We start from the raw sequence: 144,179 nt of genomic DNA, 5'->3' as shown, positions 1-144,179 counted from the left end.
TCTCTCACGTACAAGTATATACTTAGACCCTGAATGTTAATAATTGACACGTAAAGACACGCTTTTCATTAACTAAATATACGCATTTAAATTTTACAACAAAAACAATATCACCGTAATGGCCGAATGTTCGTTATTTGGTACGAACACATTCCATTATTGATTATAAAAAAATAATAATAAAATATATCCATGAAATTGAAACTAGACGCAAATTTTAAGTGTCTCGCTGTATGATAAAAGTAATCAAAGCCTTCTAAAATAAAATAATTACTTTCAAAACTATTTACAGAAGTTATAACGAGCATCTAACAAACTACGAAGCTAGCTCGATAGTTGCCATATCGATTTAAGTTAGCCGTAACAGCTTTGCAAAACGTTTCTGAAGCGTAAAAACTTGTTTGTGAATTCTTCGATACGGGAAAGACATGTTTGGATAAGAAATTATGGCTGTTTTTAACATTTTTAAAGTGACTTTTAATAACCTTTATAATTTTTTTTTTTTTTCAAAATATTTTAATGTCAATTTATTGAGCGCGCAAATCACGCGTACAAGAAGGGTTTATATAAAACGTTCATATTGAAGGCAAAATACACGAAGAAAAAATATTTTCTTTTTTGATCATGACCTTCGCTGCCGAACGCTTAACAGCTTAGTCAAATTTCATCACATCAATAGTTTAGAAAAAAATACAAACGTTCATAACAATTTATTTATAACATTAAGAAATATATTATATATTCAAATTAAGTGTCATACTGACACAGATTATTAATAAGTATCACGATTAACTTCTATTAGACTTGCACAATCATAGTGCCATCACATTTCACTTGATCTAGTAAGTACTCACTAAGAATATTGCAAAGTAATTTTGAGATATGTGCAAACCCATCTAGATAAATACCATCCACTATGGGAACTAAAATGTTATGCGGTTTAATACACTGGCTCACATATCATTCAAAGCAATTTATTAACATAAGAATTGATAACATTAAGTGCTTAAACATATATACAAATATGAATTAAAAATAGTTACTGTATAAATCTTGACCGCGTGGAATGGTGGCAAGAATGCTAGCAGCATTTCCCCGTTGAATCGCAATTCCGATCCTCTGGACTAAAAATATCCTCTGGAATACAACAATATGTATTGTTGTTTAGTGGTGTATTATTTTTTGTCGATCGACAAAGCCTGAAGAACATATATTATCCCTTTACCTTACTACTTGTACTGGTACGTATATAGATTTATAAATATAGTTACAAGTTAAAAGGTTTGAATAATAAAGTTTTACGAATATTTCTCAAGGGGCAACAAAGTTATATTTCCTCGGCGAACTTTTTAACTCCGTACGATGTTTTCGAACAAACCATTTACATATTCCTGAAATTGTATTCATTTATTCTTGCCCTATTTATATTAAGTTTCTACGATAATTTTTAAAAAGTTCAACCTTCGTCCATGTGTGGAATAGGTATCTGGATCTTCTACCGCATTTTTCACGAGGAATTGATTGAATTAATTCCGGCTGCTGAATTTCACCTTCGGACATCTCGTCGAAATTCCAAGTTTGTCGAGAAGTTTGTCTAGATGTCCGAAAATCCACAAAAACAAAAAAAAAACACAAAAAATCCGAAAATCCACAAAAGAACGTACTCATTACTTATAGGCCGGCAATGCACCTGCAAGCCCCCTGGTGTTGCAGATGTCCATGGACGGTAGTCACTTTCCATCAGATGAGCATCCTGCTCTGATTGGTTTAGAAGTTAAGACATAAAAGCGTAACAAATAAACAAATTATTTTTCGTGTTAATAGAATTAGGATTATTTAATTAATGTTATCTTTCCATCCGTTCTCAGTCTTAGCGCTAAGAGATATCGCATGTCTCGTTTTTTAAGTTCCTTTCATGATATTTTAAAAGCTCCGAGCAACCTAGTTCTAAACTTTACGAGGCGATTTTATAATGAAAAATCTTAAAATAACAGCCGTTGATTTAGTGTTTATTAAAAACTAACAAAGTCACTGTTTATTATTATTTAGCTCAGATATTTATACTGCAGATTATTTAAATATTTTTACCAAGAATACGTCGTACAATAAGACTGCCTGTCACTTATTAGATATTGTACCATTAGATATTGTTTTGTTTCAGCTTGAAGTGTGAGTGAGCCAGTGTAACTACAGGTACAAGGGATATAAAATCTTAGCTCCCATGGACGGTGCCGCATAGGAGTGATGTAAAAAATGGTTAATATTTCAAACAGCACTAATGTTTATCGGCGGTGGTGACCACTCACCAATTTTCCCGTATGGCTCTCTATTATTAAAAAATACAATATAAACAAAAACAAATATGATTTACTCTATCTACATAAAAATAAGTAAATATCAAAATATTCTTAATAGCTATACACCCAAAATGAATAAATCGTATTATTATACGATGCATCCCAGGAGAATAAAATATAACACGTGTGGAGTAATCTTTATCTCCAAGACACGTCACAGTGAGCATCCAACACACGTCAGTATAGCCGTGAGGTTGATATGTGAGTGAAATTACATGCGGTTTGTATACAAGCAGATACGTAATTTGCAAGCCGTTGCATCGCCGGCATCCGTATTCAGTGACCGAGGAATTTACATATACCTTTGTATTATTCGGATTCTATTGTAATAGGTTTTATTGGGATGCTATGAGCGGGAAACTTATTCATAAACAAGTCGGTGTCAAGACACATTGACATCAATTGGTGTTCTATTTTTGTTTTCCAATCCGTTTCATAGTTTTTTATTCTTCAGTGTTACGAAATCAAAAGAAAAAAAATTCGGATAAAAAACTTTTCATTTCTTCGTTTCCTATAAGCTGTAAAGGATATTAAGAAAATATCGAGACATAACGTATTGTATGTTAATTATGAAAAGTTTTTAAAAGACCTAATCGAGATTTAAAATTTTATTTGTAAAAATGGAACGAATACTTCACACACACAATCTTAAGCATAAATCACGAGTATAAATCCATGCAAGCGCTCTTGTGCGCGTTTAACGTGCTTAATCTGTACATGCGCATGTTAGATTCGGAGAAAATCACGAGACAACCTGCACGCAACCTGAACCCGCAATAATTTTGTCACACGTAGTGAATAAACTCCAAAACCTTTTCCTTGAGAGACGAGGGTGCCATTATCAATGTGACATTTACGCCAGAACTGTCGAGAAATTTCCACTAAAATTTCATCACACATTATACCATTCTTATGCAAATTTTGATATTAATATCATAATCCCAATTCCATCCTTGAGCACGTACCAAACACGCCGTAAAGTGGGCTTCCTAATAATCAATGTTACTCCGATATTCAACGCTTAGTTAACGCCAGATATAACGCCGGTGAAGCGTTCGAATTCATTTTCAGAAGGTTTATACCAGTTTCTGGAATTTACTTGAGAAATATAGATTTTATTGAAGCTACAAACCTGAACATGGCATTACTGGATGCCATCTATCTACATATTTAACAGACGTTTTACTTAACAATAACAAGGATTTATGCCGCTATTTCTTTTCTGGTGTATAAATTTTCTCTGAACTCATGTCTAATTTATTATACAAGTTGTTTTTGTTTTTTGCGTAGTGTTCCAATTTAAAGAGTGAGCATTCCAGAGTAACTAAAGGCACAAGGGACATGACATCTTAGTTCCCAAGGTTTTTGGTATATTGCGATTTAACATGCGGGTTGTTAATATTTATAAGGGTGCTAATATATTTGGACGGTGTGATCACTTACCATCGGATGACCCATTTGTCAGACCGCCTACACAGTCAAAATAAATTTAAAATCTCCCTGTAATATCCATTTTTTGGCTTCAATTGTCAACCGGAAAGACTAACTTACTACGTAGATAGGACGAATTGTAATAAGTAATGGTGCATCATCTATATCATCGCAGACTATGAATCTGATAAGATAAAAAAATGATTTGGCTGGAATGAGATTGCAGGACAGGCTATACGCCAACAGTTGCCTGACTTTACGCTTCTAAAGGGAATAATTCCAACAGAAAACTGATTAACCAATTACTATACAGTGAGTTCCCTGATTATTTATAATTTATCAATACAAATAATTTTAATAATTTTGTCCCTAGAAAACATGTGCAAATTATAAGTAGTTAAACTTAACAGGTATTTTTTTTATTTCGTTACAAAAAAGTCGAAGCTACACAGAAGTTTATCTACGGAACATTTTTTATTTTACACCAACAATTTACTTTTTAGAATAATCTTAATAAAAATGAACTACTTAGCTAAATCTTTTTAGAAATCAGTAATGGAAAATGTATACTTAGACTACGTAATATTTTTGTTCGTTATATACTTTAATTTCTTTTCATTGTCCAGATTTACAATCTGCAAATTAGTGTCAAAAGTGCTTATAATACCAATAATGAAAATCTACATGTTTGTTGAATTGCACAGGTAATTTAAAACATATCTGACATCTCTTTGGGCATATTACAAAATATTTTGGATAACCGTATCAGTTTGAAGTTGACATCTTTCAAACTATACCTTAAATTTTTGCCTTTTAAAAATGATGCATTTTTTATATCAAACTTATTAAATATTCTTTTGAATATTTATAAATATCCGATACCTTTTTAATTTTTAACCTGATTCATAAATCTGTATGTGAAACAAAACACCTGAAGGATTTACAAGAAGAGCGTAGAAGGCAAGGCATTACGATACGAACTTGAATCATCACGTAGCTCTGAGCTTGATCTTCAATTCTTGGGCTCAGGGTTTTGTCATAGGCGTCTAGCGACTCACGTTCTCATTTATATATAAATTTTATATTCCAATACGTCTTGTTTCTAATATTTAACTTTGATGCGGTAAAATTATAATAAGCTATTACATATTAAAAAACCTAACTGGAAAGGCAATCAAACACGACTGAATGTAGAACTGTATAATTTTATTTGTGAAACCGTGGAAAACTTCTTTGGGGGGGGGATACCTTATATGTAGTGATCAAAACTCCTTCGATGACTTTAAACACGAATCGGTGGGGCCGTGTGATAGTTTTTACATCATCCCTGCTTCTCCCATGCCATTCTCCACTCGTGTCTCAGTGGAATAATCTCACCAATTCTCACATTGAATAGTTACAGCACATGGATAGGATTCGCTGCCATTCAGCTTTTTGTACCATCGTCAGATCAGCTTAGATTCAGAACATTGAACCCAAGATTTAAATTTACATATTGCATATACCTAGAGCACGTATTTGTGAAGATCCTGAGTGTGAATTCATTTATAGTTCCTCGTACCAGTGAATTACGCTTTATGTTCTGGGTGCTATTGTTTCGTTAATTTTGTTAGCAAAGGGTACAGATATAAGATTACAAATAAAATGCAACGCTGATTGTTCTGAATACAAGATAAGTTTAATAACACTAAAATGAAATTTATCTTTATTCATCCATTAATTCATTACATTGTATTTAAACTTATCTTAAGGGTAGATATTCAATATAAAACTTCACTTGATTGTTGCCTAAGAAAATGTTACTCAATTGTTTCGTTATATCACAAAGTCTGCGCCGTTTTGACTGCGTTAAAGTTACTTTATTGAATATATTCTAACAGATGAATATGATTACAAACCGAATTTTAGCTGAAATTTTATAGTTAAAAAAAAGTGAGACAGTATTACTAAAGGCTCATAGGACATAACATCTTAGTTCCCAAGGTTGGTGGTCAATTAGTAATATGAGGAGTAATTAATACCATCAGTTGACGCTTTTGCCAGTACGCCTACGACATAAAAAATCTATTTTATAATATTGCTTAGTGTGCAGACAAGTTTTACTTCCTTAGAAACAAATTTATAAACATGGACTAGTAACTAACAAAATTATAAATATTTAATTTTCGCTTTAAATGTACATAAACTATTATTTTTTGGAGTAAGATAATAAATTGGCTTGAGCAAATAAACCTAATTAAAACCTTTACTAATCACTACCGATTATACAATCGAGAGTTTTTATAATGTATAATGTTTTTCAATTTCGCGATACAACATTGATAATCAGATGCTAAGAGTGCTTCTCGAGACCGTTATAGACTAAGCTCTTCTCGTAGTGGCTTTGGTTTCGGTTCAATAATACCATCTTTAAAAGGTAAATTTGCAAAAATGTATTCACTGACTGAACTGAAATATAAAATACAGTTTCAAGTAAAGCGATTCGTTTAATAAACATTTTAACTATTATCGTAAAATTTCTAGTCAAGAAATATCTGTACGAAGCATGTTATTGAATACGATTCAAATTCGACTGCTTTGCAAAAATGTTTTATGAATCCTTTCATATAATGCAGGTCGTGGGTACACGAGGAAGCCGGTGGTTTCATGTCGAAGATCCTTAATATTTTGACTAGAAGTGACAATATTAAATAGCATTAAACAAAAATAAAATTGAAAATTATATATTTTCTTTTTATAAATTTTAACATTATTGACACAAACAATTACATCTTATAAATTGTCCTTTAGATTATAATATCATTCGAATGAATACTTTAGACGATGTTAATTATGTGCGAACAAAAAATTCAAATGCTTCATGTGTAGACTGTAACAGTTAATCTTGACAATTTAATTTATTCATATTTAATTAAGATGTGGATAAATTTGAATTGTTATGCCATAATAACGACTCAAACTATGTTTGATATTTTTCATATTTCTCATTTATGACACACATATTATTTAATATATACATTTTTTTAATATAATATGTGTATATAACATACTCAATAAACTTACTCAATATTTTCTTGCTATTTGTTTCTCATTTTCTTTAATACTAATCCTGTGCAAAGCTCTGGTGTTAGTACGGAATATAAAAATAATGTCGATGACTATATCAGAAGACATGGTGTAGCCCTCAAGTGTGTACCTAAAACTATAAAGAACGCGTGACTCACGGAATCAATAGCCTTAGAAAAATCCTTTCAATCACCATTGTTATTGGTAAATTTTCAGGGATTGGTAACTTCATTTTATAGGATTTTCTGGGATTATTTGGCAGAAATATCTTTAAAATTTCTCAAATTATCCTGCTAGATAACTAGTTTACTATATCATAACAACCATGATTCTGATAACAGGTTTAGTTTGAGATACTTAAAATATTTCAAATGAATAGCATGATGCTATAAACGATACTGGCCACTCATTGGTCAGTGGTAATCTTTACTCATAACCACTACCAGAAGTCTTAAAATAACAGTTTACACGACATGTGTCCATTAGATTGACACTCACCTTAACTCAGAACAGAAAAATTTAAAATATTGATGATTCGAGTTCGACTAAACGACGTGTTGGTGGCAAATGCTGATAAAATAATATTTAATAACTGTAATGGTCAATATATTAGACATATTATGTTAATAGTTTAATACATGGTCTATTGGTCAAACAAATATATTATTAACTAGCGACCCGCCCGGGCTTCGCACGAGTGCAGTCTGTAGTATATTTAGCTGATACTAAATATACTACAGAATGTTTTACAACGTTCACAGTTTTTCAGTCATTAGGCGATACAAACCGCTATTAATCTATAATATCTTCAAAAATATTCATTTAAATTATATGCTGTAAAAGGCCATATTCATCTTTATTAAATGCACAGTGTATTTAAGCTACTTAATTGGATAAGGATTAATTCTGTATTGCTTGAAATCGCTTTAATAATAACGCTTTATTTCTCGTACAAAGTAAAGGATAAAAAATGATTATTGTGTGTTATCCCTAAGAGATAGACATATACCATCGCAGACTTTTATGAAGAATTTTTTGAAGAATTTTTTGAGGTGTATAATACTGTAGTATATTATTTTGATCTATCTCGGAGGGTTCAGCCAGCGTTTGCAATATAAGCCCCTAAAATGTGTTTATTTACGACATCACTTCAGAAACCTCTTAAATTATCAGTATTTCTCTACTATATTGAGCACGTATTAAACGTATAAACCTTCCTCTTCAATCAATCTTAGATCAATTAAAAAAACCGCACAAAATCCGTTGTGTAATTATAAAGATTAAAGCATACATAGAGACAGACAGCGGTAAGCGACTTTGTTTTATACTATGTAATGATAAGTAAGGTTTATGCCATATTTGTGTAAATGTGACCATATTAAATGTAACAACTGATTCTAAATGCATGACAAATTTCGATATTGGGTAATTATTTCAATACTATAGTTTAGTGAAATGATAACCGCGTGTGGTTTTGGTTTTGATTATGTATTATGAAATATAAATCAGATAAAATTAGACCAAACCAATACCAGATATATTCAAATATTTATAAATGGAGCACGTGAATTAAACGACAACGCGCAAATCAGGCAAATTTCATTGAAAGGAACTATACTAATATTTATTGGTAGGGCTTTGTGAAAGCCGTATGGGTAGGTGCCATCCGCCCGTTCTATATTCTGCCACAAAGTAGAAATACTCAGTATTATTGGGATCCGGAAAGAAGACAAGAGACATAACATCTCAATTCAAATGGTTGGTGGTTGATTGGCAATGTAAGGAATTATTTAATTTTTTGTACGTCGTCGTGGGCAATGTTGACCATTTACCATCTGACTTATGCGCTCGTCTATCCCATAAAAAAATTAAACATAAGATTCGGTTACATAATTATGACAAATTTCCACTTTAATTTATTTAGTGTTTCTAATCTCCAAAGAGGTGTTATCTGCTGCATAGGTAGGTATATCTTTTAATTATATCTTCGAATTTAGTACTACAGAATAAATATTCTGCATCAAATAACTTTGTATGGAATGGTATGTATGATATTTGGTCAGCCTTTCCATAATGGGTTTATCACTATCATCGATCATTATAAGGTTGTAGTTAACAATTACTTATAAGTATCATTTTCATTACATTTACATTTCTCCGCTGCCTCACGCTTTTATCGGTATATATGAAGTTTGTTTTTTCATGCATTATTACAATCACTGAATCATAATGGATTTTTTTTTTTTTTTTTTTTTTTATGTCATAAGGTGGCAAACGAGCAGGAGGCTCACCTGATGGAAAGTGACTACCACCGCCCATGGACATCTGCAACACCGGGGGGCTTGCAGGTGCGTTGCCGGCCTTTCAGGAAAGAGTACGCTCTTTTCTTGAAGGTTCCCAAGTCGTATCGGTTCGGAAAAACCGCCGGCGAAAGCTGGTTCCACAGAGTGGTTGTGCGAGGCAGAAAATGTCTTAAAAATCGCGCTGTTGTGGATTTTCGGACATCTAGGTGGTGCGGGTGATATTTGGAATTTTGACGAGATGTCCGAAGGTGAAATTCAGCAGCCGGGATTAATTCGAACAATTCCTCGGAACATTCCCCGTGATAAATTCTGTAGAAGATGCAGAGCGATCCAACATCTCTACGCAAAGCCAAAGGATCAAGCAGATCGGAAAGGGCTTGATCGTCGATAATTCGAACCGCTCTACGTTGGATACGGTCAAATGGAAGGAGCTGGTACTGGGGAGCACCCGCCCAGAGGTGAGAGCAGTATTCCATGTGAGGCCGAATTTGCGCCTTGTATAGTCTTAGACGATGGGCCGACGTGAAATACTTTCTTGCCTTGCTGAGCACACCAAGCTTTTTTGATGCCAATTTGGCTTTGCCTTCCAATTGACCGCGGAACTGAACGAGACTCGAAACATCAACGCCAAGTATTCCGATACTAACTGTAGCGGCTAACGGAATGTTCTCGAATCGTGGAGATACGACAAATGGTGTTTTTTTAGCAGTTAACGCGCAAACTTGCGTCTTTTTGGGGTTGAAGTGAACTAGGTTTAGCCGACCCCAGTTCGAGACTTTGTTTAACGAAGACTCGATTTCAGATACAAGTTTGTTCCGGTTTTCTTCGACGTTTTCCCGAGAAATATTAGCACGGCCGGTGTATGAGGTGTCTACGGTGCTGTCGTCTGCATAGCAATGAATGTTACTGATTTGCAACAAGTCATTGATATGCAGAAGAAACAGAGTGGGTGATAGAACGCAGCCTTGTGGAACACCAGCATTGACGAATTTTAAGTCAGAGCATGCACCGTCGACAACGACCTTGATGCTCCGATCTGCCAAAAAACTGGTAATCCAATTGCATAATTTTCCGGGAAGCCCATAGGAAGGAAGCTTCGAAAGAAGCGCTTTGTGCCACACGCGATCGAAGGCCTTCGCTATGTCCAGACTGGCTGCTAATGCCTCCCCTTTGCTCTCAACTGCTTCCGCCCATCTATGAGTAAGGTAAACTAGAAGATCACCGGCTGAGCGACCCCGACGGAAACCGTACTGGCGGTCGCTAATCAGCTGGTACTCCTCTAGGTACCGCAGGAGCTGGCAGTTTATAATGGACTCCATTACCTTGGAGAACAAGGAGGTGATGGCTATAGGCCTATAATTGGACGGGTCTGAGCGGTTGCCCTTTTTAGGGATCGGATGCACCAAAGCAGTCTTCCAGGAGTTCGGGACGACGCCGAATGCATAGGATTGCCGGAAAAGACGCGTTAAGACCGGCGCCAACTCGGGAGCACAAGTCCGTAGCACGATTGGAGGGATGCCATCGGGTCCACTCGACTTATGAATATCCAAGGAAAGAAGTGCTTTACGAACTGCACTTTGCCGGAATTTAACCTCCGGCATCGTGGTATCACACCGCGGGATTGTTGGTGGTGACTTTCCTCGGTCATCCAGAGTCGAGTTCGCTGCGAAGAGAGAGCCTAAAAGATCAGCCTTCTCCTTCGCTGTATGGGCCAATGACTCACCGTCCTTGTGCAGAGATGGTAAGGAAGGCTGACAGAAATTCCCTAAGACAGCCTTGGCGAGAGACCAGAACGCACGTGTTCCTGAAGGGAGGCGCACCAGTCTCTCGCCAATTCTGCCAATGTACTCCGTCTTCGCCTTAGCAATCACGTTTTTGAAGGACCTAGAGGCAGAGTTATATTCCTTTCTGATTGCGCTGGTATTTACATCACGAGACGCTGATGCGTTAGCCCAGTCTTGGTAGCGTTCCCATTTTCTGCGTGAAGCCGTTTTGCAGAAACGACCAAACCAGGGCTGGGACTTGCCACCGATGGGGACCGCAGAGTACGGAATGAATAGTTCCATACCCTGAAGTACCACATCGGCAACAGAGTCAGCAACAACACTCGGATCATCCGGCGAGAAACAAACCTGCCCCCATGGGTAGGATGCAAAGAAGGACCGCATCCCATCCCAATCTGCTGACCTGTAGTGCCACACTCGGCGGCAGCCCACGAAACGAGGTCGTGAGTAACGCGCAACCGGCACTGTACTTCGGACGAGACAGTGGTCCGACGAGCCCAGAGGGGGTTCGACGATAACCTGGTAGCCATCCGGATGGGAAGTCAGCAGAAGGTCCAACAGGGAAGGTGTATGATCCTCCACGTCTGGTATTCGCGTTGGCGAGGGGACTAGTTGTGTCAAATCATATGCTAAAGCGAAGTCGAGAACAGATCTACCCGCATGATCGGTAGTGCGCGATCCAAGCCATTCGGCATGGTGGGCATTAAAATCGCCAAGAATAACGATCTCTGCGGATGGGATCTGCTGCAGTACGGAATCTGTAGCCATTTGGACGTGCTCAACCAGTCGGTCGGTTTCGGCATTACCGCTATGGGACCTATAAAGGCAAGCGTAGATTCGCGGATGGTCGTCACAATCTACACGCAGCCAGATAATTGATAGGTCCTGTCCTTCAAGGCTGCCGAGGCGTCGAGAGCAGATATCATCTCTGACGTAAACGCACACCCCAGCTCGTGGTACAAAGGAATGTTCCAATTTATACCCGGGGTAGGAAAGAAAAGTCGTATCGGCAGGAGAAGATATCTGAGTCTCGGTAAGAAAGAGCAAGGCCGGCTTCGCCGTCTCAAGGTGAAAGTGGACGGCGTTCAAGTTCGAGTTGAGTCCCCTTATGTTGCAGAAGTCCACAGTGAGGGTGGTAGGGGTTGCCTTATGATGCCTGCTCCGCTTGCCCCGAACAGTGGCGAGCGCAAAATTGCCCCCCCCAGAATTCGGAGGGCAGCCTGGGCATCCCTGCTCAGGTGGTGTATGTCCTGAGCATGGATGCCCAGAGAGGGATTCTCCACCGCAGTCGCTGATGCTTTTTCTACCCACGTTATATTTAACGCTTTCTCGGAGGCATTGATAAGCTCTTTTAAAGATGGTGTCTTCTAACTGTACTTCAGAGCGTTGGGTTGTGACTACTATAACAGTTTTTCTGGGGTATGTAAATTAGGTAACATTTTGGAAAAAAATCAGTAAAGGGTACTAGCATACTTCTAATGTGACGCAATAGATAAAAAAACGCCTTAATATTTTATATGAATAAAATTTGTTGAAGTACAACATGAAAAAACAACAACAAAATTGTGACACGTCTAGATTACATATTATATCTTTACATCTCTGTAAGCCCGCCTCTGTTATTATCATAAGAAACATTCAGTCTGACCCGATCCGTCACCCGCGCATGTATTTATATCTGTCTACATTATAAATATCATACATCTTTTATAAAGTTGGAATATTGCCGTGAAATTTCAAAATTATATGTTTTGTGAGACACATATATATATCTTTATAAATACAAGAGTTGAACAACTTTATTTAATGAATTATTCTTTATCATCGGTAATCCAAGGTTTTTTGGCTACGAGTAACGAACGTCTCATTAGTAAAGTAAAATAGCTTGGAGTGGGTTCTATTAGTTTTATGGAACATACATGCGATTTTGAATAAGAGGATTTTTTTTTAAGAATTACGTTTCGTAATCAATTTATATATCATTCACATAGAAACACTAGTATAATGTAAAATTTATTAATATAAAGCTCTTCGGATTTTATTTTGTATTTATTGAAAATGTGTATGAATTATCAAATAATTCAGTTCCTTACAATTCGAGATTGAATACATATACGCAAAAAAACTCATGGCTGTTTCACCTAAAATATTGAAGTTTAGAATATTAACAAGGATTGAGAATTAAATTTTAACATAATAGTTTTATATATTGAACAATTTATTACTCAACTGTAGCAAGGTCACAAAATTTCAAGATTATTTGCCACAAATAACTTCAAAGTTCATGACAGTTGTAACAACAATTACAAGCGAGAATCACCTACAAATCTTTTTCATAAAACATTAATCCTCTGCAATATTTCTTTCCTCCTACACCATCAGTAGTCACAAACGTCAACCGAGCCTTCCATAAATCTCTGACGGCTTTCCGGCATTCTGAATTATTCTAGAGAATTTGCACTACATTGAAATTCGTACAAACATTTGATCTTAAATCCAACCCAATATCCTTTGTCGTGGGCATTCATGCGTTTAATGTGGAACTAAGGAAATCAGTTTACTATGTGCTCGGAATGGAATGCTATGAATTGTCTATCGATTCCTTTGTTTACGTGATTTCATTAAGTGGCTAAGTAGCAGTCCAATAACGTCCAATTAGTATGAGAAGATTCCTTTCCTAATGAGAAGATAGATTAGAAGTTAATTGACCATAATTTCCCCCGAAGACTTAAGATTAGTAGGTCATCCCAATCCCATATCTACATAAAAATATTTTTGCTCGTACTTATTAGTATACTTTTTTTATATAGTAGGTAGAGGGATCAGCAAATGGGCCACCTAATGATAAGTGGTCACCACCACCCATAGACATTGGCGCTGTTAGAATTAATAACCATCCCTTACTTCGTCAATGCGTCACCAACCTTGGGAACTAAGATTTAATGTCCCTTGTACCAGTAGTTACACTGGCTCTGGATCCGCATGATGGAATTAACGCCAAATCGTCTCATCAGAGAGGAGGCCTTTGTCCAGGAAACAAAGAGAAATTTACGGTTATTCCTCCACAAAATAATATACTATGAAAATTGCGTTCGCCGTTGTACTGGTATTTCAACTTCGTACTTAAATCGAAATCTTATCATGATTTATTCAAAGAATGGGTAAAAGGCACGTTTCACATGTAAATGTTAACCGTGACTGAAGTCGGGGTTCTTCAAAGAGTATTTTTGACGCTCGATGTAAGATTTTACGTGTTTGATTTACTAATTTATATATAAATATACTCCGTGATGTTTGTTATATAATAAGAGAAAGTTATGTCATTTTATCATACAAACAAATAATTAATTAATAAACTTTCCCCAACACTAGCGCTATGTAGAGGTACAGCAGCTACTTTTATTGCTACAAATACGGGAATAACGTTAACTGCTGTAAAGCATACTTTTTTTTATGATGACCTACCTACATCATTCAGGAAAATGGGCACCTGATGGTATTTGGTCACCAGCGTCTACTTAATTACATTGGCAAAGTACCACTACCCTTGGGAACTTTGGTTACACTGGCTCACCTATCCTTCAAACTGGAACACATATTACCACCTAATGGGAATACGTCGAATTACCAATAACCCTGTATATAATCCGACACTATTTGATGGCGTGGGTGAGACAATGGAAACTTTCTAAAACTGATATGTAATTGATATGCTATTCACTAATAACTTATGTTGAACTTAATCAGTGTTCAATCTAAACTATCTGTGTGTAACTTTTAGATAATTTTGTAGCTTAAATAAAATATATCAAATGATGTCTACTTTCTTTGTTATTTATTTATTTACAAAAATTGTAATTATTTTGACAGTAGATTTTATTTAAATAGATCCCATTCGACAAAAATGATAAGCATATTCTGTATTTGTGATAAGAGTAAACTGCACAAATTGTATTAATTGGCTTTAATGAAAAAGAAAAAAAATAAATCACAAAATTAAAATTTCCAGCTGGAAGAAGTTAATTATAAAGTTAACATTTTTAATAACGCATTAGTTACTTTATTAAAAATGTTGAATTTCAATTAAATTTAAATCAAGGACATAACATAGATTACGATTGCAATGTTGAATAATTTTACTAGTTATTTGTAACATAACGAATTCAAAATTGGAATTTATTCGATCTTACCACTAATTGGCAACTTTAAGTTTGTTTATTCCTAATGACAAGTTCTATAGGTATTTTTGTCGTTATCTGTATTCATTTCCGGACTCTCGTCCTGGTTATCCTACGGGGGGTCGTTGACTGTGAGGCCTTTATTAACATTCAAAACAAATATCGTTTGTCATCACAATAAAACGTTTTATAGTACATGCAATACGAGTTCACAATTTAAATTAATGAACATTAAAATGAGCGACTCTGAGAGCTCCCTTCTGACCTTTGTCTGTGAATGATTCCACCGAAATAATTGGAACCTATTGTGTTAGGAACTCAGAATAGAGAGTACTTCAGAAATGGCGTATTATGATTAAAAATAAAATTATTAAAATTAATAGGAATCTCCTTTTGTCACTAGGGCTCTTTTGAAGCCTGTCAAATAAAACCTTATCACAAATTCTGCATAACAGCAATACTTTGAGTATAAAAGGTGTTTTGGCGTTAATCGTTAAAACTCATCTTCAAATCATAAAAAGCAATACCAAAATATTGGATTCTTAAATTTAAAAGGTACCATACTCCAAACTTTGAGCTGCTGCTGAGAATATCTTAACTAAATAACTTTTACTGAAGCGACCCGAGTTTGAACCCAGACTCCCTCGGGATTGGGCAGCTTTATAGCCATTAGAAAACGCGGCATTTTTTAAATTAGAATATTGTGATTTGGATTGCAATTGTATATATCATCCCAAAGCCTTGATTTATTTTAAGACTAGGTATATTGTTTATGTATGAGATTTACTACATACAATTTTTGTTTTTTGAAAATTTCTTTAGTTTGTCGTTAAGCGCAAGATTGTATCGAGTAATAACAGAATCTGTTTCGGATTTATTTTAGCATGCATATTTTGCATACATGGGTCAGGTGGACGGACCAATGGGCTACCTCATGGTAAGAGTCAATTGAAATATTCAGCGTCGATTTCGGGAGGTAAGATGTTATGTCCCTTGTGCTTAAGTTAACTGGAAAACAACAACGCTAAGCAATAATGTTTGGCGGTAAAATATCTGATGAGTGGGTTGGATCTACTCAGAGGAGATTGCACAAATCCTCAACACCAAGTGATATAAAAATCTAATTCAAATAAGTATCAATTCTTCATCATTTTTAGGATTCGGACCACGACAACTTCAAAAATTCTATGCTGGACATCATAAACCTAACTATTTATGATACGCGTTTTAAATAAATAAATAAATAATAGACAACATCACATACATTACTCTGACCCCAATGTAAGTAGCTAAAGAACTCGTGTTATGGAAAATCAGAAGTAACGACGGTACCACAAACACCCAGACCCAAGACAGCATAGAAAACTAATTAACTTTTTCTACATCGACTCGGCCGGGAATCGAACCCGGGACCTCGGTGTGTCGTACCCATGAAAACCGGTGTACACACTACTCGACCACGGAGGTCGTTTTGTTTTTGGAGAGTGGATAAAATTTCCTTAGTGTGCATTGCGTGGTTGGAACGTGTATACGAAGATTATTATAAAATGTCTGATAGATCTGAAACAGCGGCGATTTAATAACTTAGTTCGAATTAACATACAACTACGTTAAAGTATGTTTAAGTATGTACATTTGTTACGTTACCATGACAACAAGAGGATCGCCGCAAGCGCTTTGCTTTGCAACCGAACGGCTGTCCGTACGAGTCGAGGCAGATAGTTGCCGAACATCGTGTTAACTTAAAGCTTAGCTTGTATTCGTATGTAACCTAAGCAATTAAAGTTAACTATCACGAAATTTGTACTGGTGATATCGAATAAATACACACGAGATACTACGTCTAATATAATAAATGTTTTTTTTTTTTTTTTTCTTTATTTTAAGAGCTTTGTCGCTACAGCGACTATGTCGCTCATAATAAATGTTGATTTATTGTTGTCAAATGTTTTGTATCACTAAAGTATGTACGAATATACCAAAAGGTGCATTGAAATCAATTCATTGGCGCTCCTCTTACTCATTATGTTCACATCAACATATTATATATATATATTATGATAAATAAGAGTGTCCATTATGAATATGTATTTTTATTATATACTAAATACTTTGACTGTTAATTAATGTAGCAATTTTATTTAAAAAAAAAATGCAATGGACGAGTTCTTTGTATAAAAATGCATACAATATAATAATTAAATTTTATCATGTTTCCTGTTCAAAGTCGACTTGTTTTGTACCCTTTGTTAAAACTTCACAATTGCGGCGAATAACTTTACTAGAAGTACATCGGTATCAACGTACGTTTGAGGAACACGCTTTGTTTTCACGAAACTACGGCTTTATTCAATCAGACTGTTGTAGGAACTTGTATGGTAGCAAAAGAGCAAATTCGTTGAGCATTTCAGCCTATGTAAATGGAATTACAAATTGAAATATATTTTATATAAGCTTGTTTCTTAACTTTGGACGATTGTTGCCTTTATATAAACTAGCAGTACGTCGCGGCTTTGTACGGATGAAATCAATTTTTAAACTGTTCGGAATGCAGGTTTACTAATTATAATTTAATTTTACTATTTTATATTCTTATGTAGAAAAAAATATTTTCAATATAGTTTTCGTAATTTAAGTACTGATAAAATTCCAACGTTTGCAAAAATTACCAATCGATCTTATCGATAGTATGAGGTTGTTTATCATGATACGTATTCGTGTCCGCTTGGATATTGGACGATTTGTATGGAACACTCATAAAATAAACGTAAAGGGAAATCAGAATGGTTACCCGTCATTATATATTTACGATGTTTGTATTGAACTCGAATTCGACCTATTTATCGGGGACTAGCGCAACCCGTGACTTTGTCATTATTAATATGATGGTTTTTTTTTGTAATTTATAGCTATAGTAGGTACTCTCAGACAGTGTTATATATCTACATGTTAGGGTTACTTTTTTTACACATTGTATAACTATAATTTATTAGAATAATTTAATTAATAATATGCCGATTGACTATTTTTAGAATATGTTGTAATGTAATATTTTAATTTTAATTATTACTGGCCGATGGATACGATAAGAAGAATTTAATGAAATCGAACGCGGCCGCAGTGTTTTGACTATAATGCTAATTATTTTTAAATAATGAGAATTGATTTGGAGATACGGAATGTATTGTGAAACACGGATTAGTGGGTAAAATAAATGTGAAAATAGTGTTAATAAATGAATTTGGAAGAATATCGTTGTTTAAACTTGCGACCATTCTAAGATACATAAGTGTAGGTTGTTTTATAGTTTATATAGCTTATACATACGAATAAATACATAATGTAACCATACACATATACATGACAGAACTAAATTTGTTCAGAAATGAAATCGTAGAACCGTCAAAAATTACCTTAAGTGTTTTGTTTTTTATGCCTATGTAAATATGTAAATATACGGTATATTCATGTATGTAGCTTACAATGTATAGGTGTAAGATTGATTTATAAACATCGCACGCGGAACGGTGGCGCGCGCGTTAAACTTTACTGGCTTTCTCCCGTGGGTCGACCCGCAATGATTTATAGTTTCCTTTTTCAATTAAACCGAAATTAATTAATTGCAAAACGTTTTTTTGCAATTAACTTAAATAGAATAAAGTATATTTTGATTTTTATATGTCTTTTCAATTGAGCAGACGTTACGATCACCAGACATCTTCATGTTAAATAATTTCCAAAATGCTTCTAAATTTAAATTAAATATTTAGAATTTACATAAATAAAATACACCTCAGCACCGATGGTAACTTCATTATTTCTTTATTAAACAAGTATTTAGAATAGATAGAATATTTATTTAAGCTTCCATTAATAATTCAGACAGAAATTATTTCAGCTGTACTTAAAACGTTTGTTTTAATCTGAACCTCTGTTATTAATCTGTATTATATTTCAATAGGTGTATTTAATTTTACTGTAAATCTTTACTTTGCTAATTATTAATTGAAATCTTGTATTGAAAAAACTTTAATAGATAGGCATCGATTTTACTTGATTGACTTGTTGGTTTAGGTATCGTCAAAGACCAATAAAATTAGTAAATTTGATGGTTTAAGACATATTAACAATGAGACACAACTAATCAATAAATAACAATTTAAATTTCATGAAATACTACCTGCTTAGGTTGATCCCTTTGCCTCAAAAATTTACAGTGTAATGTATTCATATATTATATTTATATCTGCCTTGTACACCCCTACCTCTTTCTATATCTGTTTCTTTCCTCTACCCTAAGGTTGCCTGGAAGAGATCGCTGTTTAGCGATAAGGTCGCCTCTTGTGCATCTTTCTTAAATGTGATTCAACTTTATGTTTACTGGTGTATTTGATTCTATTCCTTACAATACAAAACAGCTCGATGGTGTTTAATGTGGTCCCAATTCCAGTCTATTCCCTGACGTTGCGTTCCCATCGTGAACAGTTGAGTATTGTAATTGCTGATAAATATTGTAAACATTTTAAATATGGGTGATTTAATTGGTAGGGGCAATATCAGTCGATTTCGTCGTGCCGTTTATTAAAAACGTAAAAAAAAATCACCGGGACACGTATATCAATAACGATTAATCGTTAGCAAAATGAATCTGTAAACGGTCATAAAACAACACGCTTTAAACTTATAATCTTTGTGTCTATGAAGTATGTTATAAAATAAAATCCAATTTACTAAAGTTTTCAACATGTCTACGCTATAAAATAACAATATTACCTTTTACATACCGAAGGATCTAGAATAAATGTAAATTAAATAGTAAAATAAAGCAATAAAAAGTATCGTTCACCCGATTCTTGAAGTAGAATAAAACTAAATTTTTTCCTTTGCTTTAATTATTCAATTCAATTAAGACCTTCTTTATTGGCTAGCAATACGCTACAGCCTGAAAAAAAAGATCGTTACGATAGTAGAGAGAAGGAGCATTAGCTTATTTTGCTCAATTAATTTTTAAAGGTTCTTTTGATTTCGAATCCTAATATTCCTATAGTAAAATTGACGATTTTTAGAAATGAAGCAATTTCAAAGTGATTTGATTACGTCGTCACTGAATCTCAACAATTTATTTCTCTGACTAAATGTATGTTGTGATCAATAATGTATTTAAGGAAGATAATGATTGAAAATTAATAAGATAGTTGATCGCCTTGAGTGAAATATCGACTGTCAATTTTGAGACACTTTAGGTAATTTCATTACATCTTAATAGACGTAATCGAAAGTCCTACAATTAGGACTCAAGAATACCAAGACATGAAGCAGCTTGCCTTTTATTAACACTAATAAAAATGTATTGGTACGTAAAAATCAATTTATTTTTTACCCACCCACCGGGGAAACCTTTGAGAGAACGCAGAGGAACGTAGGTCCTGCGGTGGATCGGGTTATGTGACATTTTTACTAAATAAAACTCCTGCGATGTCCTCGACAAGGATTAGATAGGTACGTGCTGTGCTTCGCTCGTGGCTCAATGGGGCTTTGCTCATGAGACGAGATCGTTCTCCCCTCTTCCTCGTAGGAATAATGAATACTAAGGGTAAAGTACCATATTACCACGCCTATGATCTTAACATCTATCTGGAAGTGATGAGATTATCATCACTAAGTTGGTAAATTAAATTAACTAACTCAACTTTAATACAGGCTCGCCAGCCCCTCTGGATCAGAACCTCTCCTCATTAAATATTCATCCACCAAGAAGCAATACTTAGGCATCTTAATTCGCAGGGTTGGTATGACATTGGCCATGTAAGGAAATACTTATATTTCTTACAGCGCTGATATCTATGAGTGGTAGTGGCAACTTACTATCAGGTAGTACATTTGACCGTCCACTTAGATGACAAATAATACTTAAACAAATGAATAATATAATGTCCAATGAGAATATATCCTTGTTTCGTCGATTGTATCAATTTAATAAATTACGTCAGCTAATTTGCAGTATACCTATGTCTATTTTCAAGAATTTCTATTCTAAAGTTAATTTCTTCCATACATAGATCATTCTATGTATGGAAGATGTGTTGATGTAAACTAAAGGTTTAACAGCGCCGTTGAATAAAATGGCTCCGCTGTTACTTAAAAGATTATTTTATTCTTATAGAAATAGAAAAGTCTTATGAAATAGCTTCTAAAATACTTTTTTAACTAGTTGGTTGCGACGTACTACCATAATCGGCTAAGACCAGAAAAGACCTAGGTAGAAAATTCTTACAACTAATAATCTTATTTTACAAATTTAGTTACATAAAAATGAATGCTATTGTAATAGAAAACAATTTTTGAGTATTAATTTCGTCTGTATGTCACTAAGTTATTGAATAATTAACGTTATCAATATTAGTAATGAATTAGTGAGAAATGAAGTGAAGAATTAGATAGATTAAATATAGACAGAATTTCATTAAAAAAATCAATCTAACTCCTAAAACCAACTTTGATACGGCGTAAGGACTGTGTCAACACGAATCAGATTAGTTTAAAGTCAATTCGATGGAAGCAGGTTAAATGTTTAATGTCTTTTGAGGATCCTCAGCCGAATCAATAACCTTTCATCTTCGATAAACCGTTTAAATTATCAGGTAGGAGTATTGGGAAATTATCAATTTTTGATAAGGTCACGGCGTAATTAATTTCAGCGAGTTTGTGAAATATTTGCGAAATTGCGAACTTTTATAATTATCTTAGTTCAAATTAAGTATTTGCATAATTTTCGCCATCATAACTCTGTGGATAGAACATGTGAATGGTAACTATGTTCAATCTCGGGCAGCCAAGCTTAACCGCACTTAAGCAAGCTTTCTTATTAAGCCGATAAGACATTTATCCAGCGATAAGACATTTAGATACTATGTGTACTTTACTTTTTTATATTATTTATAAGACACCTTAAATTATATTTCAATAGAAGCGTGTGCCCCTCTTAAAATATTATGTTACAGTCTCGAAATTCTTTATGTCAGACATAATATTTTATATTAAGTAAAAATATTGTTTGAAGTTAACAAGAGTTTGAATGTAAACAAACCAAAATGTTTTTTTGAATATCAAAGTACTTCGAATTTGAATACTTAAATGTGTAGTCTTTTTAGAAGAAAAACTAATTTTAACTTTTTATAACTCGCACATATGATGTCGTCCTGACCAGCTTCGGTCATGGTGGCTAACCGCAGGGGAGGCCAGCCACGCAGGACATATTTTAGGGCACAAAGTGTTTGCGCAAAAACAGATTAACTCTCTATTCCGCCATTTTCATAATTCGACGGGACGGCAAATCCGATACGACTGGAAAGAGTTCAGGTACACGGACTGTTACTGATAGTTTTTTGGTAGAATAAGCCACCGACTCACTCACCCAAAGTTTAACCTCTGAACTCAATAATCGAGGTAGTCAACTTTGTATAGTGTCAATAAACGAAAAATAGTTGTAATTATAATTTTTTCTTCTAAAGTTTAAAAATGTATTATTTGACAAAAGTATAAGTATCTAGGATTTTATAAATATCACTATTGTCGCACGGATGGACAAGAGTTTTTTTTTTTGTAGTTGTGCTGTTGGCCCTACTGGCCAATACAGCGTAACCGGGCGTTGGGGCGAGTATTAGACTCAGCATTGAAGTTTGAGTTCTTTCGGGCTCGAGATTGACGTTCGTCCTAGGGTGTCTCCTATGAGATCGCACCTCGGTTCAGAGGCGTAGTCGGTGGGGGAGAGATCTACCTCGCTGCATCTCTGAGGTTTGGACACGAATACTGAAAAGTTAATTCTATTTAATGCAAATTGAACATCGAATAGAAAATAGGTTGTGAATAAAATTTGGTGCTCAGTGGTGCTTGCATGGGCATGAACTTGTGACCTTCGTTTTTGATACACGTATTCAACACATAGAACCACTGATTCGTATAAATCATGATTTAAAGATCGCAAAACGAACAACTGTATAACCCCTAAGCGGATTTCTATATTAAATTATAAGTTAAACATTTCCAATTATTCCTAAATAACAAAAATGATTAATTAAGCAAACAGCCTTAACAGCAAAACTATTATGAGTATTAATTAAATTATCAAGCACTGATTTCTTCATTCACCTTCTAATTATTTACTGGCAAGCGGCCAAAGCCTAACTTTTCCATTACGCTTGGAGATTAGGGGAGAAGCTATTTACAAAACAAAACTTTCCACCACTTTCTTAGCTACGACATTCTTGTTTTAAGAACAGTCAACTAAGCTATTTAAATTGTTACGCGGAATTGGATCTTTTTATTGCATTGTTAAAGTCTTTGTTGCTCTGCATTGATTCAACTACTTTGCACTTCCTGATTTAGTTAGTATACCGAAGTTATTTTTAGTTCCGTGGAGCGCAAACTTCTAGCTGATTACGTTTAAAGGGCTTACAACTTCTTAATTCAACTCCGAGTGATTGAATGTGATTAAATCCATACAAAATTGGTTCGTAATAAAAAAAAAACACTTAACGTTCTTGAAGTTATTTTAAAGATACTTTTAAAGTTGTATATTTTATTGAAAATGGTGCTAATAATTTAAGATATCCGATGGTATAATTGTTCCAACAGTAACAGCCTGTAAGTATCCCACTGCTGGGCTTAGGCCTAAAGAGAAGGATAGGAACTTTATTCTCCACGCTGCTCTAATGTGAATTGGTGGATGTAATAGATTTGCATCCAACATATTCCGGTTTCTCCACGTGGTGAAATAAAACACAAAATTCAGTGATAAGATGAAAGTTTTGTAACTGAGCCATAATTAAAGACGCTTATATTAGAAATGGCAATTATTTATTTATTAGTTCGAGTGTTGGATGAATGGCCACTTAGTAAATTAATTATTGCAGCTATTTCTGGCACATACTTGAATATTATAGAAATAATAAGGAAATGAAATTCACTTGCTTGAACCTTTCTGGAACCGTTGTATATGTGAGAATAAATCAAGCAGCCGATTGTCAAATTATGGATTTCTCGATATCTACCATTAATATTTTTATTTTTCTTAATTAAAAATTATTACAGAAATTTTTGATAGGGCTTAGTGCTCGTCTGTGTGGATACCTTCCTCAATATTACCCCTCTTTTCAGTATGAAGTTGAAGTATAATTACAGACATTAGCAACCAAAAACATAGAGCATAGACGGTGTAATCAAATTTATTTATAATTCTTATAAGGTGAGTGTCTATGAGAAAAACTTTTCACTTAGAATCAGGTACTTATTTGATTGCCTATCTTTGTAGAATTAATTATTTATTTTCTAAGTAAAAGTTAATTTATTTACGTCTCTATTGGCATGAGTATTACGTAACATTTTTTCACAACAATCGTTTTCTCGATTGCTCAAAGGTAGCTTTTTAGGGTTTTCAACGAAATAACACCAAAGTCACTTCCGAATATTCCCAGTTTAGTTTCCGATGGATCCATTTAAGTTGAACGTAGAGAGCGTTTTGTATTTTTTATCTATATTGCTTTTAGTGTTTCCGCGCCATAGCTAATGGACAGGCATATCTGTGAAAGCCTTTCAAAACCGTCCCACACTGGTAGTGGAGTAAGAGAAAAATAAATTGTACAAGTTACATACTACTGGATTACCACTTATTTCTGAATTACTTTACCTAAATTATTTGATCAACTGTTTAGTTTTCAATTTTACTTTTTTACCAATTACACTGAAATCAATTAAGGCAAAATCGGATTGTAATTATTATGTCTGTCTATATAAAAGTAACAGTCTCTAAATATCCCACTGCTGGGCTAAGGCCTTCTGTCCGTTCGAGGAAAAGGTTATTATTATATTATTCATGCCAAAAACACAATTACAATACATTTAATATATTATATTTGTACCGTTAGCAGTTGAAGAATTCTACTGGTGACCGAAGTTTGATAAATTCTTCGCCCAGATAATCGAAATTATAAATCAAAGGGAAAATGCTGCTAGCAATGTTGCAACCATTCCACATGGTCGTAGTTTGTGCAGCTGTTTTTACCGATTTTAATTTAATTTGTATACACTTATTCAAGTCCTCAATATAAATATTTTATATGATAATAAATGAAAACAACACATATAATTTACTGGATAAAAATTGCCTTAAAACATTTGTCATCTCATCTTGGTAAGAAGCGACATTAACATTATATTCTCCCTTAAAAATTTGTACACAGGTCGGCCGTATCTGATGGCCAACCTTAGCATTTCGCGCGCTCATTGGTCTAATCAAAAACGCGAGGTTCCCGTTACACATTTCCGTCCCTTTTCACGAAACACTCCCATAGTATTTATGGATCGTTAGAAGAAGCATTTTACAATCAAAAAACTATTATATGATCGGAGAATTGATTGTTTGTATTTTAAGCAAATATATTATTTCTATTTCAAGTGTAATAAATAGATAGGACGGGCAAACAAGCCACATGACGGCAAATGATCAAAATCGATCGTAAATACTAAAAAATCCTTGCAAAATTGTGCAATCAATTTTAGGAACTAATGTTATTTGCCTATTGTTAAACTGGATCAGACACTCTTTAAGCCGAAACGGAACCTTACTTAAAGTTAGGTTTTGGCGTTTGGCGATAGAAAATGTGATGAGTGGGTGGATGATACGTGAACAGTCGTTATTTTTTAAGAACGTTATTATTTTTATTATTTGAATAATGTTTGTATACTTATTTGCTCACTCATCAATATTAAAATTTAAGCTGGGTAAAATTTTACATGTCCTCTTTTTAATTAAAACATATTAAATTGTGACTTCATACCTATATATAAAAGGAATTCATATTATTTAGATGTTGGCGAATTTTTATATTGAAAATGTCTGGAATTTAAAAATATTAGTTGATCTGAAATTCGTTCCTAGTACAAAATTCCTCGAGTTCGTGGTAGTCTTAATAGAATTTCGCTTGTTTAAAATTTTACGAGGGCTTATAGGGGAAACAGTTTTTAAGTAGATTTTCAGTGTTTTGTCACCTTAAACATTTAAGTTTCAAGTAAATTGTTCTTGCTTATAACGGGAACAAACAATCATTTTTGTTTAAAACGAAAGTCTTTTGTCTTCCGTGAACATTAAACCTAACAAGATATTTAGTTCTAAATTTTACATGTAATAAATTTTCGACTATTATTATGTAATCTCTCTCTGGTCGTGCCGTGTATGAAATTGTTAAGTTGAATGTATAGTAATTGATTACATAAACTTTTGTTGATAAATCGATCAAAAGAAAGTCATAAATTATTATTTAATGTGGAAGCGTTACACGAACTTAATTGTCAAAAAAAAGAAATCTATCACTAGTTCAGAAAGAAACATCAGAACTGAAATGACGAAAGAAACTCAGCAGGATTTCTATTTAATTTTATATATTATCACCGATTTATGTATACTTGTACTGACAAATACCTACTCTGTACATATTCAAATTTCAAACATTGTATCTATTTCGTTGTAAAAAAAAACTAGATAGTAGTTGTGTTCAGTCAAAAACGAAGAGTACATTTGACATAAAACATTTATTCAATTCGTCTGAGTGTTTCTGTTCACATATAACAAAAGTTATTTTCAGATAAAAAACTGTAGGTCTCCCACAATATTGCGATGTCAAAATTAATGTAGTTTTACGTAAAAATCTAAAACATTTGGGTCAAATAAATAAAATGTTTACATGTTTGTAATCATCACGTTTACAGTGACAGCAAAATGAAATTAAACGTGATTTAAAACGTAGATTTCAAGTCAAGGAAGTGACGTCACCTTTGAGACGACGTAGAAAGGGATCTCCATCTTGGGTTGTCATGCTGGTAACAAGTTGGTAACTGTCAGTTGCATTTGATGAATGCAGTTGATGAATTTCAAAATATTTTGCTGGTATATAACTGAAACTTAGATAATCAGTGTCCGTCGATATTTAATTTAAATATTTTAGTGAATGGTCAATCATAATAATATGATAAATATTCAAAACAAACCTTAAAATTTAAGTCCTACTACGCTCAAGTAAATTTCAGTTCAAAAATTAAAAATGACATTCGGTATCTTGGATAATTGGAAACTAAAATCAACGTTTTATAAAAATCCGACCTTCAATTGTTTTTCTTGTCTCACCAAAAGAAGTCTTATTTTGAAGGTTATAAAATCTCGAAATGCTTTCTCGGATAATAACTCGAAACTCAAATCTTAGTTTCACAATCCGAACATAGATAATTTTAGTAATGTTATCAGTAACACCGATAATTTAGTTACGAACTTTTCGGGTTAAGTGGGGTTTAGCGAGTATAATTATTATATTTGCAGAGCTCAGATTAAGAGACCTTTGGCGTGAATGATTAACATATTTAAGTCATATAATTCCATCATATCGGCTTTAGCAGATTAATATAGGTAGAATAGATGAACATCACTTATTTATTAATAAAACAAAGCTAACTCAGTGGTTGAAACATATGATATTTATAACATGTAGAATAAAATGTTGCGTGGAAACTGCATGACGTATCGAATGAAAATACCATATCTACTACCTAATACCTTCATTGAAGCCGCATGATAGAAACATTTTCAAAACTCCTCAAAAATATAGAATAAATACCCCACTATCGTCATTTCTGACAACCCTAGGGACTTGAGAAAGAGAAAACATATAATAAATATATGCGCTGGGTTATGTAACATAAAAATGCGATAAAATTATACAACTATATTCCCATTTATAATTCTAGAAATAAAATAAAGATAACATAAATATTAATAAACTTAATATGTACCAACTACTACTGCGTATAAAAAGCTTTATTTTGGAATATCATATATAATATCATCACTTTACGATCTTTATATATATATATATAAAATCGTAGTACCTAATTATTTTTGAATTTTGAACATTAACTGTCAAACTCAAATTTATTCAATATCTAGACACGCGGTAGCGTGTCAGCCAAGTTCTAGTAACAGAACTGGCTAGTAGCACCGTGTGTAATATTACACGAACCATTTGGAGCCACTTTTGACCTCCTCATAACTCAAAAACTATTTGACATAGGTGTGTCAAATTTGGCTCATATATTGAGACTCGCGAGATACACATGTGTTCCAAATTTCATAAACGCATCTCAAATGGTTATTTAGATATTAACGTCTAAAAATCGTCATTTTTATCACTGACTGACCTATAGATCAAAACTATATCCTACTTCCAGGTGACCTAGAAAGTTCAAATTTGGCATGCAGGTAGATAATTAAGCCAATATAAAGGGAAAAATCTGAAACTGGTAATTTTTTATCATTTTATTATAATTTTTCATTTTATTGGGTCTATTAGGAACACTTATATAGTTAGATACTTAGTTCCTGTAATAACTGTACTAAAAAAATGATGTAAGAACCAGCAATCAAAACTTATGACAGCCGGTCTTCATGTGGATTTTAAGGTCTTCACGTGAATATATAACAAATTGAATACCACCCTTAAGTTTTTTAAATCCAAATATTTCCGTTTTAGTACTTATGAGTATAGCCGACTTTCGTATTTATTACGTTATTAACTAGCATTTAGCGCACATCAATGGTGCCAAATAATTATACTTAAAAAAATAATAATAATAGGCATTTCGGTACAAGGCGCGCGACGCGACGCCGGAGCAGCGCGTTGCGATTAAACCTTAACGCGGACGTGTCTGAGCGAGTGGCAACCGCGCTCATAAGAATTATTTCAATACCTTCCGATGGAAACTGCCTAGTCTATTCGACTGCATATTTTTTGTTTGAGTATACTAGTATACAACAATAAAATAGGTTTCGTGAGATTGTAGTAGAGTATGTATATCGTAACTGGAATGATTTAAGTTTGTACTCTAGCGCTACAAACGGGGATCCTTATTGCTTGGAAGAACAGTATCGAGCAAGCATGCTGATGTCAGCAAAGGACTGATGAATGGGTCCAATGGAAAAATAGAGAAGGTACATTGGGGACATCGATAACAGCAATAGCGCACGTAAAATAACAATTCAATTTAAACATAATTTAATTTGCGTACTAGAAGTCAAAACCAAGTTACAGATATTAAGTAATGTACATATATGTTCAAAGGAAATAATTCTCTATTTGCTTAGCATATTCTCCTGTTATACACAAATTACAAAGCCTTCGCCTTGACGGTGCTCTTTTCGACATAGGCTCCTCTATATTAAGTAAAGAGCAGGCTTACGTTGGCCTCTCTAGAGTTACAACCTTAGATAGAGTACATCTTACCAATTTAGGTTCAATTCAAATCAAGACACAAGAGAGCTCTATTGTAGAGTACAACCGTCTGCGCACGTTATACCACCCCTACTTGGCCAAATTAAGTATTAACAGAAAACGCGTAAAATAAATCCGGACACTGAATGGGCAATTCACTCGAACATTTCAGAGGTACCTACAAGAAAAATAAGAATGTATCAAAAAAAAGACAATTATGCCCCGTAAACGTAGGAAAATAGAATAGCTTAACAAAAACCATTTGGTATTAATTTTGTTATTAATAAGTACCTATTAATAATTTATATACAAAAAGTAGTGATATCCCATCAAAAACATAAATGTAAAAATGAGAGCCAAGTTAAATATTATGATATATACCTTGGTTGTTGACTTCAACGACAAAAGAAGTGAGATCTAAATTTGTGCCAAGTTAAATAGCCCTTCTGAAATTTATTTATAACTACATAAAATAGCATTTCTTCTTATAACTTGGGACAATATATTGTTGCCTAAGGTCTGACTTGGCTAGTTCTTATATGTTTATAAACACAACTTGTAGTTTGTGTTTAGAATAACAAATTATAACTCAGAACATCTAAGAAGAAGGGAGGACAGCTCAGTATTGCTTAGTTAGTATATACGTACATTAAGAGCTGCGATGGTCCAGTCACTAGAAAACATGAATCTTAACCAGATATTGCGAGTTCATATCTAGACAAGTACCATTGAATATTTGCGTGCTTAATTTGTGTTTATAATTCATTTGTAAAGGCTTAGAACTTACGAAGCCTATAATATAATTCGTATATAAGAACTAGCCAAGTCACACCTTAGGCAACAATATATTGTCCCAAGTTATAAGAAGAAATGCTATTTTATGTAGTTATAAATAAATTTCAGAAGGGCTATTTAACTTGGCACAAATTTAGATCTCACTTCTTTTGTCGTTGAAGTCAACAACCAAGGTATATATCATAATATTTAACTTGGCTCTCATTTTTACATTTATGTTTTTGATGGGATAGAAGCATTACACTAATCAATAAGTAATCGATTGTCAAATGAAACATTACCACCAGTTCGGAAAAGACAATACGCTGACCTGAGAAGAACTGGCGAATGAAACCGTGGGTTTTTTTTGTCAATTTTATAATTTACATATATTCAATATGAAAAGAAATAGCCAGAAGGCGATCGTGTCATTCCCAATATGTGCTATCAATCATAAACTTACTAATTGTATAATTTAAACTTTTCGTACACAAGCGTCTTAAGATTTTTTTTTACATTTGGCAAAAGTCATTTTTGTCATTGTTCTGATCTAGCTAGAACAGATAAACTCCAACTCATCAGTTATTCATACTCCAAACTTCATACAGCGATACTGTATTTCGCAATATTCCTGTTTATAGCTTGAGTGAGCGAGATTTTAAAGCGACAAGCTTAAGGAACTGCATCGCTATTATCTAAGAAACAACTTCGTATGTTATTCGTGATGTTTTCAAAACTGGATTACGGTGATGCCTATTTTTATGGACTGACATTGGTTCACTGGAAACGAGATGGCCCTACATGCGTTGACACGCTAGCCCGTCTCATATCAGAGAAACAAAGCTCAAAGCCGGAGCCACTGCGGAAAAGGATGAAGCGGACAAACTATCCAAATAGTCTTGTCTTATTCCAAATTATGTTTTTATCTGATTTTCAGTTGAAACATTTGCACCTAGAGTGATAGTCAAAGTCAAAGTCAAAAATCTTTATTCAATATAGAAGTGTTTGCACTTGCTTATTGATTGTCAAAAATCTACCACCGGTTCGGAATTTAGCACCTCGGACCTGAGAAGAACCGGCGAAAGAAACTCAGCGGGATATATTTTTTTTCATTTTTTTTTAACCATTTTCCATGTAGGTACAATGATAAGTATATATTAGTTGTTTGAAACAGCCTGGAGGCGATCATTTCATTCCCAAGGTGTGCAGTCAACTAAAAAGTCATTAGTGTTGTAATATCCTTTAGCACACAAACGCTCTTTAACGACTCTTTTGAATTTTATAATTGAATAATTTTGAACGTTTTCTGGGATCCTGTTGTAAAAACGTATACATTGCCCCAAAAAAGAGTTACTAACCCTGTGTAATCGGGTACTTGGAGTAACAAGTTTATTCTTGTTCCTAGTGTTAATAGAATGTACGTCACAATTTCTGGGAAAATCATTTATGTTTTTGCGTACATACATAACATTATCAAAAACAAATTGAGAAGCGACAGTCATTATTTTAATTTCTTTAAATTTACCTCTTAACGAATCTTTTGGGACCAGGTTATAAATTGCACGTATAGCCCTCTTCTGCAGTACAAAAATAGTATTAATGTCAGCTGCATTACCCCAGAGTAGGATGCCATACGACATTATACTATGGAAATAACTGAAGTACACAAGGCGTGCCGTATCCACATCAGTCAAAAGTCTAATTTTTTTTACCGCATAGGCTGCAGAGCTAAGTCTATTCGCCAATTCATTTATATGGGGGCCCCATTGGAGCTTAGAGTCTATTGTCATACCAAGGAACTCTGTTGATTCTAAAACATCTAATGCTTCCCCGTTTAAACGTACACTCGTTTTGACACATCTTACATTGGGAGTAGTGAATTTAATACATTTAGTCTTTTTACTATTTAACATTAAATTATTAACGAATTATTATCAAAAAGCTTCATTTTAAATTATAACACCTCGCCCATATATTAACCATCAATATATTAAGACATTGTATATCTCGTGCGTGTATGCGGCGGGGCAGGTTAACTGACTCGAAGAAAATACGACAGATCTCAGAAAATGGCTATAACTGAATGAGGTCCAGCAACAAGATGGGCTGGTGGTATTTAAGGCATTTACTGCTTAGTACAACCACTCTGTGAAACCAGCTTTCGCCGGCGGTTTTTCTGAACAGATACGAGTTGGGAACCTTCAAAAAAAGAGCCTACATCTTTCTTAAAGGCCGGCGATGCATCTGCTAGCCCCCTGGTGTTGCAGATGTCCATGGGCGGTGGTAGTCACTTCCCATCAGGTGAACGTCCTACCCGATTGCCACCTTTACCATAAAAAAAATGGTTTTACAGAGGCCAAATCTGATACCACAGCACTTGACCGTGAAGAACATCATAGACAAGGAAAACCTATTTGAGGGTAACGTCTAGCTTCGGATGATTTTCATGATCGATAAGATTTTACATGGTTAATGATGGGTACTTACCGCATTAATAGCAATTAGACTCGCGAAGTCAATGTAAGTACTGTATGTACACTAATCTATACTATCGTCAGTCGTAATAAAGTCATGTGTAAGTGCTGCAAATAAACCAACTTTGCCATTACATACTTTATTTGCTGCTTTAAAATGACGCGCCATTTTCATTTTTATAGCGTGTTAAAGTAACATTGTGTCTAATTTTGTTACTTAAAGGCGAAGCTTAAGCTGCTGAAATAATGTGAAACATTTCAAAAAAACATACTAATTTCAAATTATAAATTAAATTGTTTTTTTTTTACCTATTCGTTTATACTAATTATTACGGCCATGATGGCTCAGTGATTACAAAACGTGAATCTGAGTTCAAACCTGGGGCCATCCTTGGAACTCTTGGAGTTCATGTACTTCATTTTATAATTCGTCTTGTACTCGACGGTGGATGAAAATATGGTAAAGAGGTGGATGAGAGTCTGGCACATGTACCCACCTGCATTAGAGTAGTGTAGGTGTAAGCTCTTACCCTTTTCAAAAGAGAAAGGATTCCTTTGCCCAGCAATGAGACGTTAACGGAAAGTTACATTTTTATTGTGAAATTATTTTAAAAATAACACAGATGCTCACAAATAGCTCATTCGATTATCATCATCATCCTATTATAATAATATAAAAGAGCAAAATAACTTGGCAAACAGTACATCTGCGAGTTGTTTTATGAGAAACTATAAATATTTGCTTGTAAATTCTTTCACATCAAACTTATTATCTCAATTTTCAATCGCTAAGAAAATTATAGGGAAGTTAACACGCAAGTCATTTCGCTACCAGCATTCCTTAAAAACAAAATAGTTGAAGTAAACATGATTTATAAAAAAAAAACCTCCTTAATGATACTTAATTATTTTACGTAGAATAAATACTTAAGTTTTATAACTGTGAATACTAAAAGTATTTTTCTCATAAAAAATAGGTTTCACAAAGTACCCTGATGAATAATGTATTGTATTTTTTACAATAAATCCTAAACAGCTTAGGTCCATATTGGATTCGTCCTATAACAATTGATTTGGTATCTATTCATATAATAAGATTGGAGTGTCTGTTTGTAATATTAAAATAACCGTGTTTTACTAAATGCATATGTATGTATACACGGTACATATGTCTGTCTGTCTGTCTGTTTGTTCGGGCTAATCTCTGGAACGGCTGGATCGATTTTGACAGGCCTTTACTGACAGATAGCTGATGTAATAAGGAGTAACTTATGCTACTTTAATTCTAGAATTATATGTAAAATAATAATAAAGGCACGCTTTTTTATTAAATTCAAGCGCGCACGAAGTCGCGGGCACAGCTAGTAAAAAATAAAATCGAAACAGATTATTGTTCATATAAAAAGTAAAAAAAAGTAATAACCCTAGGAAATCTCAATAGAAGAAAAATAGGAAAAATGTAAACGCTATTATAGAAACATTGACCTCAAATTTGACCTTGAAATTGGATTTGACCTTGATTTACCTTTACGTTGAAATTGTAAGCACATTGATCCGAAACCGTAAAGGCTGTAAAGGCGTTATATTTTTTAGGAATATTATGAGTACTACATGAATTGTGGAATTCTAAAACTCTATATGTGCATGTTTCAGTACGTAAATACTCTGCACGTTAGATACTTCAGAAGTATTCAAGTGCCTCTTAAGTTCGCATATCTTCGATGCCAGAATAGGGTCATCAATCGATAAAAAATTGTTCATTTAGTTTTGAATGTTGCACTGGCTTTAATTTGTTTTTTACTCCATCTGAAATTTAATATAATGTAATATTCTGTCATTTTTTTAACGACAAGATCAAAGAGGAGAGAACGTAACATTTAACGCTTCTGTTGTTGATATTAGCGTGTTCATTGCATTTGTCGTAGATCCTTTCTGTAAAATCAACTTGATTATATATAAAATAATTAAAATATTGATATCAAATATTTAAATGTTGAAAAAGAGTACCTACTAGGTTTCTTGCCGGTAGTCTCGGTAGCATCTACATTCCAAACCGATGGTAGTTTCACTTAATATAGTAAGTAAAATGACGATTCTAAGATGCTTTTAAAAGCCTACTTAAATAAAGTATATTTTGATTTTATTTGATTTTAAAATAAGGTTGAACTGATTATTAAAGAAAAATAAAGACTTGTACAAAATTAAACTTGATATGATCTGTAAAAATATTCAACGTGAATAAATATTATACTTACAATAATTACAAAAATTTGTGGCTTTAAAATCAAAATGAACTTTTATTGCAATTGTTTATCTTGTCAATGAAACATTTTCAAACGATCTTCTAAAGGAACAAACTGCAACTATACCGTAAAACACAATCAAAAAATTTCAGTAAGTTTTATGAGACTTCGACTATAATACTAGATATACATTCGTATGTTAAGGATACACGAATCATAACGTAATCGTGATCAATTTTTAATGAGTGAGATGCGAAGTGAGTTTTTACAGAATACCACTGAAGTTCACGCTACTGATTAATAAAACATAAAATCAATGCAATATGTTTTAATGAGTTTCAGAATCATAGTAGTAATGATCGTCTACAATGAGGATACCAAATCGAAAACGGTAACAAGTTATCCTATTTCCTTAGTTAGGTACATGGATTAAAAAGGGTTTATCGATTTGATTCGTCGCCATTATGAGAGTTTATAAAGTAATTTATAAAGATAGGTTATTACGTTAATTAAATGTTTTGTCATTATTTTAAACAAAAGTACATAAATTTTTACGGTATAGTTGAAACAAAAAACGTATTAAATATTTATTATATGTACCAGAATCAAATGAGAACTAAATATAAAAATATTGCTTCCACAGAAGCAGTGCCCCATAGAAGAAAAAAAAAATTGACGTCAAACCAGATCAAAACAACCATAACAAATTTAAACTACAATTATTCCGAAGGAGATATGATCGGATGTTATGGTCGGACGTATAATTTAATGACATGAATTACGTCAAAAGGATACATTTATTATGAAAATTCAACGCGTACCCAACAATATTGTTAGTTCAAATCTCGTTACGAACTTTCATAAAACGGCACAGTCTTTGTATTCCAACAGCGTACGAATATGAGCAAAAAACGTTCGGCAAAAACTAAAAATATTACACTGGACTTTCGAATTCAGTTTGAGAATTTTACGCGAAAAAAAAAAGTCATAATTGTACCAACCCTTACGAAATGCATACGTTGCAACGTTTTAAGCATCCTTCAGTTTGCCGGAGGGTTTGTAATTTGGGTCAGAATATAAGCCTATATCTAGCAAAAAAATTGAATTTGATTACACCTCACATTTTGAGCAACCGTTGAGGCAAATTATTCCTATTTATTTTGTATGTAGCATTCAAAAACCGGGTTATTCTTGACCTCGTTTTATGAGAACTGCTAATTTTAGGCTCCTTTGAAATACATGTTTAACGGGTACATTAAAATCTCTGCTACAAATGCTAATTGAGCGGGAAGGAATACTATTGGTTGTAAATACTTATTAATAGCTGTGAAAATCAATTTATTGAATTCGAATTTAAGCCGAACCCAACACGGTAGATGAAGTAAACGAGATTACTTGAACATTTGTTTTGGTGTTGCGTACTGTAATTAAAATAATAAAAAAAATATAAATGTAAACTATTGTAGGTATATGTTTTATCTTTTAAAAAATATCCCATTTAATTAATTAAAAAGGTAAACTAATAATAAGAATATTTTCTAGTATCAATAAAAAAAAACTAGAATTTTATTAGAACAAAACGATTAGATTAACGAAAACCATGTGAGAAGGTTAAAGTTCGTGCCGTTAAATGATCAAACCACTTTTAACCCTTACCCGCAGAAAGGGTCGCTTTCGCCCCTGAAACTGAAAATGTTTTTTACAATTTCTAAGCTGAAAACTACAAATTACTATTATATATGCGATTAATGTCTTAAAAAACAACGTATAACTTCAAAAATATTAATATTGGATATAAAATAACGTTCAAGGTAAAAATGGTATCCATTTATTTCGATAAATTAGAGAATTCTTCGGCCACGTTTTACGCGACGATTCCCTTTGAAAGGACAATTTCTTTACTGAATTTCTTTACTTTACTTCTGAAGTTCCTTAACCAAATAATTGTCCAGGAAAAGAATTAACATCTTAATGGTCTTCACGTGTGTACAATAAGGAAAAATTGATGAATTTTGTGAAAATCATTCTGTGCCTTTAATTTTTTATATTTTCATTACCAAAATACTGTACATAGACTACTAAACACAAACTAATTCATTGCATGAACTGAAAAACTAAATAAAATTACCATGAACATCCGATATAAGTCTAAGCAAGTTTTATTATGTGGCAAAACATCTCATTAAACGCCGGCCTTTACCTGTGACATAAATAGCTCGTGTGTCGTTTGTTCGTATAAAAGCTGTATAAAGAATATGAAATTTTAAACAAGGTTATATCTAGTGTTGTTCTAATGAAAAATGACCCTTGCGTTTAGCGCACTTAGAACTTATATTTCTAATCTGTTTTCATGACATCATATTTAACGGATATAATTGCTGAGGAATATATTATTATTAGATGTTTCCGTTATTAATACTAATGCCTTAATTTTTTTTTTATTTATATATGTTTTGATTACTCCCATAGATTACTCGTACGGGTTGTAAATACGGATCTATAAAAAAACGCCACGCCTTATCATTCTTCTTTAATATATTATTTAAATCTGTACAGTAAGATATGCCTTATTTGTTATGTGTATATGTAAGGTCCTTCGGAATTTTATTATACATTCAAATATCGAACCCCAGGAAGGAAATACTTACTAACTTTGTGAATTCGAAAGCTTGGTGTTACAAGTTTATCTGTACTGCTCGTGTTTATACAATGTTAGTCACTGTTTTCATCAAAATCATTGATTTTGATGCATGATATTACGATGCTAGCGAAAGTAACAGCCCTAATTCGAATACCGTTTTTAAGTCAGAATTAAAGTATACTACAAGACTTGATACCGAGAATGAAAATAACTAAACTAATACTTATACAGATATATTAAACGAGTATTATCAACGTCTGTTAGTTGTCTTACTTTACTAAAGGCGTGTGCTGCTGAATTGAGTGTCCCCCTAAGGGATGATTAATGAGAATTCCATTGCGGCCTCGAATCTAACGTAATTCCTTAAAATATTGTGATATATTTACAAAGAGATCTTTATTATAACGTTAGCTGAATATGTTTTTGTTTTATATTAGGTAACGTAAACGCATGTTGCGTTCCATTAAAGCATTCCATTTTTTTGTTAATTTAAAACCATATTATTGAAGAAATTAGCATTAAAAAAAAACTACCATATACAGTAATTTTATTTATTATATATTATCATATATATTTATTATGGATTATTTATATATTATTTTAAATAAAAAAAAAAATGACAGTGTGGGCCACGTCTACCAAGAAGACGACAAGCTCGAAGTCCAGTGAAGATCTGCTGATGTTCAGCAAAAATATAAAATAACGCCAAAATTAATAAAAATAAAATGTGAAAAAAGGCACGGGCAACTGTGAGCCCGTGGATGTTGTAATGTAAATAAAAAAAAAAAAACCATATTATTAGTTAATCCACACATGCCGCCTCTTCAGACCTAAATGTGGTGTTCGATGCTATGAACAACGACTTTATCAATATTAAGAACTGAGCTGAAAAATAATAATCATATGTATCGTGAAAAACTTTATTTATTTGAGTAAAAACAGGTTCCAAGTTGTGGGCAATCGCTTTTCATAACAATAAAGATTTTCGAGATTATTTGAATACGCTCCTATGCAGAGTGATGGATACATGTGTTAGAATTTATTCCGACATACATATATATTATACATGTATGATTTACTTACGATAATTTCTATCGCTACAAAACAACGTATTTTGTGAGAAATATTAACCATTCCCACCTTCGCCAATGCTTGAGAACTATGATGTCATGTCCTTTGTGCCTTTAGTTACTCATCCTTTTAACATATAAGTAATAATTGTACCAACCAAGTATTCCTATTTGGCGGTAGAAAATCTGATAAGTGGGTGAAACCATCCCAGATAGGCTTCGTGCTAAATAATTATAATTACAAATCAATCACATGAAAATTCAAAATGTCTTTGTTTTACTTAAATCATATACTTATATGAGTTCTGTACATTAAAAAAATACGGCCAACAGAATTTGTGGAAGGATACCACATTGAGTTAAAAAAAAAAAAAACTAAAGGGGCAGCTAATGGGTAGAGTTAAGCTTTGTTTAAAGGAAGCATGGAGACATGGATCCAGCTACATATATCACAATTTGTTAAAAAATGGTCCCATTAATTTCCGTGACTAATTAATTTTATGACCGATTTTATTGATAACAGCCCATCCGGCGTCGCACGCGTGCAATTTATGCCGTACATAGCACTCAAGAATAACGTAATTTTCTATCAGTGTTTTTTTTTACCGTTGCACCATTAGCTACGCAGATTACCCCCTACATACTCTTTTATATTAGTATAGATGAATGTTTGTTTTTGTTTGTATTTATACATTGCCTATGAGTCATCAGAAAAAATTAAATCTTTCTGGAGTTTTTTTTTGTATATCCGTGAATATTTCTCGTATACACCCTGATCTACTCGAGATATACTTACTAAAATTTATATATGACCGATAGTTGGTTGATAGTACCAATTGAACGGTAAGTGTGCAAATGTAATAGCAGGCTCACGGTAAGTGACATCTTAGTTTTCAAGGTTAATAGAGTCCTTTGTCTTTGTAAAGAATTGTTAATATATCTTCTCTACTTTTCTTAGTCTCCACATTTAAATAAAAAAAAAAAAACTTAAATAAACAACCTTTGCAAAGTATGCTATGCATTATTTGCATGAAATAGAATTTATCTTTGTATCGATTTTCATGAAGTCACCTCCAACAGATTACATAATATGAAATACTGAAGGAGTTTCATGTACAAAAAAGGATCCTTGGACGGACAGCATATAAATTGTCAAAGGCTCGCTTTATAGAGAAAATAGTTTCTCAAAAGCACTTAGCTTTTAAAGGACGTCTTTCTTTTACCGCCGTTTGACTTAAGTTCCTTTCTTTCTCTTGTATCTTAATCTAGATTTTCAAAAGTACTTTGTCAGATGCAGGTATAATGTTAAAAAGTCGAACATTTTCTCTTTGAAAATCTAATGTTTGTACCTCTGTATAATTAATTGCTACCTCAAGTCTTATTTATTTTACATGGTGGTAGGGATTTGTGCAAGCCCGTCTGGGTTGGTACCACCCACACATCTTAGTTCCCAAGGTTGGTGGTATCCCAAGAGGTAAGGTATGTTTAATATTTCTAGTTAAAAGTGACAATATAGGCGGTGATGACTTAACATCAGATGGCCCATTTACCGGTCGGCCTACCTATTACATAAAAAAAAATTTAAGACCATATTATTTCGTTTACGAATTTCAGGCTGAAAATATAAAAGGTTATAGATATTTTTGTAATTGAATTCTTAGTAGTTACCAATAATTATGAAATTGTTATTATCGTTGCTATTGGGTGTTTGTTTTATGTTATTCGGACACATAAAATCGTGGCCACTTTCTCGCAAGCCACGTCAGTTTGATGTTCTATCTGATATCGTGAGTTAAAAGAGCTTGCATCTGTGTATGAACGCACACTTGGGCACTTACCGGTTTTTTTTTCGTAATTGTGAATAGCTGCAAACGGTGACATTTGGTCCGTGAGATATAGATCGATATACACTCACGAATGCGCACCCCTTCAGGTTAAATTGTCAGCGTGTATTAGCATAATATAATAAAAATATTAGTTTTCCTTTTTACTTTTAGTTGTCTCACGCACACTAAGACATACGTGCTTATAAGCACGAGTGTCACTGACTCACACTAGGGAACAGCGATAAAAACGTAATGTAGAGGGGCCTTCGGTAGTGAATAGATATAATAATATTGTATTAATCAATATAGATTATGTAATGAATTTAAATTAAATTGTTATGGCTTCGCAAGTATCTGCCAATCCTCTTACTCACTTTGTAGTGGTAAATATTTTATAAGATGACTTTTATTTCTTTTAATTTGTGATACCTACACAAATTTATAACTGAATATAGGAAAGATTACGTTTCTTATTTTAATATTTTTTGGCAGGCAATATTTTAGGGTCTATTTTATAATTTCCATTCTTTTTCGACATTAGCTTTTAGAAATTAAAGATTTTCTATTTAATATTTTTTTATAATATTAGTGAAAAAAAAAAAGTTGACGAAGGAAAATAAATAAGAGATTCCATTTGTTATGATTTTATTCCATCTTATTTCATGTTTCACTTAATACTCATAAGATTTTAGTAACGGTAAGATAACATAGCGGTTTTCAAAGAAGCGTTCAACGAATTGATCTTTTAGTTGAACGATTGATACCCAATTGGTTACACAAATACACAAAAATTACAAATACACAACGCAACAAATACAATTTACGTAAAAATAACAAATAATTTAATAAGAATATTATACATTTAAATTATTATAACAATTTAAACATTTGCATTTTATTTATTCCAAAATCAAATATTAATTGTATATTCTGAATTTAGTTATGAATTTGGAATCAACAATTACAGAACGTTAAAATAATTTACATGAATCAAGATTTCTCAAAGGTAAATACAGAAAATTTGACACTTAAACTTGGATCAGTAACTTTGCGATAATACAGTCTTTAGGTCCTAAACTATATACAATGACGTCATTCAAAATGACTTTAATCTAGGGCAAGAACATTTTAGTATTTGATTTTTAATATTGATGTCACGAACTTTTTAAACGATGAAGTTTAAAATTAAATCAACAATGTTTCGTAGCTTCGTAAATCCATTTATAATGGAGATGACCATATTTACAACGGGAGAGTTAAATATACGCACATTATGACGTCACGATAATCAATACACCTATGAACCTTAAAATGTTAATGTTATGGTTCAAATTAAATACATCTATTTACAAGGATTTATACGATATTCACAACTATGTTTTGTTCAGTGACCTTATTATTTTGCGTCCATATCACAACATTCACTTTACACATAATTGTAAATATCTTCCATTTCTCATACGTTCATTTCTGACATCGCTGCTTGGGGGACCCTCGATTTCTGGGAGAAGTGCTGAGACGGCGGAGAAGAAGAAGGGACCGAGCCGTTCCCTGGTGTTTGCGACTGTCCCGTCTGGGCCTGAACATCGGGTAAATTTCCACTGCTCACGAACGTAGCATTCTTCGGTAACGTCATACAATTCGACGCATTGCATATCTGATTCTGATAACTGAATCCCACTTTCCTCGGTAATGTCGTACACTGACCTCTGTTCGTTGGACTGGATTTCTGCATCAGATTCGACATTTGGATCCCCGTGTGACAGACATTCGGACAGTTTGAGCTCGTGAAATGTGGCACACGGTTTGTCATAGCTATTATCGCGTTCTTATCTTGGTGATCGATGTCGACAATCGTGCTGGAACTTTGAGAATGTCCCACAAAATAATGGGGATGTTTCGAGGATACGCTATCAAAAGTTGCGTTATGATTTCTCTTCTGCTGTTGTAATGCTTTTACTTGCAATCTGGTTTTATCTCTTTGATAATATACTCCGGCAAATATAAGAACATTCAAGATTAATAGGGAACATCCAATAGCAATTGTGACACTCAATGCTGTCGAGTAGGCCGTGTAACCAGCGACCTCTAAATTGGAAACGTCTTGAGAGTGAGAATTGTTGGTCTGACTTTGAGTGACAAGTGAGTCGGGTCGGGGTGACATGACGCTGATGCAAGTGGTTACGTAAGTTTCTATCGTAGTAGATGCTATATCGAGACTGACGTTGTAAGGTCTTCGATAAAGCTCCAATGTTGGATCATAGTAGTTAGCACGGGTGAGTGGATCAGGGCGCACTAAACCGTCGTACAATTCCGGGTCATTGTGGTTGCGAAATAGGTTGTGTTTCGCGACAACGTCCTTCATCCCGGCCCGATGGATTTCCGGGATTAGCCGAAGCCACACGGACAGCTGGTGGGCTCGGTAATGGTTTTTCATGCGTGGCTTCATCCCTGCAATTGAATTTTCGGTTAAGGCAATTTTGGTTAAAACAATTTTTTTTTATCTTTTTAAACACCTTATTTGATTCAATCGCGTGGGAAACTTTTCAATTAAAATTTTAATAACGTGATACATTGTCGAAGTTCGTTAATAAACAGGAGTAATAAACGGAAGTCGAAATGCCAATAATATTAATTAATGTCACCGATGTGTTTGAATATTAAAGTCATCATTTAACTGAGCTGACGTTATTTAGTAATTGCATTCGACGCATCAATTTACGATATTAATATTTATTTATGCGAGCGTAACCATCGTTAATACAACGCATAATGCAATATTTTATAATGGGGTTTGATTTAAATAACATTTGCGAATCGTGACATGTAATTACTGTTTTTGTGGTGTATTTTATCGTGAATTAAGAATCATCCGTTAATTTACATGAGCAATTCGGTGACATTGAATTGATAGTTTACAATTATTCTCATTATGACATATTTTGAATTATATGTTTTAAATCTAAGCAATATTTTGTTTATAATGATAGTATAATTATTCATTTATTCAAAGAAATCAAACCTCATACAAATTTTGTCAGCACAACATCAATGTTAGAAGACTTTTAAATTATACGAGTATATTAAAACTTCAAGTATTACCAACAATACTGTGATATAGTTTAATAAAGACTATGTCTATGTGTAATCCAGCTATCGTGAATAAACTTACCAATTTCTAAATACTTTTGATGTAACGTGTCATACTCATCCCAGAAGATGCTCTTAAATTTATTCCGTTCTCTTGATATTGGCAGTACAGCTTCCTGTTTTTGGGCTTCATTAGGGTTTCTAAAAGGAAGGAAAAATCATTCAATAAATATTATTCAGATAAATTAAGAAATGGTCAAATAACTTCCTTATATTTCGAAGCTGTCTTAATTGAATCAAGCGAAATCAAAATCGGTATTGAGCAATGTAGGATTAATAAATTATAAAGATTTTATTTGTAGTGTGAAGCTATTTATAATATGAAAATATTGAAACATTTTAGCTCATGTTCCATTAATATGACGTTATTCTGCCCTGAAAAGCCTTTTAGTTCAAAGGAAGTTTAAGACAAAATACTAAAATACCACATGTCCAATATTTCACCATCAAAATTCAAAATCGTGCAGGCAACAGTTGTGTGTAAGCACCGAGTGACCGACGATATAAATTACATTATATTAGAGGCGAGAATGCGGTGAACCAACCTTTACACAGAGGGAGGCTGTGGCATGCCTACACGGTAGACTGGCTATTAGGATTATGACAATATTTATCTAAAAATATTCAACGTTTTACTAAAAATACCTTATGCATGAAATTAATTTTAATACCAGATAATGTTTTTTATTAGAACGATCGCTGTTTTTATTATAACGCAGTTTTTCCGAGAACGGAATTTGTACACTTTAAATAAAAATTCAGATATATGTTATATTCTATGGAAGAATTCTTGGAACTAATATACTTTATTCTCTACGTTAAGTGAAATTTCAGCGGACATTTTTTTTTTGCTTAAATATTTAGGATCGACTCTGTATTTGTATATTCAAATTATAATACGTAATTATTTGTGTTTCTTTATTAAATAAACATGGTTTTTTTTATAGATAGTTGGACTGACAAATGGGCCACCTAATGGTAAGTGGTCACCACCATCTATAGACATCAGCGCTGATAAAATATTAACAATTCCATATCCACAATGCGCCACCAACCTTTGGAGCTAATGTTATGTCCTTAGTGCACTGGCTCACTGACCCTTCAAATCGGAACACAACAATACATATTGCTGCTTGGTGGTAGAATATATAATGAAAGTGTGGCAAATATGTACAAAGTTTGTGTAGCGTCACATATTTGCAAAGTAAAAAAAAATAGTATTCATTTCTCAAGAAATGTCAAAAGAATTGAGCCATTATAATAAACTTCGTTACTTATAAAATAAAATCTCAGTTACCAAACGAGATAAAATCCGAAGACTAGTTTCTTCTGTATTATTTTAGCTTATTCGTCTGAAGGAAATTTTCTGTACCATCTGCTGAGTAAATCGTACTTCGGTAATCAGCAGTCTATTAGAAAATTGGTCTATTCAGTGCACTTTTCAATCTGTATGTTGCGATACTTATTATAGTACGACGCTTCGAGAAATGAGTGTTTAAAATATTTTACAGTTAAAAGCGTCACTATATGATTGATTATTGGAATGAAACCATTTGAATTGCTCATTAGAGTAAAGATGAAAGACAAAAATGATGAGATACTAAAGTTAATTAAAGAAGAGAGTATTGCAAGTTATAGTGAGAATAGATCTGAACTTAGGCGGAAACAAAAGATACAAGACAATAACAGAAGAAGTTACCATAAAAGCAGAAAAAAGGCTAATCAATATGAAATTGACGATTTGGATGCCATTAAAAGTACACAGTTCATACACGGTTGCAAATTATACCCTAAATTTTTGGGACCTTATGAAGTGGTACAGAAGAAACGGAATGACCGTTATGAAGTAAAGAAAGTTGGTCATGGCGAGGGTCCGATTAAAACCACCAGCTCCGCTGAGTTGATGAAGCAATGGATGGGTCAAGATTCCAAAACATCTGGGTCAGATGAATAAGCAGGATGACCGTGTGGTATAATAAGATATTTAAGTTAATTATTTTAATGTTAAACCTCCTTATTAGATAATTTTTTTTTATAAAGAGGATATAGTGGACAGTTGTCATAGAATGTAACGCAAGATAAGACGTGTAAATTTGGATTCCGGAGTTATTAAAGAAATATTACTTTTTAAAACGTTTCAATCACAATAATCCCACAACTTATATATATATGGAAAATGCATCTTATCTCGTTAAGGAGAAGATTTGGACTCTATTGCGAGAAGTTATTTATGAATGTTAGATATTGAATAATCTCAAAACTACTACAAACTTAGCGGTAAATATGTTTAAAATAATAACTTGTTGACTTCCAGACAGGATATATAATTGTATTTAACTAACATAACTGTATTTTTAGATGTTGAAAAAGAATAACTACTGAGTTTCTTGCCGGTTCTTCTCAGTAGAATCTACATTCCGAACCGGTGGTAACTTTACTTAATACAGTATGTTAAATGACGACGTATTTTACAAGAGTAAAAGCCTACTTGAATAAAGTATATTTTGATTTTGAATAGTAATTTATTAAACTTTTTCACGTTAAAGGATGTCAAGTAAAACAGCCGCATCGAGATGCCCGCGTTGTTAGAACGTGTGCATCTCAATCGAGGACTGCGTGTTCAAATTGTGGCAAGCAACACCGAATGTTCGTTATTTATATTTATAATTCATCTCTTGATCAGGAAGGAAGGATGTGAAGGAAAACATCGTGAGGAAACCCGTATGTGTCTAATCCAAAAAAATAAATGCCAATCAACCCACATTGGAGCATCGTGGTGGATTTTACTCCAAACGTTCTTCTCGAAGGGAGTAAATCAAAAATCTAGGTCTTATTAAATACGAGCATTTACGACGAAAACTAGCTGACTTTTTGCAGTAAAATTTAAATGGCAATAAAAATGTAAGAAAACACGTGAATGCTGTACTTCTCATTATATTGGGAAGCGAAAATATCTTTTTGTTTATCACACAATACATTCACAATTAGCGTTATTGAAATTGCATACATCTTGTGCACATTTCGCCATTGTTCCTTTGTGTGTCACTAGTTTTATTTGTATTATTTTCTTGCACACAGGAAGACTATTGTCTCTTTGTCTTTTAACTTGAAAACTGCTTCGTTGGCGTTTCATTTGTTCTATAATTCAAGTTCTTTCGTTTCAGATTAAGAAACCAGTAGAATCAACTTTTATTTATAGAATTTCACTTTTTAATTATTGGAATCATTTATTACTTAAAAATGTTCTATATTTGAAACTGTGTGTGATATACATACATGTAATAAAATATACTAAAGATAGTACTTACCCAGTTCTTACAAAATTAGCCATGTAAAGTATAAACGCTTCAGATAATGCAATTTCAGATTTTGTATAATTTTTGGGGAAATGACCGAGTCCTTCTACTAATGGTGCTCCAAATAAATAGGGCAGTTCTTCTCCATGTACTGAACCCATGCGCTAAAATTTAAGTAACTTTATTAGCAGCTGAGTTAAATATCATTGTATCGTAATGAATATTAGATTATTATGATCGAGCCGATGCTTAGTATTGATATGATATGTAAAAATTTTTGCTTTTTAAATAATATTAAAATATATTAATCAATTAACCTAAATATCTATTCCATAAAATAAATACCGATAAAAATGTACTCGTATGAATTCGAAGCATTGTTATTTAATTTCAGTCCATATATAGTTGACTTGTTAAAATATTTCAATGAAATTTTATTAATATTCTGTAACAAAACTCATTGAACTATTTCAATCAAACTAAAATAGCAGATTCAATCATTCCAATTCACGTTTCATTGGGCAACGAAAATACGTATTGTCGAATAATCATAGAGAAAATCGGTCAATACTTTTTCAAACAAACAAATATATTGAAAAGCAATACAACGGTCGAACATAATAAAGTCTTAAATTAAGGAATAGTTTTTACTTAAGGAATAATTGGATATAATAAGTGTGAACCCCAAACTTTTAGTTGTTTAATGCGAGGCTTATGCATATTTTTTTTGTCCCAGTATTATCGTAACAACTAATTTTATTATTAAAATAAATATAAATTATCTATGGTACATGAAATACTTACTTGAGGATAATCTCCGTCTTTAGTTTGATAGTCGAAGACATAGAAGAATGTATTCGGACCAGTTCCTACGGAACTCTTACTGACACTTAAAAAATCTCCCGTCTGCACCAGTGGCGCCACGTACTGTGCATCTGATAACGCCAACACTGCCGCGTCTCGAGTATTGATTGGATGCTGTTGAAGACATTTCAGAATAAGAGCTAATTTTAATATAAGATTCTTTTCGAACCCAAGAATTGTTAAAGTGATTTATAAGTAGATTACTTGTTCTGTACAAGAAATAATGTTTCCTAGAAAACGACTTTGAGGAGATTTATTTGTGTAGAATTTGAACCCTTTAATACGGCACAGTTGTTTTGAATCGAAATACGATCCGAAAAGCATCGAATCTAATCTTCAGAGCTAGATTGGTGCCAAATGACTTTTGTTTCGCAGTTCAACGCGCTTCGATATAAATTGTATTAAGAATAAAATTGTATCAATCTCGCTAGATCTAAATTATCTATTACCAATATTGGTTTATTTTATTTGTGTCGAAAATTATTTAGACGTTATTTTTTTTAATGTTGCTCGTGACGTCAGATAAAACAATAACGTTTCTGATTTATATGCTTGCGGTGATTTGATAATATCTTATGTCCAGATGTCTCACTAAAACTATCTTTATTACAATTTACTACCAAAGTCCTATTACTTCGATTTAAAAAGGCTTGATCTCGGTTTATTTTTCCAATCACGTATGTAAGTAATGTGAAGCCGATAGAAATACTCTGATCAAGAAAATAATACGACATGAAAGGGATTGGCAATCTATGCTCTGACGGGATTTATTGTAGTGCGTAATAAGAAAAAATATATATAAGGGCGAGACTTCACCTGAACTGTCCGCTCCCAATCTGTGTATTCGTTGACAATAGTGAAGAATATTTCACTCAAGTGATATGTGTAAGCATTTCTCACATAAGTCCTGAAATGTTATAAAAATTAGAGCAAAGTTTATTCAGTTCTATTTCTACAGAAATGAAAGCATTTAACATTATTAGCCTTATTATTTCTAGATGATTCGTACATTATCGAAAGCTATGAAATCCCTTAAATTGCGTAAACTCCAATTTGCTATATAAACACCCTTACCTTATTATTCTATCCCGCCTCTCACCCTCGAATCCGTTTTGTATGTCTTGAGCCGAGAATTTCCAGAGAGCTTCGCTCGTTACCACTCCGAATAGTAGATCATATTTATTTTGCCCGCCCCTTATCCCGAAAATCCTATCTCCGCTCCTTTTGTCCGCCTTGATATTGTTGACACCGGATACGCTGGTAAATCCTTGGAGGTCGTTCGGTATGAAGAATGTGAGCAGTTCTTTCGCATAGTCAGTCTTTACTACAACACCATCAACCGACGGACCAAATGCTGTGAGGTAGCTTGGTGTACTTATTTCAGCTGACATTAGTTCTTGAAGAGGAACTTCTCTAAGGCAGTCTACAATTAGCTCGTGATCTTTGACAACGTCTTCAGGGAGAGTGCAATTGGACTGCTTGGCTAGTTGGACGGAATAACTAACGGGATCTTCTACGAGTGCCCATGAGCTCAACGCTGAGCCTGATAATAAGATTGCTCTATGGAAAAGACCTAAAAGAAAACTTAATATTTGATTGTGCTTTTGAATTAGGATACAAAATATTTAGATATTTTTTACTAAAAAATTTACTTACCGGGCATAACCGTTGGTGAGATCATTAAGAAGTTAATACAAGCTGCTCCTGAACCATGTCCAAGCATTGTCACATTGCCAGGATCTCCACCAAATAAAGCAATATTCTGCTGAACCCAATGTAATGCTGCTATTTGGTCCATTAAACCATAGTTTGCTACTCTCGCTTTCATATGTGGTATGGGATTTGCGTTAAGAAAACCTGTGAAAATATTCTTTCATTTAGCTTAAGTTGATAAATTTAATATTTAGAAAATAAAATTATACATTATTATCAACATGATTTGCTTTCTCGTATAATATACAGGTCCCAGAAATCAACGTCAAGCCGGTAATGGGCGATAGGCCAATTGATGAGGGTTATCAGAAAAATAAAAAAAAATCTTTATAAATAGTTAAAAAAAAAAAAAAATTAAAAAATCGAAAAATTGACATCCTGTGATAGCTTTGTGACCATGAATCTTGACCCTCCCTGAATAACCGTTTTATAAATTGTAATCTAAAATCGATACAAAAATGCCTCAATATATAGTAGGAGAGATATATATAAATTCCATAGATGTATTTTATATAATACTATACATCAAAAATTCTAAGACTTTTACGGCTTGCCTTCCTACCTCCTTGGAAAAGTTTTTGCGGAATAGTTCGATTCTTGCTATCATACGGGTGCTTACTGATGCTTGTTTTGCTAAACACGTTTATTACAATTTACTGTTACGGTTCCGACTATAAAAAGGCTTCTAGTTTACTGCATCGAAACTACTAATCCTTGCCCAATACTATTTATTTTTAATTTGTTAACTTATTTGTTATCTGAAAAATGTTTCAAACTAACATTAAATTCTTGATGAAAAATTAAGAACGAACTGTTACTCGGTTTTATTTTTCTTTAGCTCCAATCTAATTATGCACAGCTCTTGTACGATAGCTTGGTCACGTTTCACTTTACTTAATTAAACATTTCTTGTAGCGCTTTACTATTACAAAATAAATATAACGTGCACATGGAATATGCGGTCCTATTTCTAATACGTAGAGTACATTTTAGTTTGACTTTGAAGTATATTTTACAATTTTAATGAATTCATTTTCGCGGCAATTTTGAGTACGTGTGCATTTAGGGTGTCACATCCTCTGGGTTCTGAATGACCTGATTACTATTAAATATAAATTTGGATCTCATGGTCGTTGAATAAAATATGTTAATAATGTCATCACGCTGAAATATTGTCTAGTTAACCTAACAAGGGCACTCGCTACATTCTATTACGAGAGGAGATAAAATTTCATTATGTTCATTTTTCGACTAACGAGTAAAGTTGAGTAATAATTTGGACTTAACGCGATAACATTTTTTGTTTTTAGTATTGACATGATGATATATCGCTTGAGAGCATTCCGAAGGTTACAAAGAAACTACCGATCGAGCTATGCAACAAATTCAATCGAAATAAAAATTGGTGAATTTTAAAGCTGAGTCGGTGTTACGAAAATTGAAAAAATAAATATTTCACGGTCAAGTATATAACTTGAAACAAAGAATGTTGAAACTACATTTTGAAATGAAGTATACAGAAGACCGCAAACTTTCAGCACATGTTTAGCTTACCCAATATTCCGAGACGATAGTTGATTGTGATGACCACAAGGCCCGCATAGCTCGCCAGAACGGCGCCGTCGTACACGTTGCCCGAATTCCACTCGAACGATTCACCGTGGATGAATATCACCACAGGGTATTTAGCTTGAAGTGTTGGACCAACTGTAAGAGGCAATTATTTCAAGTTTCTTGGCAGCTTGCAAAACATAACATCTTAATGAAGATATTCTGTGGAGTTAATTAAACGTTTCCAAAATAGTAATTGTTTCGTTTTATCCGTGTCTCTATGGTGTGAATGATAGTGGTAAACAACATACGTATCAAAAGGTATTCGTATATGACACATACATATACATATTTATATATAACTTATAGATAACATAAGATATTGATCTCCAATATTGTACAGACTTACATGTATTTCTGATGATAATGGCCATCTCATATACTAAAATTTATTCGCGTTAATTTTAAACCAGATAGCTCTGTAGCTCGAGTACGTGATTTTGAAAACATTGCGATACTTTAAAATTGAAGCACATATACAGTAAAGAACGTAATCTTACCAAGTATAAACAGAGAGACAGTTTATAAATTGCATTCAATAAGTTACCTGGGTTCAATTGAAAACTGTCTGTATCTAGCCTATAAAATAGAAGCAACCGTTCGATAAAGTATCACACTTTAAGGCAAAACGCGACCCAGATAAAAGTCAATGTCTTTGAGTCTGTTGTCAGCGAAGGTAGGCTTTGTTTACGCTATCAGCGTTTCGCATGACAGATTCGAAGCGTTCCAGATAAATTCCTTCTTTGGACACAATCCAAGGCGATGAAATATGTTTCTATCATTGAATACGAATGAAAGCGGTCATATTGTTTAAGAAAATAAAGCTGGATTAATATTATGTGACAACGTGCTAGGAAGTATTATTCGTATTTATGATGGTTAGGTATTCTGTCTGTGGAGTTGGTTATTTTGGTAAAGTAAGAATAATCCTACAAAGGCCGAATTAAATTTTATTTCCGTTTATGAAGTCAGCCATTTAGGCAAAGTTGCAATAATCCTATTTCAAGTGGATTGGTAGTGTAAATATCACCGTAAAATTCTAAATACCGTTAGATTATAATCTATTTCGCGCAATTGTAAACCGTCGAAAGATTGTGAACGGTTATTTGACTTACAATAAATCATAATATTTCGGTTAGGTTAGTTAGAGTTTATATAGTTCAATTGAAATTTACTTCGATAGATTATAATCTAACGGTATTTACAATTTCACATACATATATAGTGTATAATAAAAGTTGTCCGTAATTTGAACCTTTTTTTATTTCAACTGAAAAAAATATAAATCATTATTTATCCTACGTCAATATATCAATTAAACAAAATGTACTTAAAAAAATATATCGCAGCTGAAAAGTAAATACCGTTATATGTTCTGATAAATGTACAATTGGAGCAAAAACACTAAATCATGTGGAGTATCGTCGATAAAATTTTCAACAAAAAAATATACAAAACATATTTTCGAATGAACTATCCGATAGGTATAAGCTTTCAAGTCAATAAAAAGTTTATTACGACCGGCCCTGGTTTACGGAATATAAAATTTCAGTAAATTCAATATGTTGCAAAAAAAAAATATAACACTGTTAAAAGGTGATTACTTTTGAATATGTTCCGGATACATGTTTGTAAAAACTGTTTAGCGCTGTTTTGTTTATGAGGCCCTGGTACTATTTTTTTAGTTTATTTTTTTTTTTATTTGTTACTTAAACAAAATATATTTATAGAAGAGCCTAAATGGCTCTTTAAAAACAAATATGTACGAATACTCGTATACACAAAAATGAGTGACATGAATGTTACCAGCATTCCCCATAGCAATCCCGATTATCTGATCGAAAAATAAACCAGCTTTATGTCCTATAGAAACCTTAACTATTTCTTAAATTTCCAATTATTATAAATATTTGTGTTTCGTAGTGGTAAAAAAATACCTCTTTTTATCTCTGTTTCTTTCCTCTACCTGCCTTGCCTGGAAGTGATCGCTGTTTTATCGATGACGTCTGCATTTTTCTTAAACGTGACTAATTTATGTGTTTATTGGTGTACAATAAAGATTATTTTGATTTAATAAATAGAAGTAACCTAACCTACCTTAATGGTCCTTACGAAAATCCTACACAGAACACTTTAAAACAGGGAATCTAGTAATAATAAAGTTGTATAACAACTGCTCACCCAGAACCCTGAACAATGCTCGTTAATACTGTCAATATAAATAAAGTTTTAAAAATAAGTCGTGCTATAAGAGACAACAAAAAATAGGTCTCAATAGCGAAGCAGAATAAACATTCGCTCAGGCGTCGTCACAGCGTGGGACTCCTGCCCTACTTAAAGATATTTTCAAGCAAAACATTGGGACGTAAAATTGTGAATTCCGCAGTCGCTATGCGGTTGTCCAACTCTATTCTCTGAAAATATCCTTTATTTTCTCAACTATTTATCTAAAGTGGTTCTACTTTCAAAATCTTTTCTACGAGGTCGTTAACCTCGGGTTCGACGCGCATACTATATATGACAATAGTAGGTCAATCTTTTCGTTTGAGATTTATTTTGTTAAAATGATAATTGGGTCAGAATTAATATTATTTCATATATTTTTATTTACTGCAAGTTCTTTTCGACAGAATACACTCCATAATATCACCACAACTGTGTAAAATAATCTTAAGATTATGAGTCTTAAAAACTTAAGTGATAAATGCTTTGACTTTAAATATAATTTATTTTTAGACGTTGCTTCTTTTTGACAATAAAATTAGAATTTAATTAGTGTTATTGTGATTTCGTATTATAATTTTAGCTTCAAATGTCTCTCTCGTAATCTTCCTCTATGTCCAGTATAGGATAAGCTAGCAATTTAAATGTATTATCTTAATATTTATATTTATACTGCCTCTGATATTGCACAGTGAAACTGTCGTAGTCTTCTTCTAAATAACAAAAGACTAAATGTATTAAATTCACTAGATAAAATGTAATCGTGTAAATAATAATGTTTTTTTAAAGCCATTATTGACGCAACTGAATTTCTTGGTTTAACTTTAAATAGCAGAATACAAAGGGGTTCCCATAGTAAGTTGGCGAGTAGACACTGTTCTGCGGTATTCACGCTCCAAAAAAATAGAATGCTAACTAATGTGGATACAGCGTGTTCTATCGACAATTATTTCATAATGTGTACATATTTCTGCTTTGTTTTTATGACTAGCTAATATCAAGCAACTGAGATGGTCTAGCGCTGACGTAGTTACTAGCGACAGGTGCTTGAAGAGTAAAATATATTGGGTTCTTCTATAGAAAATTTCTAACCAGCTCTGAGTTTGGAAATCGGTTTTGCTTTTGATATTATGCATCGGACATATTTTTAGTATTGAACAAATCAAATCAAAATATACTTTATTCAAGTAGGCTTTTACAAGCACTTTTGAATCGTCATTTGTTAAATGACGATTCATCATTCTATTTAAAGTAAAGCTACCGCCGGTTCGGAATGTAGATTCTACCGAGAAGTACCGGCAAGAATGAGTTTCTTGTAGTTACTCTTTTTCAACATCTAAAACTACAGTCATGTTAGTAAATTCAATTATATTTTATATACAATATTCGAACCAAGTTCGAACCCACAAGTTTTGGTAAGAGTCACGTGTTTCAACTCATTCCTCTTTCAGAACCTCTGATCAAATTAAACTCATTTGGTAATTAAAGCTGATGATGCAATCGGTGACCGATGAGCACGTTTCAGAAATATTTGTTTAGATTTACGTCAGAATTTTAAAATACAAACAGTTTTTGTCTACATTGAATACTATTAAATTGCGGTACACCCTATAATACCGACAGTTTCTGTCATAGCAGCGGAAATGTATCAAGCCGTTTCATTTAAAAGAAAATACTTTTGTCTACATTATTATGGAAGATATTATAATGCTCCTGCACTCTATTCACAAATAATGTAAAAACGTACATCTTCCATAATTGGTTGTGTACAAAAGCACTCTAACTCAGGCACGAAATGTGGGTCACGTGACGTGACGTGATATGTTCCACATTTACATGCAGATGAGTCTCGGCGCGTCACACTTGTAGTTTACGTTCCCCGCACATCACTATATTAAATTTCACTGACTGACTCGTGTGGTTTTGACACTACATTATTCACATGAAATTTCCTGCTTCGACCACGAATATCTTATTAGTTTTCTGGTTTAGACAGGCTGTTATTAAAATTAATTGACGTCAAATAATTTGTTTCGGAATATCATAAGTTTCATAGATTATTATGGAACTATGAAAATTAATACACATTTCATTAACAGCCTGTAAATTTCCCACTGCTGAGCTAAGGCCTCCTCTCCCTTTGAGGAGAAGGAATTTCGATAAAATTAGACACATGTAGGTTTCCTTACGATGTTTTTCTTCACCGCCGAGCACGAGATGAATTATAAACACAAGATAAGCACATGAAAATTCAGTGCTGCTTGCCTGGGTTTGAACCCGAAATCATCGGTTACGATGTGCGCGTTCTAACCACTGGGCCATTTCGGCTCTTATTTATACACTTTAAAAATTCCAAATAATTGATTCATCAATTATTCTATAGCAAAACGTCAGTTATGTTGTTATGATACTGTTTATACTTTTGCAATGCTAATGTCTATGGGTGACCAATAACAAAGACTCTTTAAAAAGTGAAGTAGACAACATGAAAATAAGCTGTGTCATATTTATTACCCACGGATAATATTAGCGAATTATTTTTTTTCTTTATTTAAACTTCATTGTTGACTAGAAAATAGTACAGAAAATGCTTAGAATTATGTTATGTGTAGTAGGGCTAATTAGCCATTAATTCATTGTATGATTTATCGTTACGAGTTGCGTTTTATAAAGTTGTCCATTGATACTGAGGCTTCGGTTTAAGTGGCTTAAGTGGCTTAAGTGACATCGGTCGTTGGATTTTTTCTCGATCATGAATTAGCACGTGGAGTGGCACTGTTTTTGAAAAAAAAAATACTTAATAATTAATGTTATATAATGATTAATATTAATGCGAGATATATTATAGTAGGATAAATTGTTGACAATATAAATAAATCATTTGTATTTTTTCATTATATATTTCTTCGAGCTATTGTTGTCAGAAATAAATGAATTAATATTTAAGACTGGTTTAGAATTGTGAGAGCCGAGATGGCCTAGTGTAGATGATTAACCGATGATTGCGGGCTCAAACCCAGGCAAGCACAACTGAATTTTCATGTGATTAACTCGTGTTTATACTTCATCTCGTGCTTAGTGGTGAAGGAAAACATCGTGAGGAAACCTGCATGTGTCTAATTTCAACGAAATTCCTTCTCAAAGTTATAGAAGGCCTTAGCCCAGCAGTGGGAAATTTACAGGCTGTTATTGCTTATATGTAATGTTAGAATAGTAGAATCAGATCGATATCATCTTCTAAAAGGAACGAGAGGTTTTTGGTCAAAACTGACACACTTTTTTATATAATTGGTACAACAAATGCGCCACCTGATTGGAAATGGAAACAACTGTCCATAGAAAAGTACGCTACGCTAATAGCGTAGCGTACTTTTCAAATCTTGTAAAGTAAAATATTACGTCCCTTGTACCTGTAATTATACTAGCTCACCCACCCTTCCAACCTGAACACAACCATGCTAAGTATTGCTGCTTGCAGTTGAATAAATGATGAGTAGGTGGTACATATCCAGTTGGGATTGCACAAAGCCCTACAACCAAGTATATAAAAGGAATTTTTTTTTTTTTTAAATCGATATCATGTATCCATACATTGTCATTCCTTTCCAATTCCGCAAAATGAAAACATTTTACCTCCTCATTTCTGTTCATCGCGTTGAATAGCGCTTGTTTATCAAGTGTGCTTGATAATTACTTTCATGTTTGGTTCGAATTTCGATTGATCTAATTTTGTTTGTTAATAATCGAAACTGTTTATTTTGTTGCCATGCTAAGAGCTATAGAGATTAATTTGTTTCGTCCGCATTTGAGTGAAATCTAATTCTATTTATAAATTTTCATTGATGTAAGAGATTTGGCGTGATTTTTTATTAAATGTTCAATTATAGCTTATCATGTCAAGGCTTTTAACAAACGATGGGATATCAAATAAATATATATTTATATAAAATAGACAAGGAGTTTTAGATTGCCTCATTGGTCTAATAGGTAGATAAGGCCACAGATCCTGAGATCCTTGGCTCTAACCTAAGTCGAGCCAATAAAAAAAATCTTAGTAACAGCCTGGAGTCTAAATATTGGAAGTGTGTACACTCCCATGCCTCGGAATCACGTCAAGCCATTGGCCTGCGGTTGCACTCTTTCCTTACGTGTTACATTTGTCGTGCCATCTGTCGGCAAGAACTAGCCAAGTCAGACCTTAGTCTACAATATATTATCCTAAGTTATACGAACAAAATGATATTTTATGTAGTTATAAATAAATTTCAGGAAGGACGCATTACGAACTTGAGTTAAGTGATTCTGTACCGAAGCAATTATGGAAATGGGTAGACCATTTTCTTAAAGTATCTATTGTTTTTTTTTTGCTAACATATTTGAAATGATTACACTTTTTTTTTACTTCTACAATATAATAATTCATATATATTTTATATCCTCCTATATAATATTAAAAAGTGAACTAAGCGAAACAAATGAATCACGTAAAAATTTAAAATAAAAATGTATATTTATATTTTTTCTTCTTCAGTGTTCTAAAGAACGTTAAACGTACTTCACAAGTCAGAATTTTAGTATGCACTGTACTATAACCATACGCTCGAACATAATCATACCTATCTTATTACTTTGCCATGGAACGCGCTTGTCTAAAATATGCCAATACTGACGATACTTCATTATACAGTTTCTGAACACCTTTTTCTATTAGTTATAAATATACTAAATGTAACTTTTTTTCAAAAAAATCATTGTTATAAAAGGAATGCTTAATAAAACCATACTAGAAAAGATCGCATCCATTGTAAACTCTGATTAAAATTTTTCGTCTTGAAACGACCGATGGCTGCGGTTTTCAATAGTCTATTGACATCAAGTATTAAAATTTACTGCAGATAAATCACAATGGAATCCCCTTTCATTAAAGCGTTAGACCAGAATTCATTTATTGGTTCGCTTGTTCAAGAAATATGGTTCAAGCTATTGTTTTGTTTGAATTTTACTTCATGTGAATATTCAGCACAATATTTTGGAAATCTACGTTAAATAGGTCAGCTAGTTATTTTTTGTAACAATTTCAAAAATGACTGTTCCATATTCAAATAAGGAAAATGGTTGTCTTTTATCTGTAGTCTTCAAGATAATCAAACTACTGAAAGTTTTATCCAATTATTGTTGTTTAGGGGGGGGGGGGGTGATAAGTTTAACAATGCTCTGTCTGTCTGTCGAATATCGAATCATTGATGAATGAAATAGATAAGACACTTTTAATTTAGAATTAGCTGTATCTGTAAGGTCATTAGATTCTGCTGACCTCAATTCGAACTTTACTTTTTCGTCATACAGAAAATCTTCAGATACACCGTTTTTCCAAAACTTTGCAAATGTTAACGAGCAACACTTCTGAATCACGAATATTAATTAATGAATAATTATAACAAGATGTTCGATATTCAAAAAAATAATCAATACAGTGCAAAATGGATTCGTAGAAATAATATACGTGAATATACAAAATCTCTCTTCTTCTTCTTCTTCTTGATGATCTTCTCAAAGACATATTACATAAAAAAAATATATCTAGTTGTAAAGCTTTGTAAACGCTCGTCTGGTTAGATGCCATCCACACTTCACTTTATTCTACAGCCAAACAGAAATACAAAGTATGGATATGTTCCAGTTTAAAACCAGTGTTCCAGTGATTAAGGCGCCAGGCGTGTAGCATCTTTAATCCTATGTCTGGTGTTTTGACGGTATGGCTATAATTGGTTTATATTTGTTACAAAGCCAGGGCTTTTGAGAGAACAATTTACTTGGCTTTTGTTTCATACTCAAATGAACAATATTAAATGAAAGCAAAGGCAAAGGTATATATAATCTACGATTTGACGAATATATAAACAAAAGCCAATTATAATAACAATGAATACTTATTCTTTTATAACGTTCATTATATTTGTGTAGGAACACGCGTTTCCATGTCAGCTTCAGGAATATATAATAATGAAATATACTCATAATATGCAGAATGAAATATTATTACATCGAAATTCAAGCAACGGAATTGCATCGTCGTTGCATTTTGTAATTTATGAAAGAGAATTGGACTGTTGGTTGAATAAAATATAATAAAAGTTGTATTATTTGTTTCATTGTGACAATTATGAATGGTACAATAATTTTCAAGGAAAAAACTACATATAAAAAAATCATTTTAAAAGAAAACATCACAGAAATTTATAATTCATTTCTGAAAGACGAAGATAAGAAATTTCAAATTTCTCTTCGAAGAATAGTTTCTGAATTTTTAGTATATTGTGAAACTTGATCGGTAGCTAATTCTTTCTCATTGAATTACTTGAATGTGTATAATAGAATATCTCAATGCAAATTTAAAGCAATGACGTTTTATGATTTGGCTAAATGTAATTTGAGGTTATACGAAATGCGAAGTTAAATGCAATTTCAAAGCAAATCTTCAAAGGGCGATAGAAACGCTGCTGTTGTTATAAAGTTCTTGACCGAATTTTGATGTACATCAAGATTTATTTAGCCATTAAAATTGTAATTTGAAATAATTTTACGAGGAATTTTGTCGGAATATTATTTAAAACTAAAAATATTTTTTTGTTATTTTTTTCCTTTGTCTATGCAGCGAAATTCCACATTCACATCTAATCTTAATATTATTAATGCGAAAGTAACTCTGTCCATCCGTGCTGAAACCTATGTAAAGACATACTATGATACTTTTATATGTCTAACACTTGACGTTAACTCTAAAATAACATATCAAAAATATTCGTGTAAAGGTCGAAGTTGAACTCTTAGAATAAATGACAACTTTGGGTGTAAACTTCTAATCAACTATTTGGAATAAAATGGGTATAGATGCTGATAATGTCACTTTTACGTCACACTTGCTGTGATCATTTACAACATGATCCCTTACATTTTAAATCCTATTCTTCCATTTGACCTAACATTCGTAAAATATCCAACTCAGTTGAGTACGATGTTTCTATTTCCAAGATAACACTATGCGCCATTTGTGAAAATGTATTGAATACATTTGTGCGTATTCCCGATATCAAGTGTTCGAGGTTTGTTCAGCTAAAATATACATGTAAAAGCATATCGGAAACATGGAACGTGAACGTAGATAAGCATCGTCATCATTGTAGTTCCAAACACATTTTCTTTTGTATTTTATTATTTGACGTTACTACGAGTTGTTCCAATCGCTGAATTTCAAATATTTAATTCGAAAAAATAAACATGGAATAAATCGACTTTAATAAAGTTAATTGACTTAAATAATTCGATGCTCGTAATAACACCAGCTTCGCAGAAATTATAGTTGTTCATTTTACAATTTTAAATTAATAGCTTGTATCATTTTAGTTAAAGAAAAGCGTAAGAAATGTTCGTACTTCCATAGAAATGACAATCGTGTAAGCTTAATAAAAAAGAGCTATATTTAGAACTAGTCGGTTTTCTGTATGGAATTAGGTCTTCTTTTGTCACACAGGGTTTCTGTATTGCTTTATAAACTTTAATGAAGAATATGTAATATACTGAGAACCTATTGAAATTCGTCCCTTTATTAGAATTGTGTTCTGTAAATTATATTATATGGAAAATTGTTATTACCTTGAACTGGTGTATAAATATTCATGTATAGACAGTCTTCGCTTTGATTTTTTAATCTAGGCAATAACCGCCTCAAGTACTCAAGTCTTCCTTTCGGCATCCTTTCAAGAGTGACAGTCTCGTTCGAGATGTCGGGTAATCGTTGCGGACAGGCTGGTCCCATTTGGTCGACTGTCTTCACATCATCCCACGGCGCTGGCGCCCGAGTTGGGGCAAACCTTTAAAGTCATCAATGAATAAATTTGTTTTGTATTTAATTTAAAAGTAATATTTAGGTTTAATACTATAAAATCACAAAGTGAAAAAAAAATAGTTATTTTTTATTAATATTCTATTCTAACTATTTTAAATCTTTATTTATAGTATGAACGTCGAAATCTGCCTTTGATCTTGTAAATGGTAAATTAATCAATTCTCTATATGAACTGTTATGATAATAATTTATGTATGACTCGATACTATGTTATAATATAAATCTATAGCCAAATATTCAATTCGCATTCTATAGTTTCAAGACCCTCAACCATAAATTATTCCCAATCTAATTGAATTGCTAAACTATTGGATTTGTCATAATATTCACTAGATACGATATATTTTGTTAAAGTTCGACAATGAAATTCGGGCAAATGAACTCTTGAAACCACTTAACTGAATTCAACATATAACTTAAACTCTTGGAGTATTTCGTCCAAATTATCTAAATACAAAATTCGAAAACAAAATTACTTTATCGTATTTAGTTTGAAGTTATTTTTACTTTGTAGAATAAAATATGTATACGAAAAGTTCTAGAAAATAATAATAATGGTTAACGTAAAGTTTTTATTTCACATGATACGATATTTTTATTTAATGTTAAATGTTAGTAAGTTGAACTGTCATACCTATTAGATCCTGTAGGAGGCGTTGCGTAAGGAACACCTAAATATGCTTCTACTGGTTTCAAATATTTATGTTGATCCATAGGAAGTATTACTCCTTGCAATTTACCGTATCTTGTACCTATAATTCTGGTCCTTAGCATGGAATTCCTACCACCACTAAAACTGTTTCCACTCGAATTCACACTTAGCAGTAACACTAATAGTACCACTAATGTTAATCTCTCCAGAGATTCTAATTTGCATTTTCGATTCACTACGCTCTTCTGTTGAATTTTTAATATAATATTTAATAAATCGTTCACTCTTATCAACGAATACTGTTTTATTGAATTACAGATGTGTAATGGCAATTTATTGATGGCCATTGTCTTCGTATATCACCTCTGCGAATACATTTCCTAATTTATCTATAACTTTTTCTATATTAATTTTCATTGCATGGTTGTTTTGATCATGTTAGGAGCCGTAGTCCATTGTCCAGCTGATCCGTTGAAGTTGTCTTTTATTATACCTGTAACAAAGGAATAGTTCTAATTGTATTCAAGTCCAATTAATTTAAATCTGTCAAGAGTATCGAGTTTAATCCCGCTTTAATCTCGAGTTTCATCCATCCTATAACTTATCTGACAAGTTTATAAACTAATGAAATTTATTCGAAGTAAACAAAGTCAGAGATAATTAAAACAAATTAGACTAGTATTCATTCACGAAAGAATAATAAATAGCACTTAATCGATGCTAATTGATTTATTTTCTTATCTGTTTGTTTTACTTTCTCATTTAACAAACACACGAGTGTACTTACACACTATCACCTATAAATATCAAGTAAAAAGATAATCCACCAATTTAAAAAAAAAAAGAGGAGGACAATTTTGTTTTTGTCGGTTATCAGATTTATCGTCAGACTTGGTGACTTATTTTTATTGATCGATTCATAATATTAAAATTAAAATATAATATAAAATGTTCTAACGGACAAAGTGACTGGATTCTGAAAAAAAAAATGCAAAAATCCTTTAGAAATCTTTAAATCATTTTTATAATATTAATTTTTGTAAGAACGTATATTTCATATGATAAAAAGGTGAGAAAGACAAAGTATAAACTTTATCATTAAGCAAATAAATTTTCATTTAACATAATATTGTATCTCATAAAATTTCATTATAATAATAAAAATATAATCCTCTAAATATAATACAAAAAAAAATATATAAATTAAAAGTTGTGTTTTGTTTATTATATTTTACGCGTGAATTTTAAAGAGAAAGGTTCTAAAAACCGGATATAACGTTCGGGGCTACACGCTCGTTATTGTAAATTTATTATGATAAAAATGTATTCATTCTTCGTAAAAAATTGAGGCTAAAATGATATTATGATGTGAGATTTTCCTTAAAAACACACGTAGTGCTTTTAAAAGAACCGTTTTATTATCATTACTTGATAAGTAATGTTTGATCCGTTAAGTTGTTTCCTGTGGTGAAAATAGACGTACTTACTAGGTGCCTGCGTGCTTCTCTGGGCGTGCAAGAAGTTATTAAACAACCGTTAATCGCTGTCTCTGTTTTATTGTGAAGAGGGAGAATTAACTAAATAGGTATTCTAAATGTTTAAGTATATAAAATTTATTTACATAGGAATAACTAAAATTAAGGCCTTAAATATATACAAAATAAAAATTAAAAATAGTTACTGTACAAATTATGTACTGTCAACGCATCATGCGTCCCACACTAGCGTCTGTCCTCGTTCCCAGGGAGCCAATGCCAGTGCATCTGGTCTCTTACCATCACGAGGACATAACGGGGCTCAATGAGAGCGGGAACGTCGATGGAGGAAATTCAAAAATTTAACGAAATTTGTCGAAGTTACTCCACTTATATATATCTCACAGTAGTCGTTCACTAACCAGACTAAAAAGTATCCTAATTAAAAATATCCAGACCACAAACTATGTGCAAAACAACATATTAATTCCTCACATCGTTGCCGAGTGAAATAAAGACACGCAAACACATAATTTCATATTTATAATAAAAAATCAGAACGAACGGATATTAATAGTATGTAAAATAATATTTAAGATAAAAATCAAAGATGCATATCATTCTCAATATCCGTATAAATGTTTGGTCACGTGACATGTGCTTTCATTTCCGTCCCATGGTTGTCTTCGATGTGTAACTAACTTTAGTCTTTACTGGTTACGATTTAAGAATCACCAGCGTCTAAATTTTCGACGACCTTTAAGATTAATCGATTTTTTATTCGCTTTGCCCTAAAGTCTCAGACGATTGCGTGAATTACCTTACGAATGTTCTCTTTGCTCCGCAAAATCAGCTTGAAATACATCATGATCCTCTACATTCCCAATCGTTCACATTAGATCAGTTCACTTTTCAACTAAATATTATATTCTATAGCTGTGATATTATGTCCTTTGGCTAACTATAATTACGTGAAAATAAAATAAACACTCATGCGGGCGTGGATGCGTTTGTGTTCACGCTTAGGTCGCAGCCAATAAATAAACTGCGAACGAGCGTGAAACGCGTAAACAGGCGTGAAAATTACCCACCCGCTTTCGCATTCGAGAATAAAAACACTACAAACTCAATTTAATCACATACATATGTACGTACTCACACACACACACAAAGAAACGGAATTTGAAAAATAGAATCGAATCTTTAGACCACAAAATAGACAAACGAGTTGGATAATCGATACTCTTTTATTATTTTAAACTAGCTACATACACCTTATGGATGTACCGTATAGCACCCAAGAATAATGTACCTTTCTACCAGTGAAAAAAATAAGAGAAATAAGTCAATAGTTCCTGAGATTACTTCCTATATGCGAACAAACAAATTTATCCCTTTATAAATAAATATAGTGTAAATATTTGAACAGTTTTATTATGGCAATGTCAACGGTTCAGATTGTAGATTTTACCAAGAACAACCGTCTAGGAACATTCTTCTTTGCACACATTCTTCCATAACTAAGTACAATATTGTTGACACAATACAACACATGAAAGACTTAGTGACGTATTTATTCCATTTTTAAAAAGAGTGATCCATTATTTAAAACAAAGCAACAACAAAAAAGGTTAGCTTTTATCATTAAAACGTCAGAAACATACACGTAAAAAACACGATTCTGCGAAATGATTACGAATGAAATTCATTTTTAATTATACAGTTAATATAATATTAAATTGAAAACCTTTTTGTTTCATTAATTTACGATGTTTTTTGGATGAAACTGATTCAATGTAAGCCTTTGATTACGTTGGTGAATTTAAAGCTGAGAGAAATATTTTATTAATAGCGTTTTTTCGTGTTGTATGTAAAACACGGTCTCACTTGGGCTTGAAACTTGGTTAGAATTTATGGTTCAATTATTTAATATAATATGATCAACAGGTTTGTTGATTACTGGCTGGCTCGTATGCGAGTTCCCGAGGTTCTGGGTTCGAACTCAAAGTTGGGCCGATAAAAAATAAATCTCAGTAGCAACCCAAACTTGGAAGCACACAGAGAGCACATAAAGAAATAGAATATCTGATGAATGGGTGGTACCTATCCAGATGGGCTTGCACAAAGCCCTACCACCAAGTAGACAAGGGACATAGCATCTTATTTCTAAGATTACTATGTGTGGGTTGTGATGACCTTGTAATATTAGGTTGCCTATGCTCGTCTACTATTCTATTATAAATAAACTAAATATATGAAGAAAATATACATCTCATGAGATCTCTTATCGTGAAATTTTAAATTCAGTACATAAAAACTATTCGCAGAATTAAAGCCAGAACAATGCCGCTTACAACGATTCCTCATATTTCTAGTTCTCTTGAAATAAACGAAGTACGAGTACGTACAACAAAAGTCTGAGTAATCAGAATTGAATCTACAGGCTTTCACTAAATGGTCCTTCAAACATTTAAGTTTTAAGACTCTTAATCTTATTAACTTGCTCGTTGTCTTCACTTTCTACAAAGTTTCATTAAAAGATGTATTTCGTTTTTATTTGATTTATTATTCAATATTTGACAGTTTACTTAAAACCTTTGTACACTATACTATAAACAATTTATCACAATGATCAAATCGTTATTTTTTTTTTATTAATTTGCCTTTGCTCGCCTTTTAGGGGTTACGTCAGATGTTGGGTATGTAAATATGCCTATGTTCTTCCGTGGGTTTGAAGCTTTTATAAAAAATTCAAGATATTGGATTCAATATTAGTTTGACTAAGAAAGAGCAACAGACGGACAGAGTTGCTTTCGCGTTTATGATATTAGCATACATTATAGAATAATTTATCATACTTCATTTTATATACAATATTTAAGCAAACCTACCATGGTAAGCTAAATCTTAAAAAAAATATGTATCCTTATAATATATATAGCGTAATAGAATAGAACTATGTATGCAATAAAATTATTAAAAAGCATGGAGTAGTCATTAATAAATAAATAGTAAATAAAAAGTAAATAAATAATAAATAAATATTGGACAACATCACACACATTACTCTGATCCCAATGTAAGTAGCTAAAGCACTTGTGTGTAAAATCAGAAGTAACGACGGTACCACAAACACCCAGACCCAACACTTACCCAGGTCAGACAACATAGAAAACTAATGAACTTTTCTCTCCATCGACTCGGCCGGGATTCGAATCCGGGACCTCGGAGTGGTGTACCCATGAAAACCGGTGTACACACTACTCGACCAAGGAGGTCATCAGTCATTGATTTACTTGTACTATTAATAATAATAATTCAGTTGTATTTATGTTTCTTTATAAGTATACGTTTGACGTGTATGAAACTAAATCAAACAAAACGCATACATAACATACAGACTTTTCGACGAATAACAATAAAGTAATAAAAAACATAACCGCTTATTGAAACATACTTCAAAGTCAATCTGAATCAATGGGTGCCATCGTTTATTTAACGATGAGGAAAATCGTAAGAAAGTACACTCGAAGTCTCCAAATCTTCTATCCCTGAATGTCTAAAATATGACGGATTGCTCATTCGATATTCCTCACGAGAGCGCCCGATAAATCAATAACGGCCGTAACTCCGCAGTCGCGTTGATGAGGAAATAAAGAGCGATCTAATCAAGAGCATTCGAAATATAATGTTTGCTATATTTATGACGAATACCTATCGTTGAATTAATTACTTGTAATACTTAACAAGGTTCATGTATGGAAAAATTTGTGCGAATAAATTTTAAATTTAAACGAAGTTTTTGTTCACGATATATTTTATTTATGAAAGGCATTTTCCCAAATGGTCTACCATGTTGCAAATGTTAAGCAAGAAATTATAATGATTGTTTGCATAGCCAATGTTGGACCAACCATGGTAACTAAGACGTTATTTCCTTGTGCCTGTGGTTACATTGCCTTACTCATCCTTTAAAACCAAAACCCAACAATACTAAAGAGCCAAGATAACCCAATGGTTAGAACGCGTATATTTTAACCGATGATTGAGGGTTCAAACCCAGGCAAGCCCCACTGACTTTTCGTGTGCTTAATTTGTGTTTATAATTTCGTACTCGGCGGTGAATAAAACATCGTGACGAAACCTGCATGTGTCTAATTTCAATGAAAGTCTGCCATATGTTTCCACCAACCAGCATTGGAAATTTACAGGCTGTTAATGTATGTATGTATGTATGCAAAACTCTGCATTAATGTTTGGTGGTAGAATATGTAACGTGTGGGTGATACCTACCCTATTAAGCTTTGTGCAAGTCCTGTGCAAATAGCACAAGATATTATAATAAGTATAGTCAATGTAATGCATGTTAATGTTTAGTAAACAAAGTAAAATAATTGTGAACCGAATTATTATAAAATAAATTAAAATATTTTACATCTACGGCTTTACAAAATCTGTTAAATTTACCGTTGAAGTTTATAATTGATTTAGAATTAAATAGTTTCGAAACGTCTAAAACTTGAACGAATTTTCATTATAAATTTTCAATATTCGATAATCCGTAATGACTTTAGAATGAATACCTTAACGGCAAAGCTTTGAACGCGATGAAAATTTGTAATCGAAAAATGTTCATATAATTAATTATAATTTTTTTTTTGTTTTATTTTACTTTCAATATTTTAGCTGATCCACAAACAATAAATGTTTAAACCTTTAAACTATTAATCTGTTAAGATTACATTTAAATTGATTTTTTTTTAATGTAAAACGTCCACGCGAACAATAATACTTACTATTGAATAAATTTTGTAACAAATAAACCGATGATCATACAAACTAAAATAATAAAAGTGTAAATAAGTTTGGTTTAAAAAAATGCATAATTTTTAAAAGTATAAATTTTAAGCAATTTCTGCCTCGCACAACCACTCCGTGTAACCAGATACGACTTGGGAAACTTCAAGAGAAAAGCATACAAATTCCTAAAGGTCGGCTACGTAACCATCAGTTGAGTGGCCTGCTCGTTCGCCTCGTACACCATAAAAAAATTAATATATTTTATTAAGATTATAATGGCGGGGAGATGCTTCAGCCAAACAGTTCGAGAACCACGGAGTTTTTACTTAAAATCTGATTATAGTCCATCATTCTCGATATTGTTAAAATATAAAATAAAACCAAAATATTCTTTATTCAAATAGGCCGATAAAATCACTTTTAAATCATGTTACAGTATTAAATAAAATGTAAAGTCACCACCGGCTCTGAAAGTAGATTCTACAGAGAAGAACCGATACAATCATAATCAAGTACCTACAACTACATTTTAAGTCTGTTCAATATTATTTATTCAATTAGGATCATAAAAGTACTTTTTAATCATCATATTAAAGTGTTGAATTAAATCTAAAGCTACCACCGGTTGAGCCGAGATGGCCCAGTGGTTAGCACGCGTGCATCTTAACCGATGATTTCGGGTTCAAACCCAGGCAGGCACCACTGAAATTTCATGTGCTTAATTTGTGTTTATAATTCATCTCGTGCTCGGCGGTGAAGGAAAACATCGTGAGGAAACCTGCATGTGTCTAATTTCAACGAAATTCAGCCACATGTGTATTCCGCCAACCCGCATTAGAGCAGCATGGTGGAATATGCTCCAAAACCGTCTCCTCAAAGCGAGAGGAGGCCTTTATCCCAGCAGTGGGACATTTACGGGCTGCTTATGTATATACTACCACCGGTTCGGAAATTAGATTCTACCGAAAGTGACTGGCAAGAAACTCAGTAGCTACTCATTTCCACCGTTTTAAATACAGAGTATGCCAATAAAGCACGATTATATTTTTGTATGTCCTGTCTGGAAATCAACAAATACTAAATATATTTTTTTTTTATCATTAATATAACTTTTTATTGAGTAATACGCTTTAATATCGTAAGAAACCAACACGTGTCAAATAAATTTCTACCACATTTGTGACCGACCCGTATTCGAGCAACGCGTTGGTATTACAAAAGCCTAGCAATGGAATTTATACATGCAGTCTCACTATTTATATTTCATTCAGTTTTGAAAACGTTTTAAACAATTTGTGTGATTTACGCGGACGTAGTTACATGACGTTCTGTGTACTTTGTTTTCAACATGCGCGTCAATTTTTGAAAACGCGAGCAGGTCGTAAAATTTGAATATATTATTTTGCGTTTGAAAATACGTAACGATTCACGTAAACCTATATAGAAAGATATAAAATCGTTATAAAACCGACTGACTACCGACGCACAGCCTAAACTACTGAGTCTAAAAAGTTTTCGAAACATACGTTTGTTTAGTATAGTTTTTAGTAAGAAATTATTTTAGGAAATGTTAACTTTAATTGGTGAAAAGTACAATAATATTAGATATATATTTAAAATGTAACTAATTTTAGGTCTCCTCTAGTATGGGTAACTTTTGTTTGTTTTTTTTTTTCCCTGGTATTCTTTTTTCTCTTTTTTTTGTTTTAACTAGTATAACATAATTTAAGAACATAAGTCATTTTTAGTCTATAAGTTTTTAGAATAAGCATGCAGTGTTTATCTTTAATTAGTTGTACATTAGCGTTAGATATATTTAGTTCTATTTTATAGTAAAGTAAGATATTAATGTAACAACTGTTGATAAACTTAATAAATAAATAAATAAAATGAATAGTAACTATGCCCCATTTTAAGGAATTACTAATATTCCCACTTAACAAATTTAACCTATTAACTTGTGTTCGGAGTGGGGATGACAGCTTCGATCTTACATCATCTTTTCGCCATATTAGATTTGATAAAAAAGATAAAGATAAAGCCTTAATGATGTTGAGTTTTCTTTTGTAAATAAATTATTTTAAGTATACTTATATTTATTGTATTACTTATATTTATTAATTAAATTTAAATAATAACTGTTGGATTTTCTTTGATATTTTTATAAAATTTTACAGTACGTCATAAATATTATTTTTATTTGACTCTAACTGGTTACAGAATGCACGTTCGCGATCGCGTCTCGTGAACGCTGCGGGTGAAATGGTATTACTTCGGTATTTGGTACCACCTAAGCTGACTTAAATTACAAGCTGTACACGCTCCGTTTATTTTATACTCGCTCTGTGTACTATATTGAAGAAAAAAAGCTTAATCCGCTTTGTAATATTAATATTATGTAACATTTAGACTTCACTTCGATAACAGTTTTACTGTAAAAACGCTCACTTAGAACATTTTCTCAGAAAATATGAAAACTAAAAGAGACACAATAATTTATTTACTTTAGTTTATAAACTATATTGTTTAAAATAATTACGAAGTAATTACTTCCCGAAGATGATGATCATTAATAATAATTATAAAATCAATACCCTTTTTTAGCATACATTGGTGATGACCAATGCATCACCAACCTTAGGAACTAAGATACTATGTCCCTTGTGCCTGTAGTTACACTGGCTCACTCACCCTGCAAAGATGAACACAACAATACTGAGTATTCTTGTTTGGCAGTAGAATATCTGATGAGGGGGTAGGACTTACCCAGACGGGCTTGCACGAAGCCGTACACCATCTAAATATATGTATATTCATATTTGCTCATATAAAATTGTGACAAAGCTAAATCCAAAAAGCAAATAATAAATAAAGAAAAATAATATATAAGGACCAACTAATTCATATCTGACAAACGACTGCTACTCGCAAGCGTCATAACGAAAGTGAGACAAATAAACAATATTCGTACAATTGTGTTCATCATCCGATTCGGGTGATTACATTTATATGACGTGACGTCTTGTTTCCTTCTAACAATATATTATAAATAAATATCTCTTTTTTATATCTGATTTTGGCCCGCAGCTTCACCTGCAAGTTAGGGATTTAAAAAATGTGTCCTCCCTTAGGGTTCAAGTCTTGCCGAAAGCGTCGCAGGGACTAGCATTTTATACTTCGGGAACCTCTGTAAATTGTAGCCCGCAATGCTATGTAAAACGATCCTGTGGCGCTCTTCAAAGGGAAGGAGAGGGTACTGCTGGTTTTTTAGTGGGTATTCTGGCACTGGGTTGCCGGTGAGTCCCTCGAACCTCCCGTTCATGCGGAGAAAACGCGTAAACAAGAACGCGTGTTTTACCAGCGAATAAAAGAATTGCATCATACCAAAATTTTTATTTTGTGAATTTTGGTTTAGTGAACATGAAATGGTTTAGCGTAACAAACAGACAAACAGATTTATAACAATAGTATAGATTATAAAGTTTTAGTAAACATGACGTCATCAAATTCTAATCCGTCGAGACTAATTATCAAAGACAAATAAATCAGCGGATGCTGTGAACAATCTCAGTATAAATGGAATTTAAATTGACGTTTGAATAAGATCCATCGCCTCGTGGAAATGTGGCGACATCCATAATTGATTTCCAATCGTCCCTCACAAGCTGACTCCTATTTTAATCTCATCTCTCAAAGTGTAATGGAAAGCATAAAACATTCATCGTTCAAATGAATCGCTTTGTCGCCATTGTCCGTCTTAGCTAATTATGTTAAATAAATATAAAAACACGGTATTTGTTGCCGTCTTGTTAAAATTTACATTTTTATTTTTAGACAGGAAATTTAAAGCCTTTTTAGTGCTCATTATGTAAACATAATATAAAAGTTAATCAATCAAACCATACTTTGTTCAAGGAGGTTTTAATGCTTGTTTAACGCTTTTTAAAAACCGAATTCAATGTCAAACTACCACCGGATCGAAATAAGGATTTGTATATTTATTGTGTTTTGATTTATTTTGATTATTGTATGTTGTCAGTATACGTTTTACACTGTTAATGCGTGGCCACAAAGAGCCTTAAGTATAGTATCTCTTGTATCAGAATTGTCCTCTAAAAGACCAATAAACTTGGAGATCGATTCCTTCGATACAAGGATGTTTCAAAGCGACACCTGACTGCCTGTTATATCCTGAACTCTTGGGAATCGCTAATCAGAGACCTGTGTAGCGTAATACTGTTAATAAGGCTTCTACTATCTTCGAGGGAAACCATTTACATGACCTCGATACCAAACGCCTTATTAAAAAAAGATCCGTCTCGAACCCACATACTGCAACACGTACAGGAAAGGCCAATTTTTCTGTCATTCCTGCAACAGAACGTTTAAAATCGATTTTAAACGTTCTGGTTCTGGTTCGTTTTAAACGTTCTTCGCTCGTAATGCACTAGCAAAGTTTGCCATTTACGGACACGTAAAAAAAGATCTAAATAAAATTATCCTTTAAAAATACAATGTAGTACACCGTCATGATATCTAGTAAAATTTAAAAATCGGTCATACCACACATAAACTGACATTTATACACATATTTCTGGCACAAGGCGTAGCGCTGAATAAAATATAATATAAGATTGAGAAATTATTTTACGAATATCTTCTCCATACATCCAAGGACCAAAGAGTATATGCGAAACGAATCTCGGCTACTGACGTACCGCCAACGAATGAGTGTTCTCCATAATGTTATACCGGCTATATCTTCAGCTAAGATGCGATCTAATACAAAACAGCCTCTGAAGAGACCTCAGTCGGTGACCAAGATGGCTTTCAATAATATTACAGAGAGAGAGAGATAGAAAGATAAAGAGAGAGAGACAGCTTAAGCGTAGTAATACACAAAAACAGTGACACTCACGAGATGCTTTATAGACATCTAGTAAATATCTAATCTCATATAAAGTATAATATAGATATTCGTTCTTAGTTACCTATATCTTGCATGCATTGCATACAATGGAGAGCGGTGGCGGAGAGACGACATAAGAGAGCGTCATGCCCTTTGAAGAAACCGCCTGAGATTATTTATATATCAACATAGAGTGTCACTCAACAAAAGAACTAAAACAAATGAGCCAGCTTTATTATCTTGGTGTGCGTGTCAGCTACGCTTCATACTCACCAAATGTCATACCACTTTATTACATATACTGCACGTCCCTTATTTTATTCGAAGTGATTACCGCTTTGACAATTTATTTTGACTTATAAATAATCAAAAGTCACGGCGTACGATTCGTTTTACACTTAAAGCCAATAGACCTTTCACATAAAAATAATAATAATAATAAATAAATATTGGACAACATCACATACATTACTCTGATCCCAATGTAAGTAGCTAAAGCACTTTTGTTATGGAAAATCAGAAGTAACGACGGTACCACAAACACCCAGACCCAAGACAGCATAGAAAACCAGTGAACTTTTTCTACATCGACTCGGCTGGGAATCGAACCCGAGACCTCGGAGTGGCGTACCCATGAAAACCAGTGTACACCCTACTCGACCATGGAGGTCGTCAATAATTTTTACTTGTTGACGTTTAACTTAGTATCATGACTTCTAAATTAAACGCTTGTATAGATTCCTAATTTGGAATTCGAAATAGGTTGCTCACTCAACGTAACATCACACACAATATACCAAAACCTCAACTATTTAATTTAGACGTAGACCTATTTGTAACATGCGTTAATTAATTATAATTATGTGCTCAGAATTAATTGTCAACTTAAACTACTCCAGTCGTATAATGCTATATGTATTATTATAGATATAGATACAAACAATAATTGTTGTTATATAATACTAAAATATATGTTTCTCCTTTTAGAAGTTGACATCTGTCATGTTGATAGGTTTATTATCCTTTTCCATCATTCGAGGGTATTCCGATAATAAATGAATTCTTCTTAGTAATAAGATACTTTATTTAAGTAACAATAAGATTGTCAAGTTTACTAGTTTTGGACGTTGTATTTCCTGTCAATCTCTTTGATAATTTCCTTATTTAATATTTGTTTTATAGCAGCGGTAGGAAGTCAAATGGGCCACCTAATGTTATGTGGTTATAAACATTGGCACTGTAAAAATTATAATCATCCATGGGGACTAGGAGATTTTATGTCCCTTATGTGTAGTTACACTGGCTCACTCACACTTCAAACCGAAACACAACAATGGTATGTATTGTAAAGTAATCATGACTGTACTGCTTAGCGGTGGTACCTTTTTTGATAAATAGGTATTAGGCGGTCCCACCTAAAAGAAAATGTATAATATTATTTTAGTAATTAAATTTATTTATGTAATCTAGTTAGCAAGCCTTATTCAATAAATACATATAAATAAAAATTATAAAAAAGATCAGTCTGACAGTCTTGGTCAGTCTAGCACTATGCACGGGCCGATAGTAAATTCGCTTTTCGAATTACGTAATCATGACGTCATCACTAGTCAAAAAAGTATTCCAAATTTAAACCTCAGCTGCCATTTTATTTAAACAATTTATTTAAGTGTTTCTCCAGGATCAAAAACACGAAGGATGGTAGTTACAGGCCGTATGTAAATGAGAGGGTTTTTGTGGATACGTTGTTTTGTTTTACTCGCTCACGTTTCTCGTTTTTGCGTCTAAATAGCAACTTACCGTGGTCCTCTCATTACACGACCGACGACGTGAATATTGCGCAGAAATCTCTTTACAAACGCAATGAATACGTCCGTTAACATAATGTACAGTACGAGTTTGATACTATACAGTCTAATGAAGTATATTTTAACGAATTAAAAGTTTAATTTATGAATGTAATTAAATCGATGTTGATGTGTGTGCGTTTGAGTTTAGTGTTTTTTTTATGATAACATTGAGTCTCTATCGCCAGGTTTTCTCGAGTATGAATGCTTATTTTGGAATACGTGGTATTTTTTTTTTTCAATCAATAAATAAGTGAAATTTTGAAGCACATTAGAGATTGCATTTATTACCTTAATATATCTGTACGTCATATTATAAACTCTAAAACATATACGTTTTTTTAGGCGTCCCAATTATAGGAGTAATAATTTATTTACCTTATTTAACAATATATTGAAAATTCACACTATAGTTCCTGAAATTAGTTAAAATTTAATATACAAATACAAGCGCAGGCTTTTTTATGGGCCACCTCATGTTAAGTGGTCACCACCGCCCATAGACATGGGCGCTGTTAGAAATATTAACCATTTCTTACTTCGCCATTTCGCTACCAACCTTGAGAACTACGATGTTACGTCCTTGTGTTTGTACTTATACTGGCTCACTCAGCCTTCAAACCAGAACACAACCATAACAAGTATTGCTGCTTGGCGGCAGAATATCAGATGGGTGGGTGGTACCTATCCAGATGGGTTTGCACAAAGCCCCACCACCAAGAAAGGCTATTTTTATTTTACATTAACAGCCTGTAAATTTTCCACTGCTGGGCTAAGACCTCCCCTCTCCTTTGAGGAGAAGGTTTGGAGCATATTTCACCACGCTGCTCCAATGCGGTTTGGTGGAATACACATGTGGCAGAATTTCGTTGAAATTAGACACATGCAGGTTTCCTCGAGACGTTTTCCTTCACCACCAAGCACGAGATTAATTATAAACACAAATTAAGCACATGAGAATTCATCGGTGCTTGCCTGGGTTTGAACCCGAAATCATCGATTAAGATGTACGTGTTCTAACCACTGGGCCATCACGGTTATAACTGATTATAATATTGTAAATCATTCTCTGCATTGCCAATTATATTATTAATCCGACTTCAATATATTACACACGAATATTACGCTGAGTCATATTTAAGCGATTAATTATTCATAGCAATAAATGATACTAAATACCAATCTGTTGAATCAACTCTCACGATCTTAATCCAAATGCTTCATTATCAAAAGACAATTATCATAATAATACATACGTATATATACAAGTTCATAATTTAATATGAATTTGCCTTAGTAATTTCGAATATATTAATTTTATGTGATAGCGTTGATTGTAACGGTAAATATGTTTTAGAACCATTGCGTATTCATTTGTGTGAAATTAAGAAACAACACCGTCTTGAACTATGAATAGCTTAATGTGAAAAGGTTTTAATGTTTCGTAGAAATAAATATATTTTTAAATTATTTGTTATTAGGATTGAAATAAAAAATAATAATTAAATAACAAAAGTTAATTAAATTGAGACACGTCTTCAATATATTATGAAACTTAATAAAAATTAAGAACCGAGATTGTCCCAGGTGCTTGAACGCGTGAATCTTGACTGAAAATTGCGGATTAATATCCGTGCAAGTACCAGTTTGCTTAATTTGTATGTATTATTCACCTAGAATGACATGAATTATACATGCTGTGCGCATGGGTATTGTGTATCCACCAACCTGAATTGCGGCAGCGTGGTGGGAAAGGCTTTGAACCCTCTCGTACACAGGATAATGGCGCTTGTTTAGATCTGATAATTTTTTTTATAATATCCGTCTTTTTTATCGAAAGACGGTCGGGTATATGGGTTAACTGATGGTAAGTGGTCACTATCGCCCATAGACATTAAGGCTGTAAGAAATATTAACCGTTCCGTAAATTGCCAATACGCCGCCGAACTTAGAAACTAAGATGTTATACTCTCTTTGTCTGTAGTTACACTAACTTACTCACACTTCAAACGGGAACATAACAATTCTAAGTATTCATGTTTGGCGGTAGAATATATGATAAGTAGGTAGTACCTACCCAGACACATTTGCACACCGCCCTACCAGTAAATAATATATTAAAACATAATTTAAATTACAACTAAAATAGTTATTTTACTAACCGTACCTTAGAGAACTAATAATATAAATTCTTTTACGCAGCTTCCAGTGGAATAAATTGGTAGTAATAGTCACGTAAGGCATTATATCTCTTTCTCTTTCTATTATATGAAATTACTGTACGTCTACGGTATTATATTTATTATTAAATTCATTCTTTTTATTGTTTAAATCAACACGGATTTTCTAATAACAATTTTGTCATTATCATATAACAATTTTCAAATGTTGTTAATTTTCTTTTTTTAATTTTTAAGTTCTTTTTTTTGTTGTTTTCTTATTAATCGTTAGTTAATGTTTGATTTACTTTTGTTTTAATTTTTCGTGTTTTAATTTTTTATTTTTGCAATGTATGTCTGTCCCGAAAAATTAGAATTTTCTGTTAAGGCCCCTGGCGGGTATAGGCCTCCTCCAACAGTTTCTAGGTTTTCTTTCTTACCTCCTTTTTATCAATTTCAAGCTAAATCTTATCTATCGTTCAAATCGAAAATACTAGCTATACGAGGTACTGGCGATTAATGGTGTAATAATTAGTCAGTGGGTGTCACGAAATCACTAGGAAGCTAGTATTAATGTCCAATTTTGATCCCTCGCTTTTTGCACCCAATCCTGGTTAGTATAAACTTTTGATAAAACGATTCAGAATATTAATAATGCTAAAGGCAATTCTTAGTTATAATAGAATAAATAATGTCACGATTATTTATTTCCCTTTTAGGGCTCACAACGAAAAAGACGTATTTAATCTCAACATTATTTGTGATAAATAATTACTTGGATGCGAAGTAATTATTAGTAATTGCTTAATAATTTGAAGTAGATGCATAGTAATCTACATTTCAAGGTCGTTGTGAGTCGAGATGGCCCAGTGGTTAGAACGCGTGCATCTTAACCGATGATTTCGGGTTCAAACCCAGGCAGGCACCACTGAAATTTCATGTGCTAAATTTGTGTTTATAATTCATCTCGTGCTCGGCGGTGAATGAAAACATCGTGAGGAAACCTGCATGTGTCTAATTTCAACGAAATTCTGCCACAAGTGTATTCCGCCAACCCGCATTGGAGCAGCGTGGTGGAATATGCTCCAAACCTTCTCCTCAAAGGAGAGGAGGCCTTTATCCCAGCAGTGGGACATTTACGGGCTGCTAATGCTACATTTTAAGGTGGAGTTACTTGATTGGATCTGGGATATAATTAAAATGCTACGAATTAAACCACACAATGATGGTAAGTGGTCACCGCATAGAAAATTTACGGTGCCGTAAATTTTTTAACCGTTTCTCATAACGCTAAAGCGCCACCTTTGGAAAACTTTTGAAACTGAGTTGTAAATTGTGCATTTAGTTATTTACACTGGCTCACGCACAGAACACAAAAATACTAACTATTGCTTGGTAGAATATATGAGGAGTGGGTGATACTTATTAAGACAGACTTGCACAAAGCCATACCACCAAGAGAACAATTTTTTTTCATCAATAAAAAGTGCATACAAAAATAACTACACGCCTTGATTTAAGAAAACTTGCTGAAGTTTTATATTCTGCTTCAATATGAAAAGATGTGTCATTTGATGAATGACTTTTATTCATAGAGTTTCTTATTGTTGGCGACATTAAATGTCGTCTATTTAAGATAAATTTGGCAGAACGTCATTGCACTGGCAACCAAACGAATTCTGTTTTATTATATGCCCTCGTCATTGTCTCGTGTTTATTTGGGGCTGTATGTATTCTGGAATGAAAAGTATAACAAAAATAATAATCGCTTTAAAATAAGTGATAAGTTGGAACCTTATCGTAGTGAAATGATTCTAGAATTTTACCAGCTTATTATTCCATAAAAAATTGACACATTTAAAGTAAACGCAACATATTTCCTCTCATCTTTCCTGTCCTTTTCTGACACCTTCTTTGTCATTTTCTGACACCTTCTTTTTTTCATGTTTTCTCCTACTCTGCCTCTCTCACTTTCGTATTCTTCCATCATTTCGCACCCTAACCAACAAAATTACGTAATAAGATAAATACCAATATTTGTTACCGACAATTCTTATTTTAAGCCTTTATAATGGTTGAGATGGCCAAACAATGGCGAGGAAACCTGCTTGTGTCATACCACCACATGTGTATCTAACCACGTGTTCCACGTGCTCGAAACCTTCACCAAATGATGGGATGTTTTATCCCAGCAGTGGGATATTTAAAGGTAAGGTAAGAGAGGTAGAAATTTAAAGGTGTAAATTTAATGTTTAATCGTACATAATCTAGTCTTTATAAGCATGTATTAAAAGCTCAAGCTTTCATTCGTAAATTGTCGACGACTTCGTGATCTAAATTTCGTACAGTCTGTAATTAGTAAACTGAACGGTTGTGTAATTTTGTAATTAACTCAAATACGCCTGCGGCTTCTTTCTCATTCGGGCAAAAATGCTTTTTCCACTTCTCAATTACTTTATATAGGTTCATTTTATCTAATAAATGAAATTCGTTTTCTTTAGCTCTATATTGTTAGCGGTTTAATTGAAAATTTAAAAAAAAACGAGCTATAGAAACTCTTTTCTTGGTTTTCGTTTATATAAAAACTTCATGATTTATTTTTAACCCGCAGTCTTTATTTGTTGCTTATTTTTTTATTTGTCTTTAACTTAAAATTTATTTTATATTATAATAGTTTTGTTATTTTTAAAGTTATAAAATATATGTTATTTTATGTAATTTAAGTTTAAATTTTGTTATAGAATATGTTCATTTCGTGCTGTTAGATTTCTAATAAAATAAATAAAAAATAATAGTACTTATGTACGTATCAGCGCCATCGCAGCAAAAATATGCGCCATTATAAATACATTAAGTTACGTTTTTTATTTATTTATTTATTATTATTATTATTTTATATATATAATAGGTAAATAAATAAACAAATAGTGGCTAATTCTTTTTCCCGCGGTGGTGTTAATAAAATAATATTTTGTATGCATGTCATCTACTTTTTTTATAAATAAAAATACCAATGATTTATTACAACCAACATTTTTTTGTAATTGAAATTCGGCGAGTTGTGTTTACCACTCCCCGGAAGGATCCTGGACCAAAAAAACTTGATCATTTCGTTTTATATTCGTCCTCCAATATGACCCTTATTCTACTCGTGCGTGGCTTTACGGATATATAGTTCAAGAAAAATCATTATTTTTTTCTAGATGATCATACAATATTATATAATATTATATGAAATTAGGTGTGCTGTCAATTCAATTATTGACATATTCATAAGAAACCAAGATGGCCCAGCGGTCAGAACGCATGCATCTGAATTTACAAACTTAATTTGAGTAAAATTAATTTCGTGCTTAGTGGTGAAGGAAAACATCGTCAGGCTACATGTGTCTTATTTTAATGTTACTTGGTGGGCTTTGTGCAAGCCCGTCTGGGTAGGTACCACCCACTCATCAGATATTCTACCGCCAAATAACAGTACACTGTATTGTTGTGTTCCGGTTAGAAGGGTGAGTCAGCCAGTATAATCACAGGCACAAGGGACATAACATCTTAGTTCCCAAGGTTGGTGGCGCATAGGTGATGTAAGGAATGGTTAATATTTCTTACAGTGCCTTTGTCTATGGGCGGTGGTGACCACTTACCATCAGGTGGCCCATATGCTCGTCCGCCAACCAATACCATAAAAAAAAAAAAATTTAATCCTACTACATGTGTATACCAACCCCCATTGGACCAGCATGGTAGTATAAGCGCCTAACGTTTTAGCCCAGCAGTGGGATATTTACTGGCTGTCACTTAAAGTTTTGTTTGTTATTTTTGTATATTCATGTTAAGATAAAATATTTTATATCATCTTTTTATTTTCTACGTCATAATTAAATAATAATTCATGAAACTATTAATATTCAAAGTTTTTTCGTTTACAGAGTCATTTGACTATAATATATAAGTAAAATATAAACAAAATCTAAAATTATTCAGCATTCGCTTAATTTACACCCATTTGTGGAAAGATTCGGGAATCTTTTAATTTAGTCAGTCGACATGTCCGACGTGATACTTACTTTGGAACGCTTTGATTGGCTCCCATATGTTTAGTTAAGGCGCTTACTTTGTCTATTAATGGATGCGCTTATCACATATTCTCTATCAGTTGAAATTAATAATCAATCTTGTCTATAATCTCTAAATTTAAAACCGAAAAATTTTAAGTATTAGACATATTGACTTAACAAAAATTGTTATTAAAACTTCTTTACACGTCATATTGAAGGCTGCATAAGAGGTGAGCTTTAGGATTATTTCGATTTATGTGAGTCAATAACGAGTAACTAGGTATATTGATATTGGACACCATCACATACATTACTCTGATCCCAATGTAAGTAGCTAAAGCACTTGTGTTATGGAAAATCAGAAGTAACGACGGTACCACAAACACCCAGACTCAAGACAACATAGAAAACTAATGAACTTTTTCTACATCGACTCGGGAATCAAACCCGGAACCTCGAAGTGGTGTACCCATGAAAACCGGTGTACACACTACTCAACCATGGACGTCGTCAATTTATTGATAACTTTTGATTTTTCAAAATCTAAATCTAAATATACTTTATTCGAGTAGGCATTTAACAAATTACTTGAAGTGAAGCTACCATCGGTTTGGAATGCAGATTCTACCGAGAAGAACCGGCAAGAAACCCACTACTCTTTTTCAACATTAAAAATACAAAATCATGTTAGTTAAATACAATTACATATGTATATAAAACACCCTGCCTGAAGTCAACCAGTTGCATTGATTATATTATGTCTATTTTTTATGAACAGTCAAGGTCAATATAATAAAATACTTTAGAAAATTAACAAGTGTTTGATAAATTTATATTTAAATTCACAAATAAAATCGGTAGTAATCCTTCATTATATTGTCGCAATGACAAGGGAACGCTTACTTTTACTAATGAAGAAGGATTGTCAGACTTAAGTTTAGAATTGGCGTGACAGCTTTATTTTATTATTAGGCGTAGTATTTATATATTGGTACACATCTTACTTATTTTACTTCGTGGTAAGGATTTGTGCAACCATCCACTGAAAACTTCTTTACCCAGGCAAGCACCACTAAATTTTCATGTGCTTCATTTGTGTTTATATATAATATAATAATTCACCTCCTGCTCGGCGGTCAAGGAAAAAATCGTAAAGAAACATTTGTCTAATTTTAACGTAATTTAGCCACATGTGTATCCACCAACCCGCATTGGAGCAGCTTGGTGAAATATGCTCCAAACCTTCTTCTCAAAAGCTGAAAATTTACAGTCTGTTGTAAGTTATTGACTACTTTGTGAAAAGTATCGCTTTATTTTACGGTACTAATACATATACGATGTCACTTTTTATTAAAACTAGTTTCATAATTAGACGTGAAATTTAAATTACATTGAAAACCACTCTTAGCAAATAATCTTTCAGGCTGAGTTAGGATTTATTTTATATATTATAAAATCATTTAAATAGGTATATAAAGCACTAAAGTAATTTAATGAGAACCCCAAAGGTACTAAACTCATTACAAGTTTTAAATAAAACGCCTTAAGCATTCCTATTTAATTCTTCATCTTGAATACTCAAGAGGCTGTTAGTCTCGGTAATTTTTTCGATATTTTCCTGAATATCCATTAAAAGTATTATTTTATTAAATCTATTGTGTAATAAATATTTTTTTTTTTTATAAATTTACAGAAAATAAACGGTGAGAGCGTTAAATATTTATTTAAATTTTTCTTCAGTAGAAATAATGAAAAAATAATATGTAAGTTAAAGATTAATCAGATTGCTAGATTTGAATCCTTGAAATTCTGTATGAGAAAATGCACAAAATATTTAGTTAGATGAAAAATAATGACGACTAAAAATATTAGAAGACCGAGGGTGTATCCGATTTCGGCGTAACCAAAGAGGATAATGCTGTTTGCAATCCATTCTGCTTGCATGTACGTACTTATGTGTAAGTTCCACAGAAATCTGATTCGATGTCGTCGGTTTTAACAGAAATATCTAGAGTATGACGTCACTAATGTTTAAAACGAGATACTTGAAGTTTTTTACAATAAAATATTCTCTCTGATATGGTCTTCTCGTTACTGTCATCGAATTCAAGATGGTAATCGGATGACAATACAATATTTAAGAACCTTCAAGCTCATTTAATAATGAAGCTGAAAGGTGGTGCACCAGATGGTTAATAGATACAGTCGCACATAGATATTACCACCAACCTTAGGAATTAAGGTGTTATGACTCTTGTGCCTGTAGTTAAACTGGCGTATTTACAATTCAAACCGAAATACAATATTAATAATAATTGCTATTTGGCAATATAATCTATGCCGATTGGGCTCTGAACAAAGCCCTACAACAAATTAAACTGTATTCTTGTGATTTTGATTTTGATAAAAAAAAAAAAAAAATCTATTTATCTTAAATAGAATTTTATTCTAGAATAATCTTTTCTAGAAAAAACCATGTGTCAAGTACAAATTTATTACATATTTTAATAATTATTTCATTTATTATAATGCACTATTATATTTTACTGTTCTTGAAACGTATTAAAAAAATACTAAAAAATTTTTTTTATCGCAAATTACCTAACACTCACAATAAAATTTTCTTTTCAATTCGCAAATAAAATAACGCTTCCGCTACGGAACCGTGGACACTAACCTCGGTAATAAGAGACGATCTTAGTTAATATCTGTGGAAAGAAATCTCCCGCTTGGCAAGCAGCAAAATCCGCAGTGTTACACCCCTAAGTAAAACGGGTCAAGAAACACTAGTACCAGGGCTGCCAGCTAAAAATGAAATGAAATAAAACTTTTGCTATAAAAGATGTGACATTTTGACGTTCTATTTTTTTTATTTTTTTTCATTATACTCGACTTATTAAAGTTTATTTGCACGGCCCAATTAATTTAGTTTCGTATACGTATATTTCGAATACATTCGAAAATACTGAGACAAAGTAATTAAAATAAATTTGTTTGTTTTTTTTTTGGGACGACACAAAACGCTTGAATAACATTGAATTACAGTGGAAATAAAAAATATAGAATTTCATTACTTGTTTTTCGAAATTTTATTTCTGATAAGTATTGGGTTTTGTTTCTCTAGTTACATTTTTAATCAAATCAAATCAAAATATACTTTATTCGAGGAGACTTTTACAAGTACTTTTGAATCGACATTTAACAAACTATATGAAGTGAAGCTACCACCGGTTCGGAATGTAGATTCTACCGAGAAGAACCAGTAAGAAACTCAGTAGTTACTCTTTTTCAACATCTAAAAATACAGTCATGTTAGCTAAATACAATTATATATGTATGTAATATATCCTGTCTGGAAGTCAACGAGCTTTAACTCTACGCTTTTTTATCATCTATATAATCTTGTATCGAATAATATGCCTTCTTTACCAATGTATTTTTTACAAATGATTTAAATTTATGAAACGGCAAAGTTAAAAATGTCTGCGGAATTTTAATTTTAATTGTCAGTATATAATTATTTATTAAATACAAAAATCAATTGTGAGAAAAATTATTTTGTTTATTCTAGTTCCCTATTTCATCCACCTTCTCATCCTAACTTATTTCAATTTAATATCTTATCTTTGATTACCTTTCTAATACAAAAATCACTAAAACAACAAAAATACGATGCGACAATCGACAATTCAACGTTGGAAATACTGCATGCAATGGTTAGTCCGATGATCTATACATAGCTAATAAATATTCGCTATCGACAATTGTGCCAACCCTAGTTCCAACGCACTTTTATTGCCTCGACCCCATTTAAAGCCGGCTAAGCGGTTTTTAGCGAATGAAATATTTTATAATGTCCCTTTTTGCTTGTTTTTTTTTTTATGAAATACTGTGACAACTGCCTCATATTTCGGATGCTGGCTACGACCAGCCAGGACACGACCCTGTTTTTGTAACTCCCCCTTAATTATTTTACCATTTAATTATCTCATTATATTTTGACATTTATTAAGTTAGCTAGGCTTAACGTAAGACTGATATTGTATTCTTTCGTTCATAAGCCAAAGCTCGTTCTTTGCGTTGAAAACTGAGAATGGATGTCGGTCTAATACTCTCTACCAAGAGTTTTGATATAGTACATATCTGAGACCGAGTAAGTAAGAGAAGACTTTCTGGAAACTTCGAGACGAATTTGAAACGTTACAAGTTTAAGTTTTAGCATATATTTATGAAGTTGTACTTAGTTGTCTGTTTTACAAAAAATAGGCTTGAAGTACTGTAAGAAAATGTTCTTGTTGTTTGTTTTTAATCTGCTGATATTTTTAGACCTAGAATTCTGCAGAATTTGAGGAATCATTTATGTTTCTTCCTCGTGATACATTGAAAACTAACATACGTCGATACGCAATTTTGATATCTGTATCCTTTAAATATTATAATTATTTTACTCAGTGTCGCATTATTACGTCATATGTGTTCTTTAATGCGTTTCGAGATTTTTTTTGCAGAATATCATATTTCATATTTAAATTTATGTATGTATTGACTTATACAAAAACAATATCAAAATACTACTTATTTAAATAAGCTTGAAATAGCACAATTGAATCGTATTTTACAGTGTTGAATTTAAACTAAAGCTACAACTGGTTCGAAAAGTAGATTCTACTTTACCAACCGGCAAGAAACTCAGTAGTAACTCCTTTTTAACACATATGAATATATGAGCTTATTTGTGTTTATGTATATATATTTTTTTATGTGATCTAACATATTTCCTTGTTAAGCTTGTACACCTTTGCTGTCTCGGACCATTTCCTCTGCCTAAAGATTGCCTGGAAGAGATCGCTCTTTACGATAAGGCTACCTTTTGTAACATCTATTACTTTGTTTTATTTATTTTCACTGTAATTCTTTTGTCTAGATGTTCTTATAAGTAGAAAAAGTATCTTGTTTTGATATATTTGTAATTGTTAACAATAAATTGCTAATAGTTTTATTAAACCGAATAATTTAAACAATAAATTGTTTAGTAAGACTTTCTAGAGCAATTTTAGAATTTGAAACGTCACGATCTATTTTTGCCACCTACATAGCTTGAGTTTTTCTGTATCTTACAAACACTCATTAATTATTTTATAATGCTGTTTCATAAATTGAAATAATTTGTAAAAAATACATTGGTAAAGAAGGCATATTATTCAATGCAAGATTATATAGATGATAAAAAAGCCTAGAGTTAAATCTTGTTGACTACCAGAAAGGATATGTTACATACATACATACATAATTATATTTAGCTAACACGACTGTATTTTTAGATGTTGAAAAAGAGTAACTTCTGAGTTTCTTACTGGTTCTTCTCGGTAAAATCAACATTCCAAACCGGTGGTAGCTTCACTTCATATAGTTTGTTAAATGTCGATTCAAAAGTACTTGTAAAAGTCTCCTCGAATAAAGTATATTTTGATTTGATTTGATTTGATTAAAAATGTAACTAGAGAAACAAAACCCAATACTTATCAGAAATAAAATTTCGAGAAACAAGTTGACTCGTACTTGTTCACTTCCAGGCAGGATATATTACATACATAAATAATTATATTTTACTAACATGACTTTGTACTTTTAAGTGATGAAAAAGATTGATTTTATGTGTATTTTTTTATATCTCCATTTTAATCAACATCATCTTTGTATAAAATAATTAAATTACTTGTTATAATATTTCCAATGTTTTATTCTATTTTTGTACCAAGTTTAGTATAATTATACTTTCTAACAAGTTCTGATCCATTATTATCTAGTCTGAATACAATACGCGTTGAATATAGTTCTTTTATAAGAAAGTTCGTGTTACCGAGATTCCATTAGCTAAACAAAGAGATTTCATACTTTATAGAAAATTCTCGGATTTATATTTTTAATTATGTCGATCATATCTAAAGACAATGCTATTCAAACATGTCTTTAGAGACGTGACGTCAACGTGACGTTGTATTCACGATAGTTCCTACTAAGTAACATTTTTCAATGATATAATAATAATAATAGCGTTTGTTTCAGTCAATTAGTCAAATCCATGTTATGAAATATATAGATCTCAAAAAGGTACAAAATAATTACATTTAAAAGAAAGAAAATAATATTTAATTGAATGTATTTTTTTTCACTGATGTTGAACTATACTCAAAACAAAACATAAATTCTTGATAGATTAAATTTTGAGCCGAGATGGCCCAGTTGTTAGAACGTGTGTATCTGAAACCACTGAATTTTCATGTGGTTAATTTGGGATTATAATTCATCTTCAGCTAAACAGTGAAGAAAAACATCATACGGAAACCTACATGTGTCCAATTTCAACGATATTCTATCACGTTTCCACCAACCCGTATTGGAGTAGGGTGTTGGAAGAAGACCCAAAGCCTTGTCCTCAAAGGGAGAGGAAGCCTTACCCAAGCAATGGAAAGTATTATAGGCTGTTCCTTTACTTTACTAAGATCAAATTGCTCAATTGGTAACTTGTCTTAAGTTATCAAATGCGATGTTATCTTGTTGACTAAAAGAGTTAGTCCACTTTTTGGTGGTATTAGAAATTGTAGGTTTAAGAATGACTATTTAAAGTTTGCTGTGGTATAGCGGATAATATACATCATATCCCAGTGGAATGTATCTGAAATAAAAATGAAAATGCTATAAAAGAAGACAGGAATCAATGCCTCATTTTATGGGTGTCGGCGTTCTTCAAAACGCACTGTCTATACCCAACTCAGAGATGGACTAAATAATTTACCAGGTTAAGTTAAAATAAAAAAGTAATTATTATAAGGTTCTTATATTTGTTTAACGATGGAACTGATATAATTTAGAGGTGTCACTGAGGAGTCACAAAAAAAAAAATTATTTAAAAAAAATGCTTACTCGCTTGAATCTCATTTTAAGAAATATAAAACTAAAATTTTAACATCTAACTTTTATGAGGTTAGGAATAGTCGAATAATATTTTTTGACGTCCAAGAGATATGTAGGTATAAAGCAACTGGCGTTGTTTATTATCTGACCTTGAATTTTTACGACCAATAATTTGAACTCAAATAATTTCTGTTCAGCCTAAGGTCTGTGAAGGTTGTAAAAACTTTATGAAGACTGAACAATACCTCGATTTTATCTTCGAAGTTAAAACGCGAAGCCTCTAGATTCTTATCTAAAGTACGGTATTACAACTGGTGTCTTAATTAAGATATCTCTTAGTCTGAGAGGAAAAAAAAACATAGTTTTATCTGGTTTGAAGATAATTTACATAAAAGAATTGAAATTTAAGAAAACTTATCTCGAAATTCTATTTTTATAAGATATAACATTAATCATCTATTTTATATATTAAGTCACTTTTATTAAGACCTTTTTTCAAAAATTATAAACGAGCTTTATATTTTTAAGCATTTATAATCTCATATTAAAAAACAATATATTATATTATTACAATTAATATGTTTCAATCAATAGAGACAATCTTTCGTGTTCTATATTTTTATATAATGTCTGTATAGTTTTATTTATTTAAGTTATATTTTTCTATTTAGTATCTACTCAGATTTTATGTTGACAATATTTAATATGATTCAAATATCATTATCCTCATCCTCCTGCCCTTATCCCAATTTTACTTAGGTTATACTTCTATATCGGACGTCATCTCACAAGTAACATTCTTTGGTCGTTCCCTAACTCTATATCTGTCCACATTCTTGCTCAAGACCTTCCTCATAACATGGTCCTCATTCTTCCGCATGACATGCCCATAGTATGTTTCAAATACACATGAGTAAATTAATTTATAAATTTAAATTCTCGATTCTCTGGGCAATAACGAGTATTGTTCGCAAACTCGTTCATTTTATCACTAATATTATATTTTATTGCTTTTCCTCAATAATTATATTAAAAAATGTAATAAATTAACTTAAGCTAAATCATCGTTAGAAGCCACGGCTGTATCACAAAGTCGCAAATGTGTGACAGTTACCAGTGTAATTTATAAATAGTAATCTATTGAAATGATTATGTAGATATTAATAAAATTAATGGACAATATAGCTTTAAAAAAACTAGATTAAAGAATGATGTAATATCCATTAACTTTAAATGGAAATGTCAAAAATGTACGAAAATATACGTCCGCGAAGATAGAAATATAAAATCCGTGGAAAAAACAACTTAAGTGAAGAAAAATAATATAGATACTTGCTATTAATCCCGATGGCCCAGTGGTTACAACGCGTGCATATTAATCAATGATTGCGGGTTCAAACCCAGGCAAGCACCATTGAATTGTGTACTTTATTTGTATTTACAATTCATATCATACTCGGTCGTAAAATATAAAATCGTGAGAAAAGAGAGGAGGCCTTAGCCCAGCATTGAGAAACTGGCTGTTACTTTACTTGAAATTGAAAATACGTTAGTATTATTTTAAAAGATTATCCAGAGAATTAATCCAACCAATGGTTTTCTTCAATTTCTTCAATATATGTACATACCTCTAAATCAGACATACATCTAAAATATCTTAAATATCGTACATCATTTTAGTTCAAGGAATTATTGTTTCATAAAACCGAACACACGACATTCAATAATATTTCTAAAGTGACATTTATATATTTATTTATTGCACTGCATTGCACAAAGCCCTACCACTTGGTGGTAGGGCTTTGTGCAAGCCCGTCTGGGTAGGTACCACTTACTCATCAGATATTCTACCGCCAAATAACAGTACACTGTATTGTTGTGTTCCGGTTAGAAGGGTGAGTGAGCCAGTGTAATCACAGGCACAAGGGACATAACATCTTAGTTCCCAAGGTTGGTGGCGCATAGGTGATGTAAGGAATGGTTAATATTTCTTACACCGCCTTTGTCTATGGGCGGTGGTGACCACTTACCAGCAGGTGGCCCATATGCTCGTCCGCCAACCAATGTCATAAAAAAAAATATATAGATATTGCATAAGTTGAAAAATATTGAAAACGATTTAATTGCTAGAAAAACAGCTCTCGAATATTAATTAATCTTCTAATTAAAACTGAATCGCGTAACAATTTACACAGACCGCTGAAAAACGACGATAATTTTCAATGTAAAAGCAACAGGGCTATCGGCTGAATTACGGCTAAATTTATCGTGACGTAACTTGAACAGCGACGTCAGGATCGAGCAAACTTGATAATGAAGCAGGTGTTTATACATTAACGAAGCGAGTCAACTTTTAATGTCGTTAATAGCATGATACGGGTATTAATTATTCGTGGACATAAATGTACCGGAGTAAAACGTCGTTAAAACTAAAAGAAAATTACTTAGCATTTTAGAAAATAAACGATTAAACACCGAGCTTAGATGATATTTACGCGGCTCTTATTTCAAAATGGCGTTCATCATCTGATCAAGCATCACTAACCTATTTAACACTATCGATATCACGAAAGATCGTGAGGAAATCTGTATTTATCGGATGAAATTCTGCCACATTTTGCGAATTGTTTTTATTTCAACTGTTAGCCTTGATAAGAGATAAGGTCCTTGTTAAGTAGTGGGATGTTTGGCTAAACGATGCTATAACATTTTTTTTTTGGTTAAGAAAAAAGGGAAAAGAAATTTTTAATTCCGCCAAAGAAGTAGATCTTCTCACGCGCGTATTTAAAGTACATACATCTTTTCTTACAAACTCATATGTACCTTCCTGTACCATGTACCACAGATCTGCTCAATAAACTGAGACAGTCTCAATCAGAAGTTTTGACATAGTTTGTCTAGTATTTCTGTGTCGAACGTGGCGATAGCATGACGATACTATTATTCACATCGGGTGTATTTTTAATGTATGTGAACAAAATTATCTAAAATAAAATGACATTAGCAATTTATATAATTATAATTTCATAATGGCAAAAGGCTTTAAAGCTAAATTAGTACTAATGGAAATTAATATTTTGCTACGTAAATTAAAATAAACGATATCAATAACAAATACGCTGGAAATAACGGAAATTATTATTAGTTTCGTACTGTGACATAATATTGTAGTTTTTAAACTAAATTTAGTTTCATAGAAAATTATAATTATTTAATCACAGTGCTGTGTGTTCGCCTGAAATGTATATCATTTATGGCATAGATTAATTATGAAATTACTTGTGAATTTCGTATAATTATGTTACGATACTTAATATAACTGTTACTGTAAAAGCTCGAATTACGAAAATCTTAAGATTTTCCAGTAAAACCTAAGATTTACCGATTATGAATGGTAAATGTCCATAAAACTTTGGGATTCGAACTTTTACCATCATTCACTTGGTAAATCTTAGGATTTACACGTTAGGTTAGGTTAGGTTGGAATGTTAAAAGTCCGAAAAAGTCGTCCCTTTATAATAAATACTTACATTTACCAACTCATGTCGGTAAATTTTAGTTTTTACTGGAAAATCTTAAGATTTACCTTAGTTCGAGCTTTTACAGTAACATAACAACAAGTTTTGTATTAAGGTCACGCTTTCGATATGACTATAAATATGTAAAGAGTAATGTCTCATAATGAGGCCATTTACCAAAGGTTTGTTAGAAAGACCTGACTTACGTCTTTCTTCGTTTTTCTGGTCTTTTTCTTCATGCCATGTTTGATTAGCAGCATATAGAACAGTACAGTAAACTTTAATATACTGCTATTAATACGATTGATAGGGAACTTAGAAATTCGTTTATTTTGTAATTTCAGATCCAATGTCAATAGGCCAATGGTTTATGGCCCTCGATCGATCTCGACCCCTTGAGTTATTGTCGTATACTAGTAACTGCTTAATTAATTTTGAACATTGCTAGTATTAAATTAAGTATTTTATTTAAAGCATAGGTCATATTATAGTAAGTTAACATGCTGTATATCTTTAAGATACCATAAGGTAATAAGTATTTATAAAAAAAAAAATAAGCAAAGATTTTATGGTCTACAAATTACTACCGAGAAATCAATGATAATAAAAATGTATATATTTTAAAGACAATTGCTGTAAATATAAGTTTATTATTATATTTCGAAAAAAATTAAAATATGTTTACAACATAAAATAGTTAAGTGTTACCATAACAAACCGCCTTCCTTCCTAACCTAAATAAATAAAATGTTTATTTTAATAGAAACTTTTATGCAAAGAAGTTGTACCGTTTATACTTTGAAATTCAAACAGTACTTTTAGAAATATCACGATATATTTAAATAAACGCGCAAAAAATTACGCAAAGCATGTTGTACGACACGTTTTTACAGTAGGGTATATATAGAGGGTATGTATATTCCATATATAGGGCAGGTAGGGTAGGTATAAACATGGGTTGGAAGTCAGGACGAGTAGTAAGTTTTGTATAGTGAGTAGTTCAGTTCGTTGATGTAAATCCTTTGCACCTTATTATTAAGTTATTTCAATTAAAAAAAAATATCATTAGCATTAGCAGCCCGTAAATGTCCCACTGCTGGGATAAAGGCCTCTCCCTTTGAGAAGAAGGTTTGGAGCATATTCCACCACGCTGCTCCAATGCGGGTTGGCGGAATACACATGTCGCAGAATTTGATAAGAATATCAGTGTAATCATAATATTTTAGCCCTTTTATGATGATTTGTTGGTTTACATGAAGAATTTAACAAGAAAATGCTACAAATGCGTTCAAGTTTAAGAGGCAATACGGGTATATTGAATAGGTATCGAACTTGTACCAGAAAAGCGTCTCAAGCTGGTAGGATCGTAAGTTCTTTCATGTCGGTAGTTTAACTAGGTTTTGGAGAACGATTTTATAACTGCCCTTTGTGCCTGTTATTACACTGGCTCACTCTACATACACACCCAAATACACACGAATATTTATTTATTTATCCTAATTTTATTTATGTATTGTCTTCTATGGCTTGTGTTGTTCGATGTTTAATAATGAAATTTCTCAACCTATGTCTGAATGGAAGTTCTTATTTAGATGTACACTGATGGAGTTGTTTTATTTTCGCAAATCACAATATATTCCCAGTCGAATTTAATTTCGGAGAATCTTCGGAAAATTTTCATTAAATTTAAAAATATGATTTCAGTTCGATTTAAAACTCAAGCAATTCCCTAGACTGTGCTCTGAGGCAATTTATGAAGATGATTCGGATTTATGTATATCTAGAATTTTAGTATAAAGCATATCTATATTTTTACACAGTAAATGGATAAATAGAAAACATTATGGTGATAGTTTACATTAAGTTGCTCCGATTAAAATCAGAGTAATTGATTAGACGTATGAAATACTGAACGCTGATTGGTAGAATTCTACGATGACGTAACATTCTACCAATTAGCGCTCAGTATTTCTACTTACTCGGATTATTATATTTGATTTTCCTCGTCGTTTCCCGATCTAAATTTAAATACTATGTTAAATATTAGATAATAAATAGTATACTATTGAACATTTTTTTTAGCATTAGCAGCCTGTAAATTTTCCCACTGCTGGGCTAAAGGCCTCCTCTCCCTTTAAGGAGGAGGTTTAGAGCATATTCCACCACGCTGCTCCAATGCGGGTTGGCAGAATACACATGTGGCAGAATTTCGGTGAAATTAGACACATGCAGGTTTCCTCGCAATGTTTTCCTTCACCGCCGAGCACGAGATGAATTATAAAAACAAATTAAGCACATGAAAATTCAGTGGTGCTTGCCTGGGTTTGAACCCGAAATCATCGGTTAAGATGCACGCGTTCTAACCACTGGGCCATCTCGGCTCATCATTGAACATTTCTAAAACAATATTTTCCTTCAAGACAAAGTTTATGCAACATGTTATAGAAAGTTGCATGAAGTTACTAAGTTACTCAGTTGATTTTACTTTACGTCTTACGTGTAACAATCTAGTTACTTTGAAACATTCTGAAGACAGTTTTGACTTTCACGGGGTCTTTGTAATATGTTTTAGAAGGTGTAGAAAGAAAAACAGTATATTGTTGTCTCGCTTGTGCAGCGATGAAACTGTTATCAGACTTCAAAAACTTTGGCCTATTTATTAAATAATAATGGACATTAAAGAGATTTATTATTAACCAGTAAATCTGGCGATTTTTTTCTCTATATGTTCGATAGTATCTTGGGAATCAAGTACTTTTACGGTTGTTTTTTTATTTAGTAAGTTGTATATAATTAAATATATTATAAGCCGAGCTTATTGTTGGTAGTGGATGTACCCTCCGATTCATATAAAAACGACCGCTCAATAGACGGCAGGTCATTTGGTCGTCAGTCATCGGTCGGTAAGAGTGTCGGTACCTACACTACTTAGGAGTAAGTTCATTTTCAATTCATGTGTTTATCATTTTGAATATTAACGGTTATTTGTTATTGTTTTAGGTTGCTTAAATTGTTTTTTTTTTTTAATTATTTTCCCTTCTGATTGCTAAAAATATTTAAATAATTCTAGTATGTTTAAGGTACGAAGTTATTTTACGCGACTTACAGTTGAGTGAACTGGTACAAATTGACACGTAAGAAAAAGCGTGTACATCAGGCGACTTTTCCCTCTCTTTATCTTTCTTTTGAATACAATAGATATAAGAAAGAGTTTATTATATATTATGTAATAACATTCAAATTTATTTTTTGTTGTTGTTTCAATATACTCGGGATTTTTAATACAATAATATAATTTCTTGTCATTTATATGTTCTCCTACGTTGTGAAATTATTCCATTGTGTCTGTTTCAATTCAATACATAATAAACAGCGAAAGCGACTTCGTTCCAACTAAGTCTTCCACGACATAACTTTTTGTGTATTTCTATATAATTAAGTTAAATGCTGTTATTATATTACTAAAAAAATATACAATTTATTGAAACTTGGAACTTCTACCGCCAAACAGCAGCACTCAGTATTGTTGTGTTCCGGTTTGAAGGGTGAGTGAGCCACTGTAACTACAGGCACAAGGGACGTAACATATTAGTTTCAAGGCTGCTGGCGCATTGGTGGTGTAAGGAATGGTTAATATTTCTACACCGCCGTTGTCTATGGGCGGTGGCGACCACTTACCATCAGGTAACCTACCGATGTCATAAAAAAACAATCGCGAAGGAGTGTAATTTAGTGGAAATTGTTTTTTTTTTAATATTAATTTATCATTTCAGAATGGCGACCAAAAATCTTTTTCAATACATTAGAAAAGCGTCTACATGAATACATTTCATTGGTCAATATTATAACAAGCTCCTTAAAATGGGGACTATTTATCATTTATTCGTAATATAATTTAATTTACGAGGTGAATGAATAAATTTTATAGAATTGAACAGTGAATAATCCTATAGCTACCATTAAAAAACCGTTTCACCGTGAGCATGGGTAAATTCGTGAGGCACGACATCTGAGCTGTCACGTGATATAAAATGCTTACAATAGCGAATCAACTTTATTGTTTGAACTTTGATCAATATTCGGTTAGTTGATGTGACTTTCTGAAACAGATTTTTGAATCATTTTTTTATTAGCAGTATAAAAAAATCACATAAAGTTTTCGTCAATATAATTTGATAAACACTTATGAAAAGTCATGTCCTAAATTGTCAATAATTTATACATATAATAAAATTGGAGTGTCTGTTTGTAATATTAAAATAACCGCGTTTTACTAAATGCATATGTATACACGGTACATATACCTAAATATTTTTTTTTACAATTTTTGTCTGTTTGTCTGTCTCTCTGTTTTATCCGGCTAATCTCTGGAACGGCTGGACCGATTTTTACGGGACTTTCGCTGGCAGATAGCTGATATAATAAGGAGTAACATAGGCTACCTTTATTTTAAGAATTATATGTAAAATAATAATAAAGCCACGTTTTTTTAAAAAATTCAAACGTGCACGAAGTCGCGGGCAAAGCTAGTAAACAATGTAACGTAACCAACGATTCGAAACTAAGAGTATACTAACCAAAAACTCAGTAGTTTCTCTTATTTACCATATTTTTTTGTATTATAAAAAGTCACCGCCCATTGGCACTGTAAGAAATGGTAAACATTCCGTATACCTTGTGTCTCAGCAGCTAAGATTCTGTCTCTTATGTCTGTAGTTACAATGGCTCACTCACCCTTTCAACTCCAACGCAACAACACTAACTGTTGCGGTTTGGCTTTACAATATCTAACGAATGGGTGAGTACCTTATCAGACGTACAAAGCCCTATAACTCAGAGAAGTGAAGAGAGTAAAAACTTTTTTTATTGATTAATTACATCTGTTTTATGTACAAATACGTAATTAAATATGATGACTATTACATTACATTAGCAGCCTGTTAATTTCCCACTGCTGGGCTAAGGCCTCCTTTCCCTTTGAGGAGAAGGTTTTGGAGCATCACGCTGCTCCAATGCGGGTTGGTGGAATACACACGTGGCAGAATTTCGTTGAAATTAAACACATACAGGCTTCCTTACGATGTTTTCCTTCACAGATAATTTAAGCACATGAACATTCAGTGGTGCTCGCCGGGTTTGAACCCGAAATCATCGGTTAAGATGCACGCGTTCTAACCACTGGGCCATGATGACTATAAATTAATATAATTATATATCATGACTATAAGTTAAAGAATACTAAATCCACCTATACTAATCCAATATTTATATTGTTTCGTATGGTAGTCATGGACTATATGCGTCATCATTGTAACGGTCGAAGACCGTCAGGCAGTCCAGTAAATATAGGCTTGATAAGCTAATGTTTATTTTTATAGGCATAATTTATCAACGGTAATTTAATGCAACACTTATAAAGTTCCTTAGAGGCAGGATCATTTCTATAAACTCTTATAAACGTCCCAAATGTACGTAAGATTAACACAGCCAACTTAATGATACTAAGAAAGTAAGAAAACGTAAATTTTCCGGGCTTCAGCAAAGGACTCTTTACATTAGGGACACGAATTATTCACTGCGCAGCTATTGTGAGTTTTTATGTACATGCTTTTATAGCGAGCCTGTTTAAATCCCGTTGTTGGGCAAACCTCATATCTTGAGGTTGGAGCGTTTTCCACAACGTGGGAAGGGACAACGAGGGATATATATGTGAGAAAATTTCATTTTACAAGTCATGATTATATCACTGCTGAACATAAAAAAAAAAAATAACAAAAATTAAGCACATATAATCTTAGTAGTGTATACTGGGCTAGAATCCACAGCCTTTCATTAAGATTCGCGTATTCAAACCACTGGACCATATCGTTTTATGTTAATGTAACCAACAAAATCCTTTACACAAAGTTTTGTTATGTTCCGTTATCGGTCGCCACAAATGCCCACGGACCGTCGTTAACATAATTACTTAACCAATAAAAATATATTATAACACATTCATACTTTAACCTTGAAAGCCAAAACTCGATAATCTGAGAGTCCCATGCAATGGATATTTCTAATGCGATGGTATTTAAATTAAATTCGTATTTGGAATGCAAAGTTTTCTGTAAGATCTCGTTTTATAATATACTAAGAACAGCAATTTTAGGAATCTGAAAGTATTATGGAGAAAGATGTACCAATAATATTATATAATTTCTATTATTTTTCGAAGGCATTCCAAAACGAAAAACAATGTGCTAAATATAAACTATAGCTATATATATGCAATATTTGTTACCCATGACGCGTGTTTTAGATGATAAAAAAGGAGAAACAGGCTTTGGTAACACGCCAATGCTTTCATGGGTATATGTTGAAATAATAAAAAATATGTATAGATTCGGTCGATTTCACCCGCGGCGCTTTTCAAATCAAAGGGTTTGAACGGTTTCATGGTTTTCATATTTCGTTCATTTTCATGTGAATGGTGGCACTTTTTCGTTTGTACGATAATGTGTACTTTGTTTAATAAGTATATAAAACTGTAAATAAATCGTACCAGTAATATTAAAGGTACCTCTAGCCTCTGGGTTATCTGGGATTCTTACCCACTAAAACTACTGTCTGTCTTCGGTATAGATCAGAGAGGCGGCTGGTTCATACCCGTATAACACATCTGTGGCCACTCCCGCATTGCACTTCGCTTTTGGCTCGACGAAGGTCTTTTTTAAAGTGCTATAGTAATCCTAATTCCATGCACTCCTTACTAGTGCTTATGACAACGCGAGGCCTTCCATGTTACCATCCTCCACAAGGGTGTATGAAAAAGGACACGTAAGGCCTTACGTGTCTTTGGCCCCAGAGTCACGTCCTATATTTTAAGCCCCGGGCGTCGGAACTGTGAGAGGGTTGACACGACGGATACGACAATTTCGTCGTTCCTGCTGCGCCTTCTGCTTCTGTGCCATGGTGGTATAATAGTAGGGCGCTACAACCTTTCATGCCCATAACCTGAGGAACATCGCCAACACCATTGCTATGATTGACAATTATAAGGTATCTCGATGCTGAAAAAAGGCCTTGCCTGTTTGGTAAAGGCTTGAAGTTTAGTCCAACTTACTCCACTGTGTATGTAATACAAATATGTACCACATACGCGAATAAACAAGTTCATTTTAAAACACCGGATAATTTTCACGGAACCTCACCATTATAAAAAATTCTTATTTGTTATAATATACACGAATGGTCTTCATAAGTACTTTTCTTTGTATGTAGATTGAAAAAGCAGAGCGTACAATTATACGACAGAAGGGAAACCAATTTGTGTGAAAGACTTTTTTCATTTGTTTTAATAATATATCTTTATTTCCGACATCATATCCACGTTTTGTTAGGACAAATTCTTAACTTAACTTTCCGCAGACATTTTCAACTTTGCCGTTTCATAAATTTAAAAAAATTGTAAAAAATACACTGGTAAAGAAGGCATATTATTCGATACAAGATTATATAGATGATTAAAAAGCGTGGAGTTAATGCTTGTTGACTTCCAGGTAGGATATATAACACACATAATATATAATTGTATTTAACTAACATGACTGTATTTTTAGGTGTTGAAAAAGAGTAACTACTGAGTTTCTTGCCGGTACTTCTCGGATATACATTCCGAACCGGGGTTAGCTTTACTTAATATAGTTTGTTAAATGACAATTCAAAAGCGCTTGTAAAAGCCTACACGAATAACCTATATTTTGATTTTAACCTAGTTATGTTTTAAAAAACATAATTTCTAATCGTGACTATTATTCTATTGGTCTATTCTATTCTAACCCCCCAAAACAGCCGACCTTCATATAAACTTGAACTACTTTTTTTACTAACGACATTACATCATTGCACTATCAACCACCTATGGTTAGGTTAGATCCGAATCACAGATATTAATCACACTTCAACCCGAAACAGATCAATACAGAACATAACATGTTTGACAGTATAATAATTATTGATGAATGTGTGATACTCAAATGTTCTACAAAAAGCCATATCATCATGTAAATTACATTTTTGAAACGTAACAAATACTTTAAATATTCAGTCGACCTTTACTCCCAAAACAGAAAAAAATATTTACTAAAAAAAAAGCAACTGTATATACTTATTAGTACTATTAGGTGGTACTAGTTACTTTCACTTATCCCTTCTCAAGGAGCTTTGAATCTATCGCTGTCGATACCAAAGTATCTGACATTAGCAAAATGGGCGTCGTTAGGAATAACCACCGTCAGCTAGGGATTGTGATTTTTCAAGCACTCGACGGAATAAAAACTAGTGGAGGCAATTTAGTAAGTAAGTTATATGACATAACGAACACATGTAATGGGTAATATATTTGAGAAGACAATTTCGGTATTGTGGAACTAGACTTAAATATGAAGTGACGTCAGCTTTATTTTCCAAGATAATTTATTTTTACAGCGATGAAATATATATGAATTAAAATAATAATTTTGATTAAGGTTAGTATAATTATTATTCGATATTCAAAAATACAACGTCTTACTAATGGAATATTTGCAAATTTTAAACTATAAGATATGCACACAAATTTGAATCAGACCTTCGATTCAAAGTGTAGATAGAGAGAAAGAGAATTTTCACATCACATCAATCAAGTTATTAATATGTCTGGCGTTTAATTAATCCTAAGACAAATAACTAAGGTGATAAAAGTTTTTCAGATTGGACAGAATATTTTATATACGGATAAGAACGAAACGATACAATACGTACGATTAGTGATATCAAGCAATATTAAAACAATTTTACTCTGTGAATGGAGATTAATTGAACATCGGTTATATCAAAATTGCTGGTCAACTTCTAATTTGTAGTTTCCCAGCGAGATTAAATTTGATAGACACGTCAAGATAGCAGCTGCGTCAGACGGAACCGAAGTTAAACATGATGAAAGTTTGATTTGTCCCAAAATAGACATAAAGCAACCCAGTCCGCAAATATCCGAAGGAAAATCTTATAAGGTCGCGCCGATAAAAAAGATTTCAATGAAATATAGTTACACTCATCCTATTTACATAAAAATGTTTGTCGATCCGATAACGCTTCGAGAAAACGTTGGACCAAAATGTTTGTATTCATAAATCGCGTGATATCTGTTTTCTACGACGCCTCCGGAAGATCTTTCATAATCCTTTATGTACGAATTGAAGTATTGCTGTTTTGATCCTGATTTACGATTTTCTATAAAATACTCTTATGCAAATGTCAAAACGTATATATCACTTACAGCTACGTCCTAGCATTATTTTTGGTTATCGGTCTTGTTAAGCATTTTTCTTTTATGCCATGAATTTCACCAGACATAAGCGCAAGTTTATGCGTAAGTTATGTCCAATTTACGTGTAATCACATGAATCATTGAATAAGAATAAGAACTAACTCGAAACTCATCACTGAAAGCGATGACATATTAAATAATATAATTTTAACATTTGATGAACACAAGAATCAAAATAGCGTATCACCGTAAAATCAGTTTTCAAAACTTCACGATTGAAATACAAAGTGAGCTCTTACAGAAACTACCGAAACTTAACTGTAGAATAACTGATTAACGGCTTGAGGAACATGTTTTAAATTGTATGCGATATTTCATTCAAAAATGTTCCAATTTTGTTTCCGCTATGAACTCTCCGTTTTTTTGGAACTTGTCCATATAATTAACTGCTATTTTCTGTATTTAATAAAAAGTAGATACTAAGCTACTATTACGTGACTATAACACTAGGAATGAGCAAGTTTATAATGTCTTTTGAACTAGAGGAGGCTTAAAGGCGTCGTAAGAAAACCTGCATGTTGGTTTAATTTGTCATATATAGATCCATCAAACTACACTGAAGCAGCTCAGCTAACCCAACCGTGAGACATTTAAAAACTGCTACTTTGAAATATTATCCCATAAAATCTAGTATTTATATATATCTAGTAATCATAAATCTAGTAATTTCCTATTTTACCAGGCAAAGTAAATTCTTAAGCGTTTTTATAATTTAATTCACTAACACTACATTTAGTAATAGACTTCTCGCAAGAAATTCAAACTTCTCTAACTCTTATCGTACTACCTAAGCAGTTTCAAAGTATTCAGGTCTATGAAAACTTAAACCAATATGTGAGCACGAAGATTAAGTAATTTCACGTTTTATGTACCAAGTAAAGAGGTTAGTGAATATTTTAAGCGGGTAATATAAATGGTATGTGAAGGCTACGGATGTATGTGTTTATCATTAACTTTTATGGATTATCGGATTGCCCATTGCTGTATTATATAACAAAGCTCTATTAACCGATTTGAATAAATCATTTTATTTTAATTGCAAATAAAGGTTTTAAAAAAAGTAGCAAAAGGATGCGCAGTCCAAAAAGATTTATCAAGTGTGGCAATAGCAGTTAATTAACGCTTCTGGTATATTTAAATACTAACATTTAACATAACTGTCCTCTATCTTATATTTTCTGAACCGTTTCAGAGCCAGCGTATTATTTGTAAGATATCTAATATATTTTTGCAGATTCATTCTATGTTTTTACATTTTCTTTTCGAAATAACATAGTATTAAAATTATTTTATTAAAATTATAAAAAATGTACAATAGTTTTCCTCTAAAACGAAACTAATAAAATACACTAAAAATAAATATCTTGTTTTAAACGAGCTAGTGAATTGTACGGTATTTCATTTAAAATTTAATATATCTGCACCATTGGTTTCAGCTCCACGTACGTTATTAATTTAATGAAACTAACATTGAAAAATATTTATTTTTAGGTACCTGAAAATTTAAAATGATAAAAAATATTATGATGTCACTATTGTAAAGTATATCTTAAATAATTTTGTCTATTTATTCAGGAAATAAATAAAATAATATTAATAAGTCGAATAGAAGCAAAATTGTTTTAGTCGTAAGCTATTTTATTTAAAAATATCGTATGGATTAAAACAATCACAAAAACTATGTTTAAGTAGTATTATATAAAACCGTATATAATAGAAAGAGATAGAGATAAGGAGAAAGAGAGACAAACCTTTTCCTGCCTTGAGCATAACGCTTTTTCCTCACGTGATGAATTTTGCTAGATCACTCTTCGGTAAGCGGCGTAAAATAGCTTCGTTACAAAAATATTAGATAATTCGTCTTACCGAAGTTAACGATTACATGATTTGTTATTAACTTGTTATTCTAGTATTCGTGTGCAAATTGTGTCTAGTTTTAAGGGAGTAATATTATTATGTACATTGAAGTTATTCTATTTTTATAAATACCCATAGAAAAATTACAAGGTGTAATTAATGCCCTAAGTACATTAAACATTACCATATTATTCTATTCAATACAAAGATACAAACACACAAACCTTTACATGTATATTTCATAAAGCATTATGTGATTCTGAACGAGTTATATTTTTAATAAATTTCAATTTTCCACTAATTCATCAAAGCAGGTGAGCAAATTTACCACATGATGTTAAATGGTCCCCTTTACCAATACTCACTCGCACTGTATGGTATTATAAGCCACTCTATCACCGTCAATTTGACACCAATCATGAGATCTAAATTATGTCCGTTGTGCGTATAATTGCGTATTGCTGTTTGGCAGTAGAATCGGTGAGTAGGGGGTTTCTACTACACAAAGAGCTACACAATAGGCGATGTTTGAGGTTTGAACATTTGTGAAACAAGTAAGTTGAATTTTCTTTGACACTATTAACATTTCCTACTAGTGTTAAATCCAGCATTAAAATTCACCATGCGTTTGCCTTTGGTCAGACAATTTTTTTTTAGTTATTCCTGATTACGATTTTACGAATAGGATTTTACGGTCATACTAAGTTTGGCAGGCAGACTCTCTTTAGCCTCAACAGGAATGTGTTTTCCATTAAAGTTAGAGAGTGTTGATCTTTAACTAAAACCGGCTCTCGTGACACCCTCAGTAGCTATACTGTACTCTTATTCACAAGGCATTAACCTATCCGGGTACGATTTAATTGAATAAATTATCCCGAGTTGAAATAGATTCGAGTGTCAGTCATGATTTGTCGGTAGTATATCGAGTTCTTCCCAAAATTACTTCAGTTCTGACAAACCCCATTGTCCCGAGGATCAGCGAATGAAGGGTTAACAAAGGTCTATCCGACCTAATTAGAGAGTTCTCTTATTACAGGGATGGCGTGGGTACGAATTCTCGGCGTGTTTTGCTTGTTAGAACGAATTTCGTGTGGGGAATACTCCAGCTGGAAATTAAAATTATTTATTGCGATTCGTGAAGAGTAAATTGGGTGAAGTGATTGATTATTCGGAAGTGGATCGTAATTTTCATTTTTGATGATGTTCGATCGTAGGTAAAATGTGTTTGTGAACAAAATCAAGTATTCAGATAATAGCGGTGAGTTCGGACATTCTATAATGTCTTATATATATTTTTTTTTAATATATAATTTAATTGTAATGAAATATATAATTCTCAGTTTCGGAGATTATAGGCCAGTGATTGAAGCGAGTTCTAATTCAGCCAATCAAAAGAGAGTTTTCATGATATGCTCATTTATTGATATTTATAATTTACATCGCGCTCAGTGGTGAAGAAAAAAGTCTTATTGAAACCAGAATGAGACGGATAGTATTCTGATTCAAGTGAACCACTAACACGGTCTATTAAATATAAATTAGACGCTTTTTCCTAGCAGTGTGGAATTATCGGTTTGTTAGTTTCTACTTTTTAATTTTCTATTTCTATAGTTGTCAAAAATATTATCCCCTAATTAAACACGCTTCACCAGGCTTAAAATTAATTTAAAATTTTATTTTATTTTTTACTTTAGATTAAGATACATAACCAACCGATAATTCAAAAATGATTGTTTTTAGAAATTAAATAAGAAATATCCTGAAAAATAGGTTTTTTATTTGAAAAACAATTTATACAGGTTGAAAATTTTAGAGAACAACGTTAGCAACAATTTCATAGCAGGAAAATAGTCTTAAGATACTATCGTTGAATTTTGACGCTTGAAGTTGTTCCGGTCTGTATTCACATAGTTAATATTTTTACGGGCAGAAAAAAAAACGACGAATTTCAGTAAAGACTTTTCAGCTTATAAACTAGTATATGTTGCAGTACTAGAAGTAAAATAAATTAATAGACCATTAGTATGGATATTAGTAGATACTTCTACGACTACTTACTATTAAAAAACACAGTCGTCGTTGGAAATAAATTTGACTCGTCTAAATATTTTATCATAACCTTGATGACTCATCAACGTTAGTTTTAATTAAAGATAGAGTGACATTTATATTGATTCACACAAACCCGAATTTCTATAAATTGTAAGAACTATTGAAGGGATTTTACCTTTGGTTGTATTAGGTCAAGTTAACAAGACCCTTTTTTCTTATTGATGAACTGAACCCTGATAAATTAGGGATTGAATGGTATATCGGTACTGTAAGAGTCAAGGGTCGTATGTAACACTGCCTCGTCTCGTGACTGGCTTATATTTTTTAGATACCGAGGTCGTAGATTCAATCCAAATTCATACTAATCTTTAGTACTCCAGACTTTAGAGGATAGTTCTTAACTCTCGTGTTTCACAAAACAAAATTATTTCCTTGCCAGCCTTAACAAAAACTGCTCAGGAGGACATTACCAGATAAAAATTAAGTTCACATTTGAAGACCAAAGTTCACATTTGTCTAATACCTAATAGTTATTGTCCCGATTGAAATTCTTATGCACTTCATACAGAATTATTAATATAAAATATTTAATTCGAATAAGTAGATACTTAATAAATCGTCAATCACACTATACCCGTTAAATTACGCGGTTTGGAACTTACACACGATAATGTATGCAATTGATTTCATTTATCAATATAAACAAATATATTTACACGTACATTCATGCACAGGCATTACTAAAAGCCGCACTAATCTCGATTTAGAGTGCTTGAATAACGATATTTATGTCATCGAATATTTAGTGTATTTGCAAACATTACACGCCATTCATTTATGAAAATATTTCAACATCCAAATATAATACTGATCGTATTAGGTGTGTTAATCACTAACTTAAGCCTGTAAATGTCTCACTGTTGAGCTACGGCCTCTTTTCTTTTTGAAAAGTTCAGGAGATGATTGCATCATTCTCCTCTAAGCTGCAGATTGGATAAATATGAGATTTTTATCCAACACACGCAGGTCTCACGATTTCTTCACCGCTGAGCGCGAGTTGAATTACAAACCAAAAATAAGCGCATTAAAATTCATTGGTTAGGTTTAAACAAACAATCGTCGGTTAAGGTACTAAAAATAGGCATAAAATCGCCTATAAAAATTCTATCGATCTATTGAGCTGAACTTTGCAAATATGTTTATTGATGATGATAATGCAATATTTATGACTCAGACGTATATTTTGAATATAACATTAATCGATTCAATGTTCGATTTACTATACCGTCTGTCTTATAAAATCTTTATAAACAATCATAAAAAAATGTATTGAATGCCGATAAACATTGTCATAATACAGAACATTAAACAATCTCATATGTTTTTTTACTTTAATAATACTTCAAGGACTCGAATAAATAGTTCGAGTATCGAGTTCTTCACAGAAAATTCAGCAAATCTTGAGAGCTGAGATATTATATCCCTTGTCCCTGAAATTAAACTGACCCATTCATCTTTAAAATAGGAACAAAACAATACTATGTATTGTTGTTTGGTGGTAGAATATGTAAAGAGGGGGTACCTATCCTCAAAGCCTTACCACTAAGCGAATGGAACACGTATTTGTTATATTTGTCCAAATTAAGCAAACATACGAATCGAATAGCCGGTATTTAAATTTTAGTCGAAGATAACTCAATTTCAAACTCTGACTCAAACCCAGGCAAGCAGCATTAAAATTTTAAGTGCTTTATATGTGTGAAGGAAAAATTGCTATTTCCTTTTCAGATTAAGCAGAATTTAATTTGAAAAGGTATTAACTTGGTATTTCACTGGGTTTGAATGTGTAATTAATATTTAATATATTATAATCGACCATTCACTAAAACATTTCAAATAAATATCTTCGGACACTGATTAAGTAAGTTTCAGTTGTATACCAACAAAATATTGTGAAATTCATCAAGGATACAACTGACAGTTACAAACTTGTTACCACCATGACAACCCAAGATGGATGCCCCTTTCTTTTACTATATCTCAAAGGTGACGTCACTTCCTTGACCATGTCACTCAATTTTCGTTCTGCAATAATATTTGATGTTATTTCTGTATCGCATACAAATATGCTGACGATGATGATATCTTCAACACCGATTTCGGCCATGGCGTCAAATATAAAGAGAGACTAACAAACTACGCAAATTATATTACCTATAGTGCACAAGTATGTACATATATAAATAGACAAGCGGAAAACCAATTGGGATACATGATGGTAAATGGTCACTATCGCCCATAGACATTGGCGCCTTAAGAAATATTGCTCACGAAACCACTATTGACTTTGAGAAGTAAGATGTCAGACGCAGAACCAAAGACTTTAGGTACTTTCTAAGTCTCGAAAGTGTACAAAGTTTTATCTTTCTGACTCCGGGCTATTATAGATAATTTTTCGATAGAAAAACCCAATTAACTTCCTGACTTAGGTCCCTCCCCCACTTCTAGCCACTAGATCAATGAGGTGGTCAAAACAAATACAGGAAAGATTTTTATAAAACATCTATTTCAAGAACAAGCTATTGTCAACCTTGCAAGACCAACGTAATCTCTCAATAATGAGATGCTTTAAAAGTTTAAACTTTAATACTTTCCAATCTACTGAGATAAGTACATTAAGTACGTGAATATTTCAAAATCTATACATTATAAAAGTATAATGGGGACTTATCTGTGAAGCGAATACTTTTTGGTAAGTTTGTCTTGTAAATTAACGTAGACAAAAGTTATAAAACACTTTTACTAACTTTGCTTGCAAAGGCATAAAATATGGTTTATGGTAAAGTACCTCGTACACTCAATCTTAGGAATTTAGAAAAAATATTTAAAAAAATAAGGGTTTTGCAAGGTGAGTAAACGAAAAAACTTTGAGAGCCTCTATTGGAAAGATATAATTTGGCACTTAGGATCCATCGATATACCGAAAACCTGACAGGTGGTAAAAAATAAATTCTCGAATAAATTATTATAATAGTTTCATACTGTGTTATCTGTTTGACCCTATTTTGTAACAAATTACATTTGTACAAAAATGAAAGGTAACGCTCTTGATTACTTTCCAATAAACAAATAGCTCTGAATCACCAATCATGAGTTTGATCGTTAATAACCTTACCATTTATTACTGTTATTGGTAGACAATGAAGTACGTTAATATTACATTGGTCCGTCCGTAAACGACATTAGATTAACAGGGAAGAATTATAAAAATGGTTTCCAAGAGAGTCTGGAATGTTTACATTCATAAATATAATTATTTTAGCTTGTAAATCTACTTACGCTAACCTCTTATAAGTATAGTATTATTATCTTTATTTTTTTTTGTATTAGAAACTTACTTAATTTAGTATTATTAATATAGATTTTCAAATAAGAGGTAACTCAATTCGAAGAATAGGACAACGTCATCTTTAAACACCAATAATTCGTGCTTTTAAATTGGATCTGATTATGCAAAACGGTTGAGCACATAATGCTAAGTAATTAATTGTTTTATAAAATGAAGAATGGAGGACGGAGGTGTAACTTTCGTAAGGCTCTCCACTTTTGTTCGGAGTTCTTTGTGTATCTTTGTCATTAAAAACAAAGAGAAGCGAGGTTTTACGCGCATGAATATACATTTCTTTTTTACTCGGAAGTTGCAAACTCCGTGTTAATGTAGGTAAAAAATCCTTTATTATATATCGTCTGTGAGGAACATATATTTATTCGAGTACTTGAAGTATTATTCGAGTAAAAAAAACATTTGAAATCGTTTGATTTTCTGTATTGTAACAATTTTTATCAGCGTTCATAAATTTTTATGACTGTTACTTTATCAGGATATTATATAACAAAAGGCATAGTAAATCAAAAATGTTTAAATAGGTTCATGTTATATTAAAAATAGTTAATATTCAGAATAGATTATATCAATAACTATATTTTAAAAGGTACAATCATATCGATTATATATTATTGCGCTGTGCGTTTAAATCGATTACACTACAAGACAACCATAATTGACCAACTTGTGCGCTGAAAAAAAATCATGGTCCTTTGTGACCTGATTCTTGATGAACATATGCAAAATTTTAGCTCCATCGATAGATAGAACTGCTTTTTTTTCAATTTACATACTAATATAGAGATTTTTGAGATTAATGTCCAGCAGAAACCTAATAAAAATAGACAGAGAGTACTCTCGTACATTTTAATTATATTTATAGACTTTAAGAAAACTAAGAAAATACTGTCTGAAATAAATGGAAACAAAAACGTAGTAAAACGTGAAACATCTGTCCCTTAGGTCGGTAAATATCAATATTTTAGACGTAAGATGGAATTCTTTCTTTTTATTTGTACGTAAAAGTGTATTCCAGGGGACCTATATTTGTCAATGGGAGCTGTTGATCAGTTGTGTCAAGTATTGTGTTATTTGTTTCAAGCTTATTGCGATTTCTTCGAAGGCTGATCAATGAACAAATTAATTTATCTAAGTCTCGTTCTACAATTGTTTTTAATTTATTTGAAGTTAATAAGATTTACATTTTGGGTAATTAACATGACAACATTAGATGTAAGTTCTGACTGATTTTCGGCCATAACAGGCAGTGAGACCGGCAGAGATACTAGATATTATAGCTTAGAATATTATAATTTATATAAACACGCAAATATAGGTTGATTATATAAGCAAATACTCTTATACTTAGATTGAATCCAACGCGATCGCTAAAATTAATTCGAATTAGGCGAAGAACTAACGATCAAGGAAGTATAAGACTGTACCTGGACTCTAGGATCTTCAGTATGAAATGATAATGTCAAACGTAAGACCATCGAAATTGTAATTATGGCCCTAATGATGACATAAACTACAATGATTAATTATTTGGTTAATAATTAATACTTTAATGGTGGTTACAGTAATTATATGGTCGATATAAAAAATGTACTAGATAGACAATTAAAACATATAACATTTGTCTATTTTCATGGACACAATAATCATCCTTACATGTGATTATAATATATTTTTTTAATGAATATAATTATGCAAAACAATGCGTTTGTTTTTTTTTTGAATACGCTTATCTTTGGAACTACCAATTGGATTTGAAATCAGTTTTGAATTTCATAGCCCAATTTTCGTGAAATTTTGTACTGAGCATCACGTTGCGACTGACGGGGGCTCAGTATTAATGTTTGGCGCGGTTGAAGCCACGCGGGAATCTAAGTATGAATATAAAATTTCAATAACAAATATAATAAATGATGGTCTTGTCAACTGCTTTCGTATTGAAAGCGAAGAAACAGCTATTAATCATGGAATGTTTAAAATACACCTTGCTATAATAATTATTTCTTAAGATATCGAAGACCAGATGAAGCCGATAGATTTTAATTCACAAAGTCGCTGAAAAGGCTGCAAAACTAATCATTAAAGTTATAGCAAAAATATTCAATCTTGAACCTTATTTTTTTTTATTGTTATAAACATTTAATAATAAATGCTTTTTAAAATGTAAGGAAAATAATGACTAATCTTACCAAAACTAGATATTTTTAAATACCGATAAGACATAGTAAATGATCTCAAAAGTAGTGTTACTGATAAGAACGTTAAGACTTATAACGAATATATTTAACCTTGAACCTTCATATTTATCTATAACATTTTTATGAACATAAAAAACAAAAATCTTATATAGAATAATGTTCCTACAAAGTGTATAGAGAGAACTAGATCTCTTCAAAGGCATTTCCAAGCCAGAAATTTTCACAAGCTCTAAAAAACAACGAAGGTTATAGCGAAAGCGCTCAATCTTGAACTTTTATTTTCTCATTGAATAGTTACGTTTACGTAAATATCAAAACTATTTTATAGGTACATTGGGTACTCTTTGCAAGAACTAGATTTTTTCAAGCGATAATAATTTGATTTACCTCCATTTGTAGATCCATTAGTTATAGATGAATGCCGCCTTTAAGCACGTTACGGAGACGCTTTGACGTTTTATTCCCCTTTGAAAATTGAATTTATTTTTATTGATATTTCGTTTTATTTTGCAATTTATTGCTTATGCTAATAAAAGATTATTGCTTTACTGGCCTAATTTCGTGTGTGAAAGTAATATTATTATATCGTTTCATAATACACAGGTATATTATTATATTTAAGTACCTCTTTTATTATGTAATACTAGCTGCCCGTACTATATTTGTTCGTAAATTAGTATGAAAAGTGACTTCTCATATTTCTTAGCCAGCATTCGCTTATTAAAATATTTTTGTTTCATTATTCAGCTTTGTCAATTAAAGCTGTTGTTATAATACTAGCCTTGCGTAGGCTACGTCAAGACTAAATACCATTCCTTTAAGGGATGGGCTTCTGTTTGATAGTTGCTCGCAGCCATCATAGTTGGCTCTACCACACCTTTGAGTTAAAATGAGTTGACTCTCACAATATGCTGAATTAAATTTGAATTATCATAGTATATTTTTTATATATATAACAAGCTTATCAGTTTATTATTTGTGTGCCAAGTATAGACATATCTCGTTTTTATGTTGACTTGCTAATTGAAATAAAACTAGTTTTTTTAACGGATTTAATCGCGTATATTAATTATTTTATTTTAACATCCCGACGTTTCGCATTTACAACTACCGCCAATAATATTTCTTTTTAATTCGAACAGACAAATGTCACCTTAGTCTGCCCGTGACCACGAACACTGCAAAGTGCTCGAAACGTCGGGATGTTAAAATAAAATAATTAATATACGCGATTAAATCCGTTAAAAAAACTAGTTTTATTTCAATGTGTAATAATCGCGAAAATCTAAGACGACTTGCTAATTGTTGCATTGGATAAGTTTAAACTGATGACAAACTACTCCCCGGTGGTATCTATGTAGATCGAGCTCAAACATTGACCCAAATTTCAACGAATTCATTAGAGGAATATATTATCTATTAGCGGTTAATATTATAGTTATTAATGTTTAAATAGATATGGATTTGCATGGTACATACAATTTCATAGTATATTACATTAACTAATTAGTAAATTCTTCTTGAAAATCAGGGATTAAATCTAACCACGTTTCTTTTAATAGAAATTAATATTAATGGTTTTGTGACACAAGCTTTAAATTCAATTATTCCTTAACGACTCACACACATGCAGATCGTAGATCTACAAACAAAAAATAATTATTTATACCATTAATGAGACTTTGTAAGCATCTTTAATCATTTAATTTCTGTCAGATTGCATTTATTTAATTTAAATTATCTTACTGTTTACATTAAGAACAAATCTGTCTGCTTAGTATTAAAAAAATATTCTGTTATGAAGAACAATTATATTAATTTTATCTATATTAGATGTGTACATCCCGTTAGAGAATTTTCTTAGACCTTCAAGAGAGCTAAAGAGACTCAGTGGTTTTTATATAGACTAGCGACCCGTTTCGTCTTTGGAAGGGTAGTAAGTACATAGACTTACCGTCGAGGACAGTTTGAGAGGAACTCAAATGTGAATTACTTCCTTAGTTTATTAGGTTATTTACGCGCTTTTCTGATTTTATCGATAAATATATTGATTTGCACAAAATATTTATAACATATTGTTGAATCAGTCTATCAGTGTGAAAATATAACGAAAATATATTCAAAAGTCACTATGAATTTTTAAGATTACGCACACACAAACAGTTAAACACAGGGTGTTCGATTTTAATTAATAATATTTATTGAAATTAAGATAATTTTTAAATAAGATTATTCTAAGATATAACTCATATCGTTTAAAAAATGTTTCTTATCTTTTAAACGATACTAGCACCACTATCAATTGAAACTAATCGAATAATTAAACGAAAACTTAATTATTATAAAATAAAATTACTTTAAAGTCATCATGACCAAACATTACATCACGTGTGAAAAGTACAAAACTATAAATCAAAATTAAATTTCTCTTATCAAATAGGTTATGTTAATATAAACATAAAACAAAACATTTAATTTAGTTTAAAAATATTAATAATCCGATCACGTTGGTTTTATTGGACGTCATCGTCCCCCATGTCTATAGCCAACGATCCAACCGAAATACGGTACTAAATTTTATATGAAAACATAACCGTCAAATTTACTCACATAGTGCAAACGGCTCCCAAAGGGCTCGAGTTGCTGGGTCGAGTAAAAATTATATCAACACAACACTATCACTTCACTTAAAACTTACGTATGTGAACGATAACGAATCGCTTAATTTTTAAACAACCACCAAGTACGATATCCACAGCACTATCTTGTTTATAAGGATATTGTCCATAACACGCGAACGTTCGATTTTCGAATCTTATGACGCGTTCGAATTTCAGTTGGACGCGTCGTGTCTTTCACCGGCGTTCCGAACACACTGAACAGTGTAGACCCGGCCGTGTGCCTGAGTATAGCTGGCTCTTTTACTCTCGAACGGATTTGACGTTGTAATATTGTGTGTCTCACTCACACAGCCTGAAAGAGCGTAGAGAGTACTCGTAATACGTATAGGTCAATATGAAACCTCCTCGGGTGCTGGAGGCTGCAGTTAGGGTGACCATGCAAAGTTTGATTGTAAGTTGGAGCCTACGTCACGATTCAGCGATCAATTTATTAACAGTTTCGAAGTTTAATAAACGAAGTTTTGATTGATTTATAATTAATATTAACACTTTTTGGTAAGCAATATTTTATTTTAGGAATTAAATCAACGGTTTTGACAGAAGTTATGTTACAGATCGTTTTGGCTAATAAGTAATCTAATTATAAATGTAATTTTCTTTCGTCACGTAATGTAAAAAATATCTAGCTATAATCATAAGCCATTAAATATATCGCAATAATAATATATAAAATTGCAAATAATTTCAATAATGTTGCCATCAAAAGAGTTTATTGTAACGAAATATGTATATTTATATTCATTTATTGTTTTATTATACCTTTGTAAATAAACAATACAGTTTTACTTAGGCAAATAAAAAACAAAAAATGTGATCTTGTGTTCAAAATTCGATAATCTAAAATGAAGTACACTCTAGTCAACCCGCTTCGTACCGGCGTTTACGACGCATGCGTAGAGCAACGCAACGTCACAGAGTTATACACACCCCGACCACAGAGTAGATACTACAGTTACTTTTCACACACTTATCGAAACTAACGCACACATGCAAATATACGTATTACGTTTCATAAGAATTTTGTTTTTAACTTTGATTCGAAATTTAAACTTTGACAACGGATTTCATGCCGATATTATGAGTAGGAAAAAGGCGGTAAAGTTGTATTTGTTTTTTTTTTTTTAGTATTCGCAAAATTATTTAATCTGATAAACAGTAAACTTTTACAACTTATAAATATATAATTTAGTTTGTAATTTAAAGATGCAACTGGACTTGTGACGTATTATTCTGTTGTATATTTAAGGTGATTTGTTAAATTGTAATAGATATAAAAAAAAACTTATCGAGAAAGATTTTTACAAAGAAATTAATGATTACAGTAAGTTTGTATTATGATATTATCATAACATAATATATATATATTCTAATTATAATTTACTCTTGCAAAGTTTTAACGTTACAACTTTCTAATAAATAATGATTTTAAGAATATTTCCATAACCGATAATTCAAACAGTGATGTGAATCACCGCAAGAGTCTGGAGCCTGCTTTAGGGTACGAGTTCGAATAGGTCATTGATTTTCTATAAGTAAATAATTGTATTTATTTTTCATAACTTGTTACGAGTATGTCCGATGGTAGTCTGCCTTCATATCTTCTAATCCGCAGTGAAGTTGTAGTATGAGCCTCCGAGTCTTTTTTTATAGTATGAGTAGTTCGACGAGCAAATGCAAATGATATTGAATGGTCACCACCGCCTCAAGAAAAAATAAGCATTTCTTACATCGCACATGCAATCTTGAAAGCTAAGATGTTAGGTGACTGTATTCACACTATACAATACAACAACACTAAAAATTCCTGTTGTGCACTAGAATATCCGATACGTGGGTGGTATTTACGAATACGAACCCATACAATACTCTACCACCAAATAAGAGCAATAGTCTTTAGCCATAAGTCACTATAAAATATCAAATATAAGTCTTATAAAAATATTGACAAGCTGTTACTTTAGACAAACCTTTGAAATAAATTGAAAGTAAATCTTGTTCGGCCAGAGATGAACCCCGAAAAATGCTTGTTGATAAACAAAATTGCAATAAGGAAACAGAAAACACAAACACTACCCTTTATCCGGATTTACCAATATTTTATCCTTCATTCAGGAAATTGGCCACGACAGCGATTTCGGAATACCAATATGTCAGGTTTAATTTATATGGTTTGAACATGATATTCGTTTAATTAACCTCAGCCTGTGTACAGCTTCCGATTTATTATTTGTAAACAAATATTAATGACTTCCTTGAATTAAATATTGTATTAACATATAAATAACATAAGAAAATATCTTACGAAGAATAATCAATGTCTTCAGTAAAAAAAAAATTGAATGGAATAAAGTCCCTTTGGCTGTTTATTATCTATTAAATAACATACAAAATGGAACCAAAATAACTTAAACTCAAATAGGTTTATTTAATATACAAGCATTACACTTACTTATTGATTGTCAAATGAAACACTGCCATCGGTTCGAAGAAGAAAATACTCTGACCTGAGAATTTTTTGTCAATTCCATTCCTTTTAATAAATTAACAACGTTTGAGATATGAGAACATATAAATGACAAGAAACAAAATTGGTATTAAGAATCCAGTTTCAATTAAAGTAATAACATAATTCAATATGATATAAGCCGTATACAATATAAAGAGAAAGAGAAAGAGCGGGAAAAATCGCCTGGAGGTGACATAACGCCTTTTCCCTTGTAAGCAGCGTAAAAAAACTTCATTCCAAAAAGGCAATAATTTTATGTCTACTCATTAGCATTAGCAGCCTGTAAATTTTCCCTGGGATAAAGGCCTCGTCTCCCTTTGAGGAGAAGGTTTGGAGCATATTCCACCACGCTGCTCCAATACGGGTTGGCGGAATACACATGTGGTAGAATTTCGTTGAAATTAAACACATGCAGGTTTCCTCACGATGTTTTCCTTTACCGCCGAGCACGAGATGAATTATAAACGCAAATTAAGCACATGAAAATTCAGTGGTGCCCGCCTGGGTTTGAACCCGAAATCATCGGTTAAGATGCACGCGTTCTAATCACTGGGCTATCTCGGCTCTTATGTCTACTCGTTATATCAATTTCCAAGTTGGGCTTAAATAACTTATTTACAATGTTACTTCAAATGTTTGATTTGAATCATTGACAGAATTACATTGGTGCTATTTTACAAGCCTGCTATTCTAATTATTCGATAAGTGCAAGAACGGCTGTTTCGGATATTCTTTGGGAAGCCTTTGTCCAGCAGTAGTCTTCCGGCTAAGACGATCATGATGATGATTTAACCTCACTTTTTGGTCTGTATGGGTTAAATACTTACAACTATATTTACAACCCGCTTCGCCGAATCAAACAAAATAAAAAATCCTCATACAATTTATTTATTCTTCATCTAGAATTAAACGTAAGGCCACCACCGGTTACGAAAGTTAATTCTACCGATAAGAACTGGCAAGAAACACAACAGTTACTCTTTTACAGTAAAGTGCAATTACATTTTTATATATCCTTCCTAGAATACACGTTTTATCTTCTTCAATATAAACTTATATTGATAATATTCCCGAGTTAACAATGTTTTCTGACATGAGTTAAAGTAACTAATATTAGTGATATCGGAATGAATACAGTCCACCAGGAAGGATGTATTAACTTTGCGAAATCGGAAACAAGGTGTTATTAGTTTACCTTTCTCCCTCGTGTCTATAGAATAATTGTCACAGTTTCTTTCAAAAAGGTCTATATTATCGTGAACGTACATAATACTATTGTATTGTAATTGTAAGGAAGTAATACTGATTAGTATGCTTAATTTGCGTTTATGATTTATTTTATTCTTGGTGTTAAAAGAAAACATCGTATTAAAAACCAAAATCCGCCTTATGTTCATAAAAAAAAAAAACTAGCATTACAGCAACACGAAGTAAACAAAATTTTATTTTAAATATTATATCTTTTTTGAAAAAGTTTAGACTATTACTTTAAATATTATTTTCATAATAGTAACATAATTCACATAATAAAACATTAGAATATATTATCAGGACACCAATCTACTAAGATTCTTACAAATAGTAAAAAGTTTTGATAGGATAAAATTAGGCAACGATCTTGATTTATTCAGTCTCGTTCGTTCTCATCTATAAATGCACTTACATTAATCTATATTATATGAAATAATTTATATAAATTTGTTTACACGTAAAATAAACAGTTATTAAAATTGGATTAAGATTATTTCATGGCTGCAAAAGTAACTCGTATTATGAACATTGCTTTTAGGATAAGGTTTTTCAAGGACAAAAACAGGCGAATATGTTAGGAAATCTGCAATCCGGCTTAAGGATTTTCTACCTTTGCATGAATTGACGCAACGATTTGCAAAACATTCGCTTAGTGTTAGATAAAGTAGACATAAAAACAACGCACACTTCATAGAGTTCTGATAGAGGTTAAAAAAGATTGCATTATTATGATTATTTAAATTTAGAATTGTAAACAAATTACTGAAGACACAAAGGTTATATATTATTAAAAATAATAATTTATTTCATAATTGGTGCTAAAGCTTTTTATGGCATAGGAGCCGAGATGGCCCAGTGTTAGAACACGTGCATTCCCAGGCAAACACCATTAAATTTTCGTATGCTTAATTTGTTTTTATAAATTATCTCGTGCTCGGTGGTGAGACCTGCATGTGTCTAATTTCAACGAAATTTTGCCACATGTGCATCCCAATCCGCATTGGAGCAGCGTGATGGAATATGCTCCAAACCTTCTCCTCAAAGGGAGATTAGGCCTTAGTCCAGCAGTGGGAAATTTACAGGCTTCTAATGTATGTGTATGTGTTATGGCATATTGTATTCATTCTTCACCCCCTATTTCAAACCCCTTGAATAAAAATAAAAAAAATTAAGTTACCCATGTCCCATGTTTGTTACATATTCAATTTCATCATATTTAATTCAGTGGTTTGGCTGTGAAAGCGTAACAGACGGACAGAGCTATTTATGCATTTCTAGATTGATATAAATAATATTTTTAATTGTATTGATGAATGATTATTCTAAGTTGAAGCACCACTGAATTTTCTCGAGATTAGTTTATGTTTGATATGTATCTCGGGGCTCAACCGTTAAGGACAACATCGTGAGGAAACCTGCATATAGTGGATGAGAATTCACTCATGTATCACGCATTGGAGCAGCGTGATAGAATAAGCTTTCCTCATAAAAGAAAAGTCTTAGCCAAGCAGATTGACTTTTTTACTTTCTTAATATAATTGATAGTATTTAATCAGACTACATTTAACATATAAAATTTATGTGACTCAGAACTCATTGAAAAGAGCGGCTTCATAATTACGAGGTTCTATAATACAGGATATATAGGATAAATAAAAAAAAAGTGTACAAACAAGGAAAAACACCAAAAGCGTCGACAAGCCAGCCTGCCTTCGTCAAAAGAGTTACGGATAAACTCTATATATATGAAAAAAAGGTTCCATAAAACTATGTTCTTTGGCAATGATTGCGAAATGTTGTCATTCCATATCAAACGCCGGACGTATATAAAACTGAAGCTGTATCGGTTCGTGTATTGACCTAACTAAGCGTACCATTGGGTTCCCCAAAGAAAACATAAGGTTAAAAAACTACAAACATAACATAAATCCCATTAGCTGAACATCAAATAAAATTCAATTTTTAAGGTCTACATAGGGCAACGAGCAAAAAGGCCATCTAATGGTAAATGGCCATAAATGACCACAGCAATTAGTGCTATAAAAATGTTAACTAACCCTAACATCGCCAATGAGTCATAATTAGTAACTTACCAATAGTATATAAATAAGATTTTGAATTATATCTCAAATTTCAAGACTTTTCTTAACCTTAGGCTGTAACTACACATATAATGTCAACAAAATATTCTTATGTTTGAATTGAATTGAATTTATATTTCTTAAATTGTATCTGTTACGGTGTTTCAAATCATTGTTGAACTCGCTACAATTTGCTAGTAATCCATATTATAAAAAATATATCAAACGCAGATGGCATGAAATGCTTAAAATATTTTAAAATAAGAATACAATCCCTTTCGAAAATGAATACAGTTCATCTTTTTAGAAATGACACGGATTTGTGATGAAAATTATGAATTTATCACAACGGTCGTTGCCGTTAAGAAACCTCGATATTTTCCGACGCTGTTTATTATTACAAACATCAAGTCTTCCATACTAATTTCCGTATCGGGGGCGCATCGGGTAGCTTTTTCTTTTGCGTCCGTATTACGAGAATTTACTTTTTTTATGATTTAATATTTTTTTAAAGGTTTCGTTTAAATTATTTACATTTTCAATTTTATTCCTTATTAACTACGACTAGATTACGCAGATAAGTAACTGACATAATAGAAGAAAATCAAGTATTCAATAAATATGTAATAATTTTAATTTTTAATAAAGGATATTTGGCTAAAAGCCTACAACAATAAATACAATTATCTATCTATATTTCTATATTCTGGTTTATATAATGAGTGAGACTATATAATTAGAGTTAAAACGGTTGAAATAACTCTTGCCACATGGATGGGATAGCATTGACGGTGCGGGTTGACATGCTGCGCCGACCCCAAGTAAAATTGGGATAAGGGCAGGAGGATGATGATGATGATGACAGTCTATAGCCATCATATAATCGTCTAAGTGAAGTGGCTAATAAAAGAACAAAGACGGCAAAAAAATACAAATTATATCAAATAAGCGTACCTAATTAAACCACTTTGACAAAGTTTTATAAATTATACAATATTTGTATTAATACTAGTTCTCCCCCGTAGCTTCGCTCGCCCCATTTTAGGGGTTAGTTGTCATGTGTTAAGCAAAAAAGTAGCCTATGTCCTTTATTGGAGTTCAAATTTGCTTCATACCAAATTTCCAAATCAAACCAAATTTCAAATTTGGTTCATTGGTTTGTGGGTGAAAGAGCGACAGACTGACAGTTAGAGAGAGTTACTTTCACATTTATAATATTAGTATAGATAAATTGCGCTTTAACATAAATAACATTAATATTAATTTAATTAATCACCGCTTAATTTTAAATTTTAAATATCATATCTAAACGATAAGATCTTATGAAATATTCCCCTAAACCTTAGTGATGCCGCTGACTTATTAAATTCTCGGAATACAAGACCGTGTCTATTGCTTTTAAATCCTGTCGCTTCATCGCAAACAAAGTGTGCATTGTTGAATGAAACTAAGTCCGAATGCTTAAGCAGAAGGGCGAGGGTGCCAACAGTATAACTAGTTACAAAACACTCTATTTACACTTGCAATTGCAAATTGCATTTACATAAAAAGTACTCATTATAAATGTATTTTCTTTATTTTTCTTTATCACTTTACTAGCGATCCGATTTCGCACGTGTGCAATTAATTTATGAAGAAAATAATATGATATAAATATCATTTATAACGGATAGGATTTGGATCATTAGTTCCTGGTATTTTTTACTATAAATAAATATATTTTACTTATTTATAATATTGGTATAGATTAAATCAAGTTACGTTTCAATCAGATATAAAAATATATTATAGGAATCTCAGAATAAGGAGCCTGACGACTTTATGAGTGTTGAATACAAAATAAGGTGTTATCAAAGATTTCTTATTGCTGCACAGGGCAAGATTTCAAATACACAGAAATGGATAAAAATTTTACTTAATGGTTGGGATTTGTGCAAGGCCACCTGGGTACCACTCATGGTATGTTCAACCGCCAAACGGTAATTTTCAGTGTTGTTGCGTTCCGGCTGGAAGCTACGCGAGTCTATGTAACTACAGGCAACAAGGGATATATAATCTTAGCTCCCAAGGTTGGTGGCGCATGTGAGATGAAGAATGATGAAGATATGCTTAATATTTCCTACAGCACTCAAGTGTAAGGGCCGTTTGAAGGGCGAGTTAGCCAGTGTAACTACAGAAACAGGAGACATAAGATCTTACATTCCAAGGCAACGCATTGGTATTGTAAGGAATGGTAATTTGATATATAATATTTCTTACGGCACTAATGTTTATGAGCGATGTGTAATATAATATATTTATGGATATCATGATGAATTTCAGACGAAAATATTGATTTTTTAATTATATTTCTAACGTATAATGGTTTATTTGTACTACGACCTGCTACGCTGCTACGCTGCTACGACGCTACGACACGAGGCATGAAGCATTAAACGATGTATTGCAACGCATCAATTTTCCTGCTTAAATACAGAAATGCAGCGTAGCGTTGTGGTGGTGATGTTACGACAAAATGAAATGTTTTATTTTTATTGCAACATACTCGTAACTTCACTCCATGAACAAAATACAGTTACACCATTTACTAGCTTGTAAAATATTTTAATTAAAATAATAAATGTGTTGTATATTTTAGGTTCTGAGTGGAAAAGTTTTTACAATAATAAAATAGTACTTTATTTTTATCGTTTTATTTATATTCATCAATCGCTTGCATATTTTGATATTTACTTCATTCATTCATTCATTCATTCATTTCCATCTCTAGTCTATCTGTCTTCTTGCTTATGTTATTCCCAATACAATCCATCTATTTTTAAGTCTTGCCTTATGACTATCGACATTTATATGCAATCTTCTTCTTGACATAAAACATTCCATTTAATAACATCTCATTATTACCATAACATTTTACTAAAACAAAAATGATTTTAGTAAATTTAAGCCACTATATCATATATTGTGTGAGTGTAAATTTATTATTGAAATTCTTATCTTTCTTGATTAAGGAAGTGTTCTTTTTTTTTAAATTAAAACTTTAATTTCTATACATAATATTTCAAAAACTAATATATAACCAGGAACTAGGTAGTTTGTGAGACGTCAAGACAGATGAATAAAAATAAAAATAAACAGCCTATATACGTCTTGTAATTAGGCTTTATCTTATATCTCATTATGAAGAAATAAATGGGAGATAAGATATTTAATTCAACATCAAGTATCAATATTGATTGATATTGACTTTGTTATGATATGGTATATCCATGTATGCCAACAATATCTTCCTTACCAAAAATAATAAATAGTTGTTTACAGACAACTATTTACTTGCCCTGATTAAAAGTTCCCTTTCAGTTCTATTCACTGATAAAATTCAGTAGTGTTGGAAAGTCACAATATAAACGCAATTAATTATTGAAATAAAGAAAAAAAAAATCAACTTAAAAGATTTTCGGCTCGTGTAAAATATTGTGAAATCTAAAACAATTTCCGTTTAGAATGAGTTTTGGTAAAATTTTCCGACACAATACAATATAGTCAGTATTTCTCTTTATGGCGTACTGAAGTGTTACTTTGCGGTATAATAGAATGAAGTAATAGGTAGAGTTCAGAAGTGGAAAATGCTTAGAGATTCTTAGCTATAAAACATTTTAAATTATGTCATATTTAATAAAATATGTCAACGTATTTTTTGTTGTTGATATTGTTCAATAATAAAATTTCTGGAAGGTATATTGGGTTACTTGTTTTAGTTTATTTGGTATTATAAACTTATGTGATTATGATTAATTCGGATTACGTTATTGGTCTAGTCGTTAGCACTGCTGCAGACTCCGAGTTTGAATCGTGGGTTCGGCCAATGTAAATTTATCTATCAAATGCTTCCATATGCTTCAAATAGTATATGAAACCTTCGATCATGCATCTAATATTTTTTGGTATCAGATTGCCTACCTATGAGATTTAAGGAAGTTAGTGCACCTGTGCTTGAGTACATATTTGCGCACTGTAAATTCCCCTACGCACTTGGCTAATATTAAGGAGTGACCGCTGTGGTCGATATATGTGTACTTTGATACTTGACTCTCCGTATGATTCATATAAAAAATATAACTCTTTAAACCAACTTGATATTTCAATTACTTCAAATATCGTCCGTAAAAGTCGAAATAGAAATATCTCATAAGAAGTATGTCTTAAAAACTTTACAGATAATATAACTTCTCCACGATTTACCGAGTCCAAATTTTCATATCACACCCCGAGGTAACAACAAACGATGCTTAGATTGCACAGTTTATTTCATCTCAGTCGTCATGTCATGTCATATTTACACTTGCCCGCGCTACGTGAGAAGTAGAGTACGGTGCGTTTGACAGCGATTTTGCTAACTTAAATATACAAACTTAACTGAAAAGTAAATGTAATTAAATTATAAAATAATATAATTTCTTCTAATGGATTTTAGTAAGATATTTTTAAATTCGATTTTCTTTTTTTATTGACAAGGCGGTACACATTATTTTCTTTGTATAAAAAAAATACATGATTTCAATTGGTATGTAGCTATCAAAAAACGAAAATAATAAGGAACATTCGTCTTAATAACTATTTAATATGCTAATATTTTGTATATATTCGATATTAAGATAGATTCGTAGTTTAAAAATAATGCAATATATTTTTTTTTTCTAACATCACTAATCTAAAAAAGGGTTAACTTTTAATACGTTAGAATAATTCTAATTAAAAAAATAAAGATACATGTGCATATAATACAAAATCGTGAATTCCACGCTTGGAACGTCATTAGTCAAATTTAAAACGGATGTAAGTACATAACGATACTTTTATAATAATATTATTTACTGAAACCTGAAACAGCATCTTCTTTTATGCCTCATATATATTGTTAGAGTATTTTTTTGTAATAATAATTATGTTTCCAAAACAAACGTCACCTCATTTACATAGATTATTTTGTAATTTAAAATACTATACTTACTCATATACGAATATTATGTCCAAATCTACTCTAGCAGTAAGATCGAACCCCTAATGCTCGTCCAAATGTGAAAAGGTATGAGTTCAGCGTTGATAGAATTCTTTATATCACCGCCCTCTATTTAGAATTACGCTGAATAAGAATAGTAGTTAATTATTTATATAAATTGAATACATTGTTAAATGTTATTAATAATATTATAATTATTTAACTTGATAGTAGGGTTGTGCAGGCAATTCTGGGTCGTCACGGTAGCATGTGAAAGTGATCCTGTGGCGCCCGCCTAAAAACACGGAGACGGGTACCGCTGGTTTTTTAGTGGGTATTCCGGTGTACAGGGGCGCATTCGGCGTCCAGGACACCGGCGACTCCCACATACACCGCCTTTCCACGTCAAGTCTAGATAGGTGCTAACCATTCCTAGATATTCTTGCGCCAAACAGCAATACTGTTATGATCCAGCTTGAAGGGAACCAGTGTAACCACAAGCACAAGCGACATCTTAGCTCCAATGATTAGAAGCGCATTGTCGATGTAAGGAATGGTTAATATTTATTACAGCGCTTATGTCTATAAGTGACCACCTTATGGCCCATTTTCGCCTTTTATCGCCCACCTTGTTTATATAAAAGTACTTTATTTATTTAATGTTCTTCATATTATACTTCTAAAATTATAAGTTAAATATTTCTTTTCGTTTATATTTATTAACGTTGTTGCAATTATGATAAAATTTTTTTTTAATTAAATTAATATACATGCAAATTTGATTGGGTGTGTCATTTTTTTACCACTTAAATTCCTTTTATTTTTCATTTACATCACTGCTAAACCACATAACTTATGAATCTAATAAATTTAAGTAGCCTGGGACATAAATAAGGACTAAAGACATAGACATGGCTAACTTATTCATATAATAAAAGAAAAAAACTAATTTCGTTTAAGAATTTGTAATTAATATTGTTATAAATAGTTATTAATAGTATTTTCAAACTAAGCACACGTTAAACTATGCTAAGTTTATAAGTTACGATGTTAAGTTCAATAATTACAAACACATAGGCACATGAAAAATAGGCCACATAATAATAATCGTTTAATATAATAAATAAATAAACTACTAATCTTAGAGACTAAAGAATATAATTCTAGAGTAAATTCTAGATAAGTATGGCATTGCCTTAATTGACCTCGACCGCTTAGCCATAATAGCTAGCGCATAAATTAAGGAAATGTTTCTTAAAACTGTCTATTTCTTTTCCTAATTTGCCGTAATTATCCACACTTCCCTTTTACCTACCGTTTGCGGGAACGAATTATTTCAAGACGAATTCGGTATGGATTTTTTTTTATAATAAATATATAACTTATTAAAAGGACTTTTTCATTAAAATCATAATTTTACATGAAAAGACAGGTGTTGTGAGACACCCAGTCGGTTCAGTTGCTTTAGCTATGAATTTTATTTATGTATGTAATGTAATGTAATGTAAATAGACAATGACATAAGAACGTTCGAAAATTAAATGTCAATAAAATTGTTTTTAAAGTTTTGTGTGAATTAAAACATTAACAAAATATGAGTTAAAATAAAAATATATAAAACCGTATATAAAAGAAAGAGACAGAGAGAGGCATGAGAGGGAGGGGTCGCCTAGTAGTCATAACACTTTCTTCACGAGACAATTTCTGTCACTAACTCTACTATAAGCCGCGTAGGAGAAATTCGTTCCAATTAAAAAAACTTAAAGTTAGAACTATTTCAAAATACAGACGGATAAGACCTGGCACGAAATTTAGTAGCTTTCTCTTTTATGAATCTCATATCGGTAACAAGCATTTCATATTATGATATGAACTTTTGACATAATATTAGTTTTTGTCGTTACAGATATGCTTCGAGTTGGTATGCGCTGGTGTTTTTTTAACTTTCCATCCGTTTATATCATGCATTTAAAAAAATTGACTTTTGTAAAGCCTATAAACAAACGATAAATTCAAACATTCAACTTTAAAAAGCCAACCTTAAATATGAGCTAAATCTTCTGAGAATATGAGGAGGAATGCACAATGCTGAATTGTGGATTATCAGATAATACCTTCAAAACCAGGGAATTTATTTTACAATGCTTCAATGTAAATATTATGATATCACAAAAAGTAATAAAATGGGAATTATCCTTGGGAACAGATACGGGCGTGGCGTCAACATGCGTTGACACATTGCTCTCATATCATGGAAACGATGTTAAAGGCCAGAGCCGCCGCGGGAAATTCTGAAGCCAAAAAATACCGCAAAGATTTGTCTCGAATTACAAATTATATATTTGTGCTGTTTGAAATTGAAACACTTGAACCATGCATTACATTACAGTACATTAACAGCCTGTAAGTTTCCCACTGTTGGGTTAAGGCCTCCTCTCCCTTTGAGGAGAAGGTTTGGAGCATATTCCACCACGCTGCTCCAATGCGGGTTGGTGGAATACACACGTGGCAGAAATTAGACACATGCAGGTTTCCTGACGATGTTTTCGTTTACCGCCAAACACGAGATGAATTATAAACACAAATTAAGCACACGAAAATTCAGTGGTCCTTGCCTGGGCTTGAACTCGAAATCATCAGTTAAGATACACGCGTTTTAACCACTGGACCTTGCAATATAGAATAAAACCTATTTTGAACAATATTACACATTGATAATAGGAGACTGGTTAATTTTTCGGCCAGTATATCGAAATCGACCTAACGGGAATTACTGCTGGCATTGTTTCCACAATTCATGACCGTCATAATTTATACAGTAGCCATTTTTAATTAACATTTATATAAATATTGCTTGTAAATGTCACGCTGCTAGGCCAAGGGTTAACCTACCTATATAGAAAAGGTTTTGATCTAATACCACCATCAATGCGGTGAAAACACAAATGGCGGAATTTCATTGAAATTAAACATGCGAGGTGAATTATAATTACAAATTAAGCACATGGAATATCAGTGGTACCAACTGTAATATTAAACCTGTAATTATTAATTCAAACGCACCTTTTCACCACTGGACCATCTCAGCTCGTTTATATATAATCGAAGTATAAATATTTTTAATGCAAACTAAATAGTAAAACCAATTACGGTTTACGTTTAATACAGTTTTGTTAAATTACGACAAAATCGCTTATAAAAGCATACTCGAATAAAGTATAATATTTTGATTTTTTGATTAAATACAAATCAATTTTGAACCCTCGTGCTGTGATCTCCATATTAATTCAATTTATTTTTTCGGCTACTTATCCCGTAAATTTATTATGAGTCGTTAAAAATCGTTTTTTCACTCATCCGAGGCGAAATATTCCATAAAACTTTTTTCATACTGAACTTCATAATGTAACTTTGATGCCTGCCTTGAAAAGTATAATCAAATTATTCTTTCACGGCGAAAACAATTTAGTAAATCTTCTTTGATAGAAAAAAATATTCATTTTTCAACGTATAAGTCTGAAGAAAACGTTAAAAATTCTGTACAGATATTATAAGATGATTGCTTAAAGAAATATAACTCGGTAAAAAATTTAAATTTAAAGTTCAGCGTAAGCATTAGTGCCTTTATGTTACTAGCATAATGAAATATTTCATTTTAATGATTATACAAATATTATAAAAACAAAAATTGTTTCTTTGTAAGTAAAAGAGTAATTTCCGGAATTAGTAAACTAGTCCTAAAAATATTTAACTACTAAACAGCTACATTCCGGAGTGCAGAAGTAAAATATACAATTCTAATTTATACTCCAATGAAAAATAGATCACAAAAGTATTTTAATACTCATCTAAACTGTATTTAAATATATAAATAACAAAATACTCAATTTCGAACAAGAAAAAAAATCTCAATACACTATAAACAATTCTTAAACAAGTTAGGCGCGCCCTCAGAACTTTCTCTATGAATAACATTATGCCTAAAAAACTCGACGAAAACTGTCCACAGAATTTTCTCATAAAAAACGAATTTAATAAAAATGAGGACAACCCTATCGTGATCAGGGAACATTGTTAACAACGGGATGCATCAATCAACGTCTGGACGATCGTTTCCATTGTATTCGTCAGTAACGATATTACTTCACCGTGAAGTATTTAATCGTTGATACAAAAGTTAATACTTGTTTTTATTCGTTGTCTATGAGTGCTCGCGTTTTTTATCCGTTTTTTATGAAGTAACCTGGCATATCGCTATTGTTATAACGATTGCTGATATTTTATAACAATTAATTTTAATTCTATAACCAATTTCATATTATATAGAATTTTTTTTTAAAAAATAAAAAATATAGACCGGGGTACTAGGTTAGGTATTAACGAGTATTTAATTGTGTAATATTTATAGATATACTAGCGATCCGTTAGCGAGAGAGCGAGCCGAGATGGCACAATGATTAGAACGCGTGCAATTTACCGATGATTGCGGGTTCAAACCCAGACAAGCACCACTGAATTTTCATGTGCTTAATTTGTTTTTATAACTCTTCTCGCGCTCAGTGATGAAGTAAAAAATCGTGAGGAAACTTGTATGTGTCTAATTTCAACGAAATTCTGCCACATGTGTATCCTATCCACCAAACCGCATTGGAGCAACGTGGTATATGCTCCAAAAACCTTCTCCTAAAAGGGAGAGAAGGCCTTAGCTCGTTCTGGAGTGATTCAGTAACAAACATCCAACCATTAAAACTTTCGCATTTATAATATCAATAAGACTAAAACACAACGAATTTGTCTCTTTAATATTATTAGTTAGATTAAAACCTTTGGATATAACATCACATTACGGACTATTTATTCTCTAACTTTGCTTATTAGTACTGAAAACGTTTGTATACAATGTAAACGAGCATCCAAAGTTGTTCCTGTGAAAATATTGTCGTAATGTCATAATGTTTTTATTGGGAAAACTTTTATTACGCTTTATTTTAACGAAGATTTATTTTTACCTAAACACCAGGAGGAGAATTTGGCTAAAATTTTGTTAATGGGTTTGTTATTAATTTTTTATGTTACTTTAATTAAACATAAATTGTTATTAATGATTAACGAAAATAACTTCAGTGAGTTATTTACTATAAAAAACTAACATAACAGTGGCAGTATTTTAACAGCCTATTATAACTGGGTTGGGTTTATATATGTTCTCCTTTTGGATTGGAGAATTGCAACTTATTTCAGTACCGTTCTTTGAGCACGTTCACCGAGGAGGTTTCATATATTAAGATTGTGGTTAAGACCACCGTTATCTCCACAAACTGTAGAAAGTATTTTTGTTTGTTACAAATAATTTAATAATAACTAATGTACAAAGTTTACAAGCTACATAAATTTAAGCGGTAAATAAAAAATATTATATTGATCTTGTCCGAATATCCATTACTGAAAAATATGCCGCCAGGGAACCTGACACCCTTTTGTCCTGTGCTTGCAAAGCAGAATGTCATACATCCTTTCTGATCTATCACTCATTTGTTAGGCGTATGAAGCTTATACTCCAAGGAAGATCATGTGCTTTTTCTGCCTAAGATCTGAAGCCGAACCCCTAAACAACCGAAAGATAAAAAGCAGCGGTCGTTAACTAGTATTATATATATAAAGAATTAAGATAATATGTTATATACTTGGATTGGTGACTAGGCTTCGCCAAGCGTAGCATATTACGCCCTCCAGCTAGCTGAGTTGAAGATATAAACAAAGTCGATGACACCATATAGAAATTGTGAACCGAGTATCGATCTCTGTGGTGCGTCATTGGGGAGGCTAATATCCAGTACGTGAACGAAATAACGATGATAATGTAATTAAGTAATAAATTAACAACAGTATCTAAAAACACGTTACATAGTAGCAAAGTGAACAGTTTGGTGAGATTTATTTTACGTAATACTTGAACTATAACATTGGTCAATGAATTTAAAATCTTGAGTATTTTTTTTATTTATGTCATATCTGGCAAATGAGGAGGATACTCACCTGCTGGTGACTACCAAAATACACAACTCTTTTTCTGATAGTTATTACTTATTTAATTCAAATATTCATTTCATAATTAAAGCTATATTTAGAAAAGTATTACATGAAGATTCGTGTCTGTATAGCGTGTCGAGTACTCTTGCTATAAATTTCCTTGATACTATTATTTCCAAACTATTTAGGCAAACGTTAATAAAAGTCCACTTCTCTATAATTGTAATGCAGTATACATAATGAACAATCACAATGATTACAGACACTAACATTCAAAAGGCACTGCAATCAAATCGGCTTTTATAAATAAAACAAATGCATTTATAGAAATTTTGTAAATATTGTTTGTCATTGTCGCGATATAATACAGGATCGAATTATATTTGAGAATGATGACCCATTTAGGCATCCAAGCACGTGTGCTTAATTTCGTAATTGTATGTTTGTATGTATGTTTGTCCACGAATTTCTCGAAAATTTAAAGTCGTATCGAGATGATCTTTATTAATTTAAGTAAGGTACACTTCAACTTAGGGATCAGTGTAAGTTCCATTAAAATTGGTCTAGTAGTTTCAGAGATATAGGTAAATAATTCGTCAGAAAATATAAGTGGGTAGTTAGTATAGTTATTATTTTTATGTAATTCCATAAAGTTGACGCAAAAGTCTAAAAGAGTGTGTTTGGTACTACTTCTATATATGATATTTTGTCTTTGTCCCAAAATTCCTGCAGTAAAATAATTTGATGCGGGTGATGCCACGCGTTCGTACTTTTATTATTCTATTATTATTAATTCCAATAAAAAAAAACCACTAAAAAGTTTGAAATAAAAATAATTTATAAAAAAATTATGATGGCTTCAAAATTAGAAACAGCTTACGGAAAGGAAAACAAAATTCAAAAACGGTTTTGTCTAAGATATATATAATTCAGTACACACAGATATTATTCCTCTTTAACTAGTTATATTAACTTAAATTTTATTTTAAATATTCCGATGCCAACTTCGCCCATTACGTTGTTTTTTTTTAAGAATTCGAAGTACATGTGCTGTCTGATGGTAAGTGGTAACCACCACCCATAGATTGTAGTGCTTTAAGAAATATTAACTTCTTTTTCCCTGCCGTTATACTAAACTGTTTGAGGGGCGCAGCTTGTCTTTTCTTGCCATTTTCCTCTATTATTCTTCATCTAATCGTTCAAATCTATCATAGCCCTCCTCACATACTCCATCCATGTTATTAGGCCAACCTCTTCCCTCCATCCTTCTAAAAAAAGAAAGAAAAGTTTATTTAGGACACGGCATAATTATAAAAAGTATAAAAAAATAAAAATAAACAAAGTATATACTACTACTTAATCTACAAAAAATCACAACAAAAATGGAAAGAAAATATAAAAAAAAAGAAATTTGGTAAGGAATGATAGTAGTCGTATCCTAAATAGATGTACCATTCAGCTTCCAAGTTGGGTTCCAAAAATCCAACGCCGTTTTTCACTATTGCATACATCGCCAATGCATCACCAATGTTGGGAAAGTATTAAGTCCCTTATCCTTGTAGTTACGCTAGCTCACTCACCTCAAGCCGAAACACAAAAATATTAACAATTGCTGCTTGGCGTTGAATATATGAATAAATGGTACCGACCCAGACGGGCTTGCATAAAGCCCTAACAACTAAAGTAAGTAATTTAACTACATACATCTCTTTTAATCCTACTATTAAACAAAGCTAGGTACCTAAAATGCTACGTGATATTAAAAAATTCTCAATATTTTTTCATTATTGATTTTCTTCTTGAAATTTTTGACACAATCGTTGAGATTTGTCATTCTTTCATGTCGATATAATATTATGAATTTTGATGAGGACGTGATAAAATGTGTTGTCGTGCGAGCGCATGCTTGGACTCGAGATTTAGATCATAGCATGCTGTATTATCACCATTCAACGTGCCTAATAAGAATTTTTTATCTCGTGATTAATGGAGAAAAAAATAATCATACAGAAACCTGTATGTGTTATACGAAATTCTGCCGCCTCGACATATCATGGGGAATGAAGCTCCAAGCCATTTTCTTAAAATACAGTTCGCAATTTTCAATGTGAAGATATTTACTTGCGATTATATTTAATGGTTTTTTAAAGGTAAACTACTTTACACGTGTTGATAGTTAAATTTTACGGTGGAATAGAAAGGAAGACAAAAATGATGCTATAGTCCAGTCACCTCCAAAAAATTTTCATAGAAAACGAGATACTTGCAACAACTTTGCAAACAAATTTTTTTGTAAACGTTGACCTTTATTAAGAGCAGTCCCGTACACACTCTCATATGTAGGTTTTAGGCTGCCATTAGAAAAATGTATCCAAGTTTGTAGCTGCTAGAGAGAACATATATTTATTTACATAAGAATTGATAACCCTAAGGCCATGAATAAACACAAATAAAAATTAAAAATAGTTACGATACAAACCATAAAATAATTCACACTTAAGTATCAAAATCGTATCACGACGAAATAACTTCCCTCTTTTTAATTCTGGTAAAATATATGTGCTTTATATGTAAGTATAGTTTTCCGTTTTAATATTATGTTATATCAGTTCATTTCAGTCTCAATGAAGATTTTGAACTACCAATAAATAGTATAATTAGCACTACGCGAACAATGTTCGTGTGTGTCATTATCGTTTGTTTGTGATGTTTGATGACCATTGGAACCGACAGTTTAATGTTCTCTGTGTGTCCAAGTAATTGACAATTCTAGATCACTGTATACATTATCAACCATAAATACGATAGTTCAGAGAAACGAAACGACTGCGACTAGTTTCAATATAGATCTATTATTACCGGACCTTATTAAAATAATTGTCTTTTTAATTGTGTCGTTTATTAAAATTAAATGTTTTGCTAGATAGTATTACTTTTTTGTTCTGTCCATCAATAAGTCAGTGTAATGCTTTAACATGATATAAATTAATTTAGATTTGGATAGAATTACTCTCATTTTATATGAGCACACGATATTATATCGACATAAAACGCATAGCCTAAACCGGTTAGTCTTAAAATTTTGCACAGGAATTCTTTCTGGAATTTAGGTGAATAACGAAATTCATCTCTTAAAGGTGTTAAAAGTTTGTATAGAAATTCGTCATTTCCAATATCATAAATATATAATTCTGTATTTAGGCTTACGTTAATGAATTAAAGACCAGCTGTCTTTTTTAAATACTTTTTTTAATAATCCATCACCACATGTGATGAAACTTTGCATGAAATTTTGTATGTATGAATGTTTGCTGTTGTTTATGTTAAAAATGTAAAATTATGGAGATCAGTTATAGAGAGATAATGCTAACGTTTATATTTAAGAGCCAGTCATCATAGCGTTTTAAAAAAAAAAATCTAAAAGAGATAATATTAGGCAAGAAAGCTTGTATGAAAGTCATTAATATTAAAAATTTGACGCTATGGGTTATGCAGGCATCAAAAGTTATAACACTAAGACGATTCGGGGGATTTCAGACTAATATTTCTGAAGCAATGTAACATCGGATACACGGATACTCTTAAATATATAATGATACTATCAACTGTATTAAAATATTAATTGTCGGTTAAGCAGTTAACGATATAAAAGATAAGAAAGATAAAAATATTTTTTGAAGCTTAATTGAATTCTACAAATTTAATATAACAGTATCGACTAAACTATCATTGTAATTAAATATTTGAAAACCTTACAGTTTTCATGAAACAAAACAAAGAGACAATTAACGTGCGTACTAGAGGAATTATCTTTGATGTGTGTTTGTGTGTGTATAATACATACAAGTATATATTACACATAATTGAGAATATAAGATACTTTTATAGACAGCTGTTCACTAACAAAGACGCGTCCCTTCGTCTTGTATTATTGACGTATTATTCTTACCTTAGTCATCTCACGCACACAATGATGTCTTGTCAGCACGAGCATCACATATACATATACATATACATATACATACATACCGATAATTTAACTCTTTTTTTTTAAATATTATCAATCATTCGTTTTAACAATGATAGTTAATCATTGAAAAAGACACAGTACACAGATGAAATATAAACGCATTATACGCGACATCCTTTTAAATGTATGAAGCGGATGTTTAAGACGAAAGTGCCTCTGAATTGATTGAATTCCTTTGTGAGAGAATGCTTGAGGAAAAATTCCGTTCGCTTCACGGTATATTTGAGAATTTTTAACAAAGGAAAACGTTTTACGTTTTTAATGAGTGCCCATCGATTCGTCGACGTTGCTGTTTTAAATAAACTTCCGTTGAAGAGCAACGAACAAATTTTTGTTAATGATAGGATTTTTGTTTGGACCTATTTGAGTAAAGAGGTTATTATTTTTTTAGGTTAAGACTTATATTAAGTTTAAGTACTGGAAAAGTTTCAAAGTAAATATTTTGAAGTGTTTGTTATGGAAATAAAAACATCTCGATAAGAAGAGAGAAATATTTTTGAATATTTTTTTATGAAAAAAAAATTATTAGATGAGAGATATAATTATTGTGACACGCACAGGGGTGACACGAAAACTACACAATGAAGTTTACACAATAAACCGAAAATTAGGTGTCAAGTCGCTCGAAAAGGACAATTTCGCTTTTTATCTTATACTATTGAAAAATGTATTATTTCATGACAAATTTAAATAATTGTGAATCTTTAAATTTGTAGAGATGGAAAAGAATTAATTACATTTATCATAATATTTTTTATTATTATTTACATACGTCGACGAAGAAGTAGAACTTGTCATGCGCGTACATACTAAGTAGTACTAAGTATAAACATCGCTCTTCGTCGTCGACTTTAAATGTAATTTGAGATTTTATGTAATTACATAGATTAGAAATTTTGGTATGAGTACAAGTTGACGACTTTTACGTAAGCTTAATTTACTACAAATGACTCAAAATACATTTATTGTTATATATTGATAATATCTAATCATTGCGCTATTTGCAGCTCTAGAATAGTATAAAAATATTTTAAAAGAGCATATGACTGCCTGATGGACGAGAAAATGGCCCATATAACAGTAAGGGGTGACCACTGAAAATAGAGATTAGCGCCGTAGGAATTATTATCCACCTCATACAACGTCGCTGCTCCACCGACCCTCAAACTAGGTACTTACCTAGTCGGGCTTGCACAGAGCCTAATCATCATTACATAAATTCAATTCAATCTTTAAATTTATTGATACAGCAAAACTCAAGCATAAAGCGCTCGAGTGTCACAACTAATTTCTTCAAAATAAGCAATGTGCTCTGCGATGAAATTCTTGATGCGATGCATCCATTCAGTCTGGAGCGACTGTACCGCTATACGCTGTAGAATCTTCACAGAATTTCTAACTATTCAAAGCATCGCATTTTAGAAATTCTTCGAAGAGAGATAACACTACGGCACGTTCGCTTTTTGAATAATTAAATTTATCAAAAGAATAAAACGCCATATTCATAAGACGCCGTCAAATATTATACTCATTTGTTATATGTTCTCTTATCCTGCTCCTCAAATGATATTTGTTTATTATTATTTTGTTTAAAATTTGATTAAGTAATAATATATTGTTTTGAATACATGATATATATATCATGTAATATTCTAAAGTTTTTATAAATGATCAAAATCAAACTTAAATTAATTTATTAAATGTAATTTTTATTGTAATCGTTTAAACTACCAATCTGGCCATAAGAAAAACCAGCGAAAGAAACTCAGCGGCTTTTTTTTTTATTCTTTTAACTGCTCACTATATTTATAATCTAAACATATTAAAAACGAGAAAGCAACTCTGTCTATCCGTCTGTCTGTCTGTTGCCCTTTCACGGCCGAACTGTTGAACCACATTTTTGGTATGGAGCAAAGACATAACCTACATTTTTTTTTTATGGAGAACAACTAATAAAACTCGAGTAAAGCCGCAGACAGCCACTAATTTTAAATAAATCAAAGTAATAACTTGGTGGCGATCGTTTCATTTCTAAGGCGTGCTACAAAAAACTTTCTTAATAACGAATATTACTATAGTGCAGACCACTCTTAAATTTAAATTTATATTGACTTTGTTTAATTTGTTAATTTGTCTGGAAAATATAAGATCGCCTTATTTTACATCTCGAGATAGCTTAATGTTACTGATATTGTGAAATTTATATTCAGCAGTCGTTCTGTACAATAAAAATATTTGTATTACGTTAATAAAATAACCCGAATAATGAAATGAGTTTCAATTTAACGAGCCATTTGAAAAAAGAATTTCAACAAAATAAACTTTTTAAAATAAGTGCGTACATAGTGGGATATAAAAAGATTCGTTTATTGCGAAGATAAAGATAAATATGAGTTTAGGGAGCGACTTGGACAAGAAATGAGTTTACACGTCAAAGCTATAAAAAGACAAATACCTATTTACATATATATAGCAGATAGGAAATAATAATACAATAGTAACAAACAAAGTTGTAACTGATACATCGCTGCTCTAGTTAGAAGGCCGCCTGTTGCACTTTTGTACATTCCGTAATGTATTGTGTATCTTAAATATTTTGTTAATTAGAGTAAATATAAAATAAACAAATTGATAAAAAGCTTTAATAATAAATTCGACGTAAGAATTTGGCTTCCACTCTTGAAAACCATTGCCAACATTGGGACCTACGATATTATGACCTTTGTACCTGTAGTTATACTGGCTCACTCGCTTTTTAAACCAGCAAACAATAATAGTCTGTATAACTGTCTGAATTAAACGTAGAAGACTCAATTTAGCCGAGATGGCCCAGTAGTTAGAATGCGTGCATCTTAACCGATGATTTCGGGTTCAAACCCAGGCACCGCTGAATTTTCATGTGCTTAATTTGTGTTTATAATTCGTCTCGTGCTCGGCGGTGAAGGAAAACATGAGGAAACCTGCATGTGTCTAATTTCAACGAAATTCTGCCACATTTGTATACCGCCAACCCGCATTGGAGCAGCGTGGTGGAATATGCTCCAAACCTTCTCCTCAAAGCGAAAGGAGGCCTTTAGCCCAGCAGTGGGAAAATTTACAGGCTGCTAATGCTAAAAAAACTCAATTTAAGTCAACCGGTTCACAACTTTGTAAAAACTTAATTATAAATTCAATTAGAACAGAGCAAATGGTAAATAAAACATTACATGTGATTATATAATTAAATTTAACTTTACGTGTTATGTTATAAGTAAGAACATTATTATTATTATAAAACTCGGTGTTCCCGCGATGGTTTTGAATCCGCAATTATTACTTAAGACTGACTATATCTAAAGTACACTATACATTAAACTACAATATAACAAGCGTGTTAAAACGTGTACTTTATCGCTGTGATAAAAATATGTTTAATTTACCTTCGTTTTTATTGTAGGTACGAAAAGACAAAAGCACTTTATCTTCCCTGTAATATATCCGTAGCACAATTCGTTTGGATTGCGGACTGTTATCGTAGCACTCGTTACCTATCTTCGCGTTTCTTCTGAGGTAACTTGTTTTTCTTGTTACGCTGGATTAGTGCGTGATAACGTCTGAAGGGGCATTAGTTCTGTAATTGCTGTGTTATTTTTTTAAGCGATTAAGATAGAGGAAGAATTTATATTAGAGACACGCGTGAACTTTTACGTTACGAGCATGTTATTTCGTGAAGTCGCTTACGTGGATTTTCGTTTGTTTTGTGTGCTTGAAGTAATCAATGGGTTTAAATGTTGAATTAAACAATAGAAGATGCTACTCATTAAAATATATGATTTAATTTCGATAACATTAATCTTGTCTTGACGACCTCCGTGTTCGAGTATTGTGTACACTGGTTTTCATAGGTACGCCACTCCGAGGTCCCGGGTTCGATTCCCAGCCGAGTCGATGTAGAAAAAGTTCATTAGTTTTCTATGTTGTCTTGGATCTGGGTGGTTGTGGTACCATCGTTACTTCTGATTTTCCATAACACAAGTGCTTTAGCTACTTACATTGGGATCAGAGTAAAGTATGTGATGTTGTCTAATATTTAATTTGATAAGTTTTTGGCCACGACTTCGCCCGCGTATAGTGTTACAGTCGTAGGTACTAGGTATACAAATTTATTAGCGTTTAAGCTTCATACAAAAAAATTATCAAATGCAGTTCAGTACTTTAGTCTTTAAAGCGTAACAGGTTACTTTCGCATTTATAATATTCTTATAAATATAATGTTAATACTCCACTGTTAATTCAAATGAAGTTCTTTTACCGCTTAAGGTAGAGTAGACAGGCAGAAACGTCACGTAAGGAAAAAGGCGACCTTTCTATGTCTCTATTTATACGTATACGGTTTTATATAATATTGTAAAAACTCATTTTTATTTGTTATTATTTTAATTCACACGGATTTTTTAATAATAATATATTCATTGATGTTTAATTATTCTTAAATCTTATCGTTTTATTTTGTATTTTATACGTAACAAGCGACCCGCCCCGCCTTCGCACGGGTGCAATGCTGATACTAAATATACTACAGAATAACTTACAACGTTCACAGTTTTTCAGTCGTTAGATAATACAAACGCTACGTCCCTGCGTTTTAAATCTGTAATATCTTCGAAAATATTCATTTAAATTTCATGCTGCGAAGGGCCATATTGATCTATATTAAATGCACAATGTATTTAATTGGACGAGGATTAATGTTGCATTGCTTAAAATCGCTTCGTATTTTCGAAGCAATTATTTCTCGTAAAAAGTAAAGGATAAAAAATTGTTATTGTGAGTTGTCCATAAGAGATAGACATATACCATCGCGGTGTTTTTTTAAGAACTTTGTAAAGTTTACAATACGATTATTGTGATCTATATCGTAGGATTCAGCCAGCGTTAATAAATAAAATTATCAGTATTTCTCTTCTATATTGTGCATATGCACATACAATATAATAAACCTTCCTCTCGAGTAAATCTACCTATTAAAAAAAATGAATTAAAATCTGTTGTGTAATTTTATAGATGTAAGCGTACACAGGCACAGACAGCGGTAAGCGACTTTGTTTCATACTCTGTAATGATATATACGGAATGCGACTTAGTTTCAACTGGGCGTCCCACGGCACCTATCGTTTTTATTAAGCATTTTCATTGGATTTGCTAAGCAATATTACAATTCATTTTAACATCAAAGACTACTACAGTCATATGAAACAGTAAATATGGTTCCTGTACGCAAATATGCAAACGACATATGAGTGATGTGGGTTCTTAATAACTATCCACTGGCTTAATATATTTGGCATTAAGAAACTTATATTTTTTAAAAATATTTATTAATATGAATAAAAACTCTATGAATTTATTTAGAACAATAGCATTTTTTGTATATACCGCTTCTTATCAACGATTTTTTTAGTCAAGCATGACTTAAGAAATCTCACTTAATCAACTAGACAATAACATTATATTCGACATAAGAAATACACGTAAATATAAATCGTAGAAACTTAATATTAAGCTTGAAATTTTACTTGGCAGAGCATTGAGTAAGCCCGCCTGTGTAAGTAACACCCACGCCTCATATTTTCTTCCACCAAACAGCAATGCTTAGTGTTCCTGTGTTATGGCTTGAATGGAGGTTGAGCCAGACGTGCACCTTAGGCATATCACATATTATAACTTCCCAAGGTTTTAGCGCATTGACGAATGGGTGGTTAATATTTGAAGAGCCAATTTCTATGTGAGCCGAGATGGCCCAGTGGCTAGAACGCGTGCAACTTAACCGATGATTTCGGGTTCAAACCCAGGCAGGCACCATTGAAATTTCATGTACTTAATTTGTGTTTATAATTCATCTCGTGCTCGGCGGTGAAGGAAAACATTGTGAGGAAAACTGCATGTGTCTAATTTCAACGAAATTTTGCCACATGTGTATTCCGCCAACCCGCATTGGAGCAGCGTGGTGGAATATGCTCCAAACCTTCTCCTCAAAGGGAGAGGAGGCCTTTATCCCAGCTGTGGGACATTTACGGGCTGCTAATGCTAATGCAATGTCTATAGGTAGTGGTGATCACATACCATTAGATTAGGCTCGTTAGGAAATCAGCCTGTTTAACATTTACAAAGGCTTATCGTCCGTCGGTGTATAATTGCAGGTGAGATTTCACAGTTTAATTAAAGTTTAAATATTTAGAACTTACACCTAAATATGGAGCAACCATAATATACATATGTATGTATTTGCAGATATAGTACAACATAGTATAAGGTTACATTGCTTCTAGCTATTTGCTCATATATTTCATTTCAATTCAAGAAATCGAAGTCATTATTCGAAGTAATAATTTTTGCAAAGATTAACTTTCACTTATCAAATTAATACATTGTTTTTTTTTTTTTTACGAATTCTCGTACCTTTATTAAAAAAAGTTGTGAGAGAATTCTAATTAATATTTATATTTTCGGTTACACTTTTGGTAGTAAAACTGTTTGGGCTTAGAGTTTACGACCTGGTCTGAGCAATCAGAGGTTTACGATTGAACGCTTAAGATATGGAAGTATATTACTGGTGTAAGGAAATAGAGAATAAATATGAAATATGCTAATTCTATTTTTATTTTTGTAATACATATAGGCCTATCCATCTGATGCTAAACGTTCACCATCACCAAAAAAATATTGGCGCCGTAAGAAATATTATACATTCCTTGAATCGTCAATACGCCGCCATCTTGGGAACTACATTTTTGTGTCCTTTCCAGAAGTTACACTGGCTCATTTACCCTTCAAACCGAAATACGACCATATTAAGTTTTGCCGTAGAATATCTAGAGATGGAATGGTACCTACCCACACGGCTTGCACAAAGTCCTACCGAATAACACATTTGCTAATAGTTAAATTTATTAAAAAAAAAGGATATGGTATAAAAATATAATAGAACAAGTTGGACTATCTTTATAGACCGTAATTTTATAATTGCTGCTGAGTTTATAGTGATTGCCGGTTAGTTAATTTCTAATTTCGGTTACCTGATCTTCATCTGACTGTCCCAACTTACTTAGTTTAATTATGTTCTACTAAAAGAAACTTTTGAAAGCAAGCGGTTGGTTTAATGGGGCATCTAAAGATAAATATACACTTTTGTCGAACTAAAGTAAGCAAGTCTATCTGAAGATAAATGTAGACCTTTGTCAAAGCAAATCCTTTCGTCAACATTCATATGTACCAGCAATCACGGTATCGAGAGCTAAGTTACTCAAATAGAACGGCACTGGTTTCAAGTTTGGGCTAGTATCACAGAATTTTTACTAATTCTGTGATATTTATATGTATAACCCAGCTTGCTATTCAAGAGAATAAAGGACTTTCCTTTACGGTAGTCCCGAAGTGCGCCAATTTTGAAGTTAGAAACATGAAACATTATTTTTGGGCTACTGATGAGAAATGAGTAGATATGTATTTAAGCAATACTGGGTATTCTACCCCTAAGGGTAGAAATAGTGATTGAAATTTCGTATATAGGATAGTCTTGAAGCCTTTTTGAAGTCATTTTATATGTCAGAGGTTCTAAAAGACAAATAGTGTATATTCCACGAATATCTTTGATACCATCAGGATACCCCTTTAATTTCAAGAGAGTACGCTTAAAGTATGCTTCAACATGACAATTAATAAAGCATAAGGTCAAATTTCTAAAATGGCTGGAGTAGATATAACAAAAGACTTTTTCGCATAACAGTTCTAAATAGCCTGTTCGAGAGTAAGCTCTGTAAGCAGCCTGGTGTCTAGCCCACGATAGTCGAACCACAAATGAGGTCTTAAATTAGTGTAATATTTTAAATTATTCTGGAATATAAAATCAATTTCCACGCGAGGAAAGCCGCGAGCAACAGCTAGTATTGAATAAAGGAATTTATGTTTTAGTTTGAGTTAATATATTGACGTTTCCGTCAATATCAACCTAATTTTGGTAATTTATTTTGATTTGTTTGTCCTAAATTATGCCATTATACTATGCATAAGGAAGTTAACTGTGATTACATTTCAAAGGATGTTGAATAAACGTCTAAATTGGATTAATGAAAAGTTAAGCCTGTCATCGTACAATCATGATAAGCGATAATTTTTTCAAAGCTATATTTGACTATAAGAGAACAGTAACACATTTGTTCCGATTTGTTTATTTGTTCGATTTATATATTTTGTGAATTTTGTTTCCGAAATTCACAAAATATATAAATATAAAATCACGTAATTTATAGGAATGGTCAATCTCTTTTAATATGATTACATGAAACAAGAGCCTTAATTCTAAGATCCTAAAAACAATGATTTTTCAAAGGAACCATACCTCGATACAACAACAAACAACACTAAGAAAAAAAAACCTGCGTTAATTGCCAATAATAATAATAATAATAATAACTCTTTATTGTACACACACAAGAAAAAAAACTTACATTCAATAACACAATATTAAACAAAGAGAAATGTACAACAGGCGGTCTTATCGCTTAACAGCGATTTCTTCCAGACAACCAGCATGGAGGAGTTAATGTGAAAAAGCGGAAAGCGGGTGTACAGCACAGATGTTAAATACTATATGAAATTATATTTATACACAAATTATTACACTAAACAAGATAAATATACTACCCAAATACATATACATATATATCGAAACATACAACATACATACCAACATACCAACATACATACATACATACATACATACATACATACATACATACATACATACACACACACATACATACATACATACATACATATATACATACATACATACATACATACATACATACATACATACATACATACATACATACATACATACATACATACATACATACATACATACATACATACATACACATATACATACATATAGATATAGATAGCATGTCATAAACTTATGTACGAGTACAATCGAATACAAATAAAAATAGCTAATGATAATGTAATTGACAGCAAACTTAAAGCCTTAAATAGTATTCCTTAACTTTATCAGTGGTCAGTGGTGATCACTTACAATCAGCTACTTCCGTTTGGCCGTCCGTCTACTAATATTATATATACACACGTATATATTTTGGCATTGGCGCTGATAGAATTGTTACCCATTCCTTACAATGCGCCGTCAACCTTGAAAACTAAGATTTTATTTACATTGTTCCTTTAATTGCACTGTCATACTACTGACTATAAATATAGTCACATAATCGCTTACGATAGATTCAAGGCTAAACCTAATACTCGCCCCAACGCCCGGTGACGCTGTAAAGGCCAGTAGACCAACAGCACACAGATACAAAAACAAAGCTTACCATAGCAGAAATTTAGATGATTTTTATATTTTGATTAATTTAATCGCATCGCTTAGCATGCGTGTTAAGGTCTCCGACTAAAAAATGCTGCGGATCTCATATGATTAATATTCGTCAAGATTACTTTGTTAGTAAAGTATAGGGATTTGAGATAATTATGATAAATATTAAACAAGCTGCTTGATTCAGTTAGGCTTAAGATCTATTAGCTTGTGTGTATATTATTAAGCACTTTAAAACATTTAAGTCCAAAAAATATAATAAGTGTTTTCAAAGTGATTCTAATCCCATAATTAAATATTTAATAAAGTCTGTTATTTTTCCGTGTTTTTTGTGCTAATTATGTAGCAAATAATGACTTAAAATTTATATTGCTCATGAATATATATAAAAAAAAACTGTAACGAACTGTGTTCATTATTGGCTTTTCAAACCTCAATTCGACATCCATCAATAGCTTCAAATTTCGTGCCTCCATAATTTTTTCAGCATTTACTTCTATTATATAAGCTAAATCTATTAATGTACAAATACTGTGAATTTTTCGCAATTCCGATTATATCTATCTTAGTTAGAAATATCTCGACGACTGAAACATTTTCTAATTGACTAATTATTTCGTCTACACGCCATTTTTACAAGATATTTGGTACGAATGGCATTATTTTTACGATTCGTAGACGTTAAGTTCATCAGCACTTTCTGTTTTGAGTTAAAGGTAAGCAGCTGGTAATTGCTCTGGAAATATATTTTTACATTAGCAACCTGTAAATTTCCCACTGCTGGGCTAAGGCCTCCTCTCCCTTTGAGGAGAAT

The 144,179-nt window shown here is 32.3% G+C and overlaps 1 protein-coding gene across 1 annotated transcript; it reads right to left on the bottom strand.

Moving 5' to 3' along the window:
• Positions 1-41,439: 41,439 nt before the first annotated feature.
• On the bottom strand, positions 41,440-113,268 carry LOC125070712 (neuroligin-4, Y-linked-like). The gene is made up of 11 exons (XM_047680644.1): positions 113,025-113,268; positions 61,857-62,367; positions 60,970-61,187; positions 51,037-51,189; positions 49,426-49,626; positions 48,844-49,342; positions 48,586-48,676; positions 47,710-47,883; positions 46,918-47,069; positions 43,632-43,750; positions 41,440-42,910 (listed from the first exon to the last, which is right to left on the bottom strand). Exons 2-11 carry the CDS (start codon positions 62,219-62,221, stop codon positions 41,916-41,918), a joined length of 2,967 nt encoding a protein of 988 aa, XP_047536600.1. The 5' UTR covers positions 62,222-62,367; positions 113,025-113,268; the 3' UTR covers positions 41,440-41,915.
• Positions 113,269-144,179: the final 30,911 nt, after the last annotated feature.

The sequence above is a fragment of the Vanessa atalanta genome, chromosome 2 (genome assembly GCF_905147765.1).
Source record: "Vanessa atalanta chromosome 2, ilVanAtal1.2, whole genome shotgun sequence".
Taxonomy (NCBI): Eukaryota; Metazoa; Arthropoda; class Insecta; order Lepidoptera; family Nymphalidae; genus Vanessa; species Vanessa atalanta.
This window is presented reverse-complemented; position numbering and strand designations above follow the sequence as displayed.

Bases quoted from the DNA above. Each gene is read 5' to 3' on its own strand.
- LOC125070712 (XM_047680644.1), bottom strand. From the start codon at position 62,221: ATGGCCATCAATAAATTGCCATTACACATCTGTAATTCAATAAAACAG. The intron at 61,188-61,856 runs GTATGACAGTTC...ATGACTTTAAAG, and splicing joins CCTCCTACAGGATCTAATAG to GTTTGCCCCAACTCGGGCGC. The intron at 47,884-48,585 runs GTGAAGTCTCGC...TGTCTTCAACAG, and splicing joins ATTGGGAGCGGACAGTTCAG to CATCCAATCAATACTCGAGA.